This window comes from Vulpes vulpes, chromosome 10 (assembly GCF_048418805.1).
Source record: "Vulpes vulpes isolate BD-2025 chromosome 10, VulVul3, whole genome shotgun sequence".
NCBI lineage: Eukaryota > Metazoa > Chordata > Mammalia > Carnivora > Canidae > Vulpes > Vulpes vulpes.
Window position 1 is genome coordinate 91,981,745 of NC_132789.1, and position 144,179 is coordinate 92,125,923.

The 144,179-nt window shown below is 36.5% G+C and overlaps 2 protein-coding genes across 4 annotated transcripts in view; both read left to right on the top strand.

Moving 5' to 3' along the window:
* The first annotated feature begins 10,741 nt into the window (after nucleotides 1–10,741).
* GLRB (glycine receptor beta) lies at nucleotides 10,742–105,717 on the top strand. 2 transcript variants are annotated; one of them, XM_072724916.1, is made up of 10 exons: nucleotides 10,742–10,880; nucleotides 12,875–13,024; nucleotides 48,819–48,925; nucleotides 50,604–50,671; nucleotides 69,767–69,996; nucleotides 70,100–70,182; nucleotides 71,762–71,902; nucleotides 77,364–77,516; nucleotides 90,857–91,149; nucleotides 103,282–105,717. In XM_072724916.1, the coding sequence occupies exons 2-10, from the start codon at nucleotides 12,903–12,905 to the stop codon at nucleotides 103,576–103,578; spliced, it is 1,494 nt and encodes a 497-aa protein (XP_072581017.1). In that variant the 5' UTR covers nucleotides 10,742–10,880; nucleotides 12,875–12,902; the 3' UTR covers nucleotides 103,579–105,717. The 2 variants fall into 2 exon arrangements, with proteins under 2 accessions (XP_072581017.1, XP_025863842.1); XM_026008057.2 differs by lacking the exon at nucleotides 10,742–10,880 and adding an exon at nucleotides 12,047–12,303.
* Nucleotides 105,718–143,953: 38,236 nt separating this feature from the next.
* The window catches only part of GRIA2 (glutamate ionotropic receptor AMPA type subunit 2), a 150,085-nt gene continuing 149,859 nt past the window's right edge, over nucleotides 143,954–144,179 (top strand). For both annotated transcript variants that reach the window (XM_072724918.1, XM_072724917.1), the window contains exon 1: nucleotides 143,954–144,179. This exon is cut by the window's right edge and continues 64 nt beyond it. The gene's annotated coding sequence lies outside the window, so the exon portion shown is untranslated.

The following is a 144,179-nucleotide window of genomic DNA, read 5'->3' on the forward strand; positions in this document are numbered from 1 at the left end:
ATTGATTTTTAATTTCTGCCTGATTGGATCTAAATTCTGCACTCATGAAGTCTCTTGAGTCCTTTATGGTTTTTTCTAGAGCCACCAGTAGCTGTAAAATAGTGCATCTGAATTGGCTTTCTGACATTGAATTGTAATCCATATTTTGTAACTCTGTGGGAGAGAGGGCTGTTTCTGATTCTTTTTTTTGAGGTGAGGTTTTCCTTCTAGTCATTTTGCTCAGTGCAGAGTGGCCAAAAACAAGTTGTATTGGGAAAAGGAGAAAAAGAGAGAGAAGGAAAGAAAAGAGAAAAAGAAAAAAGAGAAAGAAGAAAAAAAAAGGGGAAAAAGGAGAAAAAGAAAGAAAAAGAAAGAAAGGAGAAAAAAGAAAAAAAAGGGGGGGTGGGGGAAGCAATCAGAAATCAAGAAGAAAGAGAGAAAAAAAAAGCACAAAACAAAAAAAAACAAAAACAAAAACAAAAAAACACGGGGGAGTATCTTCCGATTCTGTATACTTTAAGTCCCTTGACTTCCCCTGGAACTGGTCCGTGTCGCTGGTCTTCTGGGGGAGGGGCCTGCTGTGCTGATTCTCAGGTGTTAGCACTTGGGGGAGCTGCTCTGCCCCTGCCTGGTGCAGGGCTCAGTGGGGGTTGTTCACCCCGTGAGGCCCCGGGAGGAAGCCACAGTGGCGGGGGCAGCTCTGGGACCCTGGAGTCAGCTCCCGCAGTAGCTCCGGGGCTCTCCGTCTGCAGGACCTGGGGGCTCCCGGGCGGGGCCGCTGATCTGCTCAGCTCGGGGCAGGAGCGTCCTCGCTGTCCTGGGCCCGCCCGGCCTCTGCCTGTCCCGGGGGGAGGCCGGATCCTGGGCTGTGTCCCGGCGCCCTGTGCTCCGGGGCCTGCGCTGTTGGATTCGCGCTCCCGGCGGTGCAGCCTCCTCCGCGGAGCCGCCGCCCGAGCCCCTCCGAGCTGTTCCCGGAGCCGCGCAGCCCCCTCCGCGGAGCCGCCGCCCGAGCCCCTCCGAGCTGCTCCGGGTCCCGCCGAGCGCTGCAGCCCTTAGGGAGCTCGGCGCACTCTCCCGGGGCGCAGGTGCCTGTTAGTGTCCCCGGGAGCCCGAGGGCATCCCCGCCCTCCTGGGGATCCTGCTCCAATTCCCCGGGAGGCCTTTCCGCGGGGAAGGTCGGTGCAGCTCCTGCTCCTCCGGGACGGGGCTCTCCTGTCCTGGGGACACTCGCCCCGGCCTCAGCCCGGCTCCTCGGGGCCCCTCCCCCTCGGAGGCCTTTTGTGTCTTTATTTCTTTTTCCCCGTCTTCCTACCTTGATAGAAGCGCGAACTCTTCTCACTGCAGCGTTCCAGCTGGTCTCTCTTTAAATCTCAGGCCGAATTCGTAGATTTTCAGGATGATTGGATGGTTTTCTAGGTAATTTGTTGAGGACAGGTGACTTGGAGACCCTGCTCCTCCGCCATCTTGCCTGTTTCCTGATCCTGCTGGTAAGTAATTAATCTGTTCACTCAGTTTTGGAGAAAGCAGGTAGTTGGCTTCACCCAGGGTTGGAGTTTTATCAGGGGAATACAGCAAAAGAGAAATGAAGCAGTGTAGTTCAGGATATTAATAAAAAAGCCATTCCTTGAAACTGCCTAACTGTAATTTTTATTCCTGTTTCAGCCACTGAACTGGAATAGGACAAACAAAAGACACAAAATAACTACCCTATTGTTCCTGTTTTTGCTCATCCACATGCTTGCTTCTGCCATTCTCATCCTATCATGTTCCATATGCATTCCCCAACAACTGATCATCACCAGTCCTGGGAATTTTGCTTCATATACATCCCTAAGAATCTCTGGCTTATTCTATTTTCCAAGATGCTGCCTATGTTTGGGCCCATATAATTTTGTGTAGACTTTTACAACTTCCTCAGTACTCCTCTTGTTCCTTGTTTTGTCTCCTATCATTGTCTCCAAATGGCTGTTCAAGTAATCATTCTACAGAACAGACCTGATTATATAATTCCTTTTTCTTAAGTGCTTTGCTGCTATATTACAGCCCATAAAATGAACAACATTATATACGAGACCCTCCATAATCTGGCCCATCTCAACTTCTCCAGCTTTGTTTTCTGTCCATTTTTCCTCATATCATCAAGTCTTTATATTCCAGTAAAATAAAGCTACAAAAATATGGATATATCATGTAATCTATATCTATGTCTCACACATGTTTTTCTACTTGTTAAGAATTCCTTTTTCCCTTTGGTCAATCTGGAATATCAATTTTAGAAAACCCAACTCAGACATCCTTTTGATAAGCAATGGGAATCCTTCTCCCCAGAGCCCCAAGCCAGTAAGAACTCACTCCTAGGAGGTCATAGATGCCTTTTACATGAGTTTTTTGTTGTAATGATAATACTCTAATGTTACGCTATTGGAGAGTGGTACATTTAAAGAGGGGATAGTATTGTGCTTGACTTATTTTAAGATTGATAAATGGATATGATATTCATTGGTGTGGCACCGGTGGACCAGCACTCCTTCTTGCTCATTTTTAGTGAAAACTCTAACTTTTTTTTCCTAAGGCTCAAGTCTTGGAATCATTGTGGAATTTTTCTTCCCTTCTATCTGTTGCCAAGTTTTCATTCTTCTCATTGCTAGCAATGCTGTCCTCTACTCTTGTTCTTGGCATATTATTTTAGGCACAAGACCTACCCCCTGACTGAAGCTTGTTTTGCTAATTCTTGATTATCCACTTCGTTTACTATTAGAACTCTCAAGATTTAATGCTAAATGCTGAACTCTCTCATGATGCTTGCAGTAGTTTAAATCTATTGTTTGCTATGCTTCCCACAGAAAGAGAGCTCATTAAGGAAAGTTACCATGTTTCATACTTTCTAGAACTGTTTGTATAAACTATTGTATAAACTTTCTGAATTAAGAGTTGTCTCTTGCCTCTCCAGAATGTCTGTAAGATTTAATCATTTCTGTTTATCTTCACAGCCTTCATTTCATCTAGTCCTGTACCTTATGTCATGATTACTCTTAAGATCCTTTTAAACAAGCTCTGTGCTACTGGTCTCTTAGCTAACATTCTCTTCTTAAATAAATGCAAAAAGCATTGTTTTCACCATCCCTCTAACCTCCCAGGAGCCTATTCTTATACTGTTTTTTTGTTTGTTCATTTTATATATTGTTTACTTTTTTTTACTGAGCAGCATTTTATGAATACTATTTCTTGGAACTCTAGGTCTATAGAAACTTAAACTTGTGGCAGAAAAAAAAAAACAAAACCAAAAATAAAAAACAATAACAAAAACAAAACAACATGGATAAACACGTTAACAGAGATATTGGGTTAAATAACATTGAAATGTTTCTTTTTTTTTAACGTTTCTTTATAACATAGCAAAGCATTGAAAATGCTAAAAGACTTTAAATATCTGAGAAGTTACAATAGACAAAAATTCCAAGTTTGTCATTAACTATTTCTTTTTTTTTTCTCATGAAGCATACTGAGATCTGCCTTTGCATAGCACACACTTTAGGAAATGGTAACTGAGAGATTTTATCCAAACATTTTATTCTGATCCCATTTTTCCTAACCCAACCCAATGCTTTATTGATTTTCCTGTTGGCTTCTCTTTTCCAACCAAGCCAACCTCAGAATTAGACTTTTATCTGTCATCTCTCACCCCTTCTGCTGATGCTCCTGTCCTCGAACGAATGTTCTTCTCCTGTACCAGTACTATATATAAATTCCATTGATAAAGAAGTTTTAAAAATTAGGTTAGAGAGATATACACTTTACAATCCACAGCAAGCTTAAGTAGTTCAAGATGACATGAGCTTAATTTCCTTGGTGAACCTGATTTTAAAGTCTTACTTTAAACCATAATAATTTGATAAATACCATGGCTTCCTTTCTATAACTTACTTTTAATATTTGTAGGACCATTACCTATTTACTTGCTTATTCTTAAAAAAAAAAAAAAAACCCTGCTAAAATAGAATGTTGGTTCTTGTCCATCTCTTATGCCATATACATAAATTATAAATGGAGTTTACTGGTGTGAAAAATATGAAACATTTCCCACAAAGGCATAGATTTAGAATTCATGATTTGCACATTTTGAACTTTCAGTTGATCTAGCTTGATATTAGAAAACCTAGAAGAACAAATTTTTAATATTGACCATATATAGTATTTCTCTAATATTAATTGTTTACCTAGGTCTTTAAAAAAGAGAGATAACAACAAAAAATCATTGCTGATATTGTTTACAAGTTTCTAAAAAACAGATTTTTGGATTACTTTTTAAACTGATATGACATATTCGCTTTGGAGACTGAAGGAAGAGGGGATGTTGTCATAAACATTTAAGCCTTGAAATCCTGGTTGCTGGAGGAAAACATGACCTCTTCTCAGATCTGCAGCAATGCTGACGGTCAGATTCAAAGCTTGTCAAGAGAGGCAACTCTAACTTTGCTCAGACTTGGTAAAAACTGCAAATACTTTTGAAAGAGATTCCATTTGACTGGAAGATTTATGGGCCTGAGTTACTAGTCATCTGCTTCTGCTGCAATAATTGCTACTATTGCCCCAGAGGAAGGTTTGACTTTGAGTAGTCCTGAATAAGCCAACCTATCACATGCTAACTATGAAATAAAATAATACATAAGGTACATAAACCAATTTTTGGATGATGGTTGCCTTGTAATATCTACCTGGATGTGAAGAGCTTTGGCTAAAAAGAGTGATTTTGATAGAACTGATTTTGGACTAGCCTTGATGACACTAAATAAGTTGATTTCTTTTTTCCTAAGGCACATTCTTGAAGTTCAGTAGCAGTTATTTCCATGTTATTTCCATAGAGGTCAGTAATTTTTTCTCTTTCTTTGCTCAGGACTTGGGACCTATATCTGATTTACCTAAAAGTGATATCCTATCATGTAGGTGTTTTTTTCAGTGAATACTCTAACAAAACATTAATCTTGATCTACTTTAAATCCTTGCACATCCAATTACAGATTGTTTCTCTCCATGGGAGTAAGGGCTGATGAAGGATTGATAGATGATACAGTGGGCTTTTAACTGTTCAGAATTGTTTCTTAATTAGATGAAACGGTACAATGCTCAAATTCATAAATAGGAAGATCTTATTAATGTTTCTTATTTTATCTTCTCAAAATTACATTACAATTAATGTGGCATTTTGGTTGTATATGAATGTTATTATAGGTGTCATGGGATATGATTGAATATATTATTCGTAGTCACAGGACACAAAAATATTTTAAGGGCCCAGTTTCCAGAATCAGACATTCTTAAGTGTATAACTCTCTCAATCATTGATTAGCAAAGTTATTAGCAAAATTTGTAAGAGTTATATGATGCCTCTGAATCTTTAAGTTGTAATAAAATAGCATTGACCCCATGAAGTTGTTGAGGAGATCATGAATTTAACATGTTTTGTGTATATCTGGGAAATAGTATAGCTTAATCAATAACAATAATTATTTTTACTGCCATTACACTGAACCAAAAAAAGTAAGTGAAAATTGATTGACTTGTTGTTCATATTTAGGCCTAACCTGGATTTGGAAGTGAGAGCCTGAATCTATACTAGAACAGCCTCTTTGGCTTCAATTTCCTAATGTGCGATCAGAATTCTGTCTATGTCTAAAAATCAAGCTGCTTTACTCACCTATATGCAACCAGAATCAGAGTCTTAATATTCTATGGGACATTAAAGATGGAACAACCTCATTTCCTCCTCTTCCAACTCTATTATCCTAGATGAGTTAATTTCTCTTTTGAAGCTTCTGATTTCTCATGAAAAAATATAGGCATGAAAATAACTTACAAAGGTATCTTGAAGTTTTTAAAGTATAATTCAATGACATTTCTTGCAATTAATAAAAAGTGGCTATTATTATTTAAAGTTAGTTTAAAAATAATTAGGAGATTGGAGAACTTTTTAAGGATAATATGCTACTTGGAGAAACATGGAAGTGATCTTGGGCCATCAAATATCATTTTCATTATTCCAATACGTTAAAACCGGCTGCTCATCGACAATTCCTAATATAAATTTTGCTGTCTTCTGAACTCATGAATATGTCTTCTGACATACTAGTCTAATTATCCTCTGTTGTAATCTTCTCTTTATTTATATTTATAGTCCCATTATCTATTTGTGAACAATCTTTAAAGAAAATGAATTGGGGAAAAACACATCTAAAATAGCTGGACATAGGGTGCAGGGCTAACTCTTTGGGTAGAGCCTGTGACTCTGATCTCAGGGTCATGAGTTCAGGCCCCACATTGGGTGTGGAGCCAAATTAAAATAAATTAATTAAAAAATAAATAAAATACTCGAACATGGTGGAAGAATTGGGAAAGGTGGTCAAAAGCTACAAACTTCCAATTATAAGGTAAATAAGTTCTGAGGATTTAAAGCACAACATGATGTCTATAGTTAATGTACTATATTATATGTTTGGAAGTTGCTAAGAGAGTAGATCTTAAAAGTTCTCATCACAAGGAAAAAATTGTTAATTATATGGGTGATGGATGTAGTAATTATATTCAGTATATACATATATCAAGCCAATATTGTTGTACACCTAAAATTTATATTATGTTGTATGTCAATTATATCTCAATAAAACGGGGAAAAATAAAACAACTGGGCATGCTTTTCTTGAAAATATATGGTGGTTATAATAGCATTTGGAGTGAAGTTATGATGAAAAATCTTATTATGATTTATAATCTGGACTACAAACAAATCAACATGACACATAGAGAGGAAAAATTAAAAGGGAATTAATTTATATATTCCAGAGTAATGTTTTAAAACTCCTAAAGGCAATAGCAAGAGTGCTAAGGGCTTATGCCATATCAAAAACTAATGTGGCAGGAAACACCTCTCTTTTTCTGGTGTTTGGCTTCTCAATCTAACACAAGATATTTAGGACAGCATTTACATTTGATGATCAAATAAGATAAGTATTATAGTCCACATGAATCTGGGTACATAGGAAATAGGGTTCCTATTGAATATGTTGAGCTAGGCCTCATCATATGATTCCAGGTAGATGTAAATAAAGGAACAAAAAAGCAGAAATAATTGTACAACAGGATCCCGTTAATAAAAAAAAAATCTATCATTCCATTAAAAACAAAAATAAAAAGAGGGGAGGTAAATTTATCTCTCTCTTCCCTGGACAACTTATTTAACATAAATTAAACTGTTTAGTTCTTAGAACAATTCCACAAGTTATTTGCTGTTCTTTTCATTTTACTGATGAGAAAACACAGCATTTAAAGAGGTTAAGCAAGTAGTCCAAAATTTACTCATTCATTCAACACTGTTCTAGGTGCTTAGGCAGTAACAATGGACAAAAATCAGACACAAATCTCTGGCCTCATTGAGCTTATATTTTAGTGAGGAAAGACATGCAACACATATCAATAAGTTGTATGATATATTAAAAGGCAATAAATACTATGAAAAAGAAAAGGGAAAACAGGTGAAAGGGAATCATAAATCCTTAGGGGGTGCAGTTTGCATTTTTAAATAATATTAGATAAATCTCCTTGAGAGGGTTATGTTTCAGAACCAACTGGAGAAGTCAGGGAGTTGGACATGGCTGGTTGGAGGAAGAGCATTTTAAGGAAAGAGAACAGCTGGAGCCAACAGCCTAAGGTGGGCCCCAGTGTGGCACCAGCATGTTGAAGAAGCAGCAAGATCAGTGTGGATGAAGCCTAGGAATTAAGAGGAAGAGTGGTTCAAGAAGGCAGTATTTGGAGAGGGCGCATACCAATCGGAACCTTGTAGGGTACTGTGAACACTTGGGTTTAGAAACCAAGTGAAGTGAGGAGTCATTGCTGGGTTCTGGGCTGAGGAGTGACATCATCTGACATGTGACATGTTTTGAAGATTTTTGGCTGCTGTGTTGAGAATACCAGTTGATAAGGGAGGCCAATGGTAGAGGCAAGGAGAGCAGCCAGGAAGCTATTACAATAATCCAACTTAGAGATAATGGTGACTCAGTCCATATTTGTTACAGCAAAAATAGTGAGAAACAGTTTCCTCATAGTTTGGATGTTGGGAGGGAGACCAAGAGAGGAATCAAAAACAATTTTTGAGACTTTTTGGCCTGAGCAACTGGAAGAAAGTGGTTGTCATCAATTGAGAAGGCTGAGTGTGGAACCAATTTGGGGGAGAAGAACATTAGTTTCATTTTGGATGTGTTAGGTACAAAATGTTTATTAAATGTTCAAGTTGAGACACTGAGAAGGCAATTGAATCTATGAGTCTAGTGTTCTGGAAATAAGTCTAGTTTGGAGAAATAAATTTGGGGGTTACCAACAGTGGCACTGAAAGCCACGTAACTGGATGAAATTACTAAGACAGTGAATGGAGACTTAAAAAAATAGAGAAAGTAGACTAACTCTTGATAGGATGAGGGAAATAGATTATTTCATGAAATTATCGGGAAGCTTTCCCTTTGGCAATACAAAGAAAGCTATATAAATAGAGGTGACTTGATCATTTTCATAGACTCAAAATCCTGAACTTCACAGATTTATAAATCTGGTAGAGGTCATTTTGGGTCACCAACCATATTTCCTAAACTTGGGGCAAAAACCAAAAACGAACCTAAACTTATCTAAACAGCTGGGCATGGTTTTCTTATGAATTAACTAATTCTCCAATATTATATCTGTAAGTGGCACAATTAAAAGACAATACTAGGGAAGGTAAGTCAGTCAATTTTAGGTATTTGCAACACATAAGCTCTTCTAAATGGGTTTCTAAGATTTTGTAAGTAAAAGGTAAGTCTATTTCAATATAAAAATCTGAATATCCTATTAGTCCAAACTCTTAGTGATACCTTGATTATGAGAAAACCAAGTTTAAGGTTTTCTTTGATTTCTGAACTCCCTTGGTTGCATGAAACCTATTATCCTTCTCCAGAGGATGAAAAATAATTTTCCCTCTACCTTTCCAGGTTCTTGGCTAACCTTTCCCCCCAACCCCCAATAAAAGACAGATTAACAAGAGAAAGACAAACAGAAGTTTAATAATGTGTGTACCTCTTGTATGCTTGGGAGACAACCAGGAAAACTGGGCAACTCTCTGAAATGGCCCAAGCCACGATCTTAAAAACCATCTATTATTAAAGACCAAAGAAGACGTTGGGGGGCAGGTGGTTGTCAGGGAGGAAGGCTAGTTATGGGAGGTTACCAGGAAAAAACACAGTAACTGAGGGAATGGCTGTTATACAGATTTAAGTCAATAAGGTTTCCTATAGATTTAGATTTAGGCATCCTCCTCTCCCTGGTAGAGAGAAAAAGAGAGGGGGAGAGAGAGAGGGGGAGGGAGAGGGAGAGGAGAGAGAGAGAGAAAGACTTACAAACGAAGGCTTCCCTTATAAATATGAACTTTTTTTTTTTTTTTTTTTTTTTTTTTCAAAAGGGTGACTTCTACTCAGTTTCCAGACCTGTTTCTTAAAAATAATCAACTCAAAGTTATCCTTATTCCAAAGAGATATATTTTGGGGTAGCAGATTCTATTCCTCCCCACTTCCTTACACGGCTCATTCTCCAAAACCTCTGTCTTCTTAAACTTATATGATCAACGCAGATCTCCTTTATATACTCGTAAAACCCAAAGTCCTATCCTGATCCAATGTGGAGGCTCCAAATAGGGCAGCTTTTTAAATAGAATAATGATCAAGTCCTAACCTTAGCAGAACACCGTGTGAAGCTTATAGAACATGGTCATGGTCATCTACAGGGAATGCTCCTTTCCTATCATATGATATGGGATGAAGTATTTATCAGCGGATACACCGTAGGTCCAAATGTACCATGCTTTCTCTTTTTGTAAAGATTTATTTATTTGAGAGGGGGCCCACAGGAGCAGGGGGAGTGGAGGAGGAGGAGGAGAGAGAATCCCCAGCAGATTCCTCCCTGAGCCTGAAGCCCCACCACCGTGAGATCATGACCTGAGCCAAAAGCCAAAATCAGGAGTTGGAAGCTTAGTGCCTGAGCCACCCAGTGCCCCTTAGACGACACTTTCTCAAAAAAAAAAAAAAAAAAGGTCAATCAGCTATACCGTCAAGGGGTAAAGGGGAAGGTTTGTCTGTCACCCAAAGGTGCATCGTCAAAGTTGAGGCTCCTGGAAAACCAGCGTAACCGGGGAGCGCTTTACCGCAAGGCCAAGGTCTTCCCTGACTCCGTGTAAGCATCAGACCTTGAGTCTGGGACATGGGATGTTAATCCCTTAACGCGCTTGAGCTTCACCTTCTGCATCCGCAAAACAGGCCGCGGCCTGCGTAGACTTTGCCCCGAATGACTGCGGGGGCCCGCGGCGGTGACAGGGAGGCGCCAGGTGCAGGCGCTCCCGCAGGCTCGCGGGCTCCGCCGCCCCGGGCCGGTCCAAGGTCGCTTAGCAAGGTCGGGCCTTGGGGGCTGCGGGAAGGGCTCGGCGGGACCGCGGGTGCAGGGGTCCGGGGCGCACCCGCTGGGGTCCGAGGCATCTGCCGTGCTCGCGGCTCCCTGCGCGGCTCCAGCGCTGGCCCGCAGGGTCCTTCCCGGGCCGCCCCCGCCCCCTGCCCTGCCCCCCCCGCTCTCCCCTCCCCCTCCCCTCCCCCGCTCCCCCTCCCCTCCCCCCTCCCCCGCTCCCCGGCCCCCAGCTCCCGAGCGCGGCGGCGGCGGCCCCGGTGGCGGCGGCGGCGGCGCGTCACGGCGCAGGCTCCGCGGCCCGAGCAGGCGCGTCAGGCGGGCTCGGCGGGGGCGCGGGCGGCGGGGACGCGGCTGCCCCCGCGCTGCGCCCGCCGCACCCCCGGGAGCCGCCGCCGCGTCCTCGCCGGGCGCCGCGGGCGGGGACGCCTCGGGTAAGCGGCGGGGGCTCCGCTCGCGGGGCGGGGGCGGGGGCGGGGGCGGCCGAGCCCGGCTCTGCGGCAAGTCCCGGTCCAGCCCGGGCCGGTGGAGGCGCGCGGAGCCGGCGCGGGGAGGGGGGCGCGGAGATGGGGATGGGGGTGCGGGGACGGGGGCCGCGGGGATGGGGATGGGGCCGCGGGGATGCGGGGATGCGGGGCGCGGACGGGGGGCGCAAGGATGCGGGGCTGGAGGCGCGGGATGCGGGGATGGAGGGTGCTGGGGGCTCAGAGATGCGGGGATGGAGGGTGCTGGGGGCTCAGGGATGCGGGGATGGAGGGTGCTGGGGGCGTAGGGATGCGGGGATGGAGGGTTCTGGGGGCACAGGGATGCGGGGATGGAGGGTGCTGGGGGCGTAGGGATGCGGGGATGGAGGGTGCTGGGGGCTCAGGGATGCGGGGATGGAGGGTGCTGGGGGCGTAGGGATGCGGGGATGGAGGGTGCTGGGGGTGCAGGGATTCGGGGATGGAGGGTGCTGGGGGCGCTGGAGTCGCGGGATGCGGGGATGCGGGGCGCGCAGGGATGCGGGGATGGAGGGTGCTGGGGGCGCAGGGATGCGGAGGTGGAGGGTGCTGGGGGTGCAGGGATGCGGGGATGGAGGGTGCTGGGGTGCAGGGATGCGGGGATGGAGGGTGCTGGGGGCGCAGGGATGCAGGGATGGAGGGTGCTGGGCGCGCAGGGATGCGGGGCGCTCAGGGGATGCGGGGCGCGCAGGCTTTGCGGGGCGGCCCCCGGCGCCGAGCGGTCTGCGAAGCGGCTTGGGCCGGCGGCCGGCGGAGGTGGGAGGCGCCGCGGAGCGCGGGCGGCGGGGCCGGGGCGGGGGCCCCCGGGAAGTTGGCCGCGGAGCCGCCGCTGTCGTGCGCTGGGGCCGGCACCGAGCCCCTCGGGTGCAGGAGAAATAGTAGAAAATGAGAATTCCAGGGAGAAAGGGGGATGCGGAATCCGCCGAGAGGAGGAGAAGCAAGACTCCAGGGCGAGATGGGCGTTAAGTGAACGGGAGGCACCGCGAGGCGCGAGGCCCCTCCGTCTGCAGAAACGGTGCTGGAGAAACGGCTGATGGCCTGGAGATGAAGGACTGCACGAGGCTTGAACATTCCGGCTTCACCACCCGCTTCAAGTTCTCCCTCTTTTTTTTTTTTTTTTTTTTTTGGATGCGTCTGACCGGCAAGAATATAATTCTCGTTTGAGCATAGAAAATGTTATTAAAATAGGACTAAGAAGATTATTTGGAAGAGTCTGACCATACTTGCTGGTTTTTTTTTTTTTTCCATGCTATATTACCTAGAATTTGTGATGTCGAAAATCATTTTCAGTAAATATTAGTAACATGAAAGTGGGAAAGGCAACCTTAAATCAGTGTGCACCCTTTTGGGGTAAAAGGTAACTTGCAAATTTAATGTGTATCATTAAGAAGAATGAATTTAAAGTGTGAAACTTTTGAAATTGATTTTTTCTTTTATCTCTGTCAGTTCTTTAATATTTAGAATTGTCTTTCCCATTAGAACAGCTTTATTGTTTTTGAAAAAAATATACATGCAAAATTTAAAAATATAGAATTTTTTTTAATATAGAAATTTTTAAAAGAAATGAGAAACTAAAGATAGAAGAGGACGATGACCATTTTAAGCACTGTGTTAGACATCCTTCCAGGTAGCTTTCTAAACATACATTGATATACTGTGCAATTCAATGTCAATTTACAATTTTCTGTAACTATAAAATTAGAAATGTTGCATATACCTCCTTGGGATTGTATTTTCTATGGGCCGTTAGTCCGTTACTTAATCCTTAGCACTAAACATCACAAATGTATATTGAAGGCTAACCACATAGGTTTGAGCAATGAAAATCTCATGTACAAATGCACTCGTCCATTGGGTAGTAATGGTCATCCTCCTTAGAGTCGTATTATTACTGCTTTTTGTAAACATTTTCTTGTTCTTTCTTGTAGATTGATCTCCTGAGATTTAACTTTCAAGATGAAGTTTTTATTGGCGATAGCCTTTTTTATTTTGATTTCCTTGTGGGTTGAAGAAGCATATTCTAAAGAGAAGTCTTCCAAGAAAGGAAAGGGGAAAAAGAAGCAGTATCTATGCCCATCGTACGTTCTTCATGTCTTATATTATTATATGGAGAAATGTTATTGCGTTATCGAAGTAAGGTGGTTTATTGAGAGACATATCAGCAGAACTTTTCTTATCAGAATAGGTACCCATTGGTTTCACGAGAGAGGTTTTAGAATGTGATAGCTAATTCCTAGTGTTTAAGGTAAAGTTTTATAAAGTTTTGCTCGTCCTCTGGGATTACATAATTTTTATACATTTTCTACAAAATTATAAAAAAACAGCTATTTATTTTTTACCCTACATGTGCAACTATAATCAGATACTAAAATTCCATGTTTTCAGCAAATACCAGTTCAAAAAGATGGCTTTTTAAAAAAAATTCCTAAGAATGAATATCAATTTTAAAATTAGTTAGCTAAAGTATGATTTTAAGATGTATTTAGTTTATGTTGATGCATGGAAGAAGAAAATTCACGTGATAGGTCAGTTTTTTATTTCAATATTTTTCTGCAAAGGACCTAGATTGGAAAGTTAGGATATTTTTCAAGAACTGTGTCACTAAACTTGAAGTTACTTGTAAAAACAAAATTTAAATCCAAATTGCCACTCCTTTTGTGGTTTGGACTTTCTTTTTTTTTTTCCAATAGGAAGGGTTAAAATTACTGGCAAATAACAGTATATCTTTAATAGTACCTAACGGTTAGAGCAATTGAAGAGTATGTCAGTAAATAACTTTCACAAATATGTGTTTTTAGGTAAGGAGATAACCTATGCAGTGATCTGGAATAAGAATTCATTTGCTGTTACGGGTCATATTTTAAATAAGATTTTTTTAAATGCCGTATTGGTCACGGGTAACGCTTCAGCATCAATATTACCGAAAGGTAGACTAGAGTATTCTGTAAGAGATAGTAAGGCACATTCTGGGAAGTTTATTTTGTTAAGAAAGGATATAAGAATTGGTATTTTGGAATGGATACTTTTATGAATATATGAGATTAGAAGTCTGGAGACAGAGTCATGATGCATATATAGTCTAGCATTAAATAAAGCTCCCAATTTAGAAGTATCTCCTGGTTTTCAAGTTTATTAGTCCTGCTTGTTTCAGCACTGCAGAGTCTGATATCAGGGCCAGATTTCTGGGTTTGTAACAGGATGGCCCTGATATACTGATGTGTCCCTCCTCGGCCACCTGCCAATTGGGTATGAAGTATCTGATGGGGCAGGTTCAGGAATAATCACCATCTGCAGCTTTCACTACTCTTGAGTGTTCAGAGTTTTTGCATCACAACCAGGAGATAAGCGTTTTAGGGAACTGGACATTGTCAGGCCTTACTCCTCCCAAGCGAAAGGACATATATTCATGTTTTAGATATTTTATATTAACTTTTTACTTGATGAATGTTGGCATATTGATATAAACTGTTGCATGTGTCTTACAGTCATGGTGATTCTATGTGTAGAGTCAGGCCAACTTCAGCCAGTCAGGTTTCTCTATATGTGAAAGTTGATAGGGCCTTTTTCCTCTGCCTCCTGCCCACCTCCCCTCCCCTATCAAATGTCATCGATCAAGAGTTCTGACAATGGTGACAGCAAGCCTTAGGACTACCACATTATCTCTTTTTAAGATTCATTTTATTTATTTATTTTTTTACAGATTTTATTTATTGCTTGATGAGAGACACAGAAAGAGAGGCAGAGACATAGGTAGAGGGAGAAGCAGGCTCCCTGTGGGGAGCCTGATGCCAGACTCAATCTCAGGACCCTGGGATCACGACTTGAGCCAAAGGCAGATGCTCAACCACTGAGCTACCCAGGTGTCCCTTAAGATTTATTTTATTTATTTTAGAGAAGAGTAGGGGCAGAGGAAGAGAGTCTTCAAGCAGACTACCCTGCTGAGCATGGAGCCCAACATGGGCTCGATCTCACAACCTGTAAGAGCATCACCTGAACCAAAACCAAGAGTCGGATGCTTGATTGACTGAGCCATCGGTCGCCCTTAACTACAGACTATCTTACAAGAGTCCTTTAGAGGACATTTTGTCCCTTTTCAGAATTCCACTATTAAATTGTCTTACATATAAACTGGTTATATCCTTACAGTATCTATAGTTATTAAAGACAAATTTTTAAAGTTGTATCTATCTAGTAAGTTAAGAGTGAAACATTTAGGTTCTCTTTTAGTGAATATGGAACTCATCAAATAGAAGACCCAATATACACTTGGTAAGCCCGTATCACAGTATTTTAGGCATGCTGTATAATTAATTGAAACTTTATTTTTTGAAAATTTCTACCATGAAATTTAAAATTATAATTGTATTTTATTTTATTATAATTATGAGACTAAAAGATAAAACTTTATTAACAGTTGCCATGGTGATGCTGCCAAAAATCTGAGGTATTAAAAAGTAGATGTGCCTTGGAGAACAAGATCTTTTTATTTTTTTTTAAGATTTTATTTATTATTCATGAGAGACCCAGAGAGAGAGAGAGAGAGAGGCAGAGACACAGGCAGAGAGAGAGAGAAGCAGGCTCCCCGCAGGGAGCCCGATGTGGGACTCAATTCTGGGATTCCAGGATCATGTCCTGAGCCAAAGGCAGGCACTGAACTGCTGAGCCACCCAGGGATCCCCAGAGAATAAGATCTATACATTTTTTTGTTTGAGCATTTTATTAAGAATTTTGATTTATTATCACTGATGATGAACTTCAGAAGACTAGAATTTTCTGTTTGGATACGTTATATTAAATTTTGTTGAACATCCAGATTAAGAATCTTAGCTATAATAATGTGCTGTAAAAGAACATGCAAATCATTTGTATATTAGAGCATGATCCAGTTAGCTTATCTTGTATAAATCGATAAAGTATAAAACATTTTGACTAAGAGGAATATTTGAGATTATGAAAGTTAGGCAGATACCACCATAATGCCCTTTAATATAGTGATCTCTTGCTCAGTGATTTTTAAAATTTATTTAGACTTTTTTTTTAATAGAGTTGATGAAACAGTGGGGTTGTATACACGTATGCAGTTAATGTGTGAGTATAGCAAACGTTTCCCCTTCTGTTGTAACAATATCCTCTCCCCCAACCAAGACTATAAATAAGAAGAAAAATGTTTTAAAGTGTAGAAGAAATAAAAGGCTTGGGGTCCTTAACATTCTGGGGTTTAATCTTGAGACCCAGCTTGAATTGTATCATAAACGTTTCCTGGCTCTTTTCCTACTTTTTCTTTAACTCACATTGTCTTGAGATGCTATCACATAAATTTATGCTGTTGTTTTCTGATGTATAAGTGAAACAGTGGTACCACATTGACAAGCAGTCTGATAAATTTCCTTTCAAAAACTTCAGAAATTTAATAATCTATTAAAATATAAGAAATAAACTGTAAATGAGAAAATGTTTTTGATTAGGTCCTTGGATACAATGTTTTATCGTGCAGCTTGAATTTCACGTAAGCCTTCATCTGTTGGTCTCTCCTCTGACTATACAGTCTGCCTGAGTGATTCTGTCCAAACCTAGGCTGTAACTACCATCTCTTCACTGTTAAGTCTCTATGTCCATCCCAAGGTTCTTTGAAGAATGGCATATCCATTCATCCAGTGTTTCGGGCTGGCTACCCTATTTTGATCTCAAACTCAATGTAAAATGATAAAACCTGAATTCAGAAATCCTCTCCACCTCTCCTGATGCAGTGTTCCCTTCTCCAGCAAATGGTACCGCTACCTCTTTAGACCTTCTCTTTCTACAGTAGCATCTCAAATTCATTAGTGTCCAAGACTTTGCAGTTCAGAGTCTTTCTCATCTCTGGAATATGTCCTTCGTTTTCACTCCCCTGTGGGCACTGCTTTATTACTCCTCTCCACACAGTTTGGTGAATACTTTATTAGTCATCCTGCTTCTTTCTTGTCTTCCTGCATCAATCATGTTGGACATTGCCCCTAGAGTATGTTTTCTAAATCTTCAGTCTAGGCAGGTAGTTCCCATGCTTAGAGCTCTTGAAGGGCCTCCCTAGCTTTCTGTGGCTCCACAGACAAGACTCTTGCTGAACTGGCCTCTGGCTCATTTCTTGGCTCCACACACAAAGCTCTTGCTGAGCTGGCCCTCTGACCCCTCCAGCAGTATCTTTCTATCCCAGCGCCCCTCCCAACCCAACACGTGAGTCAGGTTTTGTACACACTTGACCTTTCACATTGCCTTTCTCTGAAATGCCAATGCTTTCCTTTTTTTCTTTAGTTAACTCCTGCCTCAGTGGTTTTGCCCAAACCCGTGGCTATAAATAGCATCTTTCACTGTTGACTCTTCTTAGAAAGCAAAATTCAACTGAGTAAATTTGCAGATCTAATTGGCTTTTATAAGCAGTTGATGAATCAGGCAGCAAGTAAAGAGATGCTCTGAGGAGTTCTACAAGTGGAAGGTTTTTATAGGAAGGAGAGTGTGGCAACAAGCTATCAGCAAAAGAAAGGATTGCTTCAGGCAAGTCTACCTTCCCTTAAGGAGAAGGGCAGGAGATTTTATTAGGTAGATTACCTCATCTTTTGGAGGATGGAGAGGGCACATGTGACAGATTCCTCATTGATGCTGATCAGAAAATTCCTGACTAACCAGTTAAGACTATGTCTTTAGGGTAGGTGGAAATGCAGTTGGGTTAGGCATTAGGTCTGTTTTGGTGACTTGGTTTAAGTGACACCATTTTGGGCAGTGATTTTCTTTTTAACACCCCTAAGTCTGTATGTCTGGCCCAGACCTCTCTCTGAGGAGCGCCACACCCATATAACCAAATTTTAATCTGACTGTCCCATAATGACCTCACACTCAAACATTGCTGTCTCCTTTGGGAAAACTTTCCTAATCTGATCATTTGACTTAGATAATTGCACTCTGTGCCTTCATAGTTCCCTGATTGCCTATCACGTTCATAATACTGTGTAGTAATCATCAATTGTAACTGTCTGCCTTCCTCCCCACTAGATTGTAAGCTCCTTGGGAGCAGTGTCTTATTGACTCAATCACCAGAGATCAATTGAGTGCCTGAAAGGAAGTATCCATACAATAAAAATTTGTTTAATGAGTGAATAAAAACCTAAAGATATTTGGCTTTTGCTAAGGTACTTGATTTTTGTTAGGTACTTGAAAATAACTTATATAGTCCCTGTGGGCCATATTCAGAAATATGGTCTCAAAATAGGGGCAACGAGATGAGTTCACACCTGGGTAATTAGTGGAACATCTCTAGCTTAGTTGGTTTCCTGGCAAAATTTTGGCCTTATCATGTTTAACATTTTACCAATGACTAAAATAAGAGTGTACAGAGGAAACACCCAAACTGGGGATCATGTGATTTGGGGATATAGAATGAGTATCTGAGCTAGAACTAGGATCTACTATGATCTTGAAGGGTTGGAGTAATGGGCTAAATATAAAAAAGATAGATGGAAGTATAAATTGGGCTTTTGTCCAGAAATCATCTGTGCAAGTATAGGATGGGAAAACTTGGTATGGTAGAGAACATTTGGGAAAAAATTTAAGTAATACATTATTTATAAAATATGTACATGTATAGGATGTATATATGTATTATATGTATATAATACATATGATACAAATGAGTATAGCTACTTAAAGAAACCAGGATTGTTCTTTTTGAAAGATTTATTTATTTATTCATGAGAGGCATAGAGAGAGAGAGAGAGAGGCAGAGACACAGGCAGAGGGAGAAGCAGGCTCCTATCGGGACTTGATCCCAGGACCTCAAGATCACGCCCTGAGCTGAAGGCAGACACTCAACCACTGAGCCACCCAGGCGCCCCAAGAAACTAGTATTTTTATTTTGCCAATTTTATGTTAAGTGTATTTTCTTAATAGAATGATATCTAAAGCAAGACTTACAGAGATTTCTGCATTGTGCTAGTCAGTATTTTCAGGGGAGAGAAAAACAATTGACATCATTAAAATCATGTCATATTAGGGAGATTAAAAAAAAAACTGAGATATTGGGAAGTTGTTTTGAAATGATTGAAAAACTATGACATAGATGAGAAAGTAGACTTTGCTGCTTGGCACCAATAGTGAAAACCAGGACTAATGAGTAGAAGCTATGGGTGGTATATTTTTAGCTCTCAGGAAGAACTTTCTGGTAAGAGTTCTGCCTAAATATAATTGCCTGGGAAGGGAGCTAGTGGAGTCCCGTGTAACAGGAGGCGCTGGGCATGAGGGGTATTATTTGACAGATATATTTTATAGAAAGTTTGAACATTGGATAGGTGGTTAGACTAGATGGTGATATCTAAGGTCATTTCAGTTTGCCAGATTTTTAAGAATCTTTGATTCTAATGTATTCTATTTTATTACAGTCTTACTATTGATCCAATAGAAGGGAAAGAATAATTTGAAAATTTTATCCCAATACAGATTTAAGCCGATCTGCCTTGATTTTTGGTGCATTGTCTTGGAAAGCTCTACCACATTAAATAAACAAAGCTTGGCCTGTCATTAATAAGAAGGATTTAAAAAACTTCAGTGGTAGAGTCTCTTCTTGGAATTTCCTGAACGATCATATTTTAAAGGTATCTCTTTCAAACCCAGAAAGTCTTCCTCTTTTCTGACCTAAACCTATAGGAAGAAATATGTCTCAAATAGTGACTGGTGGATAGCAGATATTAGTGATCTAATCAATGGCTGCCATAACTTGTAAGAGTGCATAGGTTTATGGGCTTGTATTTATAGGTGTTTTACATATGAAAGCAGAACATTTTAAAATATACGTTCAGAACTTTTGAATGAATAAACCAAAACAAAACACAATTATCTCAACAACAACAAAAAAACGTTACTTGTCATTTCGATTTGTGCTCCCAGCAGACATAATTACACTTTTCAATACTGAATTTAAAGGTGCCTGGGTAGCTCAGTCTATTAAATGTCCAACTTTTGATTTCAGCTCATGTCATCTCAAAGTTACGAGATCCAGCCCCACTTCAGGCTCTGCACTCCATGGGAAGTCTGCTTGACATTTTCTCCCCCTCTGCCCCTCACTCACTCACTCAAATATGCGCTCTCTCTGTCTCTCTCTGAAATAAATAAATCTTTAGAATACATACTGAATTTGGCTGGGCTGTAACGTCTTGGCACATGCTGCCATATTTTACCATCAGTAAGCCTAGGGAACGTTTTACCACTTGTTGAGGGTGGTTTGAATTTCAAGTATCTGATAGCTTACAATAAGTGCACAAATGTTTACAAGTTAAATTTAAAATCTCCTTTGCCCATACTTGTATCTTAGGTATGGGGAAGCTTAATAATAAGCCCTTGATTGATACTAGATGAGGGCTGTTATTATTTATATTAGTGTATAGTCATGTTAACTTGAATTTATCTTGTCTTCTTCATGATCTTTCCTTCAGACTGTTGGCACTCTACCTTTAAAATCATGAAAAAGGAGTTTTTACTGTGGTTTTGTGTGCATAACAGGAAGCATTGTAATTTCTTTATGTTAGTTTGTTCACAAACCAGAAAAAGATTGTGTAAAAGTATTCGGTATTTTTTATGATAATTTTTTGTCTCCTTTATAGAGAGATATTGTACTGCTTAATGATAGCATTTGTACACATCAGTTTTATGTGGTAGAAGGGTGGGGATACTGAATAATCAAAGCTATTCTGTGTTGGCCAAGTATAATATTAGCTATTTTATACCTACCATTGATTACTAGAGGGGGTTGATTTTAGTTTAGTTCTAGTTTCTGCCTAGTGGAAATGTTGAAGAGAAGTTCACGATAAATGGCCAAAAGATGAAAGGCTGATTGCAAAAGGGTAGGAGTAGTCTCTGTGATGAATACAACTGAAAATTGCCTATGCTATTATTACTATAACATATCTAGATTGAATATTCCACTAATGTTTAGTTGCGTGTTGTCTTACTACCTACGGAACAGTCCCAGCTTAATGGCATGCCATTCTTTTGCCATCAACTGAATTAATGATCTTCCCTTTCCAAATAATTTCCCAGGTTTTGAAACTGGCATCTTCATTACTCTAGCTACTCAGGCATGAAACTTAAATAGAACCTGTCCTTCTTTCCCTGAGAATGATTTCCTATATCTGTCATGTTCATTGCATTTCCACTTACCATCATTTTGAACAGTTTTCATCAATATTTTTCTAATTATTTTTCCTATTTTTTCTCTGCTCATTATCATTCATCTTACATATTGTTTCCATTTTCATCTTGTTAATATTATGTTCAAGAACCACAATGACTTCTTACTGCCTGATGGATCCCAGTGCAAACTCTTTACTTTGATTTTCAAGGGTTTCTCTAGTTTGCATCCCAAACTTTACGTGAAACTACCCTCTAATTTTAGAAAGGCTGATCTTTCGTTGCTTCTTAACTTCTCTTGCTATTGCTTATGCTTAGACATGTTTATGTTTAGAGTGACAACTTCCAGCTTAATCTGTGTAGTTTTTAACCAGTCCTTCAGGACTCATCTTAAATATTACCATGCCTTATGAAAGTCTTAAAATAATTAGAAGTTTCAGTTGAGAATTAGATTAATATAAATTGATAACTTGCAATAGCTGCTTAATACTTTCTTGGTCACTGATAGAAATACTGTGTTTAAGAAGAAAAAAGTGTTAATATGGTGGATATAAATTCTGGTTACTATCATTTGTGATGGTTAGAATTACATGAGCGTTTGTTCAAGGAATCATGATCAGGGGTGCAGAAACATGAAAATTTGTTGTTTGATCTATTGCACCGTGGATTGTTTTCCTTGAAGAATAGAAATTAACCAAGACCAAAGAGAAGCATAGAGGAAGACAAGTTCAATCTTAAAGGATATAGAGCTGTCCAAAGGTCAAATGGATTTCTTTGGGTGGCTCTTTGTTGCTAGAGTGACTAAACATAGCTTGGGTAGGGCTACCAAGCAAATCAAGCATCACTGGAAAGTTACAGAATCTAAAAGTTCTTTTCATCCCCAAGATTTCGTGAGTCTATGATTAGAACTAATGTTAACTCCCTCTTCTTGAACTCTTCAAATCCTTTTTGTCCATGGTGTATGTTTTGACATTTGATTATATTTAATACTAATACTCTTCAGATGATATCTTTTATTTTCTAGTCGAACCATATTATGTATATATTGACTCTAATACATGGAAATATACACACCTCATCATATATGTACACACACACATCCATCTCATCTCAAATATTTGCAATTGAGATGGTTAATATCGTAACTCTAACCATATATAACAAATGTCTATACACACACCTATTTAGCCTGCATAAGTGAGGCTCTTATGCAAAGAATCTTGAAGTTGGTAGAGTATAAAAGCACATATATACATATATATATACTCACATATATTTAATATATATGTGAAAGTGTATATATATACACATATTATACACATACATATACAATTTTATATATCCTACTACTTCAGAATTCTTTGCATAAGAACCTCACTATGCTTGCTAAATCAAATGGAATAAAATAGATGACTGGCTATATAGCGGAAACCAATCTTTTGGTGAGGCAGTGGCTCACTGGAATTGTGATTAAAGGTAACACCTCTAAGCATATATTATTTAAAGTTCCCTTTGTATGTCTGCTAAATCTTGATGGCTTGATAATACAGGAGAAAGAACACTGCTATACCTCAATTAGTACTTTGCTGATTGGCTTTATGACCTTTCGATAAGTCACTAATTTTAGGGAGATGTGGGTCATGTATAGATCATGGGTCATGATCGTGGGTCATGTATAGATAGATCATGTTTGATCTCCGTAGTCTCCTAATTTCACTAATTCATTCATTTATGACAGCCGTGTCTTTTAAGACTTAAGGTTTTTTTTTTTTTTTAAAGATTTTATTTATTCATGAGAGACAGAGAGAGAGAGGCAGAGACACAGGCAGGGAGAGAAGCAGGCTCCATGCAGGGAGCTTGATGTGGGACTTGATCCCGGGACTCCAGGATCACGCCCTGGACTGAAAGCAGGCACTAAACCTCTGAGCCACCCAGGAATCCCAACCAAGTTTTATTTATGATTCTTTTGGTACCTTTATATTCAGGATTTTGTTGTTGTTGTTGTTGTTGTTGTTAGGATTATGCTTTAAGATTTAAAACCAGTCAAGCCAAACCAACAGAAAAAGAATACACAAAATTCTGTTTCTTGACCAAGTTAATTACAAAGAAATCTAAATTTCAGACTTGATTTATCAAAATGTAGGTATTTAATTGTATCCCAAAGTAAATTAATGTATGTGGCAAGTGAATCGTTTGCATTCCTAGCTTACCAATTTATCACAAATTAAGGAATTTGACTAACAAAAAATGTATCTTTTTTTCCCCTTTTGGTGGATAATACAATAAAACAGTGAAGAATAGAGTATATTTGCAGAAGTCTCTCTGTTCTTTTTGTGCTACTACCTGGAAGAGGCACAGCACCGCTGTGTTCCAGAAAGCAGAGAACCTTTCATAAATGGGTTCCTTTACCATACACGTTTTATGAAAATTTACACTTAGAATTCATGAAGCAAAATATTCAAATTTATGTACATACAAATAGCTCCTCTGAGAGATGATGTAAATATGAAATAATATTTCTAGAGCTCTGATTGGAATAACAGCAAAACACTGATTAAATCACTAATAGAATATGTTTGGTAACTTGAAACATCTGACCTTTATTAGTCCTCTCGTAAGAGAACAATAGTATGAATTCATGACTGTTCGGGAATGCTTACTGCTCTGATTCCTGAGAATAACCTAATAAAAAGGCCAACCTGTTACTGCGTGGATGTGCAGTGAGTATTCTTTTGCATCAATAGTTAGGTCTCTGTTACACCATAGGCATAACTGAAAAAATGATCCAAAGGTCTATCTGTAGCACTCTTTAATACCATCCAGAAGTCTCATATTCATTTGATTATAATATTTTTGGCTTAATTCTACATATGTAGATGTTTTCAGTTATTAAGAATCTGTATTGATTTATTTTGTGTAGTGATCTAGTCTTGGCTGGGTCTTCACTATGTTTCCAGTAATCCTTTACTTGGCCCTTAGTGGCTCTATTTTTCTGTCTCTCTAATAATTGTTTCATCCTTTATCCTGCCCCTTTGAGTCTTAGAATAAAGGCTTAGTTTTCACTTCAAAGAAAAAAAAAATAGAAGTCATTGGGCAGAAACTCCCCCAGTGTCTCTCTGTCTTCACTCTAAAGCTACGTGTAACATTATCCTTTCTTTTCTCCTTTGCATCTGACTTAACAGGAAAAGGGACTTCCTTTTGTTCATCCCTGGACCCATTTCTTCCACCCACTTCTGAGACCTCTCTCTATTACCTTACCTTTGCTCTCCCAAGTTTTCTTTTCTTTTTTTTTTTTAATTTTATTTATTTATTCATGAGAAACACAGAGAGGCAGAGACACAGGAAGAGGGAGAAGCAGGTTCCCCTCAAGGAGCATGATGTGGGACTCCATCCCCGACCCCAGGATCATCCCTTGAGCCAAAGGCAGACGCTCAACCACTGAACCACCCAGGCGTCCCTCTCCCAAATTTTCGATATGCTTTTTCCTTTGGCTGTTTTTTTTCTAAGGGTTTACAAAAATAATGAAGGGTCTTTCAACTGAAAAGAACAAACAAACCAGTTTTTATTTTCCTATTTCATTAACTTTTTTTCCCCCTATGTTCACTGTCATGTATCTTAAACTAATAGGCTACAATAGTCTATAGTTTCTCAGGGATCTTCATTATTCCTTTTCTTTCCTTGAATTTCTTTAAATTATGAAAGCCGTACATTATTATGGTAACAAATGGAACAATATGTACCACTTAATATTCTGAATACTTGCTCTTCTGTTAATATTAACTCCTGTCACCATTGTACTTTTTGGTAAAGTTACTTTTATTCCTTTTAAGCAAATCTACTGACTTTTGAGTCTTTTTGTACTGGATACAAACTAATGATTGTCTTTTGCATCCTGACACAGTCTCCTATCCCACCCACCTACCTTCTGGCTGCTGCACTCGACTCATTCCTGGAACTATTTTCTACCTTCCTGACTTCAACTGATTAGCCGCCTTCACTCACTATTCCTTTTTTCTGTCTGTACTGAAATCCTGGTTTTTACTAGATATTTGTTCTTGGTCCTTTTAGCTTTTTACTCATCAGTTTTCCCATGAGTAATTTCTACTGGTATCTGTGGTTATTCACAAATCTTTATCTCTAGGTGTAACTACTCCCATGAGTTCCCCATAATTATTTTCAATATCCTACTGGACCTCAGAGTTAATGTATGACGCCAGCCCTTCAGTCTGCATTTCCCAGCCTTGTATTTAGCCTTTCATGAGGAATAGCAACAGCACCTTTCTTTTCTTCCATGAACTCGCTCCCTGATCATCTCATCGATTACTTAGTCTGTTGATTCTTATTGAGAAATGGCTCTTGCATCTTGTTGTTTCTCTCCATCTTTGGAGGTCTTTGTCAGGCTCTCATCATTTCACCTCGAATCTCTTATTGCAATTACTTACCTAGGTGCCTGATTTCCATCCTGTCTTCTCCACTTTAGTTCATATTTCATGACAGTAGCTCTCAAACTGTTGATCTGAGCACCTCTATACGATCTGAAACGTTAAGGACACAAAGAGTTTTATATGAGTTTTGTCTTCTAATACTGCCTTATAAATTGAGACAAATATTTTGAATGTTTTTAAAGCACTTCTAATAATGTACTCATTACATGTTAACATAAACAACTTAATTCATATGAAAGTGAAACTAACTGTATTTTCAAAAATAAAAATAGTGGGGAGAGTGACCATTGTTTTACATTGTTGCCTATCTCTTTGATGGCTGGCATAACGGGAAGAGAGCCAGATTCTCATGTTGGCCTTGTGATATATTGTTTTGTTTGAAGTAGGTAAAGAAAGGATGACCTCACACAGACATGTGATTAGAAAAGGGAAGAGTAGTTTAATAGCCTTTTCATAACTGAATATTCTTCTTTAATGCCATGCCAAAATTTACCAACTGATGATTTTTTTAAAAGCTAGTTGCAATGTAAATTCTCAAATCAGATCAGTGAATATTCTCTTTTCTGTTGCACTAAAATCCACTGGTTTTGCACTTTTTTTTTTTAGATTTTCTTAGTTTTATTACTCTTTACATTTTTTCAGTGTCTTTATTTTTTGGAACAATTTAATTTCTGCTTTTTTTTCTAGTTTTACTAAGATATAGTTGACCTATAGTATTGTATTAGTCCAAGCTGTACAACATAATGATTTGATATATGTAAATATGGTGAATTGATCACAATAGGTTTGGTTAACATCCATCAAATCTACAAAGTTACACATTTTTGTTTTTCTTGTGATGAGAACTTTTAAGATTAACTCTCTCAGCAATCAAACATACAGTATTATCTTGTTAACTGTAGTTACAGTGAGTGGCTCTTTTTCCCTAACATGATTTTATTACATCCTGCCTTGGTCAGTAGGAAAATACCGGTTTGCTAGGTTTTACAAATGTTGACACGTTTCATTATACTATATCAAAAAATCACATCCATTAAATGTCACTTCCGATTTCATTGGAAAGTCTGTTAAGTATTGGAAAGCTGTCAAGCTCATGAGATGAATATTAATATTTCTAAAAATTCTAGTTTGTGTGAAAATTTACATTTTTTATTGACAGCAAATCCCATGCTCTTTATAGTTTTTCTTGAAGTTATAAGCTCTCTTGATTCACTGTTGAAAATTTTTGCTAAGTACCTAAGACTAAATTACCATAATTTTTTTATGGGGTTCCATGAAAACAGTGTTCCATAAAAAGTAGCTAGTTTAACTAGAACATCAGTCCCCGGAATGCTTTTCTTAGGAACAGTTAACATAGTTTGGCATGCAGTAGAAGTGCTCTATAGATCTTACCTATTTTTTCACACAGAATATTAAGATGATGTGGATTTAAATTTCAAAATTCAATAAAATTAGCATTTTTAAACTGCTCCTTTAAGAACATTACTTAGGAACACTATTTTTCAAATTATTTATTTCTTTAATTACTGATAGCTTGTAGTAGTAAAGAATACAATGACTATTAGTACATATTGGTATTATTTTCTTTTTTTAAAGATTTTATTTATTTATTCATGAGAGACACACACAGAGAGAGAGAGAGAGAGGCAGAGACACAGGCAGAGGGAGAAGCAGGCTCCATGCAAGGAGCCCGATGTGGGACTCAATTCCAGGTCTCCAGGATCAGGCCCCAGGCTGAAGGCAGCGCTAAACTGCTAAGCCACCTGGGCTGCCCTGGTATTTTTTTTATTTGTGCACCAGCAGCTTTATTCACTGTTGCTTTTGCACCATTAGTGAAAATGTCAGTATAGTGAAACAATGTAATATTTTTAAATTATTATTATTATCATGAATATAGTTTTGACTCTGTGGACCACCAGAAAAGATCTTGGGTACCTTCAGGTGTTTGTGGACTACACTTTGAGAACTACTGTTTTATAGTGTCAACAGATTTGTGATGCTCAGTGTATATCCAATCATTTATTCCTCTTTCTTTTTAAAAAGATTTATTTATTTGAGGAAGGGGAGGGGCAAAGAGAGAGGGAGAGAGAATCTCCAGCAGACTCCCCACTGAGTGAGGAGCCCAACTTGGGGCTCAACTCCAGGACCCCGCAATTATGACCTGAGCCGAAATCAAGAGTCAGATACTTGACTGACTGAGCTACGCAGACATCCCTGTCCCTTTTCACATCTACGTCTACCTCTAGCATGTTCCTGGCATTTGACTTCTCAGTGGTCCACATCCCTTTGTGAGCCTGTACTGTTGTTCCTACTGTAATCACCTCCTCAGATTTACCCTTGCCTTCTCCGTTTTACCAGTTACATGCCTCCTTGCCCCTCTAGCTCCAGCTCAGAAGTCATCCACTCTAAGAAACTCTTGCTCCATGCATAATTATTTTTTCCATGCATAACTAAATGATTAAGAAATAAAATTAATAATGATAAATTTGAAGGGAAACTAGTTGAATTAATTGAGAGGAAGAAGAATTGGATTGACGTTCTGGAGAAGAATTGGGTTCACTCTGTTACTAACTCATGGTGTGTCCTCAGATAAGTAACCTTCGATCTTAATAATCATGATTTGTAAAATGAAGGAATTAGCAATATGATTTATGAATTTCTCACAGTAATTGGGAGAAAAGATTATTTGGAATTTTAACATGTAGAAACAATATCTTGAGTCAGAAGACCTTAGTTTTGTTCTAGAAGACATTAAAACATTTGTGACCTTGAATGAACAATTGTTATGTCTCTCCAGTCTTCAGTTTTCCCATTTATAAATTGGAAATTATCTCTACCTGCTTCACAGAGCTTCTCTGATAATTAGAAATTGTATATGAAAGTGTTTTCTGAACTGTAAAATTTCTACAAAGTGCATTACCTATGTTTGTGTATCATTGAACCCTTTTAAGGGGTTCACAGGAATTTTGCATATTTTATTCTTGGTCCCATTCTTCTGTCATTACTTAGGCTAATTTTTATAGGCAGAAAAAGTAATCATGGAGAAAATATCTGAGAAGCTTGTTTAAATACAACTTTCTCATTGATTCATGATGCTAGGACTTGGGTCAGTGCAACATTTGTGGCACACTCTCAATGCAAGGGTGAGTGCCATGTGCTTGGCATATGACCCTATTTAATTCAGTGCATCTATATAGCAGGAAACATCATTCACCCTTTATATATGAAAAGTTTGTGTTGCGGAGCATGTTCATGTAGGTTTCTTAAGGTCATAAGTTTAGTAGTATTCTAGTTATCTAATCCAGGTGGGTATTTTCGGCCAATTTTCCTCATACAGCATATCATAGTCTGTGAGATGGAAGGCAAGAAAACCAAGATCAAATAGCTTTCTTAAGGGCATATCCCTGGCTAGGAGCTGGGTGTAAAACTTAGGTCTTCTGATTCTCAGTCCAAGTGTTTTTTTTTTTTTAATTTATTTTTTTTTTAATTAGCTTTCTTTCCAGTTTGTATTTATTTAGTTGTTCCTTTCACCAATAAGAACTCATTTTTCTTTATCTTGACTTCACCTATCCTTTTTATATTTTTATCATTTTCAAATAACATATTAGGCTTACCTGTGAGCTTTTAACTAAGATTTAAAACTCATGGAAGTTCTGTCTCAATAACGAAATGTCAGTTTCTGAGCACACAGTCTTACAGTCTTCCTGTTCATCGATGTGTGTTCCACCACATAAAAAACAGTCGTTAGTTTGATTCATGGTATTCAATTTGGACGTTAGTTACCAGTGGAGTTTTGTAAATCAGAAGTCATTCTGAGCTACAGTTGTCAGGAAACAGTATAGGATGCATTCTTTCTTCATATTGCATATACTCACTCAATGAGATCTACAAAGGCATCACTACAAAGGAGATGAAGTGTAAAACACTTTGGCTCTGCTTTCAAGAGAAAAAAAGCAATAGTCCAGTTCTTCGGTGATAAAATAGGGAATTATTTTTTAGTGACCACAACAAATTTGGACACATGCATTTACCCCTTTCATATAGAATATTAGAGAATGTTAGTTTTAACTAACCAAATAATTCTAGTATCATCTTTTAGTTGCTTTGTACAATCAATCTGTCTCTATTTTTATGTATGTATATATGCAGGTGTTTGTGTCTGCCCCGATGGGTGCATACACATGCATACACATATAATTAAATACAAATGTTATTTTGTGTGTTTTGTTTTAAACATTCTGAAGTCTAATATGCAGAGAAATGCACAAATCATAAGTATGCAGTAAAATAAGTTCACATTTAACCATGTAACCAGCACCCAGATCTAGAAATAGAACATCACTCAAATCTTAGAAGCCTCTTTATGTCTTCTTCCAATTACTCGCTGCCTTCTTGAAGATTACCATACACTGTATTAAACTTGCCTGTTTTTCAACTACATATAAATCCAGTAAATATCTTTAAGGAGCACCTTAGTCTGTTCCTTTCATTTGTGAGATTCATCTTCAGTGTTCAGTCATTGTCATCGCTGCTTGTATTCTGTTATATCATTCACTGCACTTTATTTTTCTAGTCTACTATGGAGAAATTGGAGTTGTTTTCAAACACACAGACACACATTCTGATAAAGACTCTTATTGAGGACATATAAAGAACTGCTGGAGATTATTAAGGAAAAGGCAGGCAACTAATTGAAATGACTTAAAGTCTGTATAGCCAAAAGGCCAATAAGCATATTCACTAGTCATTAAGGAAATGCAAATTAAAATCGCAGTGAGATACCATTGCACATCCACCAGAATGGCTAATTTTTTTTTTTTTTTTAAAGAGGAAAATGCCAAGTGTTAGTGAGAATCTGAATTACAACTCTCATATCCTGCTAGTGAAAGTTCAAATTGGCATAAGCCCCTGCTAAATCATTTTGACAGCATATAAAAAAATCCCTGAATTCATATTCCCTCTCACCCAGCCATTCTGTTCCTAGGTACATACTCAGTGGAAATGTGTATATATTTACCAAAAGATACAAGAATGTTCATAGAGACACTGTATGTAATTACCAAAAACATAATTCATTTTTTAAAGCCTGGATATGTTCTTTTAATTCAAAATTTCAAATTTTTAGACTAAAACAATTGTATTGCATGAGGAATTGGAACTTTGGCAGTACTAATATAGATTGAGTTGTCTAGGATAAGAATTATATGAAAAAGGTGAAATAGACATTTGGAGCTACAGTTAAAATATCCACGATCAAGATTAACTCTGGAAATGTGCATATTCTTGCTGACCAAAATTATAGATATAGTCAATTCTGACTTATCAGTGGAATGGAAGGGAGTCATCCTATAGGCAGCTTTAAATAAATAAAAGGCATAATCATTACTGTTTTGAGTGTACTTATATTATTCTGGGATTTCACAATTTTTAATGCAAATTTCCAATGTAGAGCAAACAGTCTTTCTGGCCCTTAACTGATATACTATCTGCTTCTCATTTCATGTTTTAAAAATGAATCATCTAGTTTATTCAGTTACTCTTTATTGAGCATTTAGTATGTGCTAGGCCCTGACCTAGGTGCTTGGGAGCAAGACAAAGTTCTTGCTCTCAGGAAGTTTGATACTAGTGGGAGACAGAACATGAACATGTAAACATGAATTTTTAACATGGTAGGTAGTGATCAGGGTTACGGGGAAAAATAGATCAGGATAAGGAGAATCAAGGGTGTAGGGGGGGTTGCTATTTTATGCATATTAGTCAAAAATATCTTTCTGATAAAGTAAGATTTGAATCAGGAGCTGAAAGAAATAAACAGTAAAGCCTTGGAGATCTCTCAGAGAAACAATGATTCAGGGAGGGGGACACCAAACAACAAAGTCCTTAAGCAGGCTTTATGTGTTCAGACAGCAGTCCAAAGACCAAGAGCAGAGTGGGTGATGGGAAAGGTCAGAAAGTTCATAGATCATTGTAAAGGTGATTCCCATGTTTTGGGTCCAGGCAACAGAAACCATGAAGTTTTTTTTTTTGTTTTGTTTTGTTTTGTTTGTTTTTTTTATTTACTGAGAAGTCTATTAAAGACTATATTAAGAGTAGATAGAAGGTGAGGAAAGTCAGGAGTTTGGTCTTGGTCATACTGATTTTGGGGTCTCTATTACACTTTAAAGAGGAATTGTCTAGCAAGCCATTGAATATAGGGTCAAAAATTCTGGGGAATGGTGTGGTATGGGGCTATAAATCTGTGAGTTGTAAATTAATGAAATGGATGAGGTCACTTAGAAAGTGACTTAGAAAAGAAAAAACATCTGAGAGATGAGTGGGGATGTAGTTGAAGAAATGAGAACAGGCAAAGAAGAATGGGAAGAAGCACCTAGTGAAAGTAAGACTGGAATTAAAGGTCATGTCTCTTACTTAGACCTCAAGTCAAGAAAACCTTTTAAGGGGCACCTGGGTGGCTGAGTGGTTGAGTGTCTTCCTTTTGGCTCAGAGTGTGATCCGAGGTCCTGGGATCAAGTCCCATATCAGGTTCCCTGCATGGAGCCTGTTTCTCCTCCCTCTGCCTGTGTCTCTCATGAATAAATAAAATCTTAAAAAAAAATCTTTTAAGAAGATTGGACAGGCATAAACAATATCAAATAGCGCCATTAGATTGAGAGAGGTGAGCATTGAGAATTGGTGATTGCATTTGACATCATTGACCTTGATAGCACTTGTTTCCATAGACGGTTACAAAATTTTGCTACATTGGATTTAAAAGACATTAGCAAAGAAATGGGGGCTGAAAGAATTAAAATTCTTCTGAGGAATTTTTATGTAAAGGAAAGCAGAGTAGTAATGAATAGTCAGAGGGAGTGTAGAGTCAAGAGGAAGAGTTTTACAGATGGGGGTAATAAAGTGTATTTGTAAGGTAGCGAAAAGGTTCTGGTAGAGAAAGCTCATGATGCAGGAGAGCTCATGATGCAGGAGAGGACAGTTGCTGGAGTGATTCCATAAGGGCAGAAATTCACAGAGAAGTGGAAAATGTAACCTTGAGTAGCATTTTATCTCTTTTTCCAGCTTGTCTACAAGGTTCAGAATGATAGATAGAAGAAAATCAGATAAGCAGTTGTTTTGCTTAAAAGTCCTGTTACATCGGGAAACATGAAAAGGGACTTAATCTGGTATCAGCATATTCCACCTACTGTCCTTGGCATTATTTATTCTATGCATGACACAGACACCAAAAGAAAATCTTCTGATAGATAACAGAGTATCAACTTTATTTCTCTTAAGTCTCCATTATATAACCGTGCAGGATCTGTACAACCTGTGCAGGTTTTAATTGACTGATACCCCCGTGCCATGCAGTAGGTAACTGGTTATGGTTCATTGATCTGTCTCTGCGGGTTCTGGAAGATTAGTTTACAGAGCTGCAGATTGTTTTCCTTCCATATACTTGTTTGCTTGTCTTTGGAATCCCATTTCTAAGCCGTATTGCACCTACTACCTTTCAATAGTATGTAAAATTTTAGGGAAAAAACCCGCTTGAACAAGAATATTAAGACTTCCTTATGGATGGCAGTGACCTTGTACAGGAAGGGATAAATTTTACAAGACATGAACTGCTACTGTCTTTTATATATTAATTCAAACTCTTCATCTTAAATGAAAATAGAAGTTTTATTTTTGAAATAGAAGGGTTTTTTGAGTTCTTCCTATAGAAATGACCAACTGTTGACTCAACTCATTAATTAGGCCAAAGAACTTTAATTAGAAAACCAAGTTATTAAAACTCCAATTGATAGTATTCATAATTCTTAAATCTTAGCTCATGTGAAAATTCTTAAATTTCTACTTCAAAAAGTCTGCCTATGTATATCAATTCATAATCACCTTCTGTATTTGAAAGTCTTTTATCCTTATGTTACGTCCTACCAGAATCCAAAATATAGAAATCAAAATTGATTATTTGATATCAAGGAACATTTTAAATACTTATATTGAATTGTAAATCAATACAGACATTTATTTTATTAATTACATAAATAACCTATAATTACTTGAATTTTGTATCAGAAAGGACCACTAAGAGGAGTTAAAAGTTAACATATCAGGAAGTTGAAGTAGGATTATTTCCAAAGGCCAACAACTAAATAATAGGTGCCAGGAAGCCCCATGTACCAAAATTAGGGAACAGACATCTTATACAAGTCACACCAAAAAAGGTGGCTGAAAACTGGCTTGTGACCTTTAGCTAAACACCTGCCTCGATCTTAACCTCTCAAAGGGTTAAGATTGTAGAGACCAAGTGGGAGAAATTCTTTGGAGAATGTTGCAGGCACAGAGATGGGTGGAAAATGTTTTTTGTTAGTCTCAAACATAGAGAGAGGCAGAACCATGTCTGCCCCCTGTATTTGGGGAGGCTCCTAGGAGACTGGTATCTGATTCTCACTGGAGAAGTCAGAGACATGGCTGTGACCATCGGCTAGAGGCAGCAGAGGGGGAGCTACCAGGACATGGAGATTCACTTTTTGTTCGTCGGGAAGAAGAATACTTGAGTATTTACCATGACTCAGGTGTTGGTCATGTGAGAGAGAATAAGAGAAGTAGACAGTGACAGTGACAGTGACAGCAAAGCAAGCAAGTACCACCTTGATGTTTAAAACCAAGGAACTTTGTCCCAAAGGGCCTGGGAGGGTGCTGGAACCCCAGTAGTGTGCCTGTGATTTGTGGACTTTTGAATCCCTGGACTGAAGGTGGGAATCAGGAGTTGCCAGCTGAAGAAAGGCCATTTCATGGTCATCGAGATGAGAAGTTCTCGAAGATGAGATTTTGAGAAACCTACAAAGACACTGTAAACTAACAAGGGAGGAAAACAGAGCAAAAGCTAGTCCTGTCTCCAGCCCCTTGCTCAAGAAGACTTGGCTAGGGGAGGGAGTGACATTTTTGAATTGAATTTAGGATTTTTATTATCACCAGGGACTGGGCATCTGAATTATAGGAGTGACAGTTCTAGTGTGACCAGAAGTGCCAGTGGGGACTTTTTATTATCAGAGACTGACTGCAAATGTTAGGAGATCTGCTAGAGATTTCATCCAAGTGTAGTGGAAGTACTAGCTCACAGAGAGGGTTTGGATGGTGTAGGGGGAAAAACAGATTTTTTTTTTTTTTTATCATTTATAATGGAGTCTTCTAGAGTCGAGCTCCCATTCATTAGGAACTTACATTGGTTTCCAAACACTGGTTGATAAGAACAAAACAGGCTTATCTTTCATTATCCAGATGCCACCACATATTTTAAAGGAGCAGCTCATCCCACCGAATGACATCCGCACTTGCTGCCTTTGTACCTTGTAGTAGGATTTTTGTCTGGGACACTCATCATTGTCTGACGTGCGTGCCTGTGGATGTGTTAATGAAGACATAATTCAAAAGAGATCGTTTCTGCTATCTCACAAATAATCCTGCACCTTAGAAATGCCGCAAAGAGAAGCTGCAAAGAGCAGTTACAGCAGAAACAGATCAATAGCGATGACTTTTCAGCAATTCACTCAGCTCACCCCTGGGTACCAAAGCCCCTTTATACAAAGGCTCTGCAGTATTTCTTGGTGCTCTTTCCTCTAAAGGGCTCTGAAGCTTGAATGATTTGTTTCAGTTCCCGATTTCTCTCTGGCCTCTCTTAATATCTTGTTTTTAAGTCTTGGTTTGTAGTAGCAAGAAAACCACTTTTACGAGCTCAGTACCATGATCTTCTAGAGACCAGTAGAACTAGAGTCTTGATTTGGAAAATAAGATACATGATTTACAGTATGTGTATATGTAAGAAATCAAAACATTCTACATATTTGCTTAACCAGACCACATATTAATAAATTTCAACCGGTTTGGACTCCAGTTTTGTTTTGTTTTTTTTTTCTGACTGGGTTGTCTTATTTTGTAAGAGACTTCTCTTCCTTCGCCTATGTCACAAAATAGGTTACTGTGAATTGATATATAATAAAAGTATGAGGTGCTATTCTAAGCTCTTTACTTAAACTGTCTAGTTGAATTCTGAAAACAGGTCTTTCAGGAGGAAATAATTTTCTAGGATTATTAGGCCCCGTGCCTCAATTAGCTTACCGATGAACAGGGCTGATAATCCTGGAAAATCACTTCATTCAACATCCCTCCTGTGAGATTTCACCCATGTTGTCGGTAGAGCAGTAGTTCTCTCCTCCTCATTGCTGTGCTGTATTTAATATGCTGCATTTGTACATTTGTCCAGTTTTCTGTCAAATGAAAGACAAATCCGAAATTAAGTAAGGTTTTATTTGAAAGGATTGTTGCAATAGAATGCTCTGACTTGAAGATGTGTAAGCATCTCAAAGGTGAGGCAGAAAGGGCTTCTCTTGTATTGCAGCAGGAAAGGAGGCTGGAAGGAAGCAGGCGTTGGGAGCGCAGCGAGCAAGTGGCAACAGTGGACAAAGGTTCTTTGCCGGGAGCCAGTTCTTGGAGGGGTGCATTAAGGAGGGTTTGTTCTGCTTTCCACGTGACTGCTTAATCTCAGGGAAATGAGAAAATCAAGGGGCCTGTGGGGAGGAGGGAAGCCTAACCCAGATTGGTTCAAGTGAAGTTGCCAGGCACCTAGTTCAGAGTGGTCAGTTGGGACAGACAGTTCAGGTACTCATTTCTGCAAGGAAAAGGGGGGCGTTTGGAGGGTTTCTGCTCCTGTCTTAAGTAAACAAGGGGTTAACCATGAGTTTTACCAGGTCATCTGGGGACAGGATCTTTGCAATAAGGCACTTCCCAGATGCTAATGGGTGGAGGTATTTCCTGATGTCCCAGTGTTCCAGAAGTTCAGGTAAAGTTTGAACATTCCTGTTATTACTGTTGATGAACATTCATAGTGCTTCCAGTTTGGGGTCATTGCTATTTGGGTTTATTAAAGGTGTGTTATGCACATTTTTAGACATGCATTTGGTGGACATAAGCATATACCGAAGAGTAAAATTTCTGTATCAGAGGGTACGTGTATATTGAACTTGGGAAGATATGGATGGTTTTCTGCTTATGCTCCATCATGAATGGATGAGAGTTCCCGCTGCTCCACATTTATGCCCAAAGTTGATACTAGTAGCATCAACTTGAATTTTAGCCATCTCATGTAGTATCTCATGATACTGCAGTGTGATTATAATTTCCATTTCCCTGATGATTAACATCATTGAGCGTCTTTTCATACATATGTGGAATTTTTGGCTATCCTCCTTTGCAAAGTGCCATTTCAAGTATTTGCCCACTTAAAAATTTTGTTTTTCTTTTTCTTATTGGTAGGTGGAAGTTCTTCATACATTCTAGATAGGATTCTTTGTCAAATGCATGTACTACAAATCTCTAACCTTTCTCATGCATTTTCATTTTCTTAATGGTGTCTTTTGATGAATCGAAGTACTTATTTTGAGTGAGCTCTGATTTATTATTGTTAATGCATTTGAGTTTTTAAAAAACTTTTCTTTGTTCAAGGTCTTGAAAATAGTCTATTTTGTTGTTGTTTTCTGAGAGCTTTGTTGTTTTATATTTTACATTTAGTTGCCTAATCTCCTTCAGTTTATTTCTGTGTATCATGTGGGGTAGGGTCAAGACTCATTTTTTTTTAAAGATTTTATTAATTTGTTCATGAGAGAGAATGAGAGAGGCAGGCAGAGACACAGGCAGAGGGAGAAGCAGGCTCCATTCAGGGAGCCCGATGTGGGACTCGATCCCAGGACTCCAGGATTACACCCTGAGCCAAAGGCAGACGCTTAACCATTGAGCAACCCAGGTGTCCTAAGACTCATTTTTAAAAAAGGCATATCCAGGGGATCCCTGGGTGGCTCAGCGGTTTAGTGCCTGCCTTTGGCCTGCCCTTTGGTATATACATACAATCAAGTACAGTTTTTTAGTCTATTCATCTGTCAGTGAGCATTTAGGTTGTTTCTCTATTGTAGCTGCTGTGAATGCAGTGACTCTGGGAGTGCAGAGTCCCCTGTGGGGTTCCCAGCATGGAGCCTGCTTCTCCCTCTGCCTGTGTCTCTGCCTCTCTTTGTGTCTATCATGAATAAATAAATAAAATCTGTAAAAAAAAAAAAAAGGCATATCCACTTAATGCAGCACGTTTATTGAACAGGCTATCCTTTCTCTGACTTCCAAACAGTAGCTGCACAAATAAGTCAATAATCAGCCATTCGATTCAGTTAAAACAAAGGAAACTGATTTTTTACTTTTTTCTTATGCTAAGTTGAGCAATAACTCATTCAAAACTTATTGTATGTATACATCCGGTATGGATTTTCTATTTGTAGGGTTGTCTCTGGAAATTTAAATTGTGTTTAAATTTTTTTTTCATTTTATTGTAGTAAGGAGATGTAGCCCTCTTAACAGATATTTGGGTGTAATACAGTATTATTAAGTATAGACACAGCGTTGAAGAGCAGATCTCTAGAACTTACTCATCTTGCATAACTGAAATTTTACCGTTTGATTAGCAACTCCCCATTTCTTCTCACTGCAGCCAACCAGCATTTTCTTCTTTGCTTCTCTGAGTGTGACTCCTCCAGATATGCCACCTAGGTGGAATCATGCAGTATTTATGCTTCTGTGAGCAGCTTATTGCACTTAGCCTAATGTCCTCCAGGCTCACCCTTGTTGCCTGTTGCAGGGTTTCCTTCTCGTTAAAGGCTGGATAATACTTGATTGTATGTATATACCACAGTTTTTTAGTCTATTCATCTGTCAGTGGGCATTTAGGTTGTTTCGGTTATTGTAGCTGCTGTGAATGCAGTGACTCTGGGAGTGCAGATACAGGGAAAAGCTGGGTTTCTAGCCTACTCGCTGTGCAGCAAGGTGGTGGGGTAGAGCTGTGGTAAGTGCCATGTGCTCGAACAGCCGCTTTGCTCTGGGTAGTCCCCAGGGACTAGTGTGTGCGTTGGGTCCCATCATTGCCCCAGATGGGCAAGATAGGAGCTGGTCCCTTGGATAGCATCTGGATAGCATCATATGAGATGTGAGGTCTGACTCTCCCCCTCCTCAGGGAGAAGCTGAGAGCTGAGGACACCTCTGGATAGTATTACATTATGCTTTGCTGTGCTAGGGTGGCAAGAAGGTGTCTCCACTTTTCCTACTAATTTCATTGCACCTGCTTGGGTGTACAGGCCTTGACTAGCTTTTGGATCTCTGACAAAGGGGATTGATTTGTGCATTGCTGCCAAGTTGGTATGTCATGAGGGGAAGGTGGGTCCAGACCTTCCTGTCCCATTTTGCTGAAGTCATTCCTAGTCAAAGCCTTCAAAGGATGCTCGCCCTTCCTCCATTTCCTACCCTACCTCTCAATACTCTGCCCACTCCAGTCTGGCTCCTGTGTCTCTCAGCTGAAAAACAGCTTTCCTTTTTGCTAACTCCCATGGAGGGATTCATTCTTCACCTTAACCTCTCAGTGGCATTTAGTCCCATTAACCAGCCCTTCCATGAAATAGTCTCTCTCAAGTTCTGGGGCCACCACATACTTCTGGATTTCCTTCTTCCTCTTAGCAATTTATTCTTAAGACAGTTTGTCTTAATTGTTGGTTTATCTTCCTCCATCTGCTCATTAAATGTTGGACTTCCTCAGTTTTTAATTCCATATTCTTTCACTGCAACCTCTCTTTTTAAACAAGTGATTCATTTGACTATTAGAACCATTTGAGGATCTTTTAAAATCCTGATGCTTGGACTTCATCCCAAACTAATTAAATCTGGCGTGGGATGAGGCATCGGTAGTTTGCAGTTTCTCAGGCAAATTTAGTGCACAGCAAAGCTGAGAATCTCTAGACAAATCCATCTGAACCCACACTTTAAAATACTTTTACATCAGAATAACCAACATTTGGGTTTGATTCTTTTTTTTAAAGATTTTATTTATTTATTCATGAGACACACACACACACACACACACACACACAGAGAAAGAGAGGCAGAGATGCAGGCAGAGGGAGAAACATGATCCCTGCAAGGAGCCCGATGTGGGACTTGATGCCAGGACTCCAAGATCATGCCCTGGGCCTAAGGCGGTGCCAAACCCCTGAGCCACCCAGGGATCCTGGGTTTGATTCTTAAGTGCATAACCAGCACATGGTACCATGCATGACATACAGAAAATGCTCAAAAGCTTTGTTAAATGAATTCAACGAATGACTGAAGTCAGGGAAATATTTAACATTATAGATAATTGAGTGATGATTATGTTTTTGTTGTTCTTTAAAAAAATGTATTATTTACTTGATGTTGTAGGTTGAGTTCTCTCTAAGACAGACTATGAGATAAAGATTTCCATGCAGAAAAAGATTGCTTTGGAACAACACTTCTTGGGAAGGAAGAAACAGGTTCAAACACAGGAGCAATGCAGTTGCATTACAGGTGCAATGCTGAGGCATCGGTCTGATGCTGCAGGGAGCTCTGAAGCTGGGATGGTCTTTCAAAGTTGTCTCAGTCAATAGGAAGAGACTTGAATGCTTTTGTGTCCCCATATCAAAGTGTTTGGGAAAGGGTTGCCTCTGGGGCAAGACACCTTCCTTCAGCTGAAGGCTATTCTAGAATGACCCAGCTCAGAGCCTTAAGCAGACAGCGTTCCTGGAGGGAGCCTCAGTTCCAAAGGGAGGATGGGGAGGATGTGGCGCCTTAGCATCTGCAACAAGTAGAACCAGATTAGCAACCGAATGGGATCTTAGAGGTCACTTTTTATCGACCTTTGATTTAAAGGTGAGAATGCTGAGGCTCAGAGAGGAAAGTGCCCAGTATGATGTAGTAATCTTCTAGTCTGGGCCTGGAATGCCAGTCTCTTTACTAGTAGACAAGTGTTTCTTCACTTATACCCACACTTAACTTTACTGTCTGTGTGTGTGTGTGTGTGTGTGTGTGAGTGTGGGATCCATCTTATCACCATTTCTCTTAGGCCAGAAGGGAAACATTTTACATTTATGCTCTGTATGGGATATGGCGAGAGGATAAGTACAGTTGTAGTTGCAGTAGTAGCAGAGGTAGAGGTATTATTATGGATTTGTATTTGTGAGGCCAGGGTGTAGTACTCTTTCTGCACAGTATGGAAAGTAATTGTTCGGTGAATGTTTTGAGGTTTGAGTTTGCTTCCTTATATTATGAGGTTTGTGTTAAATTAGTAAACCAATAAGAAGTAGTGAGAAAGTGTCATGTTTTATACTGTTTGAGAAACACACCATGTCAGTTGAAGATCCTTGTAGGATTCATAGGATGAGTAATCTCACATGTGATAGCAAGTTAAAAAAAAAAAAAAAAAAAAACACAGCCTTTGATGAGATTGGGAAGTTGCTGGTATCCAGAATCCAACATCTCTGCAGATAGATGTTTCTACTTTGTGAAAAAATGTTTTTCTTTGAGCAATGGATGATGTAATTGCATAATTGAAGGTAGACGAGATTTGAAAATGTTTCCACAGGATCCGACAGTTCCTTAAGCCCAACTGAGGGATAAATAAAACGGTTGCTGTGAAACACTGTTCTTAATTACAATTTTTGGCCTGTTAATAACACAGTAGACCCTGCCACACACATGCACCTATACCCATAAACACATTCTTTTCAAATAAATATAAACTAATTAAACTCAACTAATCATGTAAAAGGTATCACTCACTGTATTCATAAACCTTCTGTTCGCAGTTTAATCTCTGAAAACAGAATGGAAAATAAATATAGAAGCTGTCAAGAGAGGTAATAACAAGTTATACTGTAATTAGGAAAATAAAAAACAAATAAAAACCCTCTATAATAACCTTGCAGTTATCTGGATTCATATATAACTACTGACTTAATTTGTTACCTGAATATATAAAGTGTTTGTCTGTGTATGTCTATCTGATTATCTAGAAGAGTATTTCCACTGCTTTAAAAACCCTCTGTGCTTGCTGATTCATCCTCCTCTCACCCCTGACATTTTTACTCTCTCCATAATTTTGCCCTTTTCTACAATGTCCTATAGCTGTAGTCATCACATAGTAGCCTTTTCATATTGTCTTATTTCATTTAATAATATGTATTTCTGGTTCCTCTATATCTTTTCATGGCTTGGTGGGTCATTTATTTTTAGTGCCAAATAATATTCCATTGTCTAGATGTACCACAATTTATTTATCCATTCATCCACTGCAAGACCTCTTGGTTGCTTCCAAGTTTGGCAATTATGAATAAAGCTGTTATAAATATTTGTGTGCAGGTTTGTTTGTGTAGACATTAAGTTTTTATATCCTTTGGGTAAATACTGAGGAGCCAGATTGCTGGATCATATGGAAAGAGTATGTTTAGTTGTTTTTTTTTTTTTTAAGATTTTATTTATTTATTCTTGAGAGAGGGAGGCAGAGACGCAGGCAGAGGGAGAAGCAGGCTTCCTGCGGGGAGCCCGATATGGGACTCGATCTCAGGACCCCAGGATCATGATCTGACTCGAAGGCAGACGCTCAACCACTGAGCCACCCAGCTGTCCTCAGTGTGTTTAGTTTTGTAAGAAATTGCCACCCTGCCTTTCAAAGTGGCTACACCATTTCTCATTCCCACCAGAAATGATTCAGAGTTCCTATTGTTCCATATCTTCATTTGCATTTGGTGGTATCAGTGTCGTAGATTTTGGCCATTGTGATAGGTATTTAATGGTATTTCATTGTTGCTTTAATTTGCATGTCCCTGAGGCAAATGATGTGGAGCATCTTTCCGTATGCTTATTTGCCATCTCTAGGTCTTCTTTGGTGAGGTATCTGTTAAGGTCTTTGGCCTTCTGCTCTTTTTTTTCCCCCCTCAAATAAACTTTTTATTTTAGAACAGCTTTAGATCTACAGTAAATCTACCAAAACATAGAGTTCGTAAATACTCTGCCGCTAGTTTCTTCTATTATTAACATTTCCATTATTATTTCTATTATTAACATTTTGCATTAGTAGGATACATGTTTTTACAATTGAAGAGCCAGTGTTGATACACTGTTATTAACTAAAATCCATGCTTTATTCAAGTTTCCTTAGTTTTTACCCAATGTCCTTTTTCTGTTCCAGGATCCCATTCAGCATATTATACATCTAGGCTTCATGTCTCCTTAGGCTCCTGTTGGCTGCGGCAGTTTCTCAGACCTTCCTTTTTTTACGTGACCGTGACAGTTTTAAGGAGTACTAGCCAGGTATTTTGTAAAATGTCACTCGACTGGGATTTGTCTGATGTTTCTCTCAGGATTAGACTGGAGTTATGGGTTTTGGGGAGGAAGGTCACAGGATTCAATGCCATTCTCATCACATTTTATTAAGGGTACATAAAATCAACATGACAACACTATTGAGGTTAACCTTGATCATCTGGCTAGGGTAGTATTGTCGGGTTTCTCTGCTTCCCCCTTCCCATAGTCTACTCTTTGGAAGGAAGTCACTGTGCACAGTGCATGGACTAAGGAGTGCAGAGTTATGCTCCAGCAATTAAGAATAGGGGATCTATTTGAAATCCAAGTTATTTGGATTTCTGCAAGGAAGAATTGTCTCTTCTCCTCCACTTGTTTATTTATTTAATCATTTATTTGCATCCATATGGACTCATGGTTTTTATGGTATAGTTTAGAGTATAATCCAGAGTATAACCCAGTATGAGTTTATTTAATTGCTTAAATCACTCAGATTTGAGCATCTGGGAAATCTTTCCATTGGCTTCTGTGTCCCTTTGACCCACTCTCAGTGTGTCTTTTTGAGCTTATTCTGTCATGACAGGATATCTGATCTCTGTTTTATTCTTCTTTTCCTCTCATTTTAGATGAGGATACAAGCATTTGTTGCCACCTACAACCTGAGGTATTCAGATCCAGGATCCCTCAGCGTTGTAAACTTTGTGTGCATTTTTCAGGGAAGAAGATAGATTTTACCAGATTCTTAGTGTTGTTTATAACCTAAAAAGAGGTAAAGAATCACTGTCTTTGAGTAAAGAGGAGAAATAATACAACCTACACATTTTATGTACCTTTTTCTTTCCATTCTGCTCTGTGCTTGCCTTAGTTTGTGTCCGGCTGGAAGCTTTGCAGCTCCCACACCCAGATTACTCATGCTGGCATATACTACAACTGCTTTTCAGGTCTGCAAAGAACTTTGACCGTTGTTGTTGCATTTATCACTCTATAAAAACAAAATCATTCCATTGGACTTATATTCCTGATTGGGGAGAAGATGTTGAGTTCATGTGCTCATACACACCCGTTTTGAAATGGAACTGTGCAGTAAAGGGTCCTGTAGAAATAAGACTGCTCTACAGTTAATGGAAAACTGAGTTTCCCCTTTGGAAAGAAATTTCTGGATTTTTCCTTTAGTGCTGGAAAACATTACATCATCCAGCTATACAGCCTGGTACATTCCTTGCATAACTTCACATATTAGTAATGACATTGGTTCAAGTTTAGGCAAGTGAACAAAAGAAGCCTGGTTGTAAAAAGGCTTTTGATATAAAACATTATTTTCTCTAGTCATTTGATCACTTTGCCTGACTAAAGTAAGTTATTTTCTTAAATTAATATCACATTTCTATGGAATAAATTCTGTTTTATAATAATAATAGAACTGTTGAAAAAATAATAGAACTGTTGATTTCTTGAAATAAAACAAAATGGCATAGTCAAATGCATAAAATATTGGATTGAGATTCAGAATATAAAGACTAACAATGAAATATGCAATGTGTGACCTAATCAAATGCATTTAACTCTTCTTATCCTTGCTTATTTTGTGTAAGTAGTACTAGGCATTTTCCAAAATTACAAAGTCTATATAGCACAGTGCAAAGAAAAAATGCAAATTCTTGCAGTTCTCTGGCAGAAAGTGCTGTAGCTTTTAGACTGTTAAAATACATTTTAACATGTAGAGATGAATTTAATATTTTTTTAGTATTGACTGAGTGAAAAAAATTATTCCTACTGTTTTCAGGAAGGAAAAACCCCTGATTTCATGCATGTGAATATGAATTAAATGGGATTTCACTTAAATTTTAAAATGTCTTTGAATTTCTAATATAAAGAAAGGTGAACTACTAATTGATACTTCTATCAGGTTAACTATAGCAGACATGAAAATATATATTGATACAAATAAGAATAAAAGAAAGAGGCTATAATGTATTTGATATATTCCTTTTTTTTAACTTGAATAAGTCTTTGTTGACCAACATTATTTTTTTATGGTTGTTAATAAACAATATTTTTGTTGCGTTTTATTTTTATTTTCATTTATTATTATTATTTTAGCTGTGGAAAGAATGAAAAACATTTGGGGATGTCTGGATGGAAGAGGTACTCTGATGAGTTATAGAAAGAGCAAATTTAGATTTTCCAGGACTAATAATTTTTAAAACTAGTAAGACTAATTAATAGAAACTCAGAATGTATATAATTACACACACCCACACACACACACACATATATCTATATATACACACATTTATATAATATATATATCCTAAAGCACTATATGGATGGACGGTGATAAAATAGGTAATATTTCACTTCCATCATGGGAAGTTTGTGGTGAAATGGTAACTAGGAATCCAGATTACCAGATTTCATTATTAACTCTACCACCTTAGGATACTCTCTTCATCTTGCTGTCTTAGTTTCTGTGTGTACCATGTACTCTGTTGCTCCGTTAACTCACCTACTGCATACTCTTCTACCAATCAGGATTTTTCTCTTTCTCTCCACTGAAGAACAGCTCTCTGGGTGGTTAATAGCCTCTCCTATTTTATCAAGGGAGTGTTTGTGATAATCAAATGAAAGAATGTAATGGACATGATAGTTGATTCCTCAATATCCATTTCACTCTGGACTACTGATCTGAGCCATCATGATTTCTTTTCTTTTTTCTCCTTGCCAGTGATGGCCATTTTTTTTTTTTTTTTCTCCTCGGGTGAGTAATGGCCAATGCTGGGAAGCTTCTGTAAAAAACAAAAGAACAACAAAAATAATCGTTATTCTAAGAGGACACCTCAGGAAGAAATAAATGCTCTTCACCTGGATGTGATGTGTGGCACCACTCCTGCTTTAGTGCCCACAGACATCCTGAGGTTGAAGTCAACTTAGAAGAGCTGAGCAGATAGAGGGTGCCTGGGTGGCTCAGTGGGTTGAACATTTGACTCTTGATTTCACCTCAGGCCTTAGTCTCAGGGTTGTGAGATAGAGCCCCAAGTTGGGCTCAGTACTGGGCGTGGAGCCTGCTTAGGATTGCTCTCCCTGTGTACCCCCCCACCCCCTGCTCTCTCTCTTTCTCTCTCTAAAATAAATAAATAAATAAATCTTTAAAAAAAAAAAGTAGAACTGGAGATGGAATGTATTTGAGATAGTGTGTTTTTCATGCTATACAACTAGTATATGAAATCACAAAAATATAGAAGCCATGATTCCCACAAAAATCATGCTGTCAGGCAGCCTGGGTGGCTCAGCGGTTTAGCACCACCTTCAGCCCAGCGCCTGATCCTGGAGTCCTGGGATTGAGTCCCACATCAGGCACCTTGCATGGAGCGTGCTTCTCCCTCTGCCTGTGTCTCTGCCTCTCTCTCAAGAATAAATAAATAAATAAATAAAATCTTAAAAAAAATCATGCTGTCTGCATTCAGTCTAGTTGGTAATCTATACACAGATATGAAAAAAGCTATAATACAATTGCCAAACAGTATATTTATGTTTGTCTTCACTAGAACACAATGAGAACAGAATGAGGCAGGATTTTAGGAAGGCAATCTTAAGGGACAGCCTGGGTTTAGATTAATACAATAGTGGAAGTTACAATATTCCAGGAAGGGGGATTTATTCTGAACCAGTAAATGGAAGAAGGACAAAATTTGGTAGTGAGGTGCAAGGACTAGAAAGTCAGTTTGACTGACACAATTTACAGTCATAGGAGAGGAAAGATTTTTTTCCCTACTATCCTCGATAGCTAGGCCTATGAAACAAATGACAACAGGCATATTAACAGGAGAAAAATATACAAATTATTAATTTTTAATATCACATTCACAAGGGCATCAGAGAAAAAAAAAAGTGAATATCCAAAGAGTAGTGAGATTTAAGAGCTTATATTGTGACTTAATAGAGAAAGGGGAGGAGCATGTGTGCCTCTTAAGGGAGGGTATGGGATTTTTAGGAAAGATGAGTGGGCCCTTAGAAGAATAGATGGGAGGTATGATAGTTTGTGACAAAGTTTGTTTGGGTGTCCTCTCCTGTGATCAGAGTCCATCTTCTTCAGTTGATAAAACTAACAGGAAGGAGGGTGATTTATGACATTTTCTTTTGGAGGATCTGTCCATAGGCAGATAGGAGTTCAGAAAAAGCCTCTCCCACATTTGCTCTTTTTCAAGTGGCTTTTTTTTTTAAAGGTTTTATTTATTTAATCGAGAGAGAGAGAGAGAGAGAGAGAGAGAGAGAAACAAGAGACAGAGGCAGAGACATAGGCAGAGGGAGAAGCAGGCTCCATGCAGGGAGCCTGACATGGGACTCGATCCTGGGTCTCCAGGATCACGCCCTGGGCTACAGGCGGCGCTAAACCGCTGAGCCATGCGGGCTGCCCTCAAGTGGCTTTAACTCAAAATAATCCATGTGCCAAAGAGATATCTTCCACAGCTGGAAGAAAAAGATCAGGCTGGAAAGTTCTCTACCACCAAAATTAGGGTTAATTGTTTTTATGTTGTCTGATTATTTCATTGCTTAGAAGGAATGTACTGTAAAGAATTTTACATCAAGAGACACAATAATGCAGTCCTTAATTGATCCAGTACAAGTGTATTTTGTAATCAATCAATTCTATTTTCCTCTGCTGAATGAGAAATCCTGTAGATGGGTTTGAACACTAATTTGCATCCTAATATCCAATTTTCCCACATACTCTCATTCTCTTTAGAGTTTTCAATCTTTTGAAAAGAGATGACAATTGGCTCTAGGGAGGTTACAATTTCACCTGAAATGAAATGGAAAATCTTATTACCAGTCCCCAAGTCCCTGTAGCTGTGATAAGGCCATGAGAAGCAATTTTTAAAAATCCATATAATCTCCTGCATCTTTAGGAGGTTTAACTGATTATCGTGTTTTCCTTTAATATTTTGGACTCTGATATCTACTTGAAAAGATTGTATCAGTTTACAGTATTTTTTTATTTTTATAAATTCCTTTATATCGGTAGCATCTCACCTCCAGTGGTCATATCTTATCAGCAGATTGTATGATAATTAACTCAGAACAGAGTTGCCTGATAGGGCTGAGCTTTCAAAACAAAGCAATTACTTCTAAGTTTGCTTTATATAAATTAATACCGCTTTTGAAATTGACATTTTCAGCATATCAATACAGAATAAAATAGTGCTGGATACTCCAAGTAATTTTAAACTTCCTTGTGATTGTCATGGATTTTGTGTGTGTGTGTGTGTGTGTGTGTGTGTGTGTGTGTGTTAGGACAATAATTATATAAGACTTTATGAGTGGTAAACTGAAACAAACAGTAAACAATAAAACATTTTTCACTGGATTCCAAGGAGGTGTGTTTTTTGCTTGTGCTTTTAAGTTCTTTCAAACGGTACCAATTTGGTCAAAATTCATTCTTTGAGGTTAATCAAAATAGAAAAATATGGCATATGTAGAAAAGAAAGAGATAGTTGTATCTTGTAGCTCTGTATTTTCCTTGTTTAATTGATCTGGTAATAGAGAAACTTCTTTTACCACACCCCCTTCTCCCCAACATATTGAACTCAATGAGGACATTCATTGGTTATTTCTTGGGCAAAACCACTTTATAAATGTTAGCATGATAGTTTAATCAATTGTTAGACTGTCTCTCTGACCATATCCTCTTATAGTATTCACATACTCCTTCATTTAGGCAGAGGTTAATATACATTATTAAAAACCTATTTTTTGCAGGTTTTTTTTCCCTCTTATCTCATTGCACTCTCTTTGTGCTTTTTTACATTTTGATTGCAGATTGCTTCTGAACAAGTAAGATGTCTGCTCAATTTTATTTAAAAGAAAGTAACAGAGTATTTAGGACATTGTTTCATGAATTTGGAAAATTAAGTGATAAAATATTTTTTTCATTTTTTATGACAACTATCTTTTGGGCATCTGACAATGTCTACTATTTTGATTTACTTCTGTTTGGAAAAGCCATGCTATAGTTGTGAATTTGTCGCAAAAAGCATCTTTTCTCCATGGAAAATTACCCATTTCTAATGCTGGCTATTTCTAAATGCTTACCAGACCTTTGTTTTGTTTTCTTCTCTTACAGCCAGCAGTCAGCAGAGGACCTTGCCCGAGTACCTGCCAACTCCACTAGCAATATCTTGAATAGGCTATTGGTCAGTTATGATCCCAGGATAAGACCAAATTTTAAAGGTTTGTTCTTACTCCCCCCCCCATCTTCAATCTTTGCAGTTTAAAAAATTATGTGTATAAAATTGTTTAGTTGTGATATTCAAAACAATAAGGTGTCAAGTTGGTGAGTTACTGTCCTGTGATGTGCTTAGATTTAGAGCAATTTAGTGACAAAGATATTCAAAGACAAGCCAAATATTAGTTTTAATAGTTTCATATGGTTCCCAGTTAAAAGTACAAAAATAGGTATATTATGAATTAGATTAACCTCTGTCACAGGTTTGCTAAGCACTTAGTATTTCTAACCTTAGTGATTTAAATTTCAAGCTCTGGACACAGATCTGGCTTTCATTCACAGACGACAAAGTTATATTTGTAGAATAGCCATGTACTCATTAGGGATAGACAATAATAGTTCTGATATGTGTTTATTCTTTTAAAATTTTTGTTAGCATATCACATTGATAAAAATTTTCCTCTACTCTTTTGCTGAAAAAGGTGGCCATATGGTTTTTAAAATCATGTTAACTTTGTGAATAAAAGCAACTGTGTTTTCTACAACATAGATTGTTTCTCCTCCAACAGAATATTACTATTTATCACACCTTTCAAGAACCAAAACCATACTTGCAATAAAAGTCACAAGAAGATTATATAGTTGTGCAAATTTTCTTTCTTTCTTTTCTTTTTTTCTTTTTTGTCCTCTTAATGAGTTAGGAAAAGCTACATGAAAAAATCTCTAGAAAACTGTAATCCTTATTGCTGGCTGAAGATAGGTATTAATGTAGATCAGAAACAGTATAAGGTTTGATATTTTTTTCTTTTTTCTTTACAGAAAAAAAAAATGTCTGCAGCTGTTTCTAGTCAACTGAAGTTATACAACTATGTTGTAAAAACAGGGTTTTTTGTTCATTACCAGAACCTATTCAGTTACTTTCAACAACAGCCATGGTCTGGGTTGTCACATGTCTACCATATATTGATTCACCACCTGTTTTTCATCAGTCAGTGGTTATGTGGCTAAAAGGCTAAATTCACATTTTCCCTTTGTTAGCCTAACCAGCAGCCCCACAACGAATAAAAAAAGAAAAAAAAAGCAAGCAAGAAAGAAATTTGCAACATTATACCTTAATTCTCACTCCATGAACTTTCAAATTATTTTCCAACAGGTCAGGCAAAAATCTTTATAATGGTTCTGTTATGTCTGGTTAACTTTGCATATTCATAAATTAAAAATCAAAATATAGTCATTGTAAGTAAAATATATTGAATACTGCTTTACTACTTAAAGATTAGAAATGATTATAAAAATGCAAAACTTAAAACACATAAACTTTTAAAGAATATTGTACATTTTCTTAAGGTAAATGCCTTATTAGTTCAATTTAAGATTTCTTTAAAGGTAAGCATATTTACTCAGAGTCTCAACAATTTAAGAGATAAATATTTCTGAATAAATAACATGAGGAAATACAACTTAACTCATTTTTTATTTTTATTATGATCCCTTATTTAGAAAAATAAATTAATAGCAACTGTGGGCAGGGAATGCTGAGACAATAGTTTTAAAGTTTTATATCCTATGTGGATTGGAAAAAGTATAAAATCAAGTTTATAAACCATAAAAATATGAAAATTCTGACCAAGTTTTTCATAGCTATTAAATCTATTCTTAATTTTTTTTTTTTTAAATTTGTAGGCATTCCTGTTGATGTAGTAGTCAACATTTTTATCAACAGTTTTGGATCCATTCAGGAGACAACAATGGTAAGATTACAGGCAGTTTTATAGTTTTATTTATCAAAATTTTAACTAGAGAATAGTGAAAGTAATAGTGAAACTGAAAAATAAGGAATAACTCTAAGGTGGATGCCTGGGTGGCTCAGAGGTTGAGCATCTGCCTTCAGCTTAGGGTGTGATCCCAGGGTCCTGGGAATAAGCCCATATCAAGCTCCTCACAGGGAGCTTGCTTTTCCCCCTGCTTATGTCTTTGCCTCTCTCTCTATGTCTCTCATGAATAAATAAATAAAATCTTTAAAAGAAAAAAAGGAGTAACTCTAAGGAAATATGCATACTTTCTTCTAATATGAAATATCCAACTTCCAAGGTGTGTTACATTAGTGATTTCAGTGTCTATATAATTTTGCAATTCAAATGTAGCCTTAATGCCAACTGAAACTTATAGACTTGAAAGAATTAATATACTCACTCTGAACAACTGATTGGATAACATTTGGGAAAAGTATGTATGCAATGAATATTCTGGAGTAATGTTTATTTCCTAGTATACTTAAATGTATGAACATTAAAACACATTTACGTGTTCATGGTTTATTTTTCTCCTAGTTTCCTGTGGAGAAATTCTGTATTTCCTCTTTTATGTTAATATTGTGATGTTTGGATTGAGAACCATAAAAAGCAAAAAGGAAAATTAAGTTTTATAAGATATGGCAACAGAGCTCCCTAAAAAAAATTATGTAACAAGGGGGAAGGTCAAGGAAAGGCAAAATGAGAAGTGTGAGAAGATATGACAGGCAGGCTCCTGTCTTGAACAGAAAAGGGGTTGGAAGGAGTGGCTGCTATCTGTGATGAGTTGGACTGCTGGGACAAAGGCTTCTATAAAGTAGTAATTTTATTATTAGGTTACTAATTAGTACATTAGCAGATTTTTTGAATGATGTGTGATGTAATTACCCCTCAGCTTCTTAAAAGACATTCAATAAAATCTACTTGCTGTTTGATGTTTTAGAATATTAGATTTTGTGCCCTTTTTGAAAGACTACATGCTGAAATGATACTTCAAGTGGGAGAAAGAAGACCCAAGTTTTTTGTGGTTTTTTTTTGAGATACTTATATTTTATTAATAATATACATTATGGGGGGCACCTGGGTGGCTCAGTGGTTGAGCTTCTGCCTTTGGCTTAGGTTGTGGTTCTGGGGTCCTGGGATCAGGTCCCACATTGGGCTCCTTGGAGGGAGCCTGCTTCTCCCTCTGCCTGTGTCTCTGCTTCTCTCTGTATGTCTCTCATGAATAATTAAAATCTTTAAAAACATAATATACCTTTGGATTGAAAGCCTAGTAATGGATAGGGCACAGTATAATGTTTCAGGGAATATCTCAGGCTAGAGAAAGAATAACTTAAAATATTTATTCCTTTATTCCTCATGGAAGCATAATGTGTTATAAAAGCACCCAAATATTGCATTTAATTTATGACACCTGTTTTTGTATCTAATTGCCATGAGAATGTTATTTTTTGTAGAAGCATATAGTAGCCCTTGAATAATTGATTTTCTTAGTGTGTAAATTTTTTTAGGGAATTATTCAAAAGAAGATTTTAGAGTCAAATTCATTTACTTCCAGTGACTTTTTAGTTCACCTAAATGACAGCAACATATAGATCACCAGAAGACAGATCTGGAGTAAGAAACAGACTACCATATAGCACTCAGAAGACAAGTGTAGCACTTGTGAACTGAAAATGTGGTTAGTCTATCTAAGCACTTCACTTTGCAGTTAGAGATGTCATTTTCTGAAGGTGAAACTTTAAGGGAGTCTGTTTCATCTCTGTACTCTTCTGTGTGACCTCTTTAGTCTTTTATGTCATCATTACACTACTCCTATATCGTCCCTGAAAGATGTTCTGGCCTTTTAGAAACGTTCCTACTCTATCCTGCATTTGGGGACAGCTAATGCAAGGATATTTTTTCTCATTTGCATAAAGGCTAACCCATGTGTCCCAGCTCAGTAGGTATCATTAATATATCTCTTCTTTAGTAATCATTGAATGCCTTCCAAATGTCAGACACCTAAGCTTCCCCAGGTCGCATCAGTAGTTACTTGATTCTATCAGGTTAAAAACACCGGGAAGATGCTGGAAAAGGCAGAGGAACGTTCTAACAGATTATTTGAGGGTGATAATGAAATATTGCATATTTATAACATAGTCTCATATTGTCCTCCCGCAGGGATTCATCATTGCAGCTAGCCCAGAGTACTTACTGCTGGGACCAGATTCAACTGATTCTCATCATAGAGTCTTTGTCCCAGCTATTTATCCTTGATTTCCATCTCTTATCTTCTAATCAGAGCCTTTTATGGCTGCTCTGACTCACTTTGTGCCTTCTTTTCAATCCAGGTCTTTCATCTCTATCACTTGTTACTTAAATCTGATAGCTTCTTTACTGTAATTAAACTATCTTTGTGTGTTTTTCTCTTATTCCCTAATGGACTGTAAATCTTTTAAAATCAGGAATAGTGTATCCCACTTCTTCATTTTCCAAAAAGTACAGCAGATGAAAGGTGCTCCATAAATGATAAACATATAAATAAATAATTTCTGTGTTAGCTAATATTGATCGAATAAATGAAAAACAAATTCTCCCATTTGCCTAGCACAAACTGAGTCAAAGTAGCCATAATACAATTGACAGGGGAAATTTAAATATGGACTCATGTTGATCATTTATTTGGTTAAATAACAGACTAAATAATGTTATTATTGTAGAGTGTTAATTTTGGAAATTTTAGAGACCTTTATCCAGAGGAGCCAAATTATTTATGTTTGCTATTTCTTTTTCTGAAATAATCTGGATGAAAATCAATCTGCCTTTCACTTTATGTTGTGTGAATAGCCTAAAGTTTCATTCATCAAATAGACTTAAATATTTTACTTTATTGTAATTATCATTTTTTGCTTTCAACAATGTTTATTTTGTACATTGCCATAAAACAGTTTCCTAGACATGTCTTTTGAGTCTATTATATTTTATAGATTTTCTCAGTATTTTCAAAAAACAGTCCCTCATACTTGTTCTTTCCTAATTAAGAAAGTCACAAGCTGTTATCGGTATATAAGATAACATTAAGATGTCATCTAAGGAAAAAAAAAAAGACCTAAGAAAAAAATTTGTTCTTTATTCCCTGATATGAACACTGATCAATAATAATGATGATGGACTCAGTAGAGTAATTTAAAGGGTATACATGTATGGAGAAGATGAAAGAATATTTCCTTTTTTTTCCCTTCCAATCACCCACAGTGGGGTTACTTTATTATTTTTTTTTAGCTTTATTGAAGTATAATTGACAAAATTGTAAGAAATTTAAAATGTACATGATGATTTGGTATGTGTCTGCATTGTGAAAGGATTCCCCTCATCAAGTTAATAAACACATCATCACCTCACATCTTAATCTTATTTTTAAAAAAATTTGGTGAGAACAATTTAAGTTCTACTCTCTTAGCAAATTTCAGGTATACAGTGTTATCAACTGTAGTCACCATGTTATACATTAGATCCTGACTTTATTCGGACCTTATTCATCTTAAACTGAAAGTTTGTACTTTTCTACCAACTTCTCCCTGTTTCCCACACCCCCAAACCCCTGACAACCAGTTTTCTACTGCTTCTCTGCCCTCCAGGCTCATTCATGCTGTTGCAAATGACAGGATTTCCCTCTTTTAAGAGTGAGTGATATTCCATTATATAGATATAGATGATGTAGATATAGATATAGATAGATACACACACACAAACACACCACATTTTCTTGATCCATTTATCCATTGATGGACATAGGTTTATTCTATTCTTTGACTATTGGAATAATGTTGCAAGGAACATGGAAACACAGATATCTGCACGATTGTGGTTTTGTTTCTTTTGGATATATACCCAGAAGTGCGATTACTGAATCATATGGTTGTTCTATTCTTAATTTCTTGAGGAAACTCCATACTCTTTTCCATAGTGGTTATACCAGTTTGTGTTCCCATCAGCAGTATACAATGATTCCTTTACTCCACATCCTTGTTGGTAATTGTTCTCTCTCTCTCTCTCTCTCTCTCTCTCTCTGCTAATAACCAGAGAACATATTTCTTAAAAACAAGCAAACAAAAAAGTCCCCCAAAACAAGGGATTGGGAAAACAGAGTATTAGATTTGCCTAAATACAGGATATACATTCATGGAAACAATATGGTGGACAGTGTGTAAGTTGCAATATTAGGCATGTGCTTGAATGTGTTATGTACCTGATGTGCTATATACCCTGAAAAGAGTGAATAAATGACAAAAATAAAGCAAAAATATTTTGCCTCACATAGTAGCTTTCAGGGATGATGACTCTTGGGTTGTCATGCATTTTCAAATTCATTTAGTATTTCATGGTAAAATCTCATTCTAGGGAATCCCTGGATGGCTCAGCAGTTTAGCGCCTGCCTTTGGCTCAGGGTGTGATTCTGGAGTCCCGGGATTGAGTCCTACGTCAGGCTCCCAGCATGGAGCCTGCTTCTCCATCCTCCTGTGTCTCTGCCTCTCTCTCTCTCTCTATGTCTGTCATAAATAAATAAATAAATCTTTAAAAATAAAAATCTCATTCTAAAGAAAATACTAAAGAAAAGAAACCATTTATAAGTTTGTTAGTAGCACCACTGTTATAGTTGTGGTTTTGTTTGTTAATATCCCCCTAGATATTACCCCTACAAAGATCTGCTGAAATAAAGGAAATCCTAAAATCTGGGAAGCTTTAATATTGCCCCAAGCTTTTCTCTACCATTCAAACCTTTCTACGTCAACTGGCAGTTGCTTATTCCAGAAAGCATAATGCAGGAAGCAGAGCTCGGAGTGACTGTGACATCAGTAGCTGCAAGTCAGGTGGCAGACAGATGTAGGGCACCTTCTGAAAGCAGAGGGCAGCCCATTCCTTTTTCCCAGCAGATAAAGTTGATTATCAAAGAAGCAATCAAGGTTATAGGCATTCACATTTTTGTTAGGAAGTTTTAACCAATTCCATTTGGAAACCATTTCTTCACGCTTATTTGTTTTTTAATTCAGATGCTAACTATTGGTGACTAAACAAAAAGTAATGTCACATTTATTCAGAAGCCATAATTGTGTAGTGAGGGAGAAATTATAGCCATATTAATATTCCTTAAGATCTTCCACACTTCCATGGTTATATGCCCCTTCAGTTTGCTTTATGATCTCATTTTATAGCTTTATAATTCCTATTCCTCATTTCTGTGTGTTTTTTGCATTCACTACCTTACACTTTTGTAAGGTATCCTTATAAATACTGTAGGTGATATTTATTGACATTAATTGTAACATCACCAAAATTGTAAAATAAACGCAGTCGTCCTAATTTGAAGTTCTAATTTTATCAGCTCATATGCTACTGTCTGTGGCAACTGGAACAAGAGTATTCAGAACAGTGAGAAGAATGGTTTTTTAGAGGCGAGGTGGCATCTGTGCTATGGTTATGTTTATAATATTTGTTGACTTTTCCATTCAGTTCTACCTTTGGCCTAAATCACTGGGATTTTCGTAATTGAAAATGTGAACTATTGCAATTGTGGGGAAAAACTGGGTAGTATGGCTTATTATAATAATCTGTACAGACACTTCATCTCATCAGAAATACCTAAGGGCTCTTTCATGGAAATACATATCCAATCCATATTCTTTCTTGGTTTAGGCTTGCTTCATAATTATATTGAATTATTATTGCACTATAATTCATGATCCTGTCAGACTTTCTATGCCTTTCTGCTGCATAACTTGCTATTTGTCTTAATAGACTTCAAATTCTTTTGAGCAATCCAGTGTGCCTATCAGGAAAAAAGAAGTCACATTTGGGATCTGCTAAAAGAGTTGAGTTCTAGTTTTTGGTAATTATTCATCTTTGTTGTTTTAAAAACAATTTTATGTGTTTCTCTTTATATAACTTACATTTTCTTCCTTAAAACTTGTCTTAGCTTACTATTCCTTTTATCTTGTTGCTTTTATTATTAGCTTTCCAGCATTACTTCATTGTAGAATAATACTAGACATTTGTCCCATTTTTTTTTCTATTTTACATCTTAGATACACAAACCTTCCAAAGGTTTTTATATTTATTTTTTTTCATATGATCTATCTTCAAGTTTGCACCCTGTGGGAGGCTAAATAATGTTCCTCCAAAATGTCCATGTACCTAATCTCAGAACCTGTGGGTATGCCTTTTTATCCGATAAAAGAAACTGTGTCTGTGATTAAAGTAAGGATATTGAGCTGGGGAAATTATTCCAGTTATCCAAATGGGTCCACTATAATTAGAAGGGTCCTTACAAAGCAGGAGGCAGGAGGATCAGAGTCAGTAGTGGTAGATGTGATGAAGACAGTATGAAAGTGCAGTGACACAAGGAAGCGATGTATCAATCAAGGAATGTAAGGTGGCTTCGAGAAGCTGAAAAAGCAAGGAAATGGAATCTCTCTTCAGATCTTCCAGAAAGAGTCAGTCCTGCAGATACTGTGACTTTAGTCCCATGAAACTAATTTTGATATTCTGAACTCCAGAACTATGAGACAATAATTTACGATCTTTTGGTAATTTTGTTACTACAGCAATGGGAAACTCCGACATATGCTGATGAACACTTGTTAATGCATTTTTTTTCTCCCAAATTCTGTTGGAGGATTATCTGATTACATAGAATTTCATCCCAAATGCTACTGGAGGGTTATCTGATTTTGCATATAACTTATTCCATATATGGAAATGGCAAAATAATCCATGGTTTCAAATTCAGTGATTACTAAAAACTCTCACTTGTTAATCAGAAGGACATAATTTTAAAGAGAATGTGTTAGAAGCTGCTAAAAATATATTTCTTTCTCTTTTTTTGTCAAAGTTACTTTTTTAGTGTCTGCCTTAAAATGGAGAATAGTGTAATTTGTCATGGATACTTTCCTCTTCCCTTTTTCTCTCCTACCTGTATTATTTAGAAGTATTGGTGATTAAACATCATAAGAGTATTATATTAGGCAATAAAGAAGGATGAGAAATGTTCAAGTTTAATTTTCTTCTTCCAGTGATTTATCATTGTTATCAGTTGATATAGGAGAAAATAAATTAATGATATGAATAATACTAGGCAAATATCCTAACCTGTCAAAATTTGACAGTAATATGTATTAAATAGAAGTATGTTGTGTACTTTCTAAATATGCAGCCCAGCAGACTGCTAGTCTTAAGTAGTTTATAGTTAGTGAGCACCACTGTACCACCTAGCAGGCACTACTAATATACATGGAATATTGGAATAGGTCTAGAAAAATTTAAATATTCATAAAGTGTTATTACACAATAAACTAATTTTTTGACAATATGACATGTTGGAAAAAATTGCTAAAATGTAACCTAAAAAATTTTAGTGGAATTTTGTTAACTTGCAATTCTTACATGAAATATCTAACTTCACTAATGACTAAATTTAAATCCTCTTCAAACCAGGCTTGTTACAGCTCTGTTGACAGAACTTTATTTATAATGTTGCCAGATGCTATGAGAGCTGATACCCTTTATTTCCTTGAATGCTAATTTTTTTATTATAATGTAAAGACTACAAATGAGTTAAAGATTGCTATGTGAGAGCCAGGTAAAAATTATAACTAACCAGAATAGCTATCCTAACAATAATACAAAGTATAAACATTTCTTAATTATTAAATTATCAATAATGCAACTTAACCACTTTTCATGTCTTGTGAAATGTTTTATTGCCTTGAAGAAATAGTTGAATTTGGGTGTTAATTGGGACTGAAAATTTTGGAGAACATCCATTTTCCAGATAATGACTAATAGTGTGCTCTTTGGAATGAACAATGAGTAGTATTTGTCACCAAATTCTTTAAAAACAATTAAGTAATTTCCCACTGATAAAAGAAGTCTGTTTCTGATGGGAATTTGTTCATTGCAAAATAAATGATAAAGCTATAATTATTGTGATTGAATAATTGAAAATGAAAATAAATAGGTTTCAAAGATATTTCTTTTAATATAGAACATTTGAAATACCAATAACTAGCAATTATTTAGAAATGCTCATAAAACATTAACCAAAGCAACTAATGAGCTTTTGTCTTTTAATGAATGTTAAACTCAAACTATTAATTTAAACTGTAAAATTTTAAAACATTCTTAAGAGATTATAAACTAACTACAATTCAAATTGAATCATAATAATATGTAGCTACACAGCTAACAGAAAAGTATCTATGAAGCACTTTTATAATGAAATAATAAGATATAATGACCAAGACTGATATAATGAAATAAGAATTTCCAGTTTTTCAGTGATGCTCATTGTAATACAACTTCGGAGTTCTACTAAAAACTAAAGTTAAGAAAAGGATTACTGTAGAGACTTGAAGCTTAAGTGGTGTGTTGAGCCCACAATGGAGCAGATGAAAGCAAGAAGAATAATTCAGCAGATGCTCAGAAGCGTGTTTTAGCACGGTGTCAAGATTGGTGTCCTTGAAGTAGATTATTATTAAGAATAATTGCTGGTTGGGGCACCTGGGTGGCTCAGTAGGTTAAGCGTCTGCCTTCGGCTCAGGTCATGATCCCCGGGGTCCTGGGATCTAGCACGATGTTGGGCTCCCTGCTCAGTGGGGAATCTGCTTCTCCCTTAGCCCTCCCCACTTCCTGGGGCTCATGCTCTCTCTTTCTCAAATAATTATATAAAATCTTTAAAACAAACAAACAAAAAGAATAGTTGGTTGACAGCACAGTGCAGAACAAACTGAATGACTTACACTATAGGGAGAATTTTTTTGTGTGGCAAAAAAAATCTTCATCTGTGTTATCAACATTATAAAAGGTTAACAGCAGAATGAAGGATATATCCTAATAAGGCAGTGTGCTTGTTTAGCCCTTCATATGGCCGGGTGCTGTTCTATACTTGACATACTCTCTCGTTTAATCTTTATAAAAACCCTATATTTGTTGGCATATTATCTCCATATTATACATAGGAGATTTTTGTCCTCTGTTCACTTCTTACTCCTCCATGATCTTGCTTTTAATATGCCACTCTACCAAAAATTCATTTGCTAAAATTTTCCGTGGCTTCCTCGTTGGCTGCAAGTATTCAATGTGATTATACTTGACCCCTATATGACACCAGCTGCTATTTACCTTCTCAAAGCTTTGGCCAATTTGATTTGGTGAAATCACATTCTCAGGCTTTTTTTTCCTCAGTCTTCTAGCCTGCCCTTTGAATGCCTGTCCTTCCCAGGGTTATTATTTTTTTTTTTTGCCTTTAATTCCTGCTCTAATACTTTTGGCCAAACTCTCCACTAGTCATCATCTTCTTCTTTTTGTTTTGGTTTTGGTTCTGTTTTCAAGATTCATTTATGTCATATGTGTATCAGAGCTTCATTCCTTTTTATGGGCAAATAATATTCCTTAGTGTGTATATGTATAGGGGCATACCTTGTTTTATTGTGCTTTGTAGATACTATTGTTTTTTACAAATTGAAGATTTGTGGCAACCTGCAATGAGCAAATCTTTTGGTGCCATTTTTCCAACGGCATGTGCTTGCTTGCTGTCTCTGTCATATTTGGTAATTCATAGAATATTTCAAATTTTATTATTAACATTATATTTTTTATGATGATCTATGAGCTCTGACATTAGTCTCATAATAGTTTTGGGGCAGCAGGAACCATGCTCATATAAGGTGGCAAACTTAACTGATAAATGTTGTATGTGTTCTGACTAACCAGCCATTTTATGTCTCCTTGTCCTTGGCCCCCTTCCCTGAGATACACAATACTGAAATTAGGACAATTAATAACCATATAATGGCTTCTAACTGTTTAAGTAAAAGGAAGAATCACATACTTCTCACTTCAAATGAAAAGCTAGAAATTATTAAGCTTAGTGAGGAAGGCATGTCAAAAGCCAAGCTAGGCCAAAAGCTAGTCTCTTGCACCATTTAGCCATGTTGTGGATGAAAGGAGAAGTTCTTGAAGAAAATTAAGAATGCTACTCCAGTAAATACATGACTGCTAGGAAAGCAAAGCAGCCTTATTGGGTCAAACCAGCCTCAACATTCCCTTAAGCCAAAGCCTAATCCAGAGCAAGGCTCTAACTCTCTTCAATTCTGTGAAGGCTGAGGAAGGTGAGGAAGCTGAAGAAGAAAATATAAAGCTGACAAAGGTTGGTTCACGAGGTTGAAGGAAAGAATCTGTCTCCATAACATCAAAGTGCAAGGTGAAGTAGCAAGCGCTGGTTAAAGAAGTTGCGGCAAGTTATCCTGAAGATCCAGCTAAAATAATTTATGAAGGTTGCTACATTAAACAACAGATTTTCAATGCACACAAAACAGCTTTCTATTGGAAAAAGATGTCATCTAGGACCTTTATAGCCAGAGAGAAGAAATCCATGCCTGGTTTCAAAGCTTCAAAAGACAGACTGACTCTCTTACCGGGAGCTAATGCAGCTGGTGACTTTATGTTGAAGCCAGTGTTCATCTACTATTCTGAAAACCCTCGGGCCCTTAAGAATTGTGCTAAATCCACTCTGGTACAGAGAAATAATTCATGAAAAGAAGAATCTGAAGGTGTGGCAAGCTTCACTGTTGTCTTCTTGTAAGACATTGCCACAGCCTTGACCTTCAGCAGCCACCACCCCGGTCAGTCAGCAGCCATCAATATTGAGGCCAGATACCATCCACCAGCAAAAAGATATTATGACTCACTGAAAGATCAGGTGATGATTAGTATTTTTTAATAATGAAATATGCTTAAACTAAGGTATGTACATTCTTCAGACATAGTGCTATCACATTCTTAATAGACTATAGTACAGTGTAAATATAATTTCTACATGCACTAGAAAACCAAACAATTCGCGTTATTTGCTTTTTTGCAATATTCACTTTATTGCAGTGGTCTTAGAACTGAACCCACAATATCTCCAAGGCATGCCCTTGTACCCCATTTCTTTTATCCTTTCATCTCTTGATGGACACTTGGGCTGTTTCCACCTTTTGACTATGGTGAATAACACGGCAATGAACATGGATGTGCAAGAGTCTCTGCTTTCAGTTCTTTTATACCTAGGAGTGAATTGTGAGATAATATGGTATTTCTGTTAACTTTTTGAGGACAAAGTATAATTATTTAAAAGTTTAAAAAGTACACACAGAGAGGAAGTGAGGACATGTTAGTGATTTATTTAACTCATTACTGAGGGATCCAGCGGGATAGTAAAGATGCTTCAGTGAAAAATTCAGGAGCCTGAAGTGAAAGAATGAATGCTGAAATTAGATTGCTAAATTAGATACAGGCTTGTTAATGCCTCACAGGGCAATAAAGGCATAATCTTTGGAGATATCTTTTCTACCTGACATAGAATATTTGCATCCGTACCACGAAAAAAATCATTTGCAATTTATGAATCTTCTGTACATTATCTGCTTTTAGTTATTTCTAACTAATAGAAAATGGCAAGTCAGACAAAGTTCCCCTTTCCTCGAGAATCGTACAGCCCTTAGGTGGGCTTGTTATACAGTGTTTCAGCATGATATTGAAGGGGCAGGTGATCATCTTTTTTCCTTATTTCCAAATTTTGATTATTCTTACCTTTGTGTTTATTACCTTTCATTTGTTTATACTTTGTTTTGCAGTCATTTTTCCCCCATAACTTCTTCTTCATATATATCCTTCTTGGGATTTATTACTTTGGTGAAATTTGTTTATTTTCCTTTAGATTTTGATGCATATTGCCAAGTAACCCTCCAGGAAAGTTTATAAATTTATTTTGCTACTGGTGGTGTATGAATGTGTCAGGTATCCATGCCTCACTGGTGATAAATATGATTACTAATCATCATTTCCAATTCTATGGGCAAAGGGGGGAAAATAGAATCTTGTTTTTTTCTTGTTTTTCTTTTCTAGTGAGTCAGAATGTATCTTCATGTTTATTGGTTCTTCACAGCAAACTTTGCTATAGAGTTTTTCATGAGATTTGTTGCTTAAAAGAAACTTGCAATATCAGTTTTTGAGAGAACTATCAGATTGTTTCATACAAACCATGTTCATACTTTTAATGTTAAATATCATTCTACCTTTTATGAAAACAACCTATTTTACGAATCTGTTCTTCCGTAGTGGATTTTAGATTATTACTAAGGGAGTTTTGTTTGTTCTTTTGTTTTTTGACTATTACATAGATGTATAGAATAGACATCTTTGAAATGTATTTATGTACCAAGTACATTCATTTACTTTTAAATGTAGACTTTCTTTTTTAGAGCAGTTTTAGCTTCACAGCAAAATCAGAAAATAGAGAGTTTTCATATCCTGTGCCTCCCTCTGCCCACAGCTTCCCCAGCTATTGGAGGCTGCACCAAAAGGATATATCTGCTGCAATCAATGAACCTGCAATAATACACCATCACCTAAATTCTGTAGATTACACTAGGGTTTGCTCTTTGTGTTGTTGATTTCATGGGTTTTGACAAATTTTGGAACATATGTATCTGCCATTATAATTTCATACAGAAGAATTCCACTACCCTAAAAATCCTCTATGTTCTACATACGCGTTCATCTCTCCCTCTCCTATAACCCCTAGCAACCACTGATTAATTGATCGATTAATTTATTTTCTGTATCCAGGTTTTGCCTTTTCCAGAATGTCATATAGTTGGAATCATGCAGCATATAGTCTTTTCAGATTGGCTTCTTTTACTTACTGGCATGTATTTAAGGTTCCTGCATGGTTTTTTATGGCTTGATAGCTCATTTCTTTTTTTCTTGCTGAATAATATTTTGTTGTCTGGTTTATCTGTTCACTTACTGAAGGACATCATGATGGCTTCCAAGTTTTGGCAATTATGAATAAAGCTGCTTTAAACATAGATGGGCAGGTTTTTGTGTGGGTGTGAGTTTTCAGCCCCTTTGGGTGTAAATATCAAGGAATGTGGTATAGTAAAAATGTATTTAGTTTTGTAAGAAACTTCCAAACTGTCTTCCAAAGTAGATGTGCCATTTTCATTCCCACCATTGGCAGTTGAGAATTCCTATTGCTCCACATCCTCATTTGCATTTGATGTTGTCAGTGTGCTGGGTTTGGCCCTTTCTCACAGTAGTGTACTGACATCCCATTAATTTACGTCTCCCTAGTGACCTGTAAAGTGGAACATCTTCACATAGGCTTATTTGCTATCAGTATATGTTCATTGGTAAGGTATCTGTTAAGATCTTTGGCCCATTTTTTAATGGGGTTGTTTTTTTATTGTTACATTTTAAGAGTTCTTTGTATATTTCTTCTTGGTCTTGACTTTAACTGATAATCTTTCCCCTGACTACTCCAAAACCTCTGGCTCTTGCTCTGGCCTCCTACTACTGATGATCTTGATTATTTCTCCCATTTTATGTCTCTTAGTATTTAGTGGTTCTTTTGTATTGCTAATAAAACACTTCAGAAACAGTGACTTTTGCCTCCTACTCTAGTCCTGCCCTTCCCTCACATCACCATCTGTCAGAATTTTGCCCGCCCTCAGAGAACCTCCACTGACTCACTGTCTGCAGCCTTCCCTGGCCACTGTCTGAAGTGATCATTTACTCTCCCAGCAAGTACTGTCACCCCTAGAATCCTTACCAGTTATTCCCTTACTTGTTTAATTATTACTTCCTGATAAAATTTTTATCCCTCTCAGACTGGTAGCTCAGACCTTTGAACATAGAAAATCCTTAGTGAATTACTGTTTACTGAATGAACAAATGAAGGAAGAAATGAATGGTTAGCCTAGCACAGTAAAACAGATGGTTAACTGAGATTATTTTGTAATCATTGAATTTAGTCTGTAACATAATAACTAGAGAATATTTTATTTTGTTAGTCCATAAAACAAGCTCACCAGTGTTAGTTGGTGTATCTTAAGTGAAATCTGAATAATATTAGATCAATCAGATATTAATAATTAATATTAATAATCAGAAATCACTTTGCCTTCTAGTACTGCATTGTATTCATCTGTATATAGCCAGTGTATATAGCCATAGTCTTTGTATCTGGTACACAAAAAAATACTTTTTAAATGCTTTTCAAGATAAATAGAATTAAAAAAAGAATTAATAGAATTAAGGTTAGTTCTGATGTTCAGTAACCAATTGAAACTTATAGGTGGCATCTTTATAACAGTAGAAAAAGAATGCTGTCAATAGTAATTGTTAGCCCTTTCAAACTGGTGCTAATAATATAATGATAATAATGTTAATGATACATATAACAAATTAGTTCACATTTGAGTACTCTCTTTATTCCAGGTTTCATGCGTTAGGTACAGCCTTTCATTTGATTCTTGTGAATGATTGAAGATTCATCTTATTGATGAATTTAAAGGTCAGAGGGGTTAATTGACTTACCTTAGAGAACATAATAGGACATAATTCAGACCCAATTTGTCTAATTGCCCCATCTTCAGGTCTCAGTGTAGGTGTCAATTCTCTTGGTTACTTTTAACTTATCCTGAGACTGGATGCCCCATTGCAATCTATTTTCATTTTTCATAGTCTTTTTCAAATTTTTTTATATTTGACTGGTTGTCAATATAACCACAATTATTTATTCAAAGTCTGGGAGCACTCACAGTTATATCCTTAGTACCCAGAACATGGAAGGGAATATGTGGTGTATGATATATTCTGTAGCTAGATTCTCAAGGATGTTTAATGGAAAGGAAACTAATTTATATAGCAGGTACTATATTAATCTTTTATGCTAAGTATTTTATTGAATTATCACATTAGGAATTAATATTCCTGTTTTTTTATTTTAAGAAACTGGGCTCAGAGAGTTAAGAAACTTGCTCAGGGTAAGAGCTGTAAGATTCAGAGTTGAAACTTGAGTCAGGAACTTTATAGTTCCAAACCCATGTTGATTCCATTATAGTAGACTTTATAATTTGATTAATACAACTGCAAAAATTATTTATGATGATATACAGAATAAGAAAGGGGTGGCATTAAAGCATTCTTACATCATTTGTAATTTTGTAATTTTTCCCACAGATAGGTTTTGCTTGGTCAAAGCCTTTGATACTATGTGGAGAGCTTTTTTGGGCATTAATCAACTTTTGGCTGCTCAAGTGCTTTGAACTTAGTAACTGATATAAGGATATCAATGATATAAAGATATTCTTAGATTGATGGAAACATTGATTAGACTTCAAGAAGGACTTAGAAGAATGAACTTCACACGGAGAAACACTATCCAAATTGCTATATAAATTTTAAAAGAGGGGCGCCTGGGTGGCTCAGCAGTTGAGCATCTGCCTTTGGCTCAGGTCATGATCTCAGGGTCCTGGGATCGAGTTCCGCATTGGGCTCCCTGCATGGAGCCTGCTTCTCCCTCTGCCTGTGTCTCTGCCTCTCTCTCTCTCTCTCTGTCTCTCTCTCATAAATAAATAAATAAATAAATAAATAAATAAATAAATAATCTTACAAATAATTTTTAAAGAAAAATAATTTTGCTATATAACTTTAGATGAATTTCCCACACCATTCTGGAGATTGAATGGTGGAACACAGAATAGAGCTCCCAAAAGAATGTGTGTGTGTGTGGAGATTTTAGGTAGAATTCAATATTAATGCAGGGTAATTTCCGAAGTTCTATCCCAAACATTATAAGGTGGCTTCTTTTTAATTATGAAAAGTATGCTGAGGTTAAGTCTTAGCTTTGCTTTACTTCCTGTCAGGTATTTTGAGTGTTATTATAAACTATCAGTATAATGTCATTGGAGATTAATTACTAAGATGCCAACTGGCATACATTCCAAAATGTAATTGTTTCAATCTAGATAAGGAATACCAATAGGTCTTATTATCTGTATCTCTAAACATACATCTAACATTCTATTAAAATAAGAAAACCTAGCGTTACATGCAAATGAAATGTCTTGATTCTAAAAGCCACATTGACACAGCTTCCTGGAAGTGGCCTCCAAACCATGCTGACAGACTCTCAAGTATATGACAATCCCTCAACTGTTACTTTACTTTTTCATCTGTCTCTATTTCTGGCAAGGATTTGAAGTATGTCATAATAACCAAAAAATGCAAAGAAATAATTGAAATAGGACTAAATATGCAAGAACCCTGCAATGAATGATAGTCATACGATGATATAAGAGACAGATTATTAACTCAATTGGCTATAGAATTTAGCCTTCAGTCTCCCAGCTGCCAGGCAAAAAGAAAAACACGATGCGATACTTTAGTCTTGCTTTCCTGCCATAGGAAGCATATAAGAGAATCAGGAGAGTATTTTTAGTATGAACTCTAAGGAATAGATTTAGTTTTGCAAAGCTTTTAGGCTACATATGCCTAGCATATACTAAATGCCTATATAATGATATTATAGTAATATATCTATAAACAAATGAAAAATTAAATTAAAGAAGAATTTATCTTGCAGTATTTTCATCTAGTGGTCATTGGCCAAAATAAGGAGTCACAGCTTTAATAACATGTTTATAAAAGATACATAGGCAATTTCGTCTGGTTAGGTTAAGGACCTGTATTTTATCATGACATCATGAGTGCAGGTTTTAAATATGGTAGTTTAAAGATGTACCTTTTGGTGATTTACCTTTTCATAAGACACAGTACACAGAGAAGCTAATAAAATATTTTTAGTGTATGTAATTTTAGAATACCGATAATTTTAGCAGATCATTTCAAGGATGCTTTTTAGCAAAGGATTTGAAGTTGGATACTGTTAAGTGCTCAAAGTAATGTCAAGTGTATGTCAACCATGTGCTTTAGCTAAGGTGGCATAATTGGTATTTTATCAGAAAATAATTAAACCTAGTGGCACCTCGGTGGCTCAGTGGGTTAAGTGCCCAAGGCTTGATTCAAGTTCAGGGCATGATCTCAGGGTCATGGGATCTCAGGATGGAGCCCCGCATTGGGCTTTGCTCTCAGCGGGGAGTCAGCTGAAGATTCTCTCTTCCTCTCCCTGCACTCCTCTGCTTAGGCATGCTCTCTCTTTCTCAAGTAAATAACTCCTTTAAAAAAATAATAATAATTGAACCTATTATGTATTCTTTTAAAGGAAGGGCCTACATGTTTACCTGGAATGGATAAAAATTTGCATCTGGAAGCAACATGAGGTCTTCTGGAAGCCTCACTATGTGATGTGGATGAGCCTTTGTCTTGAATGTGCTTGAGTTAGTTATCACAATAACTGTCAGATGTGAAGCAATTAAGTCCCATTATGAATTTTCAGTTAGATCTTTGTTTTGACAAACAGTTCATATAGTTGTATAATGCAGCTCTTTATTTTCCAGAGTTCTGGGCCTCCTTTATTCCCTCCTTAAGGGGATAAGATTAGAAAAATGTTATCTTTTTTTTTTTTTTTAAATCAGTGGTGTAGATATGTCCAATGTCAGTTTATATAATCCTTAATATATTTGACTTCGGTGCTCCAGTACCATCTGCCCATGATTTTTTTAAAGATTTTATTTATTTATTCATGAGAGACACAGAGAGAGAGGCAGAGACATAAGCAAAGGGAAGAGAAGCAGGCTCCATGCAGGAGCCGAAGCAGGACTCAATCCTGGGACTCCAGGATCACGTCCTGAGCTGAAGGCAGACAGTCAACTGCTGAGCCACCCATGATTTTTAAAATTCAATCAATGTGTATTATATATGGTGAAGTTTTCATAAACTCTAAGTTTAGAGTAGCTATGAGATATAGGTAGTTTAAATCTTATTTCTCTGTCTGTACTTCAGTATACCTTACCTCTCTACAATTATTATACGGAGTCTGAAAATCATATGAGAAAGTAAATTGTCCAAGCTCTTTTAATTAGACAATTACTGATCCTTGATTATGCTTTATTTTATGTTATACATATATAAAGCATGTGCATTTATGTTTTATAGATCTGTTTGTTCTTATTTCTTACTAAAAGATGATCTGTAACCTGTTCCTACTTACTTATTTGCGTTTTGATTTGAAGTTTATGATTTAATTCATTTTGATCCTGCGGAAAAGTTATCAATAGTCGGTACTTTGTGAATTTTGAATGATTAAGAACAAGGAAGCTGAAGCCCAAAACAATGTTTGCCTTGAACACTTTTATGCATGTTCTGAGTATAGAATATAAAATTAAAATATAAAGACCAGAGCATGATGCTCATGCTAAATTTGTATATCCTAACATCCTGATTTGTGCCAGAACCCCATTTCACTTGCAGATATAAAATGTGTTAAGCTATTAAACATGTTTCTAGGTTCACATATTCTTAAAAATCTATGTCTTGACATAATTCAATTTTTACAAAGCTTTAAAATGAAAATTTTTGGGGATAGACGAAAAATTGAAGTAAAATAGCCATCTATTTAGTAGATTTCAAAATATTTTTCTACTATAGTTAAATAAACCTAACACAAATTTTGATGTCTCATTTGACCAACTCAAATTCTCACTACAATCATGTACATGTATGCGAAGTCAAGGATTGTTTTGCTTTTTCCCTCTTACATATATACATATGTGTTATATATATATATACATTATATAATGTATATGTTTGATACATATGTACATATCATTTTTATAGTTTGCTATTTAGTAAGGCAAGTAGAAATATATATTTTCCATTGGTTTCTTAAATATTTTTAATTAAAGTTTATTCTACTTTTTTGAGGAATGATAATGACAATATTTAACAGTCTCACGTTTTTACAATAACATCACTTAACCAACTGGCATAATTGGCATTTGTATAAAGGTGAAGCAATTATTAGTAAAGCAATATTTGGTGAAGCAATTGTTGGTGCTAGTAAGTGCTATGGAAATTTCTGTAGAGAGTGACTAAATAGACACAAGGGTCTTTTTATACTGCCCATGGAGCTCTTTATATTTAGTGACCAAGACGTTTTGATACTGGTTGATATCAGAAGACTAAAATTTTTGTACTGCTTATCACTGAAACTCTTTTTATTCTGGTGCTGAATATATTCTTTCAAGTAGCAGTAAACATGCACAGGCACGCAATTTTTTTTTTCAGGACTATAGAGTTAACATCTTCTTGAGACAGAAATGGAATGATCCCAGGCTGAAGCTCCCTAGTGATTTTCGGGGCTCAGATGCATTGACGGTGGATCCCACAATGTACAAATGTCTATGGAAACCGGACTTATTTTTTGCAAATGAAAAAAGTGCCAATTTTCATGATGTGACCCAGGAAAATATCCTTCTCTTTATTTTTCGTGATGGAGATGTTCTTGTCAGCATGAGGTACTTTTTAATATTTTTGTACACATATATGTATATATTTTAAGTCAGTATATCACAGAGAAACAGATTAAGCGGCTTCTAAGACCTCTGTTTCTTCTTTCAGGTTATCTATTACTCTTTCGTGCCCTTTGGACTTGACCTTGTTTCCCATGGATACACAACGTTGCAAGATGCAGCTGGAAAGCTGTATGTAAATAAGACCCTAAGTTGACTAGCAATAAAACTGCTTAAAATCTCTAGGCAGAACATTCTACTAATATCTTAGATAACAATGGTAAAACTAATGCTTTTGGTTACAAATAGTCATTAGAGCAATTTATTTAGGAACATGATAGTTATTCTTTTACTGTAATAGTTACTAAGGTAAACATTTACTTTCAGCTTGTGTAGGTATACTCTTCTAACTTCTCCAAATTGCCATCTTCATTTGAGTTGGTAATAGAAGTCAGGTAAGGGAGAGAACAATATCTTAATACCTCTTCTGCTGTTAAAGCCACATGTTCAGAACAGAAAATATGAAAACATTGAAAAACAGCCCCTAAATCCTAGCAAGTAGCCATTTTCTGTGGATGTCTAAAAATATATTTTTTGCAGAGTTAGAATCTTTGTGTTTCATATATTTTTCAGTTTATGAAAGATATACCGTATTAAGGTATGAGGTATATTAATTGAAATGATCATTAAAATGGTTTATCTTTAATTGATAAATATATCAATGACTTTGTTGTGATGCTTCTCTTCTGAAAATAAAGGTAGGACATAAAACTTGTAAAACTAACACTAATATAAGGAATCCTTAGCCTGAATACCTATAGACTATGACCTGTTTCAGCAAAAAAGTGAAAAATAGTAGCCTTGTCAAATATATATACTTGCTAGGTAACAGGTTATCTGTCGTTTTTTTAAAGAGAAAAATGTACTGAAGCTGGAGGCTAAATTTGAGCAATCTCTACTGCTAAGTATAAAATGAGATTTTGCAGATGTTTATGTGTATATATGTATATTTTTGTGCATGTGTTGTATGTATTTATTGCCGTGTGTCAATATGTATTTGTGTAAAAAATTTCAACTGAGTGTTTATATTCAAATCTATTGCCAGATGCCCTGGAGTATTGCTTTGAAAAATCCATGTACTTTAGAGTTGAATAGTAGGCCACTACATGCTATAAAACCCTATCGGATCCCTGCATTGTAGCCATATTACCTAAACCCAAAACGTGTGCTTCCGCATTTAGTATTAATATCCACTTGAGGGACTGTTTTACTGCTCTCCTGTGGCAGTGCACCTCCTTTAGAGAATTTTGTAGTTTTTTCTTCAAAAATAAAAGTGATTTCATGCTTAAGTTGCTTTTTTATTTTTTATTTTCTTAATTTCCAGGTAGCATATTGTATACTTGTGAGTGAATATACTCTGAATATATTCTGAAAGCTAGTATGATTTATTTATTATTTTTTTTGATGACAGTTCAGAAATCTGACAGCAAAATGTGCTACTATATGTGACGGGGTGAAATTGTAACTATTTGCAATATGCTAATTGTTTTAGCTTGTTCTTTATTTAAGCCAATTATCTGTAAATTTATGCTGATGTCTTCCTTGATGGCTATAATTTTATCTCTTTACATTTTTTTACAAAGATTTCATAGAAGAATGGCCTGTTATCTCACCATTTCTATGTTTAGTAATTTGATTATTAACATATTAGATACTAATAATTATATTTCAAACTAATATTTTTATTTTTATTTTTATTTTTTGTTTATAGTTGGCTACACAACTGATGATTTACGATTTATCTGGCAGTCAGGGGATCCTGTTCAGTTAGAAAAAATTGCCTTGCCTCAGTTTGATATTAAAAAGGAAGATATCGAATATGGTAACTGTACAAAATACTATAAAGGCACTGGTAAGTAATATTCTTCAAATTAAACAAAACCAGTCCTATTTCAAAGATTCATTTTAATTTTAATATATGCTAGGAACAAATTAGGAGAAAAGTAGTTAAAAATTAGTTCAATATTTATAAATAGTTTATCTTTGCGTTCATGTATTTAAATCTTAACGTAAAATTACATTTACTAAAGTTCTTAAAAATGTTTATTACTATGTAGTTTTGTCTTTCTTTATGTAATTCTAGACAAGAGATTTTAAATTTTTATTTTAGTAATATGAACTCTCCCAGGCAATAGTTTTCTTAGGTGTTGCCAAGAAACTCTGCTTCTGACAAGGTTCAGTTTGGGGCCAAGTATTATGGATTTGATCAGTGTATCTGTATACACTTGTCTCTTGTCTTTTAGGCAGGTTTTAGATGTTGGTTGACCCATATTCTTAGTTTTACAAAGCATTGATCTTTATGCTGAGCAGGAAGCAGTAAGCATGGGGGAATAACTGGGCATCAGTAAATACTCCCTGTATAGTATTGTTGGCCTAGGTTATGGAACGACTTACTGTGAAAGCACAACAAAATAACCTCACTCATTACATTATCTCAAGCTTTGCAGAAATAAAAATATAATACTAATCAATACTTTAATATGATTCATATGCAACATTTGAGTCACAACTGATAGTTACAGTTACTGAGGGTTTTAGATATTAAATATAATGTTTTTCCCTTAGTAATATACATAAAAGGCTGATTGCATTTTGCTCATTACATTCAAACTAATAGTCATTTCAACTTGTAAATTACACGATTCTAATTTTCTGTGAGAAAGTAAACAAAGATATGATAAAGATGTTAAGAAATAGATATAATTAGGAGTGCCTGCGTGGCTCAGGTGGTTAAGCGCCTGACACTTGATTTTGACTAGGGTCCTGACATCAAGCCAGTGTAGGGCTCTGCCCTCAGCAGGGAGTCTGCTTGAGACTCTCTTCCCTACCCCCGGGGTGCTCTTCTGGGCCCACCCTCTCTCTGGAATACATAAAGAAATCTTTAATAAAAGAGAAATAGATATGATTTAGCTTTAAAATTATTGCAACATTTATGTTGACTTACAAAAATAAAAATATACTGTAATTGTATAGAATTCAGGGAGATCAGATATTTGAGCTTATAATGCCATCATAACATCATCAAAGGTAAAATATAGTATTAAAAAAGGCAGAGTTGGGCAGCCCAGGTGGCTCAGCGGCTTAGCACCGCCTTTAGCCCAGGGTGTGATTCTGGAGACCCAGGATGGAGTCCCATGTCAGGCTCCCTGCATGGAGCCTGCCTCTCTCTCTCTCTGTGTCTCTCATGAATAAATAAATAAAATCTTTAAAAAATAAAAAATAAATAAATAAAAAAGGCAGAGTGAACGTTTGCATATTTACAGTGCTACAATAAAATGTAGCACTTAGGCACCTTGGGGCTAAAGTTAGTTTAAACATCTGTTGTTGCTGACCTTCACATATAACTTAATGGATTATATAGCATTTATATATAAATAGTTCCTTCTCTCGTAGATCTTACATTAGAACAAGGGAGATAATAAGCAAATACAGTGCTAAAAGAATTTATAAGGGTTTTTATTTATTTTTTTAAATATTTTATTTATTATTCATGAGAGACACAGAGAGAGAAAGAGGCAGAGACACAGGCAGAGGGAGAAGCAGGCTCCATGCAGGGAGCCCGACGTGGGACTTGATCCCGGGACTCCAGGATCACACCCTGGGTTGAAGGCAGGCACTAAACTGCTGAGCCACCCAGGGATCCCTTATAAGGGTTTTTAAAAGGAAAACCTGAGAGTTCTTAAAAATTTGGCCATCAAAGAACTCAAGAAGTCATAGATATATACACTTTTTGATATGGAAGTGATCTTATGGACATTTCTGAGCCAGTTCATTTTTGTAAGACACAAAATGCCGAGGAGCTGGACGACTGAGGGACTTACTGAATGTTAGAGGCGAATCAGTGTCAGCCTCTGCACTAAGCGCACAGTACTCTTTTTCTCTGTACTCACTCATATTGAAGAAATGGAACAGTGTTTATAAACTTTTACAGGTCACCTAGTAATGAAAAAATTAAGCTGGAAAGCCAAGAAAAATCTTTTTGGAATTGTTGCATAGAAGCACATATTTACTAGATGGCTTTTGGAATTCTTGCTGTATGTCAGGCATTATTTTAAGAGCTCTGCAGGAATTCTATATTTTAATCCTCACAACAGTCCTATGAATTCAGTACTTTTATTTTCCCTACTTTACATGTTGGGATGATAAAGCAAAGACACTTACCCAAGGGACCTAAGTGATGCACTGGAATAGTGAGCCTGACGTTGCTATACTGTCTGTCTGTAGTGAGTCTGTTAGACTTTGCAAATAGTTATCCACATCTAGATTATATGCTTAACATTCCAAAATGAATAGTCTCTAAATTGTTTTGAGAAATTTGAAATGACCCCATTGAAGTTTTAAACTTCATGTAAAGATGAAAGCAAAACTAGCCATTTTATTTCTGATTTAATGAAATAGCATAAAATTACAAGATAGCATTGAAAATTCTGGGGATGTTTATTTTTTCATCGTTAAGCCTTGTGTCTGGATGTCTCCATTTGCCATAGAGCAAGGAATAAAGGAGACATCCCAGCCCTTTTATAGATCTATATTGTAATGTGGTACACACATAAATGAAATACACAATTCATTTTATTTCTGAGAAGAAAAGAAGATGTGCTATGTTAGAGTATCTGAGAAATTACTCAAGATTATAAGAAGTAAAGTTTCTGTGTATTTTTTGTTATAAATAAGTCACTGATCTCTCATTAGCTATAAAAAATAATAAAAGAACTTATGTCTTACATAATAATAATTGTCATTTACTGTGTTTTTGTAAGCATGCTTTATCTGTGTTTCCATGAACCATCATATGAATATACGTAAAACATATTTTAATCCTTGGATAATATTTAGAAATGTATTTAGAAATATAGAACCTTTTAAATATATGAATGCTTAGTAACAGTGAAAAAGATATAGACAGCAACATTTATAAAATGATGAACAATATTTTCTTTAACTTGTACAGAAATGATCAGAAATAATCATGTCTTTAACTTTATTAAAAATTGCAGTTTTTAAATAATTATAGATTTTACAAAGGTGGGGAGAGATATATAAGAAAACAAGTATACAAAAATACTTAAATTGCAAGCCTAAGTGAATAATAATGAAATAAAACCTCACAGGAAATAGAAAGTAAATTGAATTTGCCAATGAACATTTATATCAATTAGCTGCCCACCTGCCTCTCATAAATGTAACAGTACTAGGAAAAGATCAAAAAAGATCAAGAAATGTTTCTCATAAAAGTTTATGGAGCAAATCACTATAATATCCAAGCATGTATTTTATTGCCAAATTCATCCCAGTCCTGGGAAGCTCCCCTAGTGGGTGCCTTCATAAAAGGAGGGGGTGGCAACTGGCCTCAGAGTACAGGGCTCCTGGTACGTAGGCTGTCATTATACATGGTGGGATGGAATGCAAAAATTCATTTCAGAGCAAGCAACTCTATCGTACATTGTTGTAATATTTATGATAATTTAAGTCACCTAAAAATACGCAGTGAGCACGTACATGCTGTTCTCTATGTCACAGGCACCAGTAAACATGACATGAACTTGAGTCAGCGATATTGTTGCAAAGCCAGGTACCTCAGAACCACTTTTAGGAAATAGTATGAGCCTCTTAATTGCAGAACATTGGACTCAGAAAAGATTATATTTTGGAATTTTTGCACATGATTGCTAGTTAGAAACATATGTTTTTGTTTGTCCAGGCAGGAAGTTGAGATGAGTGGTAGGAAGAGAAAAGGGAGGGGATTTTCACTGTTTGACCTCTTGTATCTTTTTAAAACCTATCCACAACTTAATTAAATTGCCTAGTTTTAATGAAATTAAATTTTTAAAAAAGACAAGCATGCTGCATTGTCATTTTTTGTTTGTTTTTTTTCTGATATAATTTGGAAACATTTGACATAATTAGAAGTCACTTCATTTCCAGTCAGCTCTTTATTTGTGTTACATATTAGCCCTCATATCTTACGATCTTTCAGAAGTGGCAATGATTATAATTCACACTGGGAAAAGATTAGGTTTCTGATCGAAGTTATTTTATGTGAGGATGTGAATAGCTATTCTTTTATTTAATATTTTTTAAAACCCTCTTGTGTGCCAATACCACCAGAGGTACCATTATTGAGTGAATTCAGAGATCATTCTGGTGCTGGAAGGGTGTATATTCTTCCTAACTAGGAAAATTAGATATTACCTTTAAAATATAAAATAGCAAAAAGTAATATTGTCCTTTCCCCATAATTATTTCACTTATTCATTCATTTATTTCAGCATTTTAAAATAATGACATTTAAGCTGAACACAAATGGAGATATTTTAACTTTCTGTTATTTTCATGTAACTTTGCTTTTTTGAATGGTAAATGACATTTCTACCAAAATTAAGCACTTTAGGCATTATGTATTATATTGAAGTTGCTAACTGAAAGGCCTAACACATTTTTTTTTAAATGTCTCAAACATCTAGCAGCGTCTCTTCTATACCAGTGCTAGAAGATTATTTTGTCACTTCTATTGTTTCCCAAGTCAGCAAAAGCCATTGTGAGGCTGCCCATAATTTGTGATTAATTAGGGAGGCTAGTTGGTGTCATGGCATCTCTAGAATTATATTGGAAGGCAATTTCTGCATTTGTCTCAGCTTCTGAAAATGAAGTCCTTTCCCTCCGAAAGCAAGTTTGAGGTGCCGGAATGGAGGAACGGAGAGAATTGAGAGGAATGTCAGATATTTGCCCTTTATACTCTTTTATAGATATAGATTGAAAACACTTATTTCTTAAGCTTGCTAAGATTTACTTCCAATACGTTTAATTTTTTAAGGTTTAAATATGCATGGGAGTCTTTGTAGACTGCTATGCTTTCTAGATAAGAAGTGGGAAATGTAGCTGAAAAATTATACTGACAATACATAGTCGTGGAATGTCTCTTTTTAGACTTATTCCACTTTGATTTACTGCTCCCTATATGACGCCTTTAGATCAATTGCTCTGAGGGTACCCATGGGTAATGAAAAGTTTAAGTTCATTGCAAATTCTCTGAACAAAGACTTAAAAGCTGAGACACTGACATAGTGGAGCAGCATGTGGTATCTATTTCTCAATGTCATAATAAAGTTGTGAAAGGTCAGGTGAGACGGGTCCCATAATGTCAACCTTTTAAACGAAATAAATTATATATTTATAGAAAAAGTCTTTTTGTGGACTTTACTTTGTGAAACTACGTCAGATAGAAGTGACTTACAAAGTACAGGTACACTGTTGATTTTTATAGTTGGGCATAAGTGAGTCCCTCATATTTCTAACATGTTTGTTTCTGAAAGGGTACTACACGTGTGTGGAAGTCATCTTCACCCTGAGAAGACAGGTTGGGTTTTACATGATGGGTGTTTATGCCCCAACCCTACTGATAGTGGTTCTCTCCTGGCTGTCCTTCTGGATCAACCCGGATGCAAGTGCTGCCAGAGTGCCCCTGGGTAAAGTATTCTGTGTTTCTCTCTCATGTCAGGAACATGTTATGTCGTTACATAACTAAGTATATAATCAACTATTTTTAAAACAGACTTTTATAATTGACGGGAACCTTTTCCTTGTCTTTTTTTTTTTATACTTCCTTTAAAACCTGACGTTGAACTAGATTTTCTCAACGTTTATGCACTCAATAATTAAGGTTTTTTTTTTCTTTTCATATCTTTGGCTGTTGTAAACATTTAATATGTCCTATTTTGATTTTCATGAAATAATTATTACTAAGTAATTTTCACAGATAACTGAAGTCCGAAATCCCCAATAGTCCCAAACTTAAACACAAAACTATTTTGATGGGAATCTTTCTAAATAATATTGTATATTATCTCATACTCTTCACCAAGGAATATATGGTACAATATATCTTTTTAAACATGACTTCATGTCATTTTTCTCAAACATTAATTATTGTGAGCTTTATCATCAAAGAGGAGTGAGGGAGAAAAGTTGGTTATCCATGCTCTCCCATTTGTTACTTTTAATACTGTCACACAGAAACAACATTAGCCAGTCTTGAAAATTGTGTCTTCACAGGAGTGAAAAAGTCTTTGCTTCATGAAATAATCAAGAGCTCTTCTAATGAGTCAAGTGAATAAACTTAATAAGGACATGGTTAGAACAAATTTTGATTGTTTAGAGTGTTTTAAAATGTTTAATTGCCATGTTGTATGTGTCTGTATGTGAGTGTGTTTTCTGAATATCACCTGGAACTTATATAGGTAAGGCTGTGGAATATCTGACCTTTTAGTGACTGATTGGTTGCAGCATTTATTTTTTATTTCCATTGAAAAGTCCCTGTGCAAATCTCCCTCCTGACATGTTGGGAGAATTAAATGAAATGCAGATTTTAAAGAGTAGGAAACCAGGAAAGGGCGATGAAAATGACAGTTTTACCTGGATAAGAAATTTGATGGTTTATATTTAATAAGAGCCACAGAGACTAAATCTATATCTTAATTATCAGAAACGTGGGAAATTTCATCCTAATGTTTATGTATCTGGAATGAAGACAATGACAACCCATTAACTCCTTTAGAAGGTGAAAATTAACTATGTAGTATATTGTGCAGAGAATAAAACACCTAAAAACTAGATCTGTATTCTTAGACTAGTCAAAAAATATCATGCATTTCCCCCAAATAGTTAATTTTTTGCTTATTAGAAATATTGTACTCTTATGCAGTGATATAAATTGAAATGTCAGACTTACAAGAGTACTCTGGAGACATTTCAATCCCCGACATGTTTTTGAAGGATTTTTCTCTGTAAATCCCCATCTATTACAGGACTTCTGATATGAAATCTCTGAACTGTCCACTTAGCATCCAGTAGTACTGTTGTATCAAGCAAAGTATTTAATGGTTGAAAGCCAGCCCCTTCAGTTCAATCTGGATTTAATTCCTGTTCTCTGCTTACTAGTTGTGGCAATTTAGACAACAAGCAGATCTAACTTCTTTAAACACACTTTGTTGAAATGTCAATAGAGATGAAAAAATACTCAAGGGTTACTTGGAAGATTGAAAATGAGTGGAAAGTGCTTATTACAAATTCAGGAGTTAATAATACACCTCATTTATACATTACTTTACAATTTATAAAGCATTTTTACATATTTGATTCATTTGGCAAGTATTAATTGTGTGCCAGCTACATACTAAGCAATATTCAAGAAGATGGGCATACAGTTAACAAAGTAAATAGCTAATAGATAGTTAATAAAATAAATAAAACTACTGAGCCTCAATGAGGGTATTTCCTCTTAGGAAGAGACACCAAATAAATATATATGTAATATGTAAGATGGTGACATATAACTTCCAGGCATAGAACAAATAAGCCAGGGAGGTGAGAAGTATGACATAGAGAATATAGTCATTAATATTGTAATAACAGCATATGATGACAGATGATGCTACAGTTAATCATGGTGAGCACTGAACAATGTCAGCTAGATGTGATATTGGATAAAAATGTAATGTACATGAAGAAATGAATCACTGGGGATATCTAGGAAAGAATGAGCCGGAATAATAATCAAGGCCAGCATTCCTGAGGCAGGAGCATGCATGGAGTATTTTGGGGATACCAAGGCCAATGTGCCTGGAGCAAAATGAGTAAAAGGGTGATAAGTGGATGAGGTCAGAAAGACAACAATGGTGAGGAGACCATGTAACATCTCCTGGGTCATTCTGATGATTTTGCTTTTATTCTAAGTGAAATGGGAAGCCCTTGAGAGCTTTTGGACATGATTTGCTTTAAATTTTAGCAGATTCTCCTTGCCTGCTTTATTTAGAACCCACTAACAGGGGACTTGAGTGGAAGCAAGGAAAGCAGTTCGGGAGCTATTTTAATAATCCAGGTGAAACAATCATGGTATGTGGCAGGGTGTAGAGATGCTCATAAGTAGATGATGGATATGGTAGAGATCAAGAGATTTGTAGATGTGTTGTATATAGGATTTAAGAAAGTAGACTTAAAGCTGACTTCAAGAATTTTTTTTTTGGCTGAGAAGCTGGGAAGATGAAGCTGCCTATAAATTATATGGGAAAATATGAGTGTAAAGTAGGTTTGAGAAGGTGGGCAGACCCGAAGTTTCCTTTTGGACATGTTAAATCTGAGATGTCTTTTAGGTCGGGTTATCAGATAGTTGGATACGCAAGTCTGGGGTTTCTCAGAGAGATCAAGGCTGGAGGGAAAAATTTCAGATTTGTCAGGATATCGATGATCTTTAAAGTGATGAGCCTGGAGTGCAGGTAGAGAAGACATCTAAGAGTTCAACCCTTGAGACTGAGAAGATGAGTAACAACCAGTATGGCATATTTTTTGGGAGCCAAAAAGAAGAAGCTGTTCTAAGTGAAGGAAGTGATCAGTCAAGCTGCTTGTAAATCAAGTAAGTTTGGGGCTAAATATTGTCATTGGACTCAGCAACCTGGGGAAGTCACTGGTGTTCATGATAAGGACCATTTCCGTAGAGTAAGGACAAGAGGAAAGCTTGGTTGGAGTGACTTCAAGAGGGAACAGGAGGGGAGGAACTATTGGTATCCAGTATAAACAATCCATTGGAGATTGTTAACTGTAAAAAAGAAAAAGAGAATAGGGAAATAGCTGGGGTGGAGATACAAGTTGAGAGGGTTTCTTGTTTTTGTTTTTAAGGTGGACAGAGTCTTAGTATGTTAATTTGCAATGGAAAACAACTAATAACAAAGGAAAAAATAAGAGATGGAAGAAGTACAGGAGCAGAGTCCTGAAGAAGTGAGAGGGGATGAGTTCTGGGAGACAGATTGGCCTTTGCGAGGACAAAGTGGATTTGTTCCAGGGATCAGCAAACTCCTGTAGAAAGCCTGATAGTAAATATTCTATTTGTGAGCCATATGGTTTTTGTTGCAATTCCTAAACAGTAAGAGTTGATAATACATAACTGAATGGGTTTGGATGTGTTCCAATGCCCTATGCATCAGTTTACTAACCCCTCATCTACAGTATCAGGAGCAAAGGCAGAGTATATAGGTATAGACAGAGATAGGTAAGTAGATATGGTAGTGGGGGCTTGTGAATGAGTAATTTTCTCAATAAAATAGGAACAAGATTCATGAGTTGCTAGCGAGATAGAATGGATTATTGTGAGTTTCAAGAGAGAAGGTAGTGAATGGACAAGGGGTAGGGATATATTTATGGTTTTGAGATGTATCCATGTTGTTACTTGTATTTATATTTGACTCTATCTTATTGCTGAGCAGTATTTCATAGTATGGGTATAGCACAGTTTGTTTTTCTATTCCATAATTGATGGACATTTAGATTGTTTCCAGGTTTTGGTTTTTGTAAATAATGTTGCTGTGAATAATTGTATACAAGTCTCTGTATGGCTATACCTTTTTCACTCTCAAGTAAATTTCCAGGAATGAGATTTCTGGATTTTATTTTATTTTATTTTATTTTATTTTTTTTTAAATTTTTTATTTTTATTTATTTATGATAGGCACACAGTGAGAGAGAGAGAGAGGCAGAGACATAGGCAGAGGGAGAAGCAGGCTCCATGCACCGGGAGCCTGATGTGGGATTCGATCCCGAGTCTCCAGGATCGCGCCCTGGGCCAAAGGCAGGCGCCAAACCGCTGCGCCACCCAGGGATCCCCAGATTTCTGGATTTTAAAGTAAAAGTATGTTTTACTTTAAAAAATTAATTTTTATTTTATTAAGTTTTTTATTATAAATTAAAATTTTTTAATTCCAGTATAGTTAACATACAGTGTTATATTAGTTTCAGGCGTACATGTAGTGATTCAGCAGTTCTACATATCAGCTACTTCATCATGATAAGAGTCCTTTAATTCCCTTCACTTATTTCACCCATTCCCCCCTCCTAGTCATCTCCGGTAATCATAAGTTTGTTCTCTGTAGTTAAGAGTTTGCTTTTTTATTTGTCTCTCTCACTCGTTTTTTTTTTTTTTTTTTTGCTCATTTGTTTTGTTTTTAAATTACACATATGAGTGAAATTGTACAGTATTTGTCTTTCTCTGATTTATTTTACTTAACATTATACTCTCTAGCTCCACCCATGTTGTTGTAAATGGCAATTTCATACTTTTTATTTCTGAATAATATTCCATGGTATGTGTATGTGCATATTTGTATATACCACATCTTCATCTGTTCATCTATGGATAGACACTTGGGCTGCCCCCATAATTTGGATATTGCAAACAAGGCTGTAATAAACATAGGAGGGGCATTAGTGGTTTTTTTTTTTTTTTAATTTTTAGGGTAAATACCTGGTACTGCAATTACTGGATCATAGGGTAGTTGTATTTTGATTTTTTGACGAACCTCCATATTGTTTTCCTCAGTGGTGGCACCAGTTTGCATTCCCACTAACAGTGTACAGCGTTCTTTTTTCTCTACATCCTCACCAACACTTGTTTATTGTGCTTTTAATTTTAGCCATACTGACAGATGTGAGATGATATCGAAATATGTTTTATTTTTATAAAATACTATTATAGTGATTATCAAAAAGAGGGTACCATTTTACATTCTTACCAGCTGCTTCACGCACTCCATAATATTTAATTTTTTTACATTAGTGTAGATCTCTAGTATAATGTTGAATAGAATTGTTGAGAGATGGCGTATTCCTGATTCTAGGTAGAAATAACTGACCATTCATTATTGGATGTGGTAGTAGCTGTAGATTATTTGTAGATGTCTTAGTTGGGTTGAATAGATTCTTTTTTCATTCTAGTTGGCTAAGAGTTTTTTTTATCATGTATGATAAAATTTGATTGAATTTCTTTAATTTGATTGAATTTTGATTGAATTTAAATTTGGTTGAATTATGCCAAATACTTCTTCTGCATGTATTTAAATATTTAGATGGGTTTTCTTCTTTATTTTGGTGAATTATACTGATTGATTTCTAGATGTTACATGAGTTGCAAAAATTATTAGTGAAAAAATATGTTCATAATATTTCCTTATCCCTTTAATGTCTACTGTAGTGGTATCCCAGATTTTGTTCCTGATATTGTTAAATTGTGAATTCTCTTCTTGATCATTCTAGCTAAAGGCTTATCCATTTTATTAACATTTTCAAAATCTGTTTTCATTTATCTTTTCTATTTATTTCCTTTTTGTTGATTTTTACCTCTTTATTAATTTTTCTTATAATTAGTTTGGATTTAATTGGATATCTTTTTGATGCTTGAGGGAGGAACTCAGTTAACTGATTTTAGATCCTTTTTTCCTCTTCTAATATGAGCATTTAAAGTTATAAATTTCTGTATAAGCACTACTTCAGCCACAATTCAGAAATTTTAATATATTGTATTTTCATATTCTTTCAGTTAAAAATATTTTCTGATTTCCCTTGTGATTTCTTCTTTGGCCCATGGATTCTGTTTGATTTCCAAATATTTAGAGTTTTAATAAATACCTGAACATGACTTTACTTTTATTTTAATGATTTTTTTTAATTTTGTTAGAGAATATGATTTCAAACTTTTTGTTTGTTGAGACTTTGTTTTTCTTATGGCCTAGATCAGCATGTCTCCTGGTAACCATACCATGTTCACTTGCAGAGTATATTTTTGTCATTGTTGGGTGTATTATTCTGTAAATATAAGGGGAGTCAGTTGGTTGATAGTACCATTGAAATCTTTTATGTCTTTTGCTAGTTATTTTTATAACTATTGGTGAGAGAGATATTAGATATTTCCAACTATGTAGAATTATGCCTCAGGTATTTGGAAGCTCAGTTATTAAACCTATACATATTTATAATTTTATCTAAAAAGAAATCATATTACTTTAATGTATGATTTATTGTATCACACTACTTTAATAAAAAGATATTCCATGCAAATAGAAACAAAGCTGGAGTAGCTATACTTATATTAACAAAATAGACTTTAAAATAAAGACTATAATGAGACAAAGAAGGGTATCACATAATGATAAAAGGGCCAATCCAGTAAGAGAGTATAACGTTTGTACATATTTATGCACCCAGCATAGGAGCACCTACATATATATATCAAATATTCACAGACCTAAAGGGAGATAGACAGCAATGCATAATAGCAGGAGACTCTAATACCCCCATTTACACCAACGGATAGATTACCCAGACAGAAAATCAATAAATATCAGCCTTAAAGAGCATGTTAGAACATATGGACTTAACAGATATTTACAGAATATTCTATCTAAGAGCAATAGAATACATATTCTTCTCAAGTGTACGAAGAACATTTTCCAAGATAGATCATTGATAGGCTGAAAAACAAGTTTTAATAAATTTAAGAGGATTGAAATCACATCAATCAGTTCTTCAAACCACAATGGTATAAAACCAGAAATTATAAAGATTTCTTTATTTATTTGAGAGAGTGTGTGCGCACACATAAGTGGGGGGAGGGGCAAAAGAGAGAGAGAGAAAGAATCTCAAGCAGGCTCCCCACTGAGGTCAAAGCCTAACGTGGGGCTCAATTCCATGATCCTGATCATGACCTGAGCTGAAACCAAGAGTTGGACACTTAACAGAGCCACTCAGGTGCCCCTGAAACTAGGAATTAATTATACAAAGAAAACTACAAAATTCACACATCTCTAGAAATTAAACAACATGCAGCTGAACAACCAATGGCTCAAAAGAGAATCAAAAGAGAAACTAACAAATACCTTGAGAAAAATGAAAGTGTAACATACCAAAACTTATGGATGCAACAAATGCAGTTTTAAGAGGGAATTTCATAGTGATAAATACTTGCCACAAGAAACAAGAAAAATCACATATAAACAACCTAACTTTATACTGGCAGGAACTAGAAAAAGGAAAATGAAGTCCAAAGTTAAGTAGATGGAAGGAAAAGAAGATTGTAGTAGAAATAAGTGGAGACTAAAAAGACAATAGAAAAGATCAATGAAACTAAAAGCTGACTCTTTGAGAAGAAACAAAATTGACAAACCCTTAGCTAGAGTCACTGAGAAAGAAAGAAGACTCAATAAAATTAGGAAAGAAAGATGTTACAACTGATATCAGGAAACATAAAGAAAGGGTCATAAGAAACTACTAGGAACAATTACATATCAACAAATGGACATCCTAGAAGAAATGGATATACAGCCTACCAAGCACAAATCATGATGAAATAGCAAATTCAAACAGACTGATGACCAGAAAGGAGATTGAATCAGTAATCAAAAACCTCCTAAAAAGCAAAAGCTCTGGACCAGACAGAATCACTGGTATATTCTATCAAACATTTAAAGAAGGATTAATACCAATTTTTCTCAAACTCTTCCAAGACATAGAAGACAGGGGGAAACTCTTCCAAACATTTTACAAGGTCAGCATTGCTCTGATACCAAAAATGGACAAAAATGCCACACTCAAAAAAGAAAACTAGAGACCAATATCCCTGATGAATATATGTGCAAAAATCACCAACAAAATATTAGCAAACCTAATTCAGGAGTACATTAAAAGATCATACACCGTGGTCAAGTGGAATTTATTCCAGGGATGCCCAAATGGTTCAACATATATACTTCTGTCAGCATGATACACCACATTAACAAAATGAAAGATAAAACTCCTATGGTTATCTGAATAGATGCAGAAAAGGCATTTGACATATTTAACATCCATTTATGATTTTTTAAAAAATCTGTCAACAAAGTATATATAGAAAGAATGTACCTCAAAGTAATAAAAGCCATATGTGACAAGCGCACAGTCAACATTATACTCAACAGTGAAAAACTGAAAGCTTTTCTTCTAAGATCAGGAATAAGACAGGGATGCCCACTATTTCTATTTTTATTTAACATAGTATTGGAAATCCTAACTAGAGCCATTAGGCAAGAAAAAGAAATAAACAGCATCTAAATTGGAAAGGAAGAATTAAAACTGTCGCTATTCACAGATGACATGTTATGTACAGAAAACCCGGAAGACTATAAAAAAAAACTGCTAGAATTAATAAATGAATTCAGGAGAGTTGCAAGATGTAAAATCAACACATAAACATTTATTGTGTTTCTTTATACTAATTATGAAGTATCAAAAATTAAGAAAATCCTATTTACAGTTGTATTAAGAAGCATAAAATATTTAGGAATAAATTTAACCAAGGATGTGAAAGAGCTGTATATTGAAAACAAGTCATTAATGAAATAAACTGAAGACAATGCAAATGAATGGAAAGATATTCCATACCTATGGATTGGAAGATTAATATTGTTAAAATACCTGTAATACTCAAGCAATACACAAATTCAGTGGGATCTCTATCAAAATCCCAATAGTATTTTTCACAGAAATAGAATAATCCTAAAATTTGTACGTAGCTACAAAAGATCCCAAGTAGCCAGAGAAGTCTTGAGAAAGAAAAACAAAGCTGGAAGTATCCACACTCCCTGATTTCAAACTATATGACAAAACTCTAGCAATTAGAATGGTATTGACATGAAGAATAGACATGCAGATTAATGAAACAAAATAAAGGGCCCAGAAATAAACCCATGTATATATGGTTGACTAATTTATGACAGGTGAGCCAGGAATATGCAGTTGGGAAAGGACAGTCTCTTCAGTAGTGTTGGGAAAATTGGACAGTCACCTGCAAAAGAATGAAATGGAATCACTATTTTATACCATACACAACAATTAACCCAAAATGGATTCAAGACTGGAGTGTAAGACCTGAAACCAGAAATCTCCTAGAAGAAAACAGATGGTAAGCTCCTTGACATAGGTCTTCATGATGATTCTTTGAATTTGACATCAAAAGCAAAAGTAGCAAAAGCAAAAAAAAAAAAAAAAAAAAAAAAAAAAGTGGGACTCTATCAAACTAAAAAGCTGCACAGCAAAGGAAACCATCAGTAAAATGAAAAGATAACCTACTGAATTAGAGAAAGTAATTGCAAATCATATATCTGATAACAGGCTAATATCCAACATATACAAAAACTCAATAGCAAACAAACAAAAATCCCCAAAAACAAAAAACAGGAAACCAAATCAAAACAAAACAGAAAAAAAAATCCAATTAAAAAAATGGGGGAAAGACTTGAATAGACATCTTTCCAAGAAGACAGACAGAGGGCCAATTAATACATGAAAAGATGGTCAACATTCTCCCAATCTCATTTTGATTTATCTTTTCCATTGTTAGCAAACATAACAAACCTTTAGGTAAAGACTTTTGTCTTTAGCTACTTCTTTAAGTATGGAAGTAAGTATGCAAGTAATTATGGAACTTCTATAAATTATATATTTTAAAACATATAAATTATACATAAAACTCTCTTTCTCTGGTACATAAAACACTAACTGCTGCTAAAAAGGAATTTTTTAAAGTAATTTTTTAACAACTTTCAGTCATAAGTGTAAAAAGATTAATAATTTAGGTTACAACTCAGACCTCCAGCAAGCCATACATACATACATACATACATACATACATACATACATACATTTCTTTCTTGCATTCTTATCATCTGGAACAGGACTTTTTCAGGAATCTCAAAAAGTGTTTCTGGATTCCCACATGATATTAATAATATTTTTCCCTTTAGTATCCTTTGATTAAGGCATTATGAAGTGATAACATCCTAATATAATTTAGTAGTACTTCTAAATGAATTTTTATTTTATTAATTATAATTCTACATATATGCATTTGATAAATAGTGTATCACTTAATGTGATAAAAATTATTTGGAGTTTAGATAGGTATGTGAACACTTGTAATGGCTCCTTGACCTCTGTTGAATTATGGCATTTGTTACTGCATTAGCATTATACTCCTTAGCAACATCCTTACTGCTGCAAATGGCAAGATCTCAATTTTTTTTTTATGGCTAACATACACTATATGTATATACCACATCTTCTTTATCCATTCATCTATCGTTGGTGACTTGGTTTGCTTTCATACCTTGGCTATTGTAAATAATGCTGCTGTAAACTTAGGGGTACATACATCTTTTCAAATTAGAATTTTCATTGTCTTTGGGTAGATACCCACTAGTGGAATTTCCTTCAGTTGGTTTATAATTTATTAAAGGTCAGACAAAATTTCACTATGCATTATTGAACAGTGAAGTAATTTTATTTGAAGACTATATTAAGATAATGCTAGCTATGACATTTGTGTAAAGAAATACCATTTGCTCAGATTCCTTTTTGTAAAAGAAAGATTTTATTTACTTGTTTAGAGAATAGGGGTTGGAGCAGAGAGAGAGGGAGAGGAAGAAAACTGAAGCAGACTCCATGCTGAGCGTAGAGCCCAATAAGGGGCTCAGTATCATGCCCCAAGATGGTGACCAGGGCTGAATTCAAGAGTCAGCTGCTTAACCGACTAAGCCAGCTAGGTGCCCCATGATTTCTTATTTTGGGATAAAAAAAATGGATTATTTCCTATTTTAATATGATTTCCTGAAGAGAAGGTATACGGTGATGTTCACATTATCCTCCTCCATAACTCATCTCCATTTCTATTCTTTCATCTTTGAGATGATAAAAATCTTAATAGAATTGAGATTGGTTTCTAATTTAATACCTGGAATTATAAATACCTCCTTTCTCTCCCCCCAAATCTATTAATGTCATATCCCTCCCTACAAAAGGCAGTCCCCTTCTCTGTTTCTTTGGTCTCCTTTCTCTGACACTCCAGCATCTTTTCCTCACAAAGTTTTCTGCATTTTCAGCATGACCTCCATCTGCACGATATTGGCTAATCTTTCCTTTTACAGAATTCTCCAATGCATTGTGCTGTGTCATAGTCGTTAGTTGTGTTTCTTAGCATTTATCTTATCTAACCTAACTCAGTATTTTCATGCCAAAGTCATTATCTTTTCTAAGTCTCTTCTTCCTGTCTTTTATGGGTACTTTTCTAGTTATTCTGTCTTTCAGAAAATTATCTCAATCTTTTCCTCCTTCCTTCAATCAATAACCAAGTCTTTTAAAATATTCTCTTCAAAATCCTTTCATATCAACTCCATTCTTCTTTTTTTCATGCTTTGTTTCTGCAACTGCTATTTTTTCCTTTCTTAGTGTGTTTTGTATATCCTCACCAGAGTAATGTTATTCAACATTCTGGTGATAATGCCACTTATCTTCCCTCAACTTACAGTTTCTTAATATTTTCTGCCACGTATCGTAGATTCATTGTAGGGCCTTTAGGATCCTCTGTAATATGACATTATTCTTCATTGTCTTATGAAGTTTCTAATATATAAGGAAAAATTCAGATATACTACTGAGTTTGATACATTCTGTGCTATTGATGAATGTGAAATGCTATGGAAACATTGAGAATAGTGTGTCAACAGAGTCTGTCTCAAGGAATTAAGTAAGGCTGGTTTTTGATTTTGATAGTTTGACAGATAATAATTGACCAAGAATAGAAAAATTGACTTGGAAATATGATTTGCCAAATATGCCCATAGGTATAATTAACTGTAATTTCAGGCAATGAAAGTGATAGGACCTTGGATTTTTATGTCATTTTCCACTTCCAGGTTAGAAACATTAAGACCTATATTAACTTTTAAAATATAATCCTATTAATTAGTTCTTAGGTTTCCTCAAGACTAAGGGTAATTAGTTTAATAGTAAATCAGATGCTTGTTGAGTCTTTATATTCTGTTTACATCTGCTAGAAACCTTTCTTTCTAGTGGAGAATCTTGTAACTCTTGAATATTTGCCAAAAAAACAAACCAACAACTCTATTTCAGGAACCTCTGAATGCAACTGATGGAACATATTTTTCAGTATTTTCACTTTTTATTAATACTAATGTAGTACTTACCATATTCCCAAGACAAAAGAGAGCCACATACATCTTTATTAGGATAACATATTCATTAATTCTCAAGAATTAATGGTCAAATCTAAGAATAAGAGTGCACTTGTCCCCATAAATGAAATGGACTCACAGAGGCAAGGCACACCTGCTTCCTACATGGCTTAAAGTACATCTCCCTTGACATCATATAAGATTTTTTCTGAACTTGTGTGTCACTGGCAGTCAGTGCCAGAGGGTCATATTTGCCTCTCTCCTCTTCTGAAAAAATGAAGGAAGGGAGAAAGAGACAAAGGGAAAGGTTGGGAGTGTGGCAGGTGGAAAGAAAAGGAGGGATATACACTAATGCAGTTTTCCTTTGGGATTTTATAATTATTTGACTTAAATTGGTATATAACTAGTTAACTTTCCACAAATGGTTAATATTGCATATAGCAGAATATTCTTCTTTCCTTGAAAAGCTGAAATCATTTGTTTCCCCTGAAATAATCAGGGATCCTCTATCTTTGTCTTTTCTATTAGATTTTTTTAAAATTGTGAGCCTTATCAGAAAATTGCTTTATATGTTCTATTCTTGCTCAGTTCTTCATAGGGTAAAATTCAGTTCTATAACTATCTAAAATAAAGCTGAAAAGTGAAATAACTCTCAGTAGAGAGCTTCGTGGCTTTCTCTGAGATAGCACAAAATAGTTTTAAACATCTATAATATTTAAACCAGGTCTAAATTGTGTTTTTACACCTTGGTTTAGATTTCTATTTACTTTTAAGTATTAAATATTTACAAATGCCTCCACTGCATTCACTCACCAATCCTTACCTAAAAAGTATGTTGGTATCATTTTTTTCGACTCTTTGAGCTTGGAAGAGCCTTGACGAGCATTGGGACTTAGTAGAGAGGGATATTGTCAAAAAGTAGTGTTTGCAGAACATTTCATGGGGGCAAAAAGCAGCCCTAACTTCCGTTTCTGTTTCTGTAGGTATCTTCTCAGTACTCAGCTTGGCCTCTGAGTGTACAACCCTTGCTGCTGAACTTCCCAAAGTATCCTACGTGAAGGCTCTTGACGTGTGGCTCATTGCGTGTCTTCTCTTCGGATTTGCTTCACTGGTGGAATATGCTGTCGTCCAGGTGATGTTGAATAACCCCAAAAGAGTTGAAGCAGAAAAAGCCCGAATTGCTAAGGCTGAGCAAGCAGACGGGAAAGGTGGAAATGCTGCTAAAAAGAATACTGTGAATGGTACAGGGACTCCGGTTCACATTAGCACTTTACAGGTAAGAATGAAACTAGCTGTAGAAATTATTTCCCTCATCCTCTCTGCAGTAACAGGAGAAATACTTTTCCGTGGTGTGCAGGTTTGATAGAATCGGTGTTCACTCCAGATGGAAAGGAAGTACACGCAGCATACTTTCTGGAAAGGAAATAAAAAATACTAGGTCAAATACTAATTAAGAAAAGGAACCAACACCTTATTAAATTTCTAGAAGACTTTTCAAGGAGTTTAATGATACACTTCTGCTTTGATGGCTACCACTGAATGTGGAGACCTTGCCAAAGCTATAGACCTTCCTCCTGTTTCTTACTAAATAAGTCGTTACTGAAAGGCCAGAGGATTGCTGGAAGCACAGACCTTCTGCCAACACGGAAGACCTCAGGAAGACTGTGCTCTTGAGAAAACCCCCTACCTGCTCCCTATCAAGTTAGAAAGCTTCACACAGAATATGTCAGACACACTACTTATTTGTTAGATTCCTGGCCCATAGGGAAACTACACCATAGTGTGCCCAGTGGTGAGTACCTACAGAAGGATTGCACCTGGCCTTATCACTTGATCATAGGTCTAAGAATAAAGGGCAGTGCCTTTAGATTCTGATAAATTCTGGAGCAATGGGCTGTTTTATGGATTAAGGATAGCTGTCCACTTACCCTGATATACCGCTGATTGATGCCTTCTATTGGGGAAGACCAGTAAACCACAGGACTATTTCCTTTGAGCTTAGCATGGCAAATTCCATAAGAGACTAATAGGTTCATACCACCCTACAACCTTGAAAATCTTGTCTCCTCTGCCTTTACTATTGCCCCATTAATATAGGGCCATTAGTCTATTAGTTTGTTAACTACCACCATGTGCCTTACCTAGAATTACACAAGTATGCCACTTACGTATTTTTAAATACAAAAGCAGGAAACCCGTTTTTGTATGGTACTGCCTGAAGCTACATATTTTTAGAAAAACTTACTACTTTTGTCTTGTTAAGTCATTAAACTCATTTTTTCATCTGTAGCCAGGACTCTGCAATGTTAGTTGCTACCTTGTGGGAGGGTTCTTCAGGCCTTACAACTCTTGCATACCCTAACTCCCTTTATGAAGAATAAGTATAAAATTTTTATTAATGCAGAGCTATCATGACCTTAGAGAAGTCATATATTTGGCATGTCTTTTTCCATCCTTTTCCATCCAGCATGTCTATATCATTATAGTTGAAGTGAATTTCTTGTAGACAATATATATTTGATTATGACTTTTAAACTGCTCCACCACTCTCATGTTTTAATTGGTATGTTTAGATCATTTAAATTTAATGTAAGTATTGCTATGTTAGGGCTTCAGCCTAAAATCAGTTTTATGTTTTGTCTTCTTTTACAAGTGTTTTTCTGTGTCTGTCTTATTTAGTGGTTGTTCTAAGTATTAATTACATGTACATAACTTCTTACAGTCTACTGGTGTCTTTATTTTTACCAGTTTGTGTGATGTGTAGAAATATTACATTCTTTAGCATCCCTTTAACTTTCTGTTTATGATAGAGTTGTAAATATTTCTTAGAACCTAAGCAGAAAGTATTATACTTCTTGTTTTACTATCAAACATAGTTTAGAAAACTGAGAGGGAAAAGGAAAGCTTATTGTATTTATGCCCATTTTTGCTTACCATGTTCTTGCTTTTATTTTGATATGTCTTTCATTGTTTTCTTTACTTTATAGAATTTATCCATTATAAAAATGGATAATGGATAATAATGATAATAAATTATTCTGGTTTTCCTTCATCTGAGGCAGTACTGATTTCCCCCTTGTTTCTGAAGGATATTTTCACTACGTATAGGATTCTGGATTGACAGTTCTTTTAGCACATTAGAAATACTGTGCCTCACTCTTCTGGCTCCCTATGGCTTCTGAGAGGAACCCTTCATGTGTGTTGCTTTTCCCATGAGGGTTGACTGTCATTTCTCTCTGGCCACCTTCAAGACTTCTTTTGTTCTTTATTATTCAGAAGTTAAATTCTATGTTCTGGTGTAAATTTCTTTAGATTTATCTTGTTTGGGATTTGTTCAGCTTGTTAAAAATGTAGGCTTAGGGCAGCCTGGGTGGTTCAGAGGTTTAAGGCCACCTTCAGCCCAGGGCCTGATCCTGGAGACCTGGGATCGAGTCCCACATCGGGCTCCCTGCATGGAGCCTGCTTCTCCCTCTGCCTGTGTCTGTGCCTCTCTCTCTCTCTGTGTCTCTCATGAATAAATAAATACAATCTTTTTTAAAAAAATGTAGGCTTAAAGGGACACTTGAGTGGCTCAGTCAGTTAAGTGTCTGCCTTTGGCTCAGGTCATGATCCCAGCCTCCTGGGATTGAGCCCTGACTCAGGCTCCCTGCTCATCAGGAAGTCAGCTTCTATCTCTGCCCCCACTCCTGCTTGTGTGCACCCTCTTTCTCAAATGAATAAACAAATTCTTAAAAAAAAATTTAAATACAGACTTATGTTTATTGGCAAATTTGGAAAGTTTTCAGCTATTATTTTCTTGAGTGCATTTTCAGATCTGTCTTCTTTCTTCTGTCTTTCTGAGACTCTGGTGATACAACTCTTAGATCCTTTGTTACGCTCCCATGGATCCCTGGATCCCTGAGGCTTTTCATTTTTTCTAGTTCATTTTCTCTGTTTTGTTAAGATTGATAATTTCTTTGGTTGTACCTTAAAAAAAAAAAAGATTTTATTTATTTATTCATGAGACACACAGAGAGAGGCAGAGAAACAGGCAGAGGGAGAAGCAGGCTCCCTCCAGGGAGCCTGATATGTGACTTGATCCCGGGACTCCAGGATCGCACCTTGAGCTGAAGGCAGACACTCAATCACTGAGCCACCCAGGGATCCCCCGTTATATCTTTTAATTCCCTGATTCTTTCCTTTGCTCCTCCCATTTTTCTGTTGTGCTCACCCACTGAGATTTATATTTTGCTTAAAATGTTTTTTCAGTTATAAAACTTCTCTGTGGTTTTCTTTTTTCCTGAGATTTTTTTTTTTTTTTTGTATTTCTTTGCTCAGGTTTTCTATTTTTCAAACGTTTCAAACAAATGTTCAGAACACCTGACTGAAACATTTTTTGTCATCCATGTTTTAAGGCCTTTCTCAGATAATTCTAATGTATTTTTCATCTGGTGTTGGTATCTACTGACCATATTTTTTAAAAATTCAATTTGAGATCTTCTCTGTTTTTTTTAAGATTTTATTTATTTATTCATGAGAGACACACACACACACAGAGAGAGAGAGAGAGAGAGAGAGAGAGAGAGAGAGAGGCAGAGACACAGGCAGAGGGAGAAGCAGGCTCCATGCAGGGAGCCTGATGTGGGACTGGATCCCGGGCCCCCAGGATCATGCCCTGGGCTGAAGGCGGGGCTAAACTGCTGAGCCACCCAGGGATCCCCTCTGGTTCTTTTTATGTTGAGTGATTTTCTTTTGAGACCTGAACATTGTCATGTTATTTTAGAAGACTCTGGATCTTGTTTAAACTTTGTTTTAGCTGGCTTTCTCTGACTGTGTCCTTTCAGGGGAAGGAAGGGAGCTGCATCATCAGTATTTCCAGTGGAAGAAGTCCAGATCCTCACACAGTGAGGTTAGGGGCTCTTCAATACTGCAGGGTGGGTTTGGGGGTTTTTAATTCCCCATTGGTCTCCACTGATACTGCAGTGGGGGTGTCCTCATTATCACTTTGTGGTAATAAAGGTCCTGCCTCCTATGACATCATTCCCAGTGCGGAAGAGGGGAAGCAGTTTGTTTCTGTTGGGTGGGCAGAGCAGGGCCTTGTTAATGCTCTATGGAGATGGAAGTCCTAGTTCCCTATTTGGCCTTCTCTGATACCACAGCAGTGAGAGTATTGGGTATTTTGTTACAGCTTCTTAAAGGGAGAAGTCTAGTTTCCCACTTTGCTGGCATGGTGAGGATGGGATGACATTTTCTGTGTGTGGTGTTAGACTCAAGTAGAGAGATTATTGCCTAAAAGCCATTTGTCTTGCTAAGCTGCTTTTTCTTTTGTCCTTTGGATAGAGGAAGCAAACTTTTTTGGGGCTATTTTTATCTGCACCCCTTGGCATTTTAATTTCAACTCCTTCAGCTCCAAATCTGGGATATATGAAACAAAAAGGACACACAGGAACTCATTACCATGTTGTTCCATGGGTCTTTAGGTCCCCAGCTAATCCCCATTTACATCTCCCAGTCTTTTATCAGTTTCTTATTTTTCCAGCCTACTAATCCCCCTACCCACTAACTTATACCCTAGCTAAGTGATCTGAAGACAGAGAAAAGAAGTTCTATAGAATAGGTGCTTACTTACTTTAAATATGGAAGAGATTTTCAGAATACTATAGACTATATCAAGATTATTTATGAAAATAGATACAAAAGATAAATAGGATCTAGAACATTGGACTGAATTATGTTATTTTTTATTGCACAATATTGTATTAGTTTCAGGTGTACACAATGTGATTTGATATTTATGTACACTAGGATATGGTCGGCACAATAAGAGTAGACACCATCTGTCATCATACAAAACTGTTGTAAAATTATTGACTATATTCCCTGTGCTATAATTTACATCCTATGTCTTACTTATTTTATGAGTAAGATTGTAACTTTTAATTCCTTTCACTGATTTTTTCCATCTCCCTCCCCCATCCCTCCAACAACTATTAGTTTGTTCTCTGTATCTATGAGTCTGTTTCTGTTTCATTTTTGATTCCACATATAAGGGAAATCATACAGTATTTATTTTTCTCTGACTTTTTCAATTTAACATAATACTCTCTAGGTCCACCCGTGTTGACACAAAAGACTAGATTTCATTCTTTCTTGTGGTTGAGTAACATTCCTTTGTCTGTATTTACCACATCTTCTTTATCCATTCATCCATCAGTGGACACTTAGGTTGCTTCTGTATCTTGACTATTGTGAATATGCTGCAGGACACATTGGAGTACATATGTCTTTTTGAAGTAGTGTTTTCATTTTCTTCAGTTAAATACCCAGAAGCAAAATTGCTGGGTGAAATCGTAACTCTATTTTTAATTTTTTTGAAGAACCTCCATGCTGTTTTCCAAAGTGGTACCAATTTACATTCCCACCCACACTGCACAAAGGTTACCTTCTCTCTACATCCTCACCAACACTTGTTAATTTCTTGTCTTTTTGATACGAGACATTCTGACTCATGTGATGTGATATCTCAGTGTGGTTTTAATTTGCATTTTCCTGATCATTATTAACGTGGAGCATCTTTTCATATGTCTGTTGATTATCTGTCTCTATGCTTTGGCAAAGTGTCCATTTGGGCCTTCTGCCCAGTTTTTATGACTTCTTTTTTTTTTTTTTTTTAGTTTTTATGACTTCTAACATGAATGTTAGTGTATTTCATATTGTCCCAAAGTCCCTTAAACTATCCAGTTTTTAAAATACTTTTTTTCTTTTTGCTGTTCAGTTTGGTTATTTTCACTATCCTGACTTCCAGATTGCTGATCCATTTTTCTGTATCATCTAATCTGCTATTTATTTCCTCTAGTGTGTTATCATTTCTGTTATAACATTTTTCAGCTTTGATTGGTTGCCGCTTTCTTATATTTTCTGTCTCTGCTGAGATTCTTTCTGTGTTCATCCATTCTTCTCCTGAGTTTGGTGAGCATTTTTATGACCATTACTATGAACTCTTTATCAAGTAGATTACTTATTGATTACTTTATCAAGTAGATTACTTTATCAAGTAGATTATTTACCATTTCATCTAGTTCTTTTACCAAGATTTTGTCTTGTTTTCTCATTTAGAACATATTCCTCTGTCTCTTCATTTGCCTGACTCTCTGTGTTTGTTACTAAGTATTAGGTAGTTCAGCTCTTTTTTTGATCTTGAATGAGTGGCCTGATGTAAGTATCTTGTGGGGCTCAGAAGCACAAATCCTTCTGGTCCTCAGAACCAGATGTTCCAGGGGTATCCCTTGTGTAGGCTATGTGCACCCTCCTGTTGTGGTGGGGATGTGGTGCATAGGAGTGGCCCCTGGCCCAACTGGCTGGGAAGCCTGACTGTGACAGCTGCAGGGGCATCTGGCCAAGGCGCAGGGTTGTTTGATGCCCTTGATGGGGCATGCCCTCTGGCATTAGCAGTCTAGAGGGATGATTCCAAAATAGTGCTCATCCATGCCAGGATCAGCACAGCAGAACAAGATAGTAAAAACGGCTGCCTCTAAGTTCCTCAGGGGAGAGGCCCAGCCTCCTGGCTTTCTAACAGGTACATTAATAAGTGGACCTCCTTCACCTACAGGCTATGTACTTTTCCATCTTGTGTTCTTGCACTGGTTTCCACGTCAAGTGAGTCAGCACCTGAGCCTCTTTAAGAGTGGGTTTTTCTGCCACTATGTTCCATAGTTTTCCTGGACATATTCCTTATTAATTTTCAGAGTTACTTATTTTGGGGACTCATGTCTCCTATGCCAGAATCTAAGGGCTAGGGTGCCTGACTAGGGTGCCTGATGTGGAGCTCACATCTTTGACTCAGGGTAAAGCTCTGTCCCTCTGCAATCCCTCCTAAACATGGAGTACTGCATCTGAGGTGTGGTTTTTTTCCTTAACAAGACCGTATCTCTGCCTCTTTTGCCCATCTTGTTGATGTTCCTCGTTGCAGAGGCTCTGTTCATCCAGTTTCTTGATTCCCTCAGAGAGAATTATTACATATGGAGTTGTAGGTTTGTTCTGTTCATGGGAGGGATGAGATCAGGATCTTCCTATGCCATCTTGAGCTCTCCCCAGAATTATGTTATTTTAAATTTAGCTTTCAGGTGTTAAAATAATCACCCAGTGTAGAAAAGTTCAACATATTTAAGAACTCCTATATTTTAATTCTCTGTGTTTGGGGTTGCTAGTAGAAACACATGTGTCTGGAGTCTGAAACTGTTACATTTTGCAACAAAAGTCATAAAGTGATGCTTAGGGAGTTTAAAAGTCCACCAGAAATAAATCTCCAGAAACAAATGTAATTTACTCTTAATGCTTACAGGCCGAATGCAATCTCTACAATGAGCATTGTACCTACGTAATATTTGAGTAATATTTGTACATAATATATCCTGAGATATACTTCAAAGCAAGAATGAGTAAAAAAATATCTTAATGTATCCATCAAAATTACAGCCAGTGTGTAATCTGATCAATTCATAAGTCTGTTACACATTGACATAAAAGAATATTAAAAAAGAAATTTAAAAACTTGTTGCCTTTTTAATCTAGTGGTTTTGCTGTGAAAAATATATGTTTGGTTTCAAAATGCATTTGCCCCAGTATATTTTGCTTTCAAAACACAAACTCTTGCTAAGTCATTTCAATGAAATTTTTTTTGAAACCCAAGTTCAGCTGCTTGTCACTTGAAAGGCAATACTCAAGAGACAAGTGTTGGTTGGAAAAGAAAGATTGCTTTATTTAGGAGGCCGGCAATCTGGAGAGACAGCTGATTGGTGTCCAACCAAGGACCATCTCCGAGTTTCCAGGTTAAGGAGTGGGGCTTTTATTTATTTATTTTAAGATTTTATTTATTTATTTATAAGAGACAGAGAAAGAGAGGCAGAGACACAGGCAGAGAGAGAAGCAGGCTCCAAGCAGGAAGCCCAACGTGGGACTCAATCCCGGGACTCCAGGATCACGTCCTGGGCTGCAGGCGGCACTGAACCGCTGAGCCACCCAGGCTGCCCAGGAGTGGGGCTTTTAAAGGGGGAAATTCAGGGTAGGAGATTATATACATTTTGATGAAAAGGGCAAAGAAACTTTTGACTACTCATGAGGAAAGGTGGAACACACACATTGAGCAAGTGTATATGTAGCATACATCTCCTATTCACTTTGGGGTGGTGACTTAACACCAGAAGGAAGCAAAATTCAGCCTCTGACATCAGGAGGTTATCTCAGGACAAGAAAGGCCCATGGACATGCTCCGAGAGCTGGCGTAAAGTGGAATGGGGTCTTAGGCTTATTATCTCTGTTAAGGAATGCAGAGCCTTGCTTGTTCATAGGCTGGCACCATATCAGTTGACCTTGAGTTCAGGCTTCTGCAGAAACAGCTAAAGTAGGTTTGTTAGTGGGTCTGAAAAGACACAATAGTTGATTAGGGAGAAACAATTCTCTGAAAAACAAGCTTTACACTTTCCGCTAGTTTCAACTGCATTAACCCTGTGGGGGGTGGTTTCAAAATGATACGTCATTTATTTTTAGACAGAATAGCAATAGTAATTAATGGAAGCACAATGAAATTTGGATTATAGGAAATTTTCAATGCTGATTTTTAAAATAATGCTGTGTTTGCAAAGGAAATGAATTATTTTAAAAAGTGTAAGAAATGGGGATCCCTGGGTGGCTCAGCGGTTTAGCACCTGCCTTTGTTTTGACCCAGGGTGTGTTCGAGTCCCACATCGGGCTCCTTGCATGGAGCCTGCTTCTGCCTCTGCCTGTGTCTCTGCACCCCCCCCATGTCTATCATGAATAAATAAATAAAATCTTAAAAAAAAGTGTAAGAAATAAGAAACATCAATGATAATGTAACCTAGCTTTTAGCATGTTTTTATAATTTTGCCTGCATTCATAAATCTGTCATCATACATATATAATTATCTAAGTTATTTATCCCCAGTACTTCCTCAACCATTACAGTATTTTGTTTACTAATTTGTTTACTTGTACAATTCCTTTTTTTTTTTAATTCAACAAAAATGTGAAGACCTACTGTTGTTAATATCATTCTGTTCCCAAAGCCTAGTATGTGCCATGCGCTATTCACAAGGAAGGTCTTGCGAATAAAAGATAAAATAGTGTCTTTGCCTTTGGATTTTTACAAGTTAAAAAAATACAACCTGCTGTTTATGCTTGAATGAGATAGTTGCTTCCTATGGTAACGACCGGTTTTTAAAAACAAGGAATGACTTAAATTTGGTAAACTACGTAGAGATTATTCCCTTCTGAATCTATTTTTATCATCTGCAGGAGATACCATTATTCCCATGAAATTATACGTAAGTCTGCTGGTTAAGAAATCTTGTATAAGGTGATTTGCTTTTCAATGTGTGACGCAAACTGAAAAGGACCACAGAAAGTTCTTAAAGTTCTAATTTGAAGCATTAGGAAGTTCTTAGCCGCATCATTTTTTATTCTTGACAGTTTCATTATCATACTACCTCATTTTTGCTGCCAGTAATTTTCAGGAGTGACAAGTTTATATGATGAAAGCAAATGAGACACATATTTACGTGAGGAAAAATTGAGAAATTATAAATTGGAGGTTAATAAAACCAAGATCACTTTTAAGAATATGTTACATAGGGTTACTCTCTTATTTATAAGGAGTTTATTGAATCCCTCTTGATGTAATATTATAATTACTCAAAATAGTATTACACTGTAAACACTTCTCTACTTTTATGTACATATTTGATATAATTATGTGTAGAGAGTATTAACTAAAAAAAAAATTATGTTTGTGTATGATCTCCAATGAACGGAAAAAGGTAGACCAGCCAACTAGTTAATGAATCATGACCTATTTCAGGAACCTGAGGACTGCTTATTTCTTACTTAGTTGTGCCACATAATCAAAAGATATTTCTATAGTAGAGGTCCTCTCCTTCAGTATATACACACACAGGCCTACTTTTTTCAAATAAAAGAATTTTCAAATACATTTTCTAGGTGAGGTTTTATTTAATAAGTTACATGATTGAATATTTAGTACAACCAAGTTGAAGCTCTTTGCAGTAATTCTCTGTTATTCCTTTAACATTGAAGAAATTATTCCTCTTTAACAGACATGTGTACTATATTTAAATAATCTCTCTGAATAAATATGACATCCTATATCTACATTTTGAATTAACTGTGTAGATAAATTCTAAAATCATTAAAATTGCTAGCAGAATCTAAAAATATGTTTTTGTAAATAAAACAGAAAATGTGAAGTATTTATGTGTGACTTAGATTATAATACCATATAAATTTTATTAACTTTTTAATTTATTTATTCATGAGAGACACACAGAGAGAGGCAGAGACATAGGCAGAGGGAGAAGCAGGTTCCCTGCCAGAAGCCCAATGCAGGACTCAACCCCGGACCCCGGGATCATGCCCTGAGCTGAAGGCAGATGGTCAACCCCTGAGCCACCCAGGAGTCCCTGATAAGTGGATTCTAAAGTACAGTTAGTGAATCTAAACCTTTTAAAGTAGAGAATTCTAAAAAAGTGAGAAAAGTGAAGAAGAAAGAAGAGAAAGTAAAACTGGAATATCCACAGAGTCCCAGACTGTAAAGATTGCTCAGAGACCCTGAGGATAATGCAAACATTTGATATGTAGAGTCTGTTCTCAACTTCTGTTCCAATCAAGGTAGCAATTTTACTCTTTACAAAAGTTCACTATATACTTAGTTCTCAAATAGCACTGGAAAATTAGAGCTTTAAACGTGGTCTTCTTTCTGGTGCACTTACAAGGAAGGTGTGAGAATGTAAATGTGAGTCTGTGTGTGTGTGTGTGTGTGTGCATGATGGTACAGTTTAAATGACAGATTGCTGGGGGATTTACGTAGTATAAAGTATATGCAAATAAAGTCAACAGTTGTACAGAAATAACATTCCCAGTACGTGTTCATAATTGGAAAAAACTGGAAATTACCTACAGGTATTATGACAGGAGATGCATAACACATTTTAGTTAGTTTTTTTCACTTAGTATATCTTGATTATATGTACTGTCCACCTCTAAACACTGCCATCTGGCTTTTGCCCAAAGAATGTGACTCAGTGTTTGTCCAGATAGAGGATAGAGTCCTGTTAGCCGAAGTACTGCTGGGAAATAATTTATTTAACTTTTTACATTACACATAAGTTTTACCACCCCCCCCCCATAATCTGGTAAAGGTAAATGGAATCTATATAAATAGTCATTGTTTTATAGTAATAAGCCAAAAACTAGAGTTGCTATAGTATAATAACAGTATATAATGATAGATTTCCTTTTTCAGTAAAAGCAGTAAAAATAATGGAGATTCCAAAGGTGAATCACAGAACTCAGGAGTAAGAACCATAGGAAATTAAGCAGTAGAATCAAGAGTTTACCCTTAAGAGGCCTTTTGTAATATCAGTGCTATCTTAAAACATTGGGGTTAAGGGCAGCCCGGGTGGCTCAGCGGTTTAGCGCCACTTTCAGTCCAGGGCCTAATCCCGGAGACCAGGGATCAAGTCCCATGTTGGGCTCCCTGCATGGAGCCTGCTTCTCCCTCTGCCTGTGTCTCTGCCTCTCTCTGTGTGTCTATGAATAAATAAAATCTTTATTTAAAAAAATGGGGTTAGCATCTGTTGTTTCTGAGAGCATTCCTGATCTCTAGAGAGAGGTCAATGGAAAATAATTATTTTGCATATTATAGGGACTGGATTCAAATTTAATAATTCAGGTATTATCAACTGAATAATCTCTGTGACATATGATCTGGCTGAAATATACACGATTTCTTGGATTCTCTGAGTATGGTTGGCTACGCCACTTTAGTCAACAAGTTAGGAATGAATGAATGCCTTTCACCAGTATATCTTTGGTTCATGATCATTGTGGCCATGTTTTGGTTCTTACTTGTGGGTCCACTTTGGAGTTTGTCTCATCGAAGAGATAAATGTTGCAGTCCTTTGTAAACAACCCTCTTTGGAAATAGAATCCATGGGGAAGTCAAAGGTTAGAAGTAGCAGAAGATTTCTGCAATCCCTGTATTGTGGTAATATGGTCTGTGTCATGGTTAAATATTGCTTTATTGGTATTTCAGCTGAGAACTCTCACAAGCCTGGGAGCACCTAAGATAAATGTTGATTTGTGCTTCGATCTCTTGACATAAAGTAACCTATCAAAAGTTTATCCCATGACATAAGCCTTGTTATATGGGCAACATTTTAGAGCCCTTAAATGTTCAGGTAATCTGATGGCCTAATCAGTTACTATTAAATCTTTTTGTCAAGCAGAAATAATAGTCAACTGATTAAACTATCAGATTTTTAAAATATCCTTTTGAAGAGATATTTTATGAATAGAAAAATTCTAAATGTACTCTGTCCTTAACTTTCATTCTCAGGTTGGAGAGACGAGATGCAAAAAGGTTTGCACTTCTAAGTCTGACCTGAGGTCTAATGACTTCAGCATTGTTGGAAGCTTACCAAGAGATTTTGAATTATCTAATTATGACTGCTATGGAAAACCTATTGAAGTCAACAATGGGCTTGGGAAATCTCAGGCAAAGAACAACAAGAAGCCGCCCCCTGCCAAACCTGTTATTCCAACAGCAGCAAAGCGAATTGATCTTTATGCAAGAGCATTGTTTCCTTTCTGCTTCTTGTTTTTCAATGTTATATATTGGTCTATATATTTATGATAAATCTTTTTCATTTGTGTAAAATAAAATGCCATTTCATTGTGACCAACCTCATTCATAAATGCCAATCTGAAGAATTTTGCATTTTCATAGCAATATATTGCATTTTGGATGCCATTTGATTGTATAAACATGTGGCACCTTACTTTTGAATGGCAGCATGATCTTGTTACTTCTGTGCGCTACTAATGATGTATATATGTATAGCAAACATACTGCTTTAGGAATAAATGAAGGATAACCATACTACACAAAATAAAATCCAAACAGTTCTCTTCAGTTAGTGTAAATTGCAAATACTTCAGAAAATTCTGATAATAAAATGATGTGCACGCTGGATCCTGTTATGATCACCCTTCTAATGTATGTAGTATTTCAAATTTACTTCCTTGTAACTTTCAGAGAAAGCCATCTTGTATAATTTTAGGTGGTATTATCACAGATTAAGCAAAATTATATTACATATTGTTTAAACTTTGTAAGTAGAAATATATCAGCTATAATTATGTGGGCTCTGTGGAGAAATAAAGTTCAAAAAATTACTAATTTGTAAAATCAGCTCATTTTAAAGTGTGCCTGTGTTGTCAAAATACCAGCTTATGAAACACGGTAATCGTTTTTGAAACAGAGGGAAATCTAGATTTACATAAATTCATACTGAATTTCTGATGGAAATAAAAAGAGACATTGATTAAATATTTCTGACGAAAGAAATTCTATTTAACCCACCTTAAAGCGTAAATATATTTTCATGGATTTCATTTTGTTGATACAGAATATATAAAATCGTGCCTTAAAGAGTCATAAATATTTTAAATCGGAATATAATAATTGATATGTAATTTCACGTAATTCTAAAGAAACCAAGAGGAAAATACCCTGTTACTGGAAGTAACTCGAGTTTGGGGGAAAAATCATTGGAGGATTTTAACTTCTTTATTAAAATGCTTACATATTTTTTAGGTAAAATTAAATTTTTTTCCAAATTCATTTCTTTTTTTATTTGAATACTTTTTGGATTTTCTATAAAACATTTAAAGTTTAAGTATGTAACATCTGTTTATGTTAGGTCTCACTGCTAGTGGTATTTTCTCTCTTACTAAAAGTCTAGACTACTTAGGTTTATTTACTTTGACCTTGTTTCAACCTGAAAATAGGCACTTTCTGGTTTATAAGTCTCCCATTTTCTAGTGATATGAATCCAATGTACCTTTTTATTTCTCCATAGCTGGAATTGGAATTATCCATAACTCATATAACACAAACATAAGATCAAGTGAGTATATTTACATTATTTGGAGAGTTTTGTTGCAGCTGAGAGTTTATATGGTCAATTCAATAATAAAATGTGTTTAAGTATTGTTTATGCAAGTTGCTATGTGTAATTCAATGCTATTTTATTAAAGACTTTAATTTTTAAAAGATTTTCACTGATTACCAAATTTTTAAAAAATAAGATGTAATCTAACCTCTGTAGTCCTTCAGCACCCCCTAGTTGCAAAAGCTCAGCCATCTGAATAGTTTTAAAATGCCACAACTAACCCTATGATGGACTTGAATATCCTACAAGGACCCAAGGCAGTAACATTTTAATGGTACTGTGCTAGGGAAAAAATGCCTTGAGCAGGACTTAAAAACTATTTACACTTTTTTCTTCTAAAAATTATATTTGCTTATTGTATGTTTTCTATATTCTTGCAAATTTCATTCATATTCAGGAGTTTGATTCAGATACAGAGTTTTAAGTGGGAAATGTACCAAATGGAAGACAGGTTTCATTAAGCAAGAATTCATTTATTTAAAAAAAATGTGAATGAGTTCCTTTCTGTAATATAATATTGTAGCCTCTTAAGATCAATTTTAATACCCAACTATAAATATATAGCTATTCCAGGATTAAGTGAGTTCTAGAACTTCAAATGGAACATTAGATCGTGATCATAACAAAGAAGTATAATTCATGTCCACTTATGGTTGTTTTATAATTGTTATCTCAAGGATTTAGTCACTTAAACCCAGAGTGTTCTGGTCTGTGTTTCTAAATATTATGTCTTTCCGGGAGACTTGCAGTGTATCTACCTGGATATCCGTATCTCAGATTCAGTGTCTCCAAAATAAAAATTATCTTCTCCTCACAAATCGGTAGGGTTTTTTTTATTCCCTCTTCTTGTTAAAGCCGTGACTACTGTAGTCCACCACATTAAACCTTCCTTCCTTCTCTCACTCTATACCCTTTCAAGAATATAAGTGTAGAGAGTCTCCCTCTCACCCCTACCACCTGTCCTCTCTATTTCTGCTGACACACCCCTAATTCAGTGCCTTTGCCCATTCTTTTCTTTTTGAAAGATTTTATTTACTTATTTGACAGAGAATGAGCAGAGGGATATGGAGAAGCAGAATCCTCACTGAGCAGTGAGACCAACGTGGGGCTCAGGATCCCAGGAATCTGGGATCATGACCTAAGCTGAAGACAGACAACCAACTGAGCCACCCAGGCCCCAACACTTTCCCATTGTTTAAAGATTTCTGCAGCAGTTTTTTTTTAATTTTTTAATTTATTTATGATAGTCACACAGAGAGAGAGAGAGGCAGAGACACAGGCAGAGGGAGAAGCAGGCTCCATGCACTGGGAGTCCGACATGGGATTCGATCCCGGGTCTCCAGGATCACGCCCTGGGCCAAAGGCAGGCGCCAAACCACTGCGCCACCCAGGGATCCCTGCAGCAGTTTTTAATATCACTCTACTATAACTCAGCTGATGATGATAATGATGATGATTTTTGTTAGGCAAATTCCATACCCAACATGGGGCTTGAACTTCAACCTTAAAATCAAGGGTTGCATGCTGCACAGACTGAGCCAACCAGGTGCCCCAACTCAGTTTACTTCTGAACCAATTGTGGGATATTCATTTTGTAATTATTCAAGTAAGATATGAATACCTTGATGTATTAGAAAGCAAGATGTATTTAGCATGAACACTGAAAGTTGCTGCCATGGCCTTCTTCCTTCAAGCTTTTCTCTCTTCCCCAGAGGTCATCACCTAACTCTAGGCATTTACAACTCTATCCAGTTTTTAAATATAAAAGATAATGTAGTACAATGGGATTTAATATAAGGGGGATTTTACCATATGTATAGTTTTCCAATTTCTTTATTTTTCATTTAATGTGTCTTGGAGATCTTTCTGTGTGAGGACAAATTGGACATTCATAAATCTATCCTCTGTCTCCTATTATTCTGTATCATGAATGTGCCTGAATGTAGCTTCTTCTTAAGCAGAAATTTTGATTGTTTTGCTTTTCGAATACAAAATAGTATTGCAATAAATATCTTTGTGCATATATGAGTATACTTCCATGAGACAGATTGCAGAAGTGGAGTTACCGACTTAAAAGATGTATACATTTTAAATTTGAGGGTGTTCTCCTAGATTTCCCTCCAAAAAGCTACTAATGTTAGTTTTCATCATGATACACCCAAACTCTCACAACCTAGTCATCTCTTAACCTACTTTATGTCACTGATATACCACTTTTATTTTTTAAAAGTGTTCTTGAAATTGCTTCAGACTTTTAGAAAACTTGTGAAAATACTCCAAAGAATTTCTGTTTACTATTTATCCAGATTCCCTAAATGTTAATTTTATCATACTTAACTTTATTCCCCCCACTGTGTATGTGTGTATGTGTGTGTGTGCACTTGAGACATTTTTTCTTCTGAAACATTTAAAATAAAGCTGCAGATATGATGTCCCTTTACCTCTACACACTTTAGTGTCTGTTTACTAAACAAGGACATGGTATCACAGTAGTATCAGGTATCAAGAAATTAACATTAATACAATGCTATAATCTAGAGTTCTTATTAAAATTTACCAATTGCCCCACTTTATTTTTTTTAAGATTCAATCCAGTATTACATATTTCACTTAATTATCATGACATTGAGTTCTTTAAAATAAAGCTTGATCATGGCATCCTGCTCAAACATCTTTGATGTCTTATGTTGCCCAATGAACTAAGTAAAAAGTTCTCTCTCTGACATTAAATTTTCTCCTATCAAAAGATTAGCTTATCTCTGTAGCTATCTCTCATACTACCCGTCTGCACACATCTTAAACTCCCACCAAACTGATTTTGACCTTCATGTGCCATGTTTAGCAATGATTGGAGTGCTAAATTCAGCCAGGTTCCTTACCTTTTATGTTTCGCTATTTCTTTTAAGCGTGCCACTCTTGAATGTCATGTCTTTACTCATTTAAACTAATATATTTTCATTCAACATTGTTTTTTAGTCATATGGTTGCATCTCTAATGAAAAATGAAGTCAAAATATTTCCCATTACATATGCCGTGCTCAAATTAAGGTGCTCTTAACTCAATTTATCATCTATATTACTGAAAATTTCAGTTTACATAAATAGTTGAATGTAAAATTTTAAAGTACCAAGCCTGAGATGAGAAATGGTTTGAAATATTTTTATAACCTTTAATCAAGGCTTTCTTGTTAGAATATTATTGCCTTGCTTTAGAATAGCAGATTTATTCCAATTATATTTTCAAATTAAATACATATGTTTACACAGTGTATCAATAATTTAGCATTCGCTAATTCCCTCCCCCCCTTTTTTTACTAAACAGACTTTCTTGTGATTAATATTAATGGAAAATATGGATGCCACATGCAAGATTGCTTATACCCTTAACGTGTGTATATACATATATGCATAGACTTAATATTTTAATACATTTTACATTTTCTTTATACCTATATTATTATATATGCTTATATATTATTTTATTTTGTTCTTACCCAGCAAGAACAATGAGAAAATTGGAACTTCTATATTCTAAACAATTAAATGCATTTACATTTCCACATATACTTTAAAACTACTCAAATGTTACAAATCATGCCCAAAACAATTCTTACCAAACCCTCTTACAATAGAATACTGAAAAAAAAAATTGTAGATCGGTAAATACTTATTGGGTACTTCATATGCTAAAGGTATAGTGTGAGCCAAAAATTGTGAATACTGGGACTCCATTCGTAAATGAGAGTCACTAGTGTGAGAAGGGACTAAATATGCTAAATACACAGATCACAATAATACAAATCAGAATGCATAATGAATATTACCAAAGCACAACAAGAAGGAACAAATTGATTTTGTCTAAAAGAAAAAGACCTGTCTTCAAGAAGAGTGAGTGCGAAATATTTTAATATAAGCTGATTAAGGGTCATTTTACCGTAGATCATAGAATTTTGAAGCTAGATGTTAACTGAAAAAAAGATGACATGTAAATTGCAGAAACATTGCATTGAAAAATGTTAAAGTGCTATTTGAATTTATATCCTAGTTGAGGTTGCCGAGGAAATAACAGTAAAAGGAAAGGTTCCTTAGCTGGTGATGTAATGTGCCTTACCTAATGTTTGCCTCTTAACTAAAACTCCCATCTGATCTTAATCCTATAACTTGAAACATTTTTCAGTAAATCCCAATTTGCAGCCCGAGGCAACTGCAGTTCAATTAATATCATTCCCAGTGAGGCGGTCAAAAAGAATCAGAGCCCTCCACCCCCGTTTAGCAAGAATGCAGTCAAACTACAGGTCCTTTCCCAATTACCTCATCAAGTAGGGGTTTTATTAGTCAATTAGCATTGCCTCACCCTATGCCATTGATGACACATAACAGAAACCCCATTTTGTGAAATGGTAAACAAGATGAAGAGGCCAATGACTTTAGTTTTTGAAAAAGCTCAGCTCGGTTTATTGTATGTTCCCATGGGATGTTCTTTCAAGTGTTTATTAGGGTTGGAAGTGTAGCAGGAGGAAATGGCATTTTACAATAGTAAACACCCCGTCCTCTTCTCTTTGAGGACTACACCTCCCGCCATCTAGCTTTTAGGGATCTCCTCCTTCGGACACGAAGTTAGAGCACACACAATGGCAGGATCATATCTGCTTGCTTTACTGACAAAACGTCAACATTTTTTATAAATCCAAGTCAGAATCTTGACGCTCGCCTGCTGCAAAGATGATCTTTAACTTATTAACTGAAAGAATTATATGGAACTCATTAAGAGGGAATACCTAATAAATTCTGCCTCGGACTATTATAAAGCCTCATTCTAAACACAGCTGCACTTGTCTGGTTCATTCATTTGTACAGTCAAAAGCCCTTTCATTCAAAACTCACTGGAGTTTCCAATCAGCCCACTGGCATCTTAGAAAAGCTTTCAAATTTCTAGGTGAATTCATTTAAATGTCTAAATAAAAATGTGAAATTTCCTAAGAAATATATGTGGGACATGCATCATATAAAAATAATCTTAGGTCTAAACCATGACAAAAACCAATACTGTGTGTACACACACCAGCCGGCAGGAGTGGGTAGTAGAAAGACCCTTTGGACTGGAAGTAATAATACCTGGCTTATAGTTCTGGGTCTGCCACGGTGCAACCCTGCAAACCTACTCAAAGAAATTTTTTCACGAGGACCCGATTTTTAAAGAAGGAATAAAAATAATGTAAGACTGACCAGTTACAGCCTACGAGTCTGCCTTTTATAGCCTGTTATAGGCAAGGATTTGGAAACCCACAATCGAGGCTAGAATTCTGCCTACTAGTGTTAATCTTGGCTAATTATTCTACATCTGCGGGCCTCAGGTTCCCTATGTCTGAAACATGGGTAGCAATGATAAACTCATAACGTTATTGTGACAATTTAATATATTATTATATGCAGAATGCTCAGCAGAGCTCCCCACACAGAGTAAGTGCAGTAAATTATGGTTATTTTTATCGCATTTTGCCTCTTACTACTATGACTACACTATTTCTAGCACGAAGCCTATTGCTAAAGAAGTCACCATTTTTCAAAATTTCCTTATTAAAATAATGAGTGTTTGGCCAAAATATACATTGACATTTTGACAATCAGTGCATATTACTTCTGCCCTTTAGGTATGTTAGCATCCATAATCATGAGATTGATTTGGAATATAAAATGATTTAAGGATAGAAACAAGAGCAGGAACTGTAATATGCATATTAAGATATTATTGGAAAGTGTAAAAAAAAAAAAAAAACCTCTGGAATATTTACTTGGAAGTCCATAATTTAAACATTAGGTTGTGAGTTGCAGAATTCAATAATACCGAAAATTCAGAATCCACATATTTAAGAGTTGCATTCTCCATTTATCTTATCAAAATAGATAAATGAGAATATTTCAGAATTTTTTAAAAAGAACACAGGGAAGAATTTCTTGGATATTCTTTTGTTCAAATTGAACTCAATCTCTTATAACTCATGCATGTATGGTACTAATAAAAGATAATTAATGCTCATAATGATTTTCCTGGAGAACTGGATGATTTTGAAGTTCTTTCTGAAACAAAGAGGGAATCCTAAATTGTGTTCAGTAGAATTGTCGTGTTAATATACTTTATTGTCCTTTAATTCTTTGAAGATTGGTAATCCAACTACGTACTGAGCATACTGGTTATTCTCAATCAAAATATCCAATTAACCAATTCTATATAAATAATAATTGTTCCATTCTGAATTCATATAAAAATGTATGAGGCCAAACTCCAAGTAACAAAATTATATTTAACTCTTCTTAAGACAGCATACTGTCTATTATAGCCCTACTATTTATGCATTTATGAAGAAACATTTGTTAAACACTTGGTACTTCAGAAGTATAAGATACTGGGAAGACACTAAAGTAAAAAAAATGAGTGTGTGTGTGTGTGTGTGTGAATATGTGTAGGTGGACATATGTATACACATATATGTATATGGTGTAATAGCAACTGGTATTTTATTTGTAATTAAAACATACTATATTTTGCCCTTTTGGAAGTACTAAAGGGCACCTATTTTATATGTACATGGAACAGTTTCACATTAAGGTTACATTAGGAGCTCTTTGAGAGAATGCCTATTTAAGGATCAAATAAAATAAGTGTGTGCTAATTGATATGAACCAGATGGCCCACAGAGAAAACTTAGTCTCAACAGATTGTTCCATTTATTTATTTGTATGCTATTCATTGAAAAACCACTCCCATTCTTGTATGTACCCCAGTCTCATGCTGCCCCACCTCATAAAATGAACTCTACATGCTCCCCTGCCCCCATCCTTGTCTACATCAAGAGCAACTCCTGTTTTCTATGTGCCCAATGGTCCAGGAAGGAAACACGCCCAGCTGCCTCCCTCTTCGCTTAGTCCAATTCTTTAGGGTTTACACACAATTCAGGCTGACTCTAACTCCTTGCACATAGGCGAGGTAGTCCCATCTCCCAGGGGGCTTTGGCACTTGAATATCCTGTCTTCGTAGAACACCCCACCTTGCTATCTACTCATGAGCCATCATCCTTCATCCCAACACAAATCCCAGCTCTTCTTTCATTCTTCCACTCCTGTGGCTCAACCTCCTCTAGTTCCCTCCTTTCCACATGTTTCCACATGTTTCCTTTGTGCCCCTGGGATACCCATGCCATTATAAATGAAACCTTAGCATCCTTAAGCTTTATGTGTCTTATTCCTTCCCCCGCCTTGCCTGTACTTCATCAGAACTCTTCAGAGAGGTGTTTAAGTTCAATATCAAACTGTGAAATAGTTGTCAAACTGTATCTCTTTCAAGGGGGCCCTGTTTATTTTCTCTCACCATATATAGGGTAAGGGACTTGAATAAGCATCTTTTTTGTTCTCTAATAATTTCCTGGATTATTACTCTACCTATGTGTCTTAGTCTGCTGGAGCGAGAATAAGAAATCACCATAGACTGGGTGACTTTAACAACAAATACTTATTTCTCACAATTCTGAAGTCTGATAGTTTGACATTAGAGCATCAGCATTGTCAGTTCTTGGGGAGCGTCCTCTTGGTTTACAGAGGGCCATCTCCCTGTGGTGTCTTCGATGGCAGAAAGAGAGCAAGTTAACACTCCAGCCTCTTGTTATAAGATCAACAATCCCATTCATAAAGGCTCCACCCCCATGGCTTGATTGCTTCCCCAAAGCCTAAACTCCAAACACCATCACTCTGGGATTAGGATTTCAACATTTCAATGTATGGACTGGGAGGGCACAAACATTCACACTATTGCACACCACTGCACTATACAAAACCCCATTCTTTTGTTTTTTATTTTAACCCCTTTCTTTTGAAGTGTGAACTATCTTTTTTTTATTATGATTTTAAATGTATGTGTGTGTATCTATGAAAGAGAGATTGAGAGAAAGGGTGAGAGAAAGGGCTATCAGTGGGAACAGAAAAAAAATCAGAAAAGGGTAAAAAAAAATATATATATATATATATATATAATTACCTATATTCTAACACTAAGAGTTAACTCACTTTACTGTCTGGCATATTTGATTTAATTTTTTTAATTCATTTTATTGATAAGTCACATGAATACTTTGTCTTATTTGTTCTTTTATTTAGAACTATGAAAATTAATAAAAGGAAACCTCACGAAAAGGAGTTGGGAGGCCCGAAAGGGAGACTCTGGAGCCCACTTGTCTTCACTTGCAGACCCAACATGAGGAGACATACCTTGCAGTTGACAATGCTTGAGCTACTCCTTACTCAATAGGAGGAAGAAAGGTCTTGCTTCTCCCCAGAAATGACCTAACCAATGAGAGATGTTCACAACTCAGCCAATGAAAAGTCACTATATTTCAAACTCCCAATTTCTCCAATGGACTTTTTGGTTTATAACAGCCCTCCTGTGATGTTTATAATACAAACCACACGTTTATGTTTTGTTTATAGTAGACCTTCTATAACAATCACCTTCCTCTATAAAGAGCATACTTTTCCTTTGTTCTCCAGATTTGTACATGGTTTGTCCTGAACTGCAACGTTCTGCTACTGCCAGATGAACCCATTTTTGCTGGCGAAATAACTGGCAGTTTTATTTTTAAGGTTAACAGACCCTAAAGGATAAACCTGAAATAGTCACCACTTCCAATTATTTATCTTGATCCTCTGCAGTTATACCGGGAGGCAGGTATGATTATCAGTTAGTTTGTATTTTTCCAAAAATTATTTTATAATATTTCAAAGGAAAAATATACACATCAGTGTTTTTAAATTTACATAAATGATATGTAACTAAATGTATTACTCATGACATTAGGTTTTTATTTATTTTTATTTATTTTTTACATTAGGTTGTTTTAATGCTATTCACATACATAACCAGGTTATTCATTCATATGTATGTATCACATTTAATTAAGAATATTTATGTTGATTCAAATTTTTCATTATTTCAAATAGCTGAAATAAGCATCCTTGTGTATATACCCTAGTATTTATGTGAGAATGACTTTGTGTAGTAGACAGCTATAGGGAGAATATCTGTACAGTTAAAAAATTAATTTAAAATGCAAAATCTTTCCTTAGGGTAGCTATATCAATTTACACATCTGCCATGATTGTACAAAAGATCTTATTTCCATCCCCCATTCAGCAAGTGATACAGTCAGGATTTAACAGTTAGCAATTTACCCAGCTAACGTGCTGAATATACTCATTGTCTCAATTTGCAACTATTGACATGATTATATTTATATTTTTTATTTTTTATTTTTTTTTAATTTTTATTTATTTATGATAGTCACACAGAGAGAGAGAGAGAGGCAGAGACACAGGCAGAGGGAGAAGCAGGCTCCATGCACCGGGAGCCCGACGTGGGATTCGATCCCGGGTCTCCAGGATCGCGCCCTGGGCCAAAGGCAGGCGCCAAACCGCTGCGCCACCCAGGGATCCCTTATTTTTATTATATAAACTATTATGTTGTTACTGGGTTAAAAGATTTTCTAACTTGCAATAATACCTATGTTCCTGAGATAAGCTGTTTTTGTTTGTGGTGCAGTGTTTTTAGCATATAACTTTTATATTTAATATGGCCTTTTAAGAGTTATATAAAATTGCTATATCTGTATTTATATATGAGATTGGTCAAGATAAAAATCATTTTCTTAAGTCATCCATATTCTGTTTATGCATCAAGGTTACTTTAGTATCATAAAGTGAGTTGAGTATCTTCCTGTTTCTTTCTAGATTCTGGAAGAAATTAAATAGGCCCCAGAATGAATGATTCTTTGAGTTTTTCTAGAACTCATAAAACAGATCCAGTCTTATACTATTGAGGGTACATTGGGAGACATTTATGAATCTGAGTGCATTTGAAAAAATAAAGTATTGGTCTATTCAGGCTTTTTCCTTGTTAGATAAGTTTTGATAATTTATATTTTCTCCAGGATATTATCTGTTGCAGTTAGGTTGTTAAGTTACTGATGATTTTGCATGAAATAGTGTGTTGTGGTGTCTAAAATCTCTGTTGTAATCTGTATTGCTTTTTATCTTAATTTTATTTACTCATGTTGTCTCTTTTCTTAATTGCATTTATACAGGTTTTCAATTCTGTTAGCCTTATCAGAGAATTAGTTTACTTCTTTATTGATCAATACTGTGTGATTTATTTTATATGTGTGTGTACTGCTTCATTAATTTCTCTTTTTATCTTCAGTATTTCCTTTCTTTGATTTTGTTTGGATCTATTTTGATGCTCTTTCCTAAACTTCTTGACTCAAATGCTCAATCCTTGTTTTCTCAACTATTCTTATTTTCAAATAAATGTATCTAAAGCTACAAATTCATCAGCAACCACTGCTGCATGGCACACACTTTTACTTGCATTTTTTGTTGAGGTGTATGTACAAAGGCTTTTAAGTTCCTATCTAATTTTTCCTGTGATCTGAAATTATTTAGGAGTGTGGCTTCTACACTCCTATCTATATCTGGATTCACAGGATATTTGGCTATCATTTTGTTAGGAATATCTATTTTTTGACTATTATTTCACTGTTGATTTCTTATCCTACTATATGTGGCTGATTAATATAATCTGTGAGAAAAATTATTAAAAATTGTCATTTTCCATGTATTTCTATTGATTTGGCTTTCTATATTTTAAGGCTTTATTAATTTCTGTGCATTAATTTTATATCCTGCCACTTTTTTTATTGGAGTTCAATTTGCCAACATATAGCATAACACCCAGTGCTCATCCCATCAAGTGCCCCCCTCAGTGCCCATCACCCAGTCACCCCCACCCCCCGCCCATCTCCCCTTCCACCACCCCTTGCTCGTTTCCCAGAGTTAGGTGTCTCTCATGTTTTGTCGCCCTCACTGATATTTTCACTCATTTTCTCTCCTCTACCCTTTATTCCCTTTCACTATTTTGTTTATATTCCCCAAATGAATGAGACCATATAATGTTTGTCCTTCTCCGATTGACTTACTTCACTCAGCATAATACCCTCCAGTTCCATCCACGTCGAAGCAAATGGTGGGTATTTGTCATTTCTAATGGCTGAGGAATATTCCATTGTATACATAAACCACATCTTCTTTATCCATCATCTGTCCATGAACACCGAGGCTCCTTCCACAGTTTGGCTATTGTGGACATTGTGGCTATAAACATCGGGGTGCAGGTGTCCGGCGTTTCACTGCATCTGTGTCTTTGGGGTAAATCCCCAGCAGTGCAATTGCTGGGTCGTAGGGCAGGTCTATTTTTAACTCTTTGAGGAACCTCCACACAGTTTTCCAGAGTGGCTGCACCAGTTCACATTCCCACCAACAGTGCAGGAGGGTTCCCCTCTCTCCACATCCTCTCCAACATTTGTGGTTTCCTGTCTTGTTAATGTTCCCCATTCTCACTGGTGTGAGGTGGTATCTCATGGTGGTTTTGATTTGTATTTCCCTGATGGCAAGTGATGCGGAGCATTTTCTCACGTGCATGTTGGCCATGTCCATGTCTTCCTCTGTGAGATTTCTGTTCATGTCTTTTGCCCATTTCATGATTGGATTGTTTGTTTCTTTGCTGTTGAGGTTAATAAGTTCCTTATAGATCTTGGAAACTAGCCCTTTATCTGATATGTCATTTGCAAATATCCTCTCCCATTCTGTAGGTTGTCTTTTAGTTTTGTTGACTGTTTCTTTTGCTGTGCAGAAGCTTTTTATCTTGATTAAGTAAAAATAGTTCATTTTTGTTTTTGTTTCCTTTGCCTTCCTAGATGTATCTTGCAAGAAGTTGCTGCGTCCAAGTTCAAAAGGTGTTGCCTGTGTTCTCCTCTAGAATTCTAATGGATTCTTGTCTCACATTTAGATCTTTCATCCATTTTGAGTTTATCTTTTTGTCTGGTGTAGGAGAATGGTCTAGTTTCATTCTTCTGCATGTGAACTTCCAATTTTCCCAGCATCATTTATTGAAGAGACTTTTTTCCAGTGTATAGTCTTTCCTGCTTTGTCAAATATTAGTTGACCATAGAGTTGAGGGTCCACTTCTGGATCCTCTATTCTGTTCCATTGATCTATGTGTCTGTTTTTGTGCCAGTACCACACTGTCTTGATGACCACAGCTTTGTAGTACAACTTGACATGCAGCATTGTGATGCCCCGGCTCTGGTTTTCTTTTTTAATATTCCCCTGGCTATTTGGGGTCTTTTTATATCCTGCCACCTTGCAGAATACCTGTAGTCTAGCACTTTTGGGATAGTTTTTTGGGTTTTTCACATACAGTATCATGTCATCTGCAAAGAGTGAAAATTGACTTCTTCTTTGACTATTTGGATTCCTTTTATTTCTTTTTGTTGTCTGATTGCTGAGCCTAGGACTTGCAGTACTAAGTTGAACAACAGTGCTGAGAATGGACATCCCTGTTGTGTATCTGACCTTAAGGGGAAAGTTCTCAAAAATGTTTCCCCATTAACAATGTTATTTGCTGTGGGCTTTTTGTGTACAGCGTTTATGATACTGAGGTATGTTCCCTCCATCCCTACATTGTGGAGAATTTTAATTATGAAAGAATGCTGTACTTTGTCAAATGCTTTTTCTGTATCTATTGAGAGGATCGTATGGTTCTTGTCCCTTCTTTTATTAATGTAGTGTATGACATTGATTGATTTGTAAATGTTGAACCACTCTTGCTGCCCAGAAACAAACCCTACTTGGTCATGGTGAATAATTCTTTTAATGTACTGTTGGATCCTATTGGCTATCTTGGTGAGAATTTTTACATCCATGTCCATCAGGGATATTGGTCCATAATTCTCCTTATTGGTGGGATCTTTTTATGGTTTGGGATCAAGGTAATGCTGACCTCATAGAAAGAGTTTGGAAGTTTTCTTTTTCTATTTTTTGAAACAGCTTGAGAAGAGTGGTATTAGTTCTTTCAATGTTTGGTAAAATTCCCCTGGGGAACCATCCAGCCTTGGACTCCTATTTATCAGGAGATTTTTTATTACTGCTTCAATTTCTTTGCTGGTTATGGGTCTGTTCAGGTTTTCTATTTCTTCCTATTTCAGTTTTGGTAGTTTATATGTTTCCAGGAATACATCCATTTCTTCCAAATTGCCTAATTTGTTGGCATATAGTTGCTCATAGTATATTCTTATAATTGTTTGCATCTCTTTAGTGTTAGTTGTGATCTCTCTTCTTTCATTCATGATTTTGTTAACTTGGGTCCTTTCCATTTTCTTCTTGATAAGTCTGGCTGGGGGTCTATTGATCTTATTAATTCTTTCAAAGAAGCAGCTCCTAGTTTTGTTGATCTGTTCTACTGTTCTTTTGGTTTCTATTTCACTGATTTCTGCTTTAATCTTTATTAATTATCTTCTTCTGTTGGGTTTAGGCTTTATTTGCTGCTCTTTCTCTAGCTCCTTTAGGTGTAAGGTTAGGTTTTGTATTTGAGGCCTTTCTTATTTCTTGATAAAGACTTATATTGCTATGTACCTCTTAGTACTCTTAGGACTGCTTTTTGGTGCATCCCAAAGATTTTGAACAAATGTGCTTTCATTTTCATTTGTTTCCATGAAAGTTTAATTCTTCTTTAATTTTATGGTAGACCTATTCATTCTTTAATAAGATGCTCTTTAACCTCTGGGTATTTGCTTTCCTTCCAAATTTCCTCTTGTGATGAGTTCAAGTTTTAAAGCATGGGAACCTGAAAATATGCAGGGAATAATTCCAATATTTTGGTACCAGTTGAAACCGGATTTATGACCCAGTTTGTGATCTATTTTAGAGAATGTTCCATATGCACTCAAGAGGAATGTATTTTCCATTGCTTTAGGATGTAATAATACTTTGAATATATCTGTGAAGTCCACCTAGTCCAGTGTGTCATTCAAAGCCCTTGTTTCCTTATTGATCTTCTGCTTATATGATATGTCCATTGCTGTAAGTGGGCTGTTAAAGTCCTCTGCTATTGTTTTATTATTATCAATATATTTCTTTAATTTTGTTATTAATTGATTTATATAGTTGGGTGCTCCTGTGTTAGGGGCATAAATATTTACAATTGTTAGATCTTCTTGTTGGATAGACCCTTTTAGTGGGGGTCTTCATCTCTAATTACATTCTTTCATTTAAAATCTATTTTGTCTTAGATATAAGGATTGCTACCCTAGCTTTCTTTTGATGTCCATTAGCATGATAAATGGTTCTCCAACCCCTCACTTTCAATCTGGACATGGCTTTGGTTCTAAAATAAGTCTCTTATAGACAGCCTATGAATGGGTCTTGCTTTTTTATCCAATCTAATACACTGTGTCTTTTGAGTGGATCATTTACATCCACTCAATTACTCCATTTACATCCAGAGTAACTATTGAAAGATATGAATTTAGTGCCATTGTATTACCTATAAAGTCACTGTTTCTATTTATTGTCTCTATTCCTTTCTGATCTATGTTACTTTGGGGCTCTCTCTTTGCTTAAAGGATCCCCTTTACTATTTCTTGCAGGGCTCATTCAGTGACCACAAATTCTTTTGATTTCTGTTTGTCCCAGAAGCTCTTTATCTCTCCTTCAATTCTGAATGACAGCCTTGCTGGATAAAGTATTTTAGCTCCATATTTTTCTCATTTAGCACTCTGAATATATCATGCCAGTCCTTTCTGGCCTGCCAGGTCTTTGTGGATAAGTCTGTTGCCAGCCTTATGTTTCTACCTCTGTAAGTTAAAAATCTCTTGTCTGAGTTGCTTTTGGGACTTTCTCTTTGTTTCTGAAATTTACAAGCTTCATTATTATATGTCAAGGTGTTGACCTATTTTTATTTACTTTTAGGATGTTTTCTGTGCCTCCTGGACTTGAATGCCTATATCCTTCCCAAGATTAGGGAAGTTCTCTTCTTTAATTTGCTCCATTATACCTTCTACCTCCCTTTCCTCCTCCTCTGGGACTCCAATTTTTCTAATATTGTTTTGCTTTATGGTATCACTGATCACTCAAATCCTCCCCTCATGATCCAATAGTTGTTCATCTCTTTTTTTCTCATTTTCTTTATTCTCCATCATTTTATCTTCAATATCACTGATTCTTTCTTCTGCCTCATTTATCCTACAAGTTAGAGCCTTCATTTTTTATTCCATCTCAGTAATATCCTTTTTTATTTTGACCCAATTAGATTTTAGTTCTTTTATTTCTCCAGAAAGGGATTCTCCAGTGTCTTTTCTGCTTTTCTCAAGCCCAGCTAGTATCATTATAATTGTTATTCTGAATTCTAACTCTGACGTCTTACTTGTATCCAGCTTAAGTCTCTGGCAGGAAGTACTGCCTCTTGTTCTTTTTTTCTGGGGTGAGCTTTTCTGTCTTGTCATTTTGTCCAGAGAAAAGGAGGTGAATGAGAGAACAAAATACAAAAATGTCAACCACAACCCCTGAAAAATATGAGCTAAACAAATCAGAAGAGATCAGAAACCAAAAAGAAAAAAAAAAGGGAAAAAAGTGAATATAATCAAACAGGTGGACAGAATAGAATAAAATACTAGGCCCTATATGTGTTTTGGTCTGTTTGTTTGAAGAAACTAGATCTTAAAATTGCAAAGAAAAAAGATAAAACTTACATATATACAAAAATAAAATTGAATACAATGAAAGGAAGTGAAAAATGAAGTTTATATAGTAAATATAAAAATGAAAATTAAAAAAACATTAAAAAAGAATTTATAAAATAAGAAATTAGTTGAAAAGGGAAAAAGAAAAAGAAAAAAACTGAAAGACTAAAGAATCATGAGAAAAAAAATTGAATTCTATATACTATTTTCCCCTAACACTGGAATTTTTCAGTTCTGTGTGATCAGTAAACTTTGTATTAGCCGGATATCCCTGCTGGTCTTCTGCAGGAGGGGTCTGTTGCGTTGATTCTCAGGTGTCTTTGCGAGGATGGAGTTGCCCCTCAACCCTTGCCAGGAGGCCCAACTCAGTGTAAGGCTGCTGATTGCTCTTTGTGGCTTTTGTTCCCCAAAGGCTTTCCCTTCCACCTTAGAGGATGATAAAAATCTGGGTCTTTGTTGTTGTTGTTGTTGTTGTTGTTGTTACTTTGTTTTGTTTTAGTAGGTAATCTAGCTTTTCTTACTTATAGACTTTAAATATTCTTTTCCTTTCACAGTCTATATTTTGACTACATATCCTTTTTTTCTTAGTTCTTCTCAACAGCTAGTGGATTCCTTAATCAAGAGATGTGTCTCTTAGCTTGGGGAAATTTTTTTTTTTTTTAAGTGACAACTTCACCATCTTTTCTTACTCCCTTTTTCTGAAATTCCTATAGTCTTCTTAATTTCTTTGCTTTTAAAATTACCCAGCATCAAGTTTAATAATATTTTCAATGATAGAAGTAATCACAAAATCACTAAGAAGCAGTTCAAGATTACCTTCAAAAATGGTATTTCTTTCTTTTTTTGAAGATTTTATTTATTTATTCATGAGACACACACAGAGAGAGAGAGAGAGAGAGAGGTAGAGACACAGGCAGAGGAAGAAGCAGGCTCCATGCAGGGAACCCGACGTGGGACTCGATCCTGGATCTCCAGGATCACGCCCTGGGCTGAAGGCAGGCGCTAAACCACTGAGCCACCCAGGGATCCCCGGTATTTTCTTTCTTGATGCATTAGGATGTACACTGGACCAGCTTTTAACGTAAAAGATCTCTCAGTAAAGTACATGGCCACATAATATACACAGAAGTGTATATTATTTAGTCATGAATCATTTCCCTTTTATAATAGTTGAATAGCTTACATTACACTTTCCAGAGAGTGATGCAATTCATACATTTTGGCTTTGTTAATCAAGATGATTTCTAGACTCACCAGGTACATCTTCCTAAAAACATTTCATAGGTTAGAACTCTTGCTACTAATGTGTTTTCCAGGCGATTTGCCACTCTTATGTTTATAAGGATATTTGATTTGTCTTTTTTTTTTTTTTTTTTTGGCACATTCACCATATGGGAGAGTATCTATTGTAGGTCTTCTGCTTTCCTTCTCAGTCTACTCTCTAACCTTGGTCAAGATCTCCTTGACACATACTTCTCAGAAACTTTTCAAAAAATTCATGTTTCATTTTATGGACTATTTTATATTAGATAATAAAATTTCTAAGACCCTTTGATCAACATTTTAAACCATTTAGTGTGTAGGAGGAATTTTCCATAAGAAGCACGCTGAGACCGTATCATTTCACAGTCCTTTGATATTTTTTTACCGGCAATTTTAGCTACAGCAGCTATATTCATTTCAAATTTTAAAAAATGCAGATACATTTTTAATTTTTAAGGAAAAACTCATTTTTTTTCTGGTAATTTTTACAAAAGTTATTCTCTCACTTGGCTTTTCAAATCTGCTTCTCAAAATATTTTCTCATTCTGGAAGTCATCATCTACAATAAGTTTGGTTTTATTTAATTCTCCCTATTAGCCTACAGATCCTTTGTTGCTTATAAAACTATAGCAGATAAAGAAAGGGTGTATGTCGCACATCATTTGTAAGTATCTGTTATATTTAAGTCATCAAATTTGCAATATAATTCTCATTTCTTCCTAACAGAAGCCATGTTTCAGCAACTATGATGGAGAGTGGAGGCCTTCATTCAGTAAATTGTGGATCTCAACTGGTTGGGCATAACCATATCTCATTTACAGTGCAGCTTTTCACAGAGCCTGACATAAAGGGGTCAGGTGTAACACTGCCCATCTTTTCCTCTATGGATAACATATTGCTCCTTTATCTTTTTAATTCTAATTAGTTGCATCATAGAGATGACAATATCCTTTTTACTCATGAGCTGAACAATTAAAGAAAACAATAAAGGCCACAAGTTGTTTAGTAACATCTGGCCCTAACTCAGGCTTACCACAGTGTCCTCATAAATACAGCCCACTACTCTAACCCTCTAGCACTCCTGGAACTAAACACTAAATACATCAGATTCCATATGATTAGAATATCCAAAAGTACTTCCTGGGTAAGAATGCCAGCCCTCTGTCATCATTGGTGACAAGTGTGGAGTTCTATTAGAGTTATTATTCAATTACTCAAGGCCTTATATGCTAAAAACTGTAAACTGAATGATATCTGGAGTTAACCACAGGTAATTTGAGTTATCAGGGTGCTCTGTGTCTCCTGTTTTCCCTTAATTTTTCAGGTGGAGTTCATTGGAAGAGCTCATATATTAGCAAGAGTCCAATTCCACTTCTCTAAAAAAAAAATAAGTTCAAGATTTTTAGCCCCACATTAGCCATTAGTCAGTGCCAGGTATGAGAGCATTTGGGAAGAATAGACACACTTGTGGAAATAGCATTCCTTGCTGGGATTGTGAATCACTTATTAATTCCTATTCCATTTGTTATTGTTTCCCCTTGTTTCCATTTATCACCCTTCATGATCAGTTGTTTTTAGCTCAAATGTCCTAGTCACACACTGGGCTGAGGATTGAGTTGTTTAAACATTGAACCCAAACTTTCAAAGTGCTTCCTTTTAACTATATTGAATAATAACTATTTTCATTGTCTATACCAATTAGAGATTTAAAATATGCTTATAACATTAGTTTTCTTTTTCCATTTTTGCTTATTGATAGCAGTTAAATGCTTACTTATCCAGAAGGGCCAAAATGGTAGAAAATTTGTTGTTCCAAACTTTTTTTACACAAAGGGCAATAAACACATGAAAATATGCTCAGTCTCACTAATTGCTAAGGAAATGCAAATCAAAACACATCTCATGTCCATTAGTATGGCTACTATTAAAAAAAGTAAAATAACAAGTGCATGAGGATGTGGAAAAATTGAAACCCTTGTGCAGCACTGTTGGTGGGAACTTAAATGGTATAGCTATGGAAAACAGCATGGCAGTTCTCCAAAAACTTAAAATAGAATTAGTATATAATGCAGTAATTTCATTTCTGGGCACATACCCAAAACAATTGAAAGCAGGGTCACAAAGATATATTTGTAAACCCATGTTCATAGCAGCATTATTCACAATAGCTACAATGTGGAAGCAGCCCAAGTATCCATTGACAGATGAATAGAGAAGCAAAATGTGTTATATATTTATTATGGAATATTATTCAACCTTTAAAAAGAAGGAAATTCTGATGCTTTCTAAAGAATGAATGAATCTTGATAAATTATACTAAGTGAAATAAGCCAGTCACCCACCAATATGATTTGTCTATGAAAATGTGTCTATTTTCATAAATACTGTATGATTTTGGTTATAGGAGATACTTAGAGTAGTCAAAATCAGAGACAAAAAGTAGAATGGTGGTTGCCAGGAGCTGGAGGAGAGGGAATGGGGAGGTACTGTTTACTCCGTAAATGATTACTTTTGTAAGAAAGAATAGGGATATATGGTGCTGATGGTAGCACAGCATTTATTTATTTGAGAGAAAGAGAGTGAATGGGGAGGAGCAGAGGGAGAGGGAGAGGCAGACTTCATTCGGAGCACAGAGCCTGACTCCGGGCTCTATCCCAGGACCTCGAGATCATGTCCTGAGTCAAAACCAAGAGTCAGGCACTCAACTGACTGAGCCACCCACACACTCCTTAAAGTCTACTTTTTGAGTGAACGTCGCTGTGCTATTCTCTCCCAATTAGAATATTGTTAGAAGACTTAATTCACAGCATTGTGAATGTATTTAATACCACTGAACGGTTAGGATAGCAAATTTTATTGGGTGTATTTTAACACACCCAATATTTAAAAAAAAAAAAAAAAAGGATATTCGCTAAATAAAGAGGAAAAAAAAGAGAAAAGAAAAGCCTAGAGTTGAATCTGTGTCAATCCCAGTCAAAACCATTTCTAGACCCCTGGGGCTGCTGGTTGAAATCCAGTGTTATCAGATTTTCAAGCATCGATTCATTTCCAATTGCCGTTAGGCACAGTTTCTTATTACATTAGCCATCTCACCATGTGCCAGAGGACATGACATCTCTCAGTTCATGAGTACGTGGCCTGAACACCCACATGTCTACTTGTTCAGAAAGTTATGAGCTAGCTAGGGATCTATCCTAATTTTCTAATCCCCCTCTTAGCTGGCAACAGTATTTTATTGGTGAGCATCTATATTGACCAATTTAGTTCTCCCTCTAAATCCCCACAGATAATTTTGTAACTGAATTCTCCACATGCAGTGCTTTTTCTTTATTGTTCAGTCATCTAGATTGTTCATCTTATTATTCAGTCTATATGCTAGACCATATAGCAAAGGTCTTTGGCTACAACCCAGGTCTATAAATACTCAAACACTCTTTAGAGGACCTGAGCCTGATTCCTCTTCTGCTTTTAATTAAACATTTCTCAGTTCTATTCATTATGTATATGAACTTGCCCTTGCTTGCTTCCATCAAAGTTTTACTGTCTGCTGGGCATATCATGGCTGATTTCCAAACAGCATTACGGCTCTAAGATTGTGAACTCCCTAGGATTGAAAATGTCCTAAATATGAGAATTCCTGCTAGTGACCAGGAAGACAGTAATGGGGACAAGGAGTTCCTCAGAGATCGTAAGGTCTTTGGAAAGTAAGGAAATCTACTCATACGTGTGGAATAGCCCACGGAAATCCCCCCACCTTGTACTGTCTTTAAACTTCAATTTTTAAAAAGATTTTATTTATTTACTTGAGAGAGAGGGAGAAAGAGAGTGAATGGGGAGGAGCAGAGGGAGAGGGAGAGGCAGACTTCATTCGGAGCACAGAGCCTGACTCCGGGCTCTATCCCAGGACCTCGAGATCATGTCCTGAGTCAAAACCAAGAGTCAGGCACTCAACTGACTGAGCCACCCACGCACTCCTTAAAGTCTACTTTTTGAGTGAACGTCGCTGTGCTATTCTCTCCCAATTAGAATATTGTTAGAAGACTTAATTCTATTAGAATGCTTCTATGACATCACATAATTCATCACAGGAATTCCTGGCCTTAGATTTATTTGGCCCTTCTCTGGTGGGTAGAATTTTAATAACATCCCATAGGAAGCCAACACATTCAAGTAAGCTAGAGTTAGCAGCAGTCTCGGGGCGTCCTCAGATCCAACACCCGTGAGGCCTCAGCGGGGTAGCCTTATTCAAATTATGCCAAAGGTCTAGTCTCAGTAATTGTGGCTGCAGGTATTCCTCTAATATCATCTGAGCAGCCAAGTGCTAAAAGTTCGATGGGATTGCTTGTGACACCACTGTCTGTAACTCTTTTAATGCTTGTTTCTGCTCAGAGCCCAGGCCAATTCAGATTTCCTTCTGGCGACTTTGTGATTAGGAAGCAATAGGATTCCTAGAGGAGAAAGTTGATTTTTTGCCTTTACATAGCAAGTAAATCGAATGAGTCGAAGGGCTCATCACATGGAGTCCTTAACAATCTGCTCTTTACCTCAAGTTCCTGCTTAATATACTGGCTAGACAGGGTCATTCCCATGGCGATTAGTGGGAATCAAAATTCTCACTTCAACCATTCCTTAATCAAAGCAATGAGAATTTACGGCCCTTCGGGGTGGTATTTTTTTGTTTTTTGTTTTGTTTTGTTTTTAATCTTGCTTAATGCTAACTACTGAGGAGAGCTCAGGTAATTCCCAAGTCCCTGTTTATCTTGGCCGGTTTAAATTGGCCAAAGACAAACTGAATTTACATCCTTTGTGAGGGTCGTCCCTGTGTCTCGTTCACACATAACACCTACCCCATAGGTAGGTGCATAGTTAAGGGCAAGGAGGCCACAGAATAATCTACCCAGCCATAATTTCCTCTCTACCTTAATTTTCTTTACCCACCACGTTTCGACCTTGAGCCCTTGAGAATACACCCTTTCCCCCCATAGAGCCATTCCTATCCCCCTGGGGGTGACTCTGCCTTGAGCTCTGGGCTCTTTGGGCTTTGGCATGTGCGCTGCCATCTTAGTCCAGGAGCTTTACCTCATTGTTAAACCCCTTTCCACACTGGCCCCTATATTGATCTCCAGGTCACTGCTATTTACTGAAGAATTGGGTAAGCAGCATTGCAGATCCTATTTGTGCATTTGCCAGATCCCTTCAGGTTTGTTTGTTTGTTTGTTTTTTGTTTTTGTTTTTACCAGTTCCTTGCATCCATCTTACAGCTTTGATGTATTTTCTAAGCACAAATCGTGACTGACAATGATGGGTCTCTAGAGGATGGCTCTAGAATATAGAGGTGCCCTGGTGAGCCCCAAGTGCCTGGAATTTGCATCTCTTCCTGAGTCAGGGCAGCCTCCTAATGCCAGGGACAGAAATCCAGATATGTCACCCTCAAGTGGAACTTCTGTTCTTGAGCTCCCCAAGGGTTCCGACTGAATCTGAAACTTCACCTGAAGCATCATATATGCTCCGTGGCTTGTTCCTTATCTCTCTCTGGCTTTTATTCCCCTCCTAGTTTCTCCTGGGAGTACTTCATAAATCACTTATATTTGAATCCTTGGCCCAGGTTCTACTTCTAGGAAATCTGACTTAAGGTACCTAACTATACCCAATTTTTATCATTCCTCTGGGGGCAGGGACGTTTATGTCTTAGGGATGGGATGGCAAATGGGTTATGTTTTGTCACCAGGTTCTCTTCTGACTCCCACTGCGGTCACTCACTGCTGCCATTGTGCATGTCATGGCATCTTTCCTGCTGAATGCAGATGCAGGATCCAAATTCTCTACAACACGCTTTAGAAAAAGCACAGATAACCCTGAAATGTTTAAGTTCTTAACCTCAATATAAAACAACAACAATAAATAATACCTAACTGGTCCTTTCAAACACTCAATCTCCCACTTTCACTGTCCAGAGAATCTTACATGTAAATCAGATGAAAGCTGTGCCATGTTCTCTGCACAAGTGAGGGTGTACACCTACGTTTTCTATTTTCATTAGAGAGTTTTACAGGGATCCTACAGCTATATGGTCACAAAGAAAGAGCACATTATCTTGTTATATGCATGATCAATGAGGTATCCTGAAATGATCATCAGTTTACCTGGAGTGTGCCTCTCACTCTTTTGAATTGCATGAACACTGAATTGAATTTGGAAGTGAGTATATTGAAAGATGCAGTTCTTCCTTCTGCTTCTTCGTAGAACAGCTTCAACTTGGCCTCTCTGGTAACCAATCTTTGAAAGACAGTTCTTTCTTTGATCATACTGTGTCTATTGAGTTTTTTGTTGTTGTTACTTATCACAACCTATAGCTATTTTGTAAACTTTAAAAATCTTTTAAAAATTTATTATGAGAGACAGAGAGAGGCAGAGACACAGACAGAGGGAGAAGCAGGCTTCATGCAGGGAGCCTGATGTGGAAACAGATCCCAGGACCCCAGGATCACAACCTGAGCGGATGCTCAACCCCTGAGCCACCCAGGTGCTCCTCTATTGTAAACTTCTATATTAACTTGTTATTGTTGGTATCTCTAATGATAAGAAAAACTGAAATAAAGTTCTCATAAGAACAGGGACCTTATCTGACTTGTTTACCATTTTATTTCCCGCAGTGCATTTGACTGACACCGAGGAGGAATTCCACTAATATGAGGTGAACAAGTTAATGATGAATGAAATAGTAGAAAGAAGCATATGTGAGGGCTGCTCTGTGTGGAGCTTGCATACACAATGCAGAAAATGGAAATCACGTCTTATTCCTCATTACTATGATTTTATTATGTTTTTGCCTCATCGAACAGTGGATCACGCATGGTTCTTGGAATTAGATATTATGACCTGTGTTTACATCCTGGGTCTATCGCTTACTAGTTCAGGTTTCCTTGAATTTCCAAGGCCCAGTTTGTTCTTCTTTAAAATAACAATGTGCCCAATAAGGTTTACAAAGGAGATAAAATGAGGCAAAATGTTTAACATCTAGTATCTGGCACATAGCAAGTACTTAATAAAGGTAACTATTTTAGAATTTACGGCATGCAATATCTTTTATATATTAGGAAGATGAAGTAAATCAATACTACTCCTTTATGTAATAGAGTTATACATACTAATGTGAAAACAAAAGTATTATTCTGAATAATAAACTCATGGTTCTACAATGAGATGTAAGAGCCTGGAGGTCATCCTGCCCATCATTCCATTTGACAATAATTAAGATTTGTTGTTCATATTTTTGGGGCAACTTATAAAACCGTTTTGAGACATTGCTAAATTTTTAATAGCTTCTGTGAGATTTATACACCAAATATATCAAATAGGAAATACAAAAACACCACTTAAAGAATGCCATATCCATACGTGCCTCCATTAGACCCAAATTCTCTTACTAATCTATGGAGAAACTTGAGTTCTGTAAATTTTATTCCAGTTCACCTTAGCCTTCTTCCAGCACTTTGACTTTATCAAACGGAAAAGCAAGTAAACTCACAAAATTATATTGTGTCATAAAAAGGACAAAATTTCTGTTTTAGTTGCTTGCCCTCTCCCCAGTGTTAAAATACCAACGTCTAACTGGGATACTACCAGTGACAGATTTTTGCATTTATCCATACACAATCTAGAATGCCAAAGATCGGTCATTTGCGGTGCACCAGTGTGCATTTTAAAGCTGGAGCTGGGGAAGCAAGCAAACAAACAGAAAACAACTGAACAACTAAAACAAAAGTGTTGTCTTTTTTGTTATGACACGATACAACTTTGTTTATTTTAATTTTTTAAAATAGCTATCCGACCATGATGTATTTTAGCACAGTCAGGTAAGAAACCTAATTATTGTTGCCAAAAAGAGAGTGCTGAATAAGGATGTTTGTGAGCTAAAAATTCTTTTATGGAACTCATTAGCAGTATCAGACACAAAAATATTTATGATGTTATAAAACTGCTGAAAACAGAGGGGGCATTCAGTGCAGTTTGAAGTTTATTTGGGCCTCAAACTACTTTCATAACCTTGAAATTCTCTCAAGCAGTATATATAGTAGCAAACGCTGTTATTCCAAGCCAGTTTTACCAGAGTTTATACAACGTTTAAGCAATGGTCTTTGAAATAAGTAGAATGCTACACTCCTAGCAAATTATATGTAAGTGATCAAATCAATTTAAAGGTCTCTAAGATTAGAGAAAGCATTTCTGTCCATAAAGTCATAGAATTTATCCTTTATTAGAATTAGCATTATTTTTTCCACGTCTATCTACTCTAGTAGACGTTCTTGTCTTGCTGCTAAGCATTTGTCTCCCTCCTCCCCATTGTTAAGAGTACCCCCACATTCCATTAACTCCTGGCCTTCCTGCTGAGTGGTCCCAACTCCAACTGCTGCATATCTTCTCTCCTGGACAACGGTGCTGGGTTAAAACTGGACATGTGCCCTTTGCAAGCCAGTTTGGATAACCTTTAGGACATCTTGTTGGAAGACTGCAACCAAAGTGCTTTCTTCCAGCTGGAGAAAATACCAGTTGCTACAACCATAAGAAGAAATAATCTCCATCTTTTCTGGTCAAAAGATGGTCAGAGTGATTGGACCAACCAAATCCGACTATAATTCTGGGGTTTCAATTCTTTTTTTTTTCTTTTTTTTTTTTTTTTTTTTTATTATAGTCACAGATAGAGAGAGAGAGGCAGAGACATAGGCAGAGGGAGAAGCAGGCTCCATGCACCGGGAGCCCGATGTGGGATTCGATCCCGGGTCTCCAGGATCGTGCCTTGGGCCAAAGACAGGCGCCAAACCGCTGCGCCACCCAGGGATCCCTGGGGTTTCAATTCTATGAATTAATACATTTATCTTATTTTTAAGGTAGTTGGTGCTGGAATTTTTGTTATTATTTGTATCACAGATCTAGCAACCAATTTACTCTTTTTTAGAAAAGGGAACTTATGTTTCTTTTTTTTAAATAAATTTATTTTTTATTGGTGTTCAATTTGTCAACATACAGAATAATACCCAGTGCTCATCCCGTCAAGTGCCCACTTCAGTGCCCGCCACCCAGTCACCCCCACCCCCTACCCACCTCCCCTTCCACCACCCCTAGTTCATTTCCCAGAGTTAGGAGTCTTTCATGTTCTGTCTCCCTTTCAGATCCCACCTCACACCAGTGAGAATGGGGGAAAATTAGCAAGGCAGGAAACCACAAATGTTGGAGAGGATGCGGAGAAAAGGGAACCCTCTTACACTGTTGGTGGGAATGTGAACTGGTGCAGCCACTCTGGAAAATTGTGTGGAGGTTCCTCAAAGAGTTAAAAATAGATCTGCCCTACGACCCAGCAATTGCACTGAAGGGGATTTACCCAAAAGATACAGATGCAGTGAAACGCCGGAACACCTGCACCCCGATGTTTCTAGCAGCAATGTCCACAATAGCCAAACTGTGGAAGGAGCCTCGGTGTCCATCGAAAGATGATGGATAAAGAAGATGTGGTTTATGTGTACAATGGAATATTCCTCAGCCATTAGAAACGACAAATACTTACTATTTGCTTCGAGGTGGATGGAACTGGAGGGTATTATGCTGAGTGAAATAAGTCAATCGGAGAAGGACAAACATTATATGGTCTCATTCATTTGGGGAATATAAAAAAATAGTGAAAGGGAATAAAGGGGAAAGGAGAAAAAATAAGTGGGAACTTATGTTTCTTCCTGACTCATTCAGATACAAGAACGTAAGCATTGCCACATTAAAGTTGATTTTTTTTTCTCTAGTCCTCAGTCTCTAATAGTTATATGGTTTTTCCCCTTTGAAAAGCAGGTTTTCTAGAATGTGTGACAACATTGTAGATATTCCTTCAAAGATCCCAAATCGTTGTAGTAACCTTACTCTGCTGATGCAGAAGTGAGCTCAATCTCCATAGCAAGGTTTCACTGGATGTTAGGGTGAAGGAGGGGCTCACACCTCAGCAGTTCAACTTAAGGTGGGATATTAGACTCCTGTCTTCTTTCTCAGGAATTTCTGGCCAACTTCTCTATCAATTCTAGGTCCTGCCAGGCTGTGTTTCTTCACTTGTCTGTTTTCTGGGCCACTTATATTGGATGTCTCCTGGAAATTCAACTCTCTACATTAAAAAAAAAGAAGAATTCATCTTTCTCTGCCTCTTCTTTTTTTTTTTTTTTTCTCTGCCTCTTCTTAGCTATAGATCCCTCTTCGCACAACCAAGAACTCTGTTAATTAATTAAAATATTAACTAAGCTGAGACTCACTCTTTTGCACTTGAAAGCTGGCAGAGGCTTTGTGGCTGGTCTTTCTTATGTTGTATTTCCACGACATTCTGTGAAAAGATAAACTAATTTTCTACATCATTTGAGTCATGCCTTTCTCTTTAGAAAAGATGTAACTTTATACAACACTTTACCTTTACCCCTTCAATGCAACCGCCTGTCTCTCTCACTAGAATGTAAGCTCTTTGAACACAATTTGTCATAGAAACTTTGATTTCTCTAGAACTAAGCACATTGGTGATCAATAAATATTTGTTGATAGATGATAACATAACTGAGAAGTAAAAATATAAGTCTATAAGGAATGTAAGTTGAACGAATATTATAGGTATTTGCATGATACTATCCAAATATTCCATCCCCTTATTCTCCATGTAATATTTCTTCCTAAATCTAGACTACTCATTGTTTAATATTACCTGATTTGAGTTGGCTTTTAAAACTCATTAAATATAACTGCCCTTAAAGAAAGTTTTATGGGATTATGTTTGCTATATTCCAGAAAGACAAACTACCAGAGGGTAATTTTTTTTTTTTTTTTTACAATTCTCATTAGTCTATGTTGAAAATAGCAAACTAATAGTCTTCCTAGGTATTAAGCTAGGATTGTATGCCTATCAATAAAGTTAAATAATAGAAAGCAGTTTCAGAAAATCAGACTAATTTCAAGTTTGATCATGCAGGAAAGCAAACCAATCCCATAAAAACTGATCTCTAAGTGTAAACTGCTGGGTGTAAAAGCCCGACAGGTTTTGTTTGTTCGTTTGTTTGTTAATGCAAGTGCCTGACTTAAGCTTTAATTGAAGAGGCATTTTATTTCAAAGAAACCTATTTTTGACAAACACAGCGCCAGCCCCACAACTAGATAAAGAGCCAGCCACTTCCCCTTCACTGAGGCTCTTAGTTCATTTTGGTAACTGACCATTTGGGCAACTTGTTTTTTCTCTTCCAGGGCCCAGCTTTTATGCTTTAAATTCACCAATATAGAATGAGCCTGTGAAACCCTAAGACAACAAAAGCAGAACCCCAAGCCTGTGTGCTCTCTTTCCCTCTACCTGTGACCTCACTGTATGGCCTTAGCTGTGTTATCTAATTTCTTTGTCTTGTAAGTAATCAACCTTTAGTTTTTCATAACTTCCTGGTGGTTATTGCTGAAGAGTCTTGCAATCATAGTGAGAATCACAAAGTCCAGTCTAACCACAACACTGGTTACTGATAGGCTGAGACCAGCACAAAACAATTGCCTTTTTTCAGGTCTCTTCAGGATGTGTATTGAAAATCGGTAATTTGTAACAGTAATGTTGACAATTTCACTGACTCTTGCTCTTGACTCCTCCTGTAGAATGCAGTGACTTGGTCCCCAACGAATTCCTTTTCCATTTTTTGGGAATCTCCAGAGTATTCTCATGTGTGTTCACAGTCTTCCCAGGTTCTTCAGGTCTAGTCCTTCATCAATATCAATATCTATTTATCAGGCCATTTTATGATGTAACTTCCCCCCTCACCCCAAGTCTGATGCTGATGTTTTTTTGAGAAAATCTATGTACTCTGTAAGATGTTCCCATTATGGTAAAACCTCAAGCTGTCAAAGTCACATGGAACTCCTTGGATCTTCATTCTGACATAGTCCTATCATGATCCAAACAGATTTGGGGGGTTGGAGGGGAGGATAGTAATCTAAAATGAAACTAATTGTGCCGTACGCTCTCACAGAGACTCTTGCAAAACCATCTCTTCTATTATCTTCTCTGTCTAAAGGTATAATCAGTGTATCTGAATTCAAGTTGGACAGACGTTATACTGTCTTTCCTTTCTCTGCCTTTCCTCCAGGTACTCTTGTGAAGTCACTCAAGCAATCAACTTGCCAATTATCGGTAATGAAAAACAATGTCTTCCCCATCAATAGCTACTGTCTCTGCCTAGTGGTTCCTCTCATATTCTTTTTTCTTTTTTAAAGATTTTATTTATTTATTCATGAGCGACACACACACACACACACACACACACACACACACACACACACAGGCAGAGACACAGGCAGAGGTAGAAGCAGGCTCCATGCAGGGAGCCCAACAGGGGACTCTATCCTGGGTCTCCAGGATCAGGCCCTGGGCTGAAGGTGGCGCTGAACTGCTGAGCCACCCAGGCTTCTCATATTCTAACATTTACCTGAGTCTTAAGTTTAAGAAAGAATCGCCAATGTGGACTGTACATATTTCCATTTCCTCTTCAAATTTTATTCTCTCTTTTTCTCTGTTCTGCTTTCTGTCCCAGGTGGCTGACTTATAGGAGCTGAATCAACGTCTTCCCTCACTCTGACTTTTCAGTTGACTTTAGCCAAAGGGAGCCTGGTCAGGTGACTGGAGGAAGAAAGCAGAGTGAGGTTGGATTATTTCTTCCTCTGTTTTCCTTCTGATAGGTCACCTCAAGTGATCTATGTCCTTCAATGAAAGATCATGGCTTCTTTTAAGATGTCCTTCTTCTCATGACCTCCTCTAGATTCAGGTCCTGGATTCCTCTGTACATTCCTTTCAGCCTAAGAATGTCAGTAGCCCTATTGCCTCTACCCTGGATTATTGTACTGAATTTTGTGGTTTCTTTTACTCATATTTTGTAACTAGAGTATCTTTGGATCATTCTTTTTGCATATATCATCTTATGCAGGGAGGCAGATATAAAGTAATTTGTGTTGCAAATGGCCCTAGGAAACAGAACCTCACAATAGGAATCAAGCACAAAATTGCTCACATGTTATGAGGAACAGAGGATATGGTCTTACAAAGGAGGAAGAATGGGACTTGAGTGATTTATGGCAGATGGTGGCAACATGATTATAAACATTTTCACTGATGGCACCATAGAATGAAGGGGAACTGGAGGGAAATCAGGTAGCTGTGGTATTTTGTTGTTATGACAACAGTAATTATTTAAAATATTGGAGTCATCCAGTTTCTTTCTCTGGCCCCAGAGAACAAACACAGGAGATATAAGAAATTAAAATCTATGAGCATGCAATTAGGAATATGTATCAAAATCAAAAAGCCTCTTTGAAGTTTTGAATGAGCCCCTCCTTTCCTGTAGTGGTAGGGAATTTATGGCTTGAGGAAACCTAAGTAAACAACTAGTTGCTCTACCAATTAGATATAGATACTACATTAAGTGGCATAATATATAAGTATATATTATAGTCTCAATATAGAAACTATATTATATTATATTACAGACAATATAGTTTCTATATTGAGACTATATACCACTATATATTGTTATATATTGAGACTATAGGCAAGGAACAGAATTCTGGTGCAGTGAATAAACACATTTGTACAGACTCAGATGAGTTTGGGAGCTTATAAATTCTGAATTCCTCAGTATTGCTGTGTAAGCAGAAGCAGAAGCAAACCTTTCAACTCTGTAAGGCAGCCATCTCCTATGCAGGGGAAAAAAAAATTAATGTCTGTGCATGGAACAGTTGATTCCCAATATGAAGCCAATTCTTTCTTGCTCCAACATCTCTCATTGTCTCCAGGCCAATAATAAAAATGTATATGTATATACATCCCAAGTAATATTAGCCAACTATACCTTCAAGAGAGATACAGGGACTGCTCTGGGTGTAACCTCCACTGCAGAACTTGATGTCGATATATTATATTGATGACACCATGCTAATTGGACCCGATAAACAAGAAGTAGTAAGCCACTTAGATGCCTTAGTAAAAATACATATAACAGAGTGGGGGAGATAAATCCCCTCAGAAATTAGAGGGTCGACCTCATGGGTGAAGCTTCTCAAGCATCCAGGGACCAGAGGCTAATTGTGCTTTTACCATCCACCACAAAGGAAGAAGCAAAGCTTAGTAGGCTTGTCTGAATTTTGCAGGCAATGTGTACCACATCTGGGCATGCTGCTCTGACATATTTATTAGTATTAAGTTATAAGGTTGCCAGCTGGACTGAAAGAAATAAACTACATTGGCAGTTTTAGGTTGCAGTGCAAGCCGACATTTAAGCCTTAGACCCAGTAGACACAATGGTATTTGACATGTCTGATGCAGACAAAGATGTTAACATAGAGAGCATGGCAAGTTCCAGTGAGGGAATCTCAGGACAGGTGCCTAAGGTTTGAAGCAAGACCTTGCTCCCCTCTGCTGGCAATTCCTTTCCATTTTAAAAGTAGCTTCTATCATGCCAGTAGGGCCTCCTGTATAGTAAGCTTCTGTCCAGAGGATACCACATGATCTTACAACCTGATTTCCCCATCCGGAAGAAATGACATCATCTGATCTGTTGTACCATAAAATTGTACCTGCAGAGCAGCAGACTATTATAAAATAGAAACGGTACCTACTAGACTGGAAGGGAAATGTGCTATGCCAATGGAGTAGATGAGGAGGCTCACTACTCACTATATTTCCTCTTAGTATTCTCTTGCCTAGTAATCAGACAAAAGAAAACTATAGAAGCCCTAACAAAGGCTAGAACATCAAGGACTCAGACCCTGCAGGAAGGAAGATTTGGGTCACATACCACAAGTAAAGAACTCTGGCTCGTTGAAGTGCTGACTAAAGTAACATGAATATGGAAGGAGCGCTTGAAAAAAGTGGCTATTTGTGTCTCATAACCATCTATAGATTTGGAAATGGTTGTAGCTACGTTTTATGCTATTTGCTTCTTTTTTTCTCTCTTTTGTCCCCCACCCCCCCCACACACCCCCTTACGTTATGTAAAAAGCACCAGTGGAGTCCTGTTGAATACTTTAGGCTAGAGGCTTGCTCTTCTAATTTCTGCTATCACCCACTGAGTGAGAGTCAAGTGTATTTTAGAAAAAGAAAACATTTTTTTGACAGTTGAATTTGATACTGTGATTATGCGATTTGGTTAAAATATTTTGTAAATTCACAACGTGTGAAAAGAGAATTGTTGAAAACTATGTTGGATGTCCTGGAAAGGGACACTAATGCAAGTAGGTAAAAAATTTCATTCTAGCTAAGAGTGAGCAAGGCTATCACAAAATATGAGAAAAATCATTAAAAAATAAAAAGAAATTTAGTGTTCATATTTCTTCACAAATATTCTTAAATCTTATTCCATTTTAAAGAGACTGAAAAAAAAATAAAGAGACTGAAATGGGGAACTATTTAGGAGAACCACGGTTAAGGTAATGGCCTGGTCTCACTTCAAATGATGGAAAATGATTGTACATCTATCAGTACTAAGTGAAAGCAAGATCTTGAAGGTATGCATGAGTCTTTCTGCAGTTTTTTGCTTTAAATGACTTTTCTAAGAAACAGTAACTACATATAAAATACCACAGGCTGTGATGTTAACTTTTCAAAGTCAAACTTCAGATGAAGTCTCATTCATGAGTATCAGAGTTGGTGTTAAGCACTGACACAATAGCTTGAGGGGTTGTATCCCACAGATTTTTTAAATCCAACATGCCCCAAAGTGAACACATCACTTGCCTACATACTTGCTTTCTAGTATTCTTTATGTTTCATCCTGATGTGAGACAACATTGTCCTGGACACTGTGCCTCATACAGGAGTTGGCTTCGTTTCTCCATATCCTTTACCTAAGAGACATGCAGGTTCACTAACTAGTTCTACTAAGTTTCCATCCTAAATATTTCACTAAACCAACCTTTTCTTCCTACTATTATTCTCTTAATCCGGATTCTTATTACCCTCACCAGGAATACAGCCTCTTATCTGGTCTCCCTACATTCAGTGCTTCCCCATAAATACATTCTACACAGCTTCCAGAATGTTGTATCTAAAAGTGAAAAGCTTAAGAACTGATCTTTGTTCCAAATGTTTTTCTTTTCCTGTAGGATAAATTTACCATAATCTAGTTTATTTCTGTTATTCCTGTTCTATACTTCCCATTCTAGAAACATGGGCATTGCTTGTAATTCCTGGACCACACACATGCCTTTACTGATGTCTCTGCTTTTAAATGAAGCATTCTTAAAGTCAGCCAAGATGGCAAAATAAGAAGCCCCTGAACTCCCCTCTTCCCATGAACATACTGAACGTATAGCTTACACATGGAGCAATGACCTTTAAAAGAAATCCAGAAACTGAGTAACTCCTATGCATTGAATGAATGAGAAAAATACCCACATCAGAAGCTTTAGGAAAGCCTGAGATACACTCTTGCCATAAACCCCATCCCCATCACAGTACCATACTATTGTGAAGGAACACCGACTCCCACTTCTCTCTGAAGAGTGAAGGTTTCAGAACCCGGATTTAGTGTCCTAACTTTGAAGATTCCCACTTGAGGGATGGGCCTCCAAAATACCTAGTTGTAAAAGCAAATGAGGCTCGCATCCAGGAAACTCAAAACTATAATAAGAAAAAAAAATGGGCCTGTGAGCACTCGCTGTGGCTATCCCTCTCAGGGTTCAGCATGGATGAAGCAGGCAAAAATGAAAGAGGTCCATCTGGGTACTTAAAAGATGTTGTCTGAGGTTCAGGTGTCTAATTTAGCACACATCTAGAGTCTGGCTAAATCCTTCCTGGAGACTGGGGAAGGTAGTGGACCCTTCCCCCGCTTTCTTGCTCTAGGCTACTCTGAGTCATCAGTATTTTCCTAGAAGGAGCTTGTACACTTGTCTGGTTGGTGTCCCAAGATTTTGTGATTGTTGCCTGAGGGGCAGAACCCTGAATCACCTGGCTTTGAGCACCAACAGGGCTTGCATTTATGAGTCCCACAGAACGGTAGCAAAGAAAGAAGCAGTTCTTAATGGGTACAGAAGCACCTCCCCTACCCCCTATGGCTACACACCAGTGTCTAGACAGAAAGAGTGGGCAAAAGCATCCACCTCCCTGTTTGCCGGGGGGCACCCTGATTCACACCCTGATTCTGCAGTCCTAGGACTCTGTGCTGCAACAGGCTCCCCGCATCTCTCTGCCCATGTCTCTGCCTCTCTCATGAATAAATAAATAAAATCTTAAAAAAAAAGCAGACACATAGAACAGAGTAGAAAACCCAGAAATAAACCCATGTATGTATGATCAACTAATTTTTGACAAGAATATACGATGGGGAAAGCATAGTTTCTGCAACAAATGGTGTGGAAAAACCAGATTGCCACATTCCAAAGAAAGAATGTGGTCCCCGATATAACACCATACACAAAAACCACTCAAAATGGATTAAAGATGTAAACATAAGGCCTGAAAAATTAACCTCCAAGAAGAAAACAGAATGTAAGGTCCTTGACATTCATCTTGGCAATGATTTTTTTTTTTTGACACCAAATGCAAGAATAAATAAGGGGGCTTACATCAAATGAAAAAGCTTCTGCACAGCAAAAGGAAACCATCAACAAAATGAAAAGGCAACCTATGGAATGGGAGAAGGTATTTGTAAATCATATATTTGATAAAGGGTTAATATCCAAAACATACAGAACCTATTCGTCACAATAGCAAAAATCAAAAATCTGGTTAAAAAATGAGCACAGGACCTGAATAAACATTTTTCCGAAGAAGACGTACAACGGGACAAACTGATACATGAAGAGGTTCTAAATATCACTAATCATCAAGGAAATGCAGATTGGAATAAGCCAGACAAAGACAAATACTGTATGGTATCACTGATATGTGGAATCTAAAACAAAAAACAAAAAACAAAACAAAACAAAAAAAACCCCAAAGAAGTCAAACTCATAGAAATAAAGTAGAAAAGTGATTGCCTGGGGCTGGAGCACCAGGGAAACAGGGAGAGGTTGGTAAAGGGATACAAATATTCAAATTTAAGACAAACAAGGTCTGAAGATTAATGTATAAGATGATGATTATAGTCGATAACACTGTACTGTATAATTGAAATGTGCTAAGAGAGTGGAACTTAAATGTTCTCACAACAAAAAAAGGATAAATCTGCAAAGTTATCGATATGTTAATTAACTTGATGGGGTAATCCTTTAACAATGTAAACATATACCAAGTAATCGGATTGTACACTGTAAAGATCTTAATTTACTGTTAATAACTGTTACTCAATAAAATTAAAAATTAAAATAAAGATTTTTTTTTAATTTACTTATTCATGATAGACATAGAGAGAGAGAGAGAGGCAGAGACTCAGCAGGCTTCATGCCAGGAGCCCGACGTGGGACTCGATCCCGGGTCTCCAGGATCAGGCCCTGGGCCAAAGGCAGGCACCAAACCACTGAGCAACCCAGCCCCCCCCTTTTATTTAATTTTTTTTTTAAATTAAAATAAAAAAGTGTTCTCCTCGCTACATCCCAGTTAACCTACCTCATTTCTACTTGACTCAGTTCAGATTTTAGCCTTTGGTAACTCTCCTTCCCTAAACTCCAGGATAAAATGTGCTTAATAGATTTTTCTTTGCCTTATCACATTATCTTAACTATCTGCCTATTTGTTTCATTTCTTATTGACCTTCTCATGTGGACTTAATCATTTGCTTACTTGAATGAAGTCTGGGAATTTCTTGAGAAAAGTTTCTGTTGGGTTATCTTTTTACCCACTGTGTCAACCACAGTGTTTGGAACATTATTGTAATTCCTAAGAGTTTATTGAATGAATGAATGAATTGAAATATTGTTTTCCAATATACATTCCTGGTACAGGATTGTTAGCTATTAGGGTAAAATTCATTAAAATCCATAAAATCAATGATCACAAACTAACAGGAAAATAAGTACTTCTTTTCATTTTTGGACATTCTAAATTCATTGAAAAAGAAAGGTACAAAAGTCTAAATTGCTTAATAGGTATATGTTTTGGGTCATGTAGTTGATCTTATTGAAATGGTGATTTAAAATTTTGCTGCATAAAAGAAAAGAATGTTGTCTCAATGTGGAATAATTATTAATATTAATATTATTCTTTATCTTAATTTAAGAACAGAAATTTCTACTTGTAGTCCCGATGGACTAAAATCTTCATGTTTTCTTGTCTGTTTCTTTATTTGGTTTGTCTCAGGCAATAGGGTCTCATGTCTGGAACAAGAGTTCTTTCTGCAGGTGCTGCAACCTTTGCCATCTTCTGCTGAAAGAGCATGGACCCTTTTTCCTACTATTGAGTTGCATCCAAGCATTTCAGGTGGCCTACATTTTCACAGTTCCAGAAGATCAATAGAAAGAAAGACAATGATCTCTATTTTGGTGAGACTTTGTTACTAAGAAGTATGGCACTGACATTCATAATCCACTTTTGATAATGAAATCAGCTAAAATTTGCTCTACTAGTCATTTAAAAATTATCACGCTCCTCCTCACAATGACTTTCCTTTCCTTTATGCAAAGGTTTTTATAATGGAATAAAAATTAAAGCTATGCATATTGGGTACCATATATTTGGTATCCTTAAACATTTTAAAGTAGATTTAAAAGGAAAATTATTGTTTCTCATGTTGAAGCAAAGATCAAGTGAAGCAGAAATTGAAATTTAACGTATAATACTTATTTCTAGCCTAAATGACAAAAATTGTTTAAACACATGCATAAAGGAACAGTAACAACCAACCAAGCAAACAAATGATGGGGTCGGTAGGATTTTTATTCCTTCCGTGTTTCAATGTAACTTATCCTTGCTTTAGAAAACAATACTTATGGATAATTACCAAAACTGAACAGCAGAGGGCAGAAAATAGCAAATTCTGTTTCTTTGAGCGCATTACTCTATTCCACTGTAGACCTCGTAGTTTTGAATTTTCAAAATTGATTTTATTATTGATCAATTTGAGACATATTATGAGGTGAGGAGTTTCTAAGTATTCAAAATAAATTCTAGTACTTTTCATTCGTTTTCATAACTATTTACTTCAATTTAAATTCATTACATTTATATTGACAGAATTCTGTCCTTGGAAAATATAAGCTGTATAAATATTATAGCGAATTAGAAAGATTCCACGAATGATAATATTAACATAATGATGCTAACATTGCAGGAAATGTATCCAGGGATGTTGTAAAATGTACATACTTAACTACATTGTGTAAGACACAGTAACAGAATAGCAGTTCAAAGTACGGGAAATGCCTAGTTTTTATTTCTATTCTATATATATGAATTATAATTTGTCATTAAACAGTAATATTTACCCCAAGTTCTTCCATTTTTTACTAGGAAAAATGATCTATGATTCAGCAAGTTCTTGCTTCATATCTTTTGCTTTTATAGAATATAATTCAGTCATTTTGAGTTCATCTTTGCCTTTGAATTTGAAATAGATTATGATGAAAATAGTTTTGAAACAAGTTTTTTAAGGAAAAAATCAATTTACATTCATCTACACTTTAAGTATCATTGCTTCTCCACATTTAAGCTCCTTCTCTCTCTCTCCTTTCATTCCAACTTACTTTATATGAAATTGAAGTTCTTGCGGAAAACAATGAATGCTGAAAAAATGAAAATGGATGGAAATGTATTTTTTACTTTGCTGTGAGACATTATTTATTCACTTATATATATATATCTTTTATATATACATTATATATTTCAAATAGGGAGTAATTTCAGATCATTTTTTGTGTCTTACATCACAACTAGTGATTGAATAGATAAGATTAATTTAATTATTCTTCACATGGTAAATTTGGATATATTTTTATTTATATCTCTTTTACTATTTTTATTCTTATTTAGTTTTTAAAAAGCTAAATGTATTTTAATCCACAGGGCCTGTTTTACAGATAGTGAATTGCTTATCATCAGACTAAAATAAATTCTTGGTGATAAAATTAGGAAGCATTTTTACCTGTAGTAACTACGATTAGCAATAGATTATGGATTCTCAATTTCTGGTTTATAAATAGATATCTAAAACCCAAATCAGGGGAAGACTAACTGGATATCGCAGAATTACAGGATTTGAAAGCCCAAGAGGCCACTTTGCCCATCTTTCTCATTTCTAAAATGGATAAATCAAGGCCTGGAGTGACTAAGAAGCAAACATGAAATAACAGTCAACGAGGAGCCTGTGCTAATTGCACAGGAAGGCAGCATGGCAGGCCAACTCTCTTGGCATTCTGAAATATTATTAGTATCGTGGGCTCCAATCTACTGCCTTCTGGAAACAGTCCCTTGTACTCGACCTTCTTTTATTTCTTTGTTTAAACCAAAAAAAGCCATAAAACTTAAGACTTTTCGAAGCAGCAGAAGGAATTGCCAGAGCAGGTTCCCAGGCAACTGCTTGGCAAGCACCGCGAAGTGCATAAATTCCGCAGGGGGAAGTCTGGTCTTAGATCCTCCCCATCAACTCCCTTCCCACAAACTTTGAATCCCTAACCTCATCTTTCTTCCGCAGTGATCTCAAGCCCTCGGGTTTAAAGTCACGAAAACTTAGCTTACTTTCTCCGGGCCATGATTTCTCAAAACTCAGGGCCAAAACGCGGTGGAATACCTGGTTTCTCACTACGTCCCTGCGAAAGACCGTGCAGCTCAACGATCTTTCTAGACTCACTTCATCTCCTTGTTCCCCTAGGAGCCTTTCCTTGAAACGCAGTCTTCTGCTTTCAGTGCAGAAGGGGCTTCTACAGAGCCAAGTCTACATGTTTTTACTGTAGGAGAGAATCTGCAGCGAGGTCTGCGGGACCTGCCCTCAGCTGGCTCTGCGAGTTGGCATTAGGGCCCCATGACACTCTCAGGATGGGACATCCATGCAAAGTATTGCAAAGATTCAGTCTTTACCTCCTCCTGTGCGGCTTTAGTTTTTAAAGAAAGAATTTGGGTCTCTTTTTTTGTTTGTTTGTTTTTTGTTTTTTTTTTTTTTTGTTTTTTGTTTGTTTTTGTTTTTCCCTGGATGCTGGCTACATCACATGTAGCAAAACTTCCCGATTCTGGAACAGTTCCTCGATGGGTATTTTGTTTTCCTTGTTCGCTCTCTGGCTGGGTCGGGGCGAGACGCACGGTCTGAGCGTTCGTCCACCTCGCTAGGCGAGTGAGTTTTCGCAGGCTCTAGGAAATGAAAACCACAACCACAAAAAAAAAAAAAAAAGAAAAAAAAGAAAAAAGAAAAGAAAAATCCAATGTAACACAGCGGGGCCTGGCGAGAGAGCGCCTCGCCGGCGACAATGAGCGGTTCGGCTTCTGCACAGCAGCCGGA

Bases quoted from the DNA above. Each gene is read 5' to 3' on its own strand.
- GLRB (XM_072724916.1), top strand. From the start codon at position 12,903: ATGAAGTTTTTATTGGCGATAGCCTTTTTTATTTTGATTTCCTTGTGG. The intron at 48,926-50,603 runs GTTTGTTCTTAC...TTAAATTTGTAG, and splicing joins GATAAGACCAAATTTTAAAG to GCATTCCTGTTGATGTAGTA. The intron at 77,517-90,856 runs GTAAAGTATTCT...CTGTTTCTGTAG, and splicing joins TGCTGCCAGAGTGCCCCTGG to GTATCTTCTCAGTACTCAGC.